We start from the raw sequence: 114,361 nt of genomic DNA, 5'->3' as shown, positions 1-114,361 counted from the left end.
CGTGTTGTCGTGAGAACGGACCAAGAAATTTGCCAAGTACTCCAAAAGCCTGATTTGGCAGGAAGGATGATGACTTGGGTCATCGAGCTCTCCCAATATGATTTGTACTACGAGCCCCGACATGCAATCAAGGCCCAGGCAATGGCAGATTTTCTAGTGGAGGTAACAGGCGATCCCCCAGAGAAAACGGGCACACGGTGGAGGCTCCATGTGGACGAGGCCTCCAACCAGACGTCCGGGGGCGCCGGGGTCATCTTAGAGAGCCCGGCCGGGGTCGTATACGAGCAATCGACCAAGTTCGAATTCCCCGTATCGAACAACCAAGCGGAATATGAAGCCCTCCTGGGAGGACTGACCCTAGCCCGGGAAGTCAGGGCGATAAGGCTGGAAGTGTGCAGCGACTCACAGGTCGTCACCTTGCAAGTGAACGGAAGCTATCAAGCAAGAGACCCGTTGCTGCAAAGGTATTTGGAAAAGGTTAGAGAATTAACCAGGCAATTCCAGGAAGTCACGGTCCAACACGTTCCAAGGGAGAGGAACACACGGGCGGACCTCCTATCTAAACTAGCAAGCACAAAACCGGGAGCAGGCAACCGGTCCCTCATCCAGGGCATGGTAAAGGAGCCAATGGTTGCCCTCCATTTGACGGAATCAAGCCCTTCCTGGTTGGACCCCATCACAAACTTCCTGGAACATGGCAAACTACCCGATGATGAGAAGACAACCAAAACGTTGAGAAGGGAAGCAGCCAAATATGTAATCATACAAGGACAACTGTTCAGAAAGGGACTCAGCCAACCCCTATTGAAGTGCTTGCACCCCGACCAGACGGACTACGTACTTAGAGAAGTCCACGAGGGATGCTGCGGCCACCACATCGGGGGCAAAGCCCTAGCAAGGAAGCTCATCCGAGCTGGGTATTACTAGCCATCAATGATGAAAGACTCCAGGGAATTTGTCAGAAAATGCGTCAAGTGTCAAGAAAACGCTAACTTCCACAAAGCGCCGGCTTTCGAGCTGAGCCTACTGACGTCTACCCGACCTTTCGCTCAATGGGGAGTCGACCTCTTGGGGCCTTTCCCGGTCGGCGCAGGACAAGTTAAATATCTCATAGTTCCCATCGACTACTACACCAAATGGATAGAGGCTGAACCACTAGCCGGCATATCCTCATCCAATTGCAGGAAGTTCATGTGGAGACAGGTGATAAGCCGTTTCGGCATCCTGGAGGTTGTCATTTCGGATAATGGGACGCAATTCACTGACAAGAAGTTCACGGAATTCCTCACTGGCCTGGGGATAAAACAAAAGTTTTCCTCAGTTGAACATCCCCAGACAAATGGACAAATGGAGTCCGCAAACAAAGTCATCCTACTAGGCCTCAAGAAGCGCTTAGACAACAAGAAAGGCGCATGGGCCGACGAGCTCGCTTCGGTCCTCTGGTCCTACCGGACAACCGAGCAAAGCTCCACCGGGGAAACCCCCTTTCGCCTAACATACGGGGTCGACGCGGTGATACCTGTGGAAATTGGTGAACCGAGTCCACGACTACTTCTCGCAGGAGTAGACGAAGCAGTGGAAAAGGACCTGGTGGACGAGACCAGAGAGATGGCCCACTTGTCAGAAACAGCACTTAAACAAAGAATAGCTCTGTGCTACAACACTAAAGTCCTCAGGAGGGAATTTGAGGAAAGAGACCTCGTCCTGCGACGCAACGACGTCGGTTTACCGACCCCAGGAGAAGGAAAGTTGGCGGCAAACTGGAAAGGTCCCTACAGAATCAAAGAAGTGCTCGGCAAAGGCGCCTACAAGCTGGAGAGACTTGACGGCAAAGAAATTCCAAGAACGTGGAATGCAGGTAACCTAAGGAGATTCTATTCGTAGCTTGGGCACACCGGCCAAGCGGCCTGATGAGCCAAGAGATGCTTGCTCTATTCACGTGTTAATTCTTAGCTATTTATCTTTATCAAGTACCTGCCATGTTCACGAGTTTGTTTGGCTAACAACTAATTTTTACTTGTCCAAATTCGTTTATCTACTATTTCCCAATACGTATTCCATACAATCGCGTTCTTCAACGGCAATCTGGGACTGATCACCCCGGGAGCCAGTCGGATCATAGCCATGACTAACGGCCGTGATAACACGACCAAGACAGTTCCAACCGTTACCAACACAAACGGCAAAATGGACACAAACAATAAGTCCACACCAGAAAAACGGTAACAAAACATAGGTGCTACTAAACAAACAGAATAAAGGCGATAATAAAAGACCGACCAGGCGACCACTAAAAAGTAGCAAAGGTCTCAACAGTTATAACAAGTATCTTACAAAGCCACACAAAAACACAAAGTTACAAGAGCTCGTTTTTGAGGCATATCAACAATCTTGCCGTCCTGGATTGTTTTGAGGACTCCAATAGCCGACGTGTCGAATTATGGTACCACGATCTTCACCTAGGCCTTGAGAGCCTCCTCGGTCATAAAGATCATGTTCTTCCCCTGCTCCCAGACTGTCTTATATTTCCTCTTCAACTCTTCCGCCTCGGCTCGCGCAGCCCCAGCCGACGAGACGGCCGCATCGCGCTCCTTTTCCACAGCGACCACCCGACCTTGCGCGGCGTTAAGCTGGCTCTCTAGAGTCATCTCCCGCTCGGTAAGACGGGAGACGGTGGTGTCGGAGGCATTCATTTTTTCCTCAAAGGACGCAGCCCTCTCCTCGGCATCCTTGCGCCCCCTCTCTGCTGCGGCCAGTTGCTCCTGAAGCTTTTCGACCTGGACCTTGAACTCGTTGTTGGCTTTGGCAGCGGTATCAAGTTTCCTTCGCAGCGCCTGCATACCCGACAACTCGAACTCAGCCTTCCGAGCTATCACAGCTCCGCGAAGAAGGGTTCGGTACATCCACCTCGCCTGCCCGGCCAGGTCGGTGCCAAGGAAGTGCTCCTCCGTGCCAGGGATCAGCTGGGAGTCGATGAAAGTCCCAGCATCAAAATTTTTCTCCATCACGGTGAGGGTTCCTTCCGGGCTAGCGGAGGCCCTCAGTCTCTTGGGAGTATGAACAATTTCCACATCTTCTTCTTAGAGGGTAGAGGTCGAATGACCAACAACGGCTTCTTCGAGAATAGGGGAAGCCTGCGCCCCGGCCGAATTCTTTTCGGACACTGCGGTGTCCTGGGGAGAGGGCACAGCCTGATCCTCCTTCTCCCCGGAAGGGCCTTCCGGCTTCCCGGCATCCTTCTCGTCAGCCTTCTCCTCATTGCTATCCTCCAAGAAGGTCTTGACCAAATTCTCGAGCCCGGTTACCGAGGCAGACATCTCCACTACAACAGAGAAATAAGTACGTTAGTCGTGAAGTCGGAAAGAACAAATTAAATAACAAATAATGCAAAAGTACAAGACAAAACAGCTCACAAATATAATTCCTGGCAGACTCCCGTTCACCCATAAGGAGGTGGGGGTTCATGGGGTTCTTTCCAAAAAGAGCAAACAGCACGTCGGCAATCCTCTTATTTACAAGGGATATTCCCTTGTAGGTCACCTTAATGAAAGAATTAGACCCCGCACCGAAGCTCCAATAAGTCGGGATGGGGCGCTCCCCCTCTAGCGATAACCAAAAGGGATGGCGACCTTTAACAGAACGAACTTTGAAGAATTTGTCCTTGAACCCATGATAAGAGTCCTCGAACAGGCCAAATATCCTCCGGCCTTGGGCAGACCGGAAGGACAGGAACCCTTTCCTCGCCTTCCCTTGTTTGGAGGGGTTGGTAAGGTTGAAGAAGAAGAGGAAGACATCCACTGACACCGGCAGCTCGAGATATTCACAAACCATCTCGAAACAGCGGATGGAAGCCCAGCTGTTCGGATACAGATATCCGATTAAGAAGCGACATCTGAAAATCGGAAAATGGTAGGCGAACGCCAATCTGGGTGAACATGGCTTTGTAAAACCAAATCCAGTCGGCAACCCGGGGAGAACGGAAATTAATCTCATACAATTGCTCGTTGGGGGCGGGAACGAAGGTCTCGTAATTGGCCTCCTCATCTGTCCCCCTGCACAGATACCCAGCTTGCCGGAACTCCGTCAACTCCTCCAGATCCATCTGGTTCGGCGAATCCTTCACATCTGAGGTCACCCAGGCGTAGGGGTCGTAGTTCGCGGCAGAAACAGAAGCCCGGGAGACGACGCGAGGCATACCTACAGTGGGGGTACCACTCCATTAGTCTATGAGGTCGGGAGTCCGGAAAAAACCCAGAAACTATTCCTATTCAACAGTTAAGATCAAGCATGGCTAAAGCTATACCTATCACGCAAGCCACCTAAAAACCTACCCTGGAATGGTACCCCTCCCCTAACACATCTACTTAGCACTAAAGGTCATCTAGCAACAAAAACCAAACAAGACAGCAAGAATGCAAAGCAAACACAAACAACAAGCATGCAACAACGAAGTAGAAAAGAAAGAGATCCAAGGATTACTTGAATTTGTTGCAAAAACTAAGAAGGACGAAGGGAAGCTGCACGAGGGCACTGCAACGACGCTTTGAAATCTTTTGAAAGAAGAAGAGGAGATAGCGGGGAGATGGAAGAAACAGGAGTGTAAAAGAATAAAAAAAAGTTGAAGCAAACTGTTTAAAAACCGCTACACAAAGCGCGAAAGAGCCAGGGGCAAAATGGTCTTTATGCGCGGGATTTTGCAACCCATTATGAGCATTTAATACTCAGCACGAAGAACGAAGCGACAAACGGTTGCCTCAACAACCAAGAGACACGCGCGCAGGGGGCATGTCCCTTCCACGGGTGGCCGACCTGGCGACGATGAATGGAACATGAAATAACACGCCACTAATAGCTCCCACGACTATCACTGGCGCGTGGGGGCACTATTACGGCCTGGCCCAAACCCTTCACGGGTTGGCCCGACCCGAGCGCCACCCGACCCGAACGGTCAAGGGTGAGGCGCCCCGCAACCGACCCGGACACGTGTCCCAGACAGCTCACTTACAGCTGTGAGAGAACGTCTCGGAGGAAGTGGGCCTGTCCTTGTAGGGCCCACCCCTGACACAGTATATAAGGGGAAGGTTTTACCCTTCCCCCAATGGTATGTCACACATCATATTACCCCTTTTTTGCCTGCACATTACTGACTAGAGCGTCGGAGTGTCTTTGCAGGTGACACCCCCTCTCCACAAGAAGTGCTCGGGACCCACCAACACCAGACCGGCAGTTCACGACGAGACGAGACCCCCATCTCCAACCAGGATACCAACCCGATCCGTCCGGTACCCGACCCACCGAATAGAAAACAAAAAATAAAATATTTTTATATATTGTATAATAAATTTTTATATATAAGTAATTTTTTATGTTAAAAGTAATAATTATTAATATTAATAAATATATAACAATAAATTTTTATAATAAATTAATATTTGGCCGGCGCATAGCACGGATTTTACACTAGTAAATAGTAATACTAATATTGTAATACATATACGTACTTATTTATAAACTCTTATACCCATAACTTTTTTTTTTTTTTGAATAAGAGAGTTCAATACAATAAGTGGAGTAGCAAGAACAATAACAAACAAATAGAAAAGTTAAAAAAAAAATTACAAAGAAATTTATTAACTATTTGTTGTGCTCCTCCTTCTTAAAATGTACTCCTAATTTTATATTTCTAATTTTGTACTCGTGAAAACATTTTCAACCATTCCAATCTTATTAAAATTCTGTCAATTCAATTTTAAGATCATTGAGCAAAAGTCCACTAATTATATATTTTTTTTATCAATTCTTACTAAAATTCTGTTAATAAATTTCTATGTTATACTTTTCGTTGGTCAAATATTCTTAAAGTGTGTTAACAAGACTAAGTATATTAAATTAAGTAAAATTTACAATGGTACGAGTATTTTTCATATTATAGATAAGAAGAACACGAAGTTGTGACTCAGCAATGGACTATGTGGGTTCAATACTTCAATTCATCAGTAAAAGTAAGCCATGGATACTAGCAAAGACATGTTAACTTCATTTACATTATGTTTCTATAATTTTATATGCAATTATGCACATGTTCAAATTAAGACGCATTTTTTCAAAAGCAGAGTTTTCAACCGCTAGCTTTGACTAAATGTTTATAAATAGTAATACTAATACTGTAATACATATACGTACTTATTTATAAACTCTTATACCCATAGCTAATATTTAGATAACAAGATACTTATTATAAACTATTCTTTTTATTTTAAAATTCTTGTAATCATAAAAGTTTTTTAATCAAATATAGATATTTATTTATAAAAAGAAAACTACAAGTAGGATAATTTGGGTTAATAGTACAAATGAGGCTCCCCCAACATGATTGGATTAGAACAAAAAATGAATATCCTTAGTTCCGAGAGAAAAGGTTCAAAAAAAAATGTAAAACTAGTATCACAATACAATATATATATATATATATATATATATATATATTATATTATATCTAGGAAAAAGAATACTAAAAAAAACAGAAAAGCTCTCTTACTTCTCCATTTTCTTCTTCCTCAAAATGAAGTAAACTAAAGAAGAGATTGCCTTACAAATCATCATAAATATAAAATCTTCTAAGTGAAAAAAGAAGAAAAGAAAAGAAAAGAAACAAGTCTAGGATGGAATGATAAAAAGCATGTAGTAGTAATGTAGTATCTGTAATTCTGTATCAACTGGTATGCACAATTCTAACTCTCATAGCATCAATTTCTTTTCTAAAACAGAAGTGAAACATATTTTTTCCAATTAAAAAATGCAAAGAATTTTGGAATGATTCAAAATAATGTCTAGAACAACCTTAATTATCCTAATGAAAAATGCTTTATCTGAAAAAAATGAGCAAGCAGTCTTTTTTTTCTAACGATATATCTGCTTCTTTTTGTTGTTTCCATCTTAAAAGAAACATAATAATCATGAATAGGAAGAAAAATTGAAAGTTGAAAAGTCAATATACTTAAGCATAACATAATTATACATATCTAGGTACTAAATTTTCAATGTATTCAAAATGTGAAATGACAAATATTATGAATAAAAAAATTACAATGATTAGTTACTTAATTTCAAATACAAGACAACAAATCGAGTGGTATGATAGAGTTGCAAGTTACCAAATGAATCCTTCAAACATGAATAGCCTATCTTATAAATTCTGATATGATGACATGTTTATGATCAATAAGCTCACTTATCTTTGGTTAGAAACAGAGAGCAAGAAATACACTAAGATATGCCAAAAATGAGAATAATTTACACTCATAACATAATTCATTATTACCTATCACTCTTAAACCCTTTTGTTCTTGTGTTACTTTCCCTACTATGCTCACCTTCATTATCAGCAGCAAATTCAGCTCACAACACTTTCCTTCATTGCCTTGTAAACCATTCTTCTGACCTTTCTCACCCCATAACTTCATCAATCTTCACACCAAACAATGCTTTATTCTCTTCAGTGTTGCAATCCTACATTAGAAACCTTCGTTTCAACACCACCACAACAAGAAAACCATTCCTTATAATCACCGCATCACATGTATCTCATGTGCAATCAACCATTGTTTGTGCACAAAAGCACAACAAGCTGATGAAAATCCGCAGTGGCGGCCATGATTATGAAGGGGTGTCTTATGTGGCAGAGGAGCCATTCTTCCTCCTAGACATGTTCAACCTCAGAGCCATTGAGATTGACATAGAAACTGAAACAGCTTGGGTCCAAGCTGGTGCAACACTTGGTGAGATCTACCATAGTATTGCTCAGAAGAGCAAAATTCATGCTTTCCCTGCAGGTACATGTCCCACTGTTGGTGCTGGAGGACACATAAGTGGTGGTGGCTATGGAAGCCTAATGAGAAAATATGGTCTTTCAATTGACCATGTTATTGATGCACAAATAGTTGATGCTCAAGGTAGAGTTCTTGATAGAGAATCCATGGGTGAAGATCTCTTTTGGGCTATTAGAGGTGGTGGTGGTGCTAGCTTTTGTGTGATTCTTGCTTTCAAACTAAAGCTAGTTAGAGTTCCTGAGAAAGTCACTGTTTTCCAAGTTGAGAGAACATTGGAGCAAAATGCAACTGATATAGTTTATGATTGGCAACATTTTGCACCGTATACTGATTCCAATCTTTTCATCAGGGTTGTTCTTGATGTGGTAAATGGAACACAAAAGGGAAGAAAAACTGTGAGGGCTAGTTTTACTTCATTGTTCCTTGGTGACTCAAAAAGCCTTGTTTCTCTCATGAGTGAGGCATTTCCTCAAATGGGTTTAAGGCAACAAGATTGCATTGAAACAACATGGATTGAATCAGTTCTGTTCTGGACTGATATCAAGATTTCAACACCTGTTGAGATCTTGCTTGATAGAATGCCACAATCACTTCACTCATTGAAAAGAAAATCTGATTACATAAAGGTACCGATTCCCAAAGAGGGCTTGGAAGGGCTATGGAAGTTGATGATTGAGTTTGAGGACACAATCCTTTATGGCCATCCTTATGGTGGAAGAATGGATGAGATTCCATCATTTGAAACTGCTTTCCCTCATAGGAAAGGGAATCTATGGAAGCTTCAGTACCAAGCAAATTGGAACAAGGAAGGGAAAGATGTTGCTGATTACTACATAGACTTGACCAGGAAACTTCACAAGTACATGACTCCTTTTGTGTCCAAGAACCCTAGAGAGGCTTTCTTCAATTACAAGGATCTTGATTTGGGAATTAACCATAATGGTGAGAACAGCTATGTTGAAGGTAGGGTTTATGGTTATGAGTATTTCATGGATAACTTCAATAGGTTGGTTCAAATTAAGAACAAGGTTGATCCTTCCAACTTCTTTAGGAATGAACAGAGCATCCCTACTCTACCTTATGAGATGATATTATTCAATGATGCTTACTCAAAATTATTCATTGATTTGTAGTTTTTTATTATAGGTTTGATGACTATGTTGGTCCTATAATTTTATAAAATTTTTAATTAGTTTTTTATATTTTTTTTAATTGAGTTTTTACACTGCTTTAATTTTGTAATTAAGTCCTTCTTAGTGTAAAAAATATTAAAATTAACTGAATATTTCTTTGCAAATTGAAAGTATTTATAATTAAAAACTTAATTAAATGTTCGATCGCATGTATTTTGGTAAAAATATTATGTTAATTTTAACATTTTTAACATAAAAAGGATGTAATTACAAAATTAAAAGCAGTGTAGGGACTAAATTGAAAAGAAAACAAGTATAAAGACCTAATTAAAAATTTAATGAAATTATAGGGATCAATAGAGTAATTAAACCTTTATTATAGGTATGTTAGTTGCTAGATTGGTTTGAGAAACAAAAACCACACCAAGTCTTTTTCTTTTTCTTTTTTTTTCTTTGAACTTGAATTTGTTTGTAATAGTAATAAAAATAGAATTTAATTTTAATGTATTATCAGTGTAAAATAATTTTACACGTACATTTAATTACGTAATATTATGTTAGTAAAAATAACTATTTTTTATTTTGATTGCGTGAATGCTCATCTAAAAGAATGTATGTGATTAGACGATTATTACCTAATATTACATTAGTAAAAATAACTTTTTTATTTTGATCTCGTGAATGCTCGTCCAAAAGAATAATTTACTATTAATTATAAGAGTGAAACATTTGTTTGTGGAACATGTCGTACTTTGACGATCATCCTTAAATCTCATTCAGACCCCATTCATCAATGAAAATGGACAAATCGACCTCTACAATTGGATGGCAACTGATTGCCCGTCTGATATATTAGGTTAAGTCCGACGTGTCAATTGCCAGTGCCACGTGTCAATTCTAAATGGTTGTAAGGACTAAAAATCTTCTGTCTATCTCTTCTTCTTCCTCCCCCTCTTCTTCTTACTCTATTTCAAAGCCATTATCAATAGCTACTCACAAACAATGAGTTCTTAGAACAGAGAATAAAATAAACACAAACCAAACCCAACCGCCACCACCATATATTACCTTCTCTGCAAACCAAAATCACTTCTTCACTCTCAACAATTCATTAAGGTTCAGTTTCTTTGTCAATGGAGCCCTTCCTTCTCTCCCTCCCCTTTAAACAACATGGACGATTCTTCTTCAATTTGGGACCTTACTTACCTTCTCGATTTCAACTTTGACGATGACCAAATTCCTCTACCCCTTAACCCTCATCAATCATCTCAACCGTTGGATTTCGATCCTCCAGCTCCTCCTGATCCACACAATATTCCTTCTCCTCTTTGCGGGCCGGGTTCTATGCGCGTGCCCCGAGATCGATGCTCAGCTTGAGAAAGACGATCTCCCTAGCAAGAAGCGTGTGCGCACCACTTTTTTCCGCGCATGGCTCACCCTCGACGGTTTGTTGGCAAGTTCTTGGCTGTGAGGTTGATATCACGAAGTTAAAGGGGTACCACCTAGGGGTGGTAATATGTACCCTACCCATGAGCACCTAACTCGATCTAACTCGGTCGGGTGGGTTGCCAACCCGATCCGCAGCGGGTAGGATAGGGTGCGGGTAGGGTTCTCGTGCGGACGGATAGGGTGTGGATTGAGTCTCAATCCTATCCAACCAACCCACATATTATATATGTATATATTATATACTTATATAAAAATATGTTTCAAGTGGATGTTGAAGCAAAGACCTCTTACTAAACGCAAAAAATCGTTAGCCACCAAAAGAATATCATTAATTAATAATTTAATACGTTTTTTTTTACACAAAAATCAATTCTATTTTAAATTATCATCAAGTTATATAATAATATTGTATCTTTTTTTTATAATCTGCAGGTTAAAAACGGGTAGAATTAAAATTGGAATATTCTTAACTCGCGAGTAGGATAGAATTGAATTTATATAAAAATCTCAACCCACAAGTAGAATTAAGATTGATCTAAACCCTATCCTACCCTACATATTATCACCTGTAGTACCACCGGAGGCATAAGGTTCGCCTATTGTTTGTGGGTAGTATATTTCTTTCATAAACAATATCATAAAAGTCTCATACGAATGATAGAAAAATCAGATCTTTTACTTTAAATTTATTTTTATTTTTTGAGCTTCTATCTCACCGCCATACTCAAAATAAAGAGAATTAATTTATTGAATTTTTTGTGGATGAATTATTTAAAAGTCATTTGTTATTAAATAACTAAAAACCCTCAGCTAAATGGTTTAGTTTGTATGGAAACTGTGATATCCACGTTAAGACCATGAAAGTCTTGGAAGCATCATGTCTCATACTATTTTGGGGCATAGTAGAGATATAGAACACACAAATATTTTAAATTACAATAATAATTTGTATTTGTTATATTTTCGATTCTAAGTTATTGTTTGTGGGTCGCTATTGATAATGACTATGAAGTAGAAAAATAAGAAGAGAAAAGGAGAAAGAAAAAAAAGAAAGAATAGACAAAATTTTTTAGTCTCTGCAATTATTTAAAATTGACATATGACATTTATAATTGATATATTACACTTAACTTGATACATTAGATGGACAATCAATGGTCATTCAGTTGTAGGGATCGATTTGTCTATTTTTATTGATAGATGGAAGTTTGGATGAGGTTTAAGAATAATCAGAGTGCGACATATTTTACGAACAAATAGTTAGGAGCAGAGACGAATCCAAGTGCATTGGTGTGGGGGCAAGCGCCCCCACTACAATTTGAAATTTTTTTAGTAATATATGATAATAATATTTATTTACCCCATTATATTATTAAATTTGACCCACAATAATTTTTTATTCAACTTTTGGTACTTAATCATCAATTTAAAATTTTATATTAGATATTCGTTAGAAATTTAGAATGATCAATTCTCATTTAAACGAAATTAGTGTTTTTTTTTTAAAATTAACTCAAAAGAATATTATTTATCTTCTCTTCAAATTAGCTTTAATTTTTGCGTAGCAACCATATTAATTAAAAGAACTTTTTTAACTATGAATATCAATAAGAGTCGACTTCTAATTGTGTTGGGAAGTGAATTTTTAAATAATTGTTTAGTAATATATGTGGAAAGAGAGAAATTTTGATGGTAGTGTTAAGAGAAAAATTACTTAATTTTTTAAAAATATAAAACCTAAAAGAATAGAATTTTAAATTATATATTATTATTTAAATTACTATTTTAGTATTTTAATTTGTATATTAGATATTTTGAAGGCTAATCATATTTTACAATAACAAAATATAATAATAATAATAATCATGTTATATGTACATAAAAAATAATTATCTGTATAAAATACATATTAAAATATAAAATACACATTAAAAATAAGTTAAACAATACATGTATTTATACATAGATATATAGTAGTTAATAGATAATTTAATATTTAATTTTTTATATACACATTATTTTTATTATAAAAATTATTATTATGTTATATAAATTTTGCCCCACTACTAAAATTTTCTGGATCCGTCACTAGTTAAGAGTCGGATATTCACTCTAATTATAATGAATAATATTTTGCTTGCTTATAAATACATTGTTAAATAATTAAAATAATTGACTCAGAATTTTAAAACTTTATACCTAAGGTAATGAACAAACTTCTATCGCTTAGTTAAAGAAAAATGGGCTCGCTCTGTTCAACTATTTTGTATATGGAGCTATAGCTACTTAGATAAAGACGTTTAAAACGTCTTTTTTTAAAAATATTTTTAAGTAATTAAAATTCAATACATATAACTGATTAAACTATGTTATTTTTATTAAAATTAGATCAGATAAATTGATTTGACAAAAAAAATCGATAAATTATACTTTGAACCGGTCTAAATTAATATTTTTTTATAAAAAATAATTACAATATTTCTATTCATACCCTGGCCCAATAAATAGGGCCCAGGATCCAAGCAAAGAAGCCCAACCCAAAGGGTTGGCTCTCCCCCAGTACCAGCCTTCATCCCAAGAAGTCGGTGCTGAACACGACCTGCTCCAAAGAAGTCAGATACGAGGGTTAGCTGGCAGATAACACTCATTCGAATGAGTAACTGCCCCTAGAAACTCTCTAACCACTTCATAGAGCCATATCTTAACCTCCCTAAGATATGGGAACGGTTATCCACCTAAAAAGGTGGCACTACTTCAGCGGTGGTTATTGGTTCACCACTATAAATACACTGACACCATTCAGGTATCTCTAAGGCCCAATACACTCTAACCTGCTCACACTCTTGCTAACTTAGGCATCGGAGTGTCTTTGCAGGTACCACCCCCCATTCTTTCACACGTACAAGTCGGACGGAGGATCACCGAGTAACAGATCCCCTCGAAAGCCACCTCCTTCCTACGTTTGGGCCAATCAACGCTATCTAACCCATTAATCTCCGGTTACCCACCGTAACATTGGCGCCGTTGCCGGGGACCCGAGAGATCAACCAGTGATGGCAGATAGATCCCCTGAAGAGGGTCATGTGGAGACAGATTCTGAACAAGAGAATCTGAACACTGGAAACAATGAGGCAGACCAGACCCTTCACCAGGAAGCCAATGATCAACACAGGGAAGGCACCTCCGGAATCAAAAACCCGAAGGTAAATTCTTCAGAGGGGCGCGAATCAGAAAAAGAAGGACCATCCCACGCAATTGAGCTCATGGGATTAGTCCACAGTCGCCTCGAGCAGCTAGAACAGGAACGGGAACGACAAAAGGAAACCGAAAAGAACCTAAAGGAGGAGATGGAGCGACGAAAAGAGTTAGAAAGAAAACTCTTAAAGTTAGAATCCTCCCTCAAAGGTCAGAACTCCCACGACGGTAGAGAAGATTCGCCCTTAGGGGAGGAAGATCCTTTTAGTGAGGACATAATGAGGGCAAAAGTTCCGAGAAACTTTAGAAGCCCCGATATGGACCTCTACGACGGAACCACTGATCCAAAGCATCATCTGAGCAACTTTAAAAGTCGGATGTATCTGGCTGACGCTTCTAACGCTACGCGATGCAAAGCTTTTCCGACAACCTTGTCAAAGGCAGCGATGAAGTGGTTCGACAGCCTCCCTCCGAGGTCGATTACCAGTTTTGAAGACCTCTCAAGGAAGTTCTTGATGAGGTTCTCCATCCAGAAAGACAAAGTAAAACATGCACCAAGTCTCCTGGGAATAAAACAGGAGGTCGGGGAGTCCTTACGAGCCTATATGGAAAGGTTCAACAAAGCATGTTTGGAGATTCAAGACCTGCCCACCGAGGCCGTCATCATGGGGCTAGTCAATGGTCTTAGAGAAGGTCCCTTCTCACAGTCCATATCAAAGAGACACCCCGCCTCTTTAAGTGATGTACAGGAAAGAGCTGAAAAGTACATCAATATGGAAGAAAATGCTAAGCTAAGAGACCCGAGTTGGCGACCTGGTCACCCTCCCTCAACGAAAGAGAGGGAGAGGGAAGCTAAGAAGAAGGAAGAACTCGGCCTCGATAGGCCAAGAAAATATCACTCTTATACTCCTCTAAAAGTTCCTGTAGTGGATGTATACAGAGAATTTTGCAATACCGAAAGGCTGCCTCCTCCCAGGCCCATTAAAAATAAAAGAGGGGGGAGCCGCGGTGATTACTGTGAGTACCATAAGATATATGTGCACTCCACAAACGACTGTTACGACCTTAAAAATGTGATAGAAAAGCTGGCCAGAGAAGGTCGGCTTGACAGATATCTCATAGAAAGGTCGGACAGTCATGGAAAAAGAAAGCGAGATGATGTGGATAGAAGAGACCCACCACCACAAACTCCGGAGAGACATATCCATATGATCTCAGGAGGGTTTGCGGGAGGAGGACTCACAAAATCTTCTCGTAAAAGACATCTCAAGAGAGTTTACCAGGTCGGAGGGGAGTCATCCGACCTTCCTACCATTTCATTCACGAAGGAAGATGGGCAAGGAATAATCTCGGGGCACGATGACCCAGTGGTAATTACCATGATCCTGGCAAATGCCCATCTCCACAGAACACTAGTAGACCAAGGAAGTTCAGCGGACATCCTCTTTAAGCCCGCTTTCGACAAACTGGGATTAGATGAGAAAGAGTTAAGAGCCTACCCCGACACCTTGTACGGATTAGGCGATACGCCAATAAAGCCACTAGGATTTTTGCCCCTCCACACCACCTTTGGAAAGGGGGAAAAATCAAAGACTCTGAGTATAGACTTTATAGTCATCGACGTGGGGTCAGCCTATAATGCTTTAATTGGCAGAGCTACCCTTAATCGACTCGGAGCGGTGGTATCGACGCCCCACCTCTGCATGAAATTCCCGACCTCAGCGGGGATAGCAACGGTAAGGGGAGATCAGAAGTTGGCAAGGAAATGCTACAATGAAAGCCTAAACCTGAGAGGAAAGAACAAAGAAATCCACACAATAGAGCTCGGTGGAGCAAGGATTAAAGAAGAGCTGCGACCACAGCCCGGGGGAAAAACCGAGGAGATTCAGGTCGGCGAAGAGGAAGGAAAAACCACCCACATAGGAGCCAACCTAGGGGAAACCCTAAGACAAGGGTTGACTAAGCTCCTAAGAGATAATTCCGATCTCTTCGCCTGGAAGGCCTCCGACATGCCTGGGATAAATCCCGAGCTCATGTCTCACAAACTCTCAGTCTACTCGGGGTCCCGACCTGTGCAACAAAGAAGACGCAAACTCGGCCCAGAGCGAGCCCTAGTAGTGGAAGAGCAAGTACAGGCGCTCCTGGAAGCTGGCTTCATCAGAGAAGTCAAATACCCAACATGGCTAGCCAATGTAGTGCTAGTCAAAAAACAAAATGGCAAATGGAGGATGTGCGTCGACTATACCGACTTAAATAAAGCATGTCCCAAGGACCCTTATCCACTACCAAGCATTGATGCCTTAGTAGACTCTAGCTCGGGGTATCAATATTTGTCGTTCATGGACGCCTACTCGGGGTATAACCAAATCCCGATGTACGAGCCAGACCAAGAGAAGACATCATTCATCACACCCAGAGCCAACTTTTGCTACGTGGTCATGCCATTCAGATTAAAAAATGCAAGAGCCACCTACCAGAGGTTGATGAATAAGGTGTTTGCCTCTCACCTAGGAAGCTTAATGGAAGTATACGTCGACGATATGCTGGTAAAGACCAAGAAAGAAGTCGACCTCCTGCCTGACCTTTCACAAGTCTTTGACACCATAAGGTCGCACGGGATGAGACTAAATCCCGCAAAGTGCGCCTTCGCGGTGGAGGCAGGAAAATTTCTGGGATTCATGCTAACGCAAAGAGGGATCGAAGCTAATCCCAATAAATGCAGAGCTATCCTGGAAATGAGAAGTCCGACTTGTTTAAGAGAAGTCCAACAACTTAACGGCCGACTTGCAGCTCTCTCCAGGTTTTTGGCAGGATCAGCACTAAGATCCCTTCCACTGTTCTCCCTATTGAGAAAGGGACACCAGTTTGAATGGACTCCCGAATGCGAGGAGGCGTTCCAGGAGTTCAAAAAGTTTTTGAGCCAACCTCCTATTTTGACCCGACCTGTAGCCGGAAAAGACCTCGTCCTATACCTATCCATGGCAGACAAGGCTGTCTCAGCAGCCTTGATAAGAGAAGACGAGGACGGTCAACACCCAATCTATTTCATCAGTAAAGTTCTACAGGGCCCTGAGCTAAGGTATCACAAATTAGAAAAATTTGCCTACTCCTTAGTGGTAGCCTCACGAAGACTACGGCCTTACTTTCAAGCTCACACAATAAGAGTCCGCACGAACCAACCCATGAAGCAAATCCTCCAAAAGATGGATGTTGCAGGAAGAATGGTTCAATGGGCAATAGAACTCTCCGAGTTCGACTTGAAGTATGAAACTCGGACGGCGATTAAAGCCCAGTGCCTCATCGACTTCATTGCAGAATACGCAGGAGATCAAGAGGATAAACCAACTACATGGGAACTCTATGTAGATGGATCCTCCAACAAAACAGGAAGTGGTGCAGGCATAATATTGGTAGATGAAAGGGGAACCCAGATAGAGGTTTCCCTCAAGTTCGAATTCCCAGCTTCAAATAATCAGGCAGAGTATGAAGCCTTGATCGCAGGACTGAAGCTGGCAGAAGAAGTCGGTGCTACAAAGGTGATGATATACAGCGACTCCCAAGTGGTGACCTCCCAAATAAGTGGAGAATATCAGGCAAAGGACCCAAACATGAAGAGGTACTTGGAAAAAACTTTGGAGCACCTTGGGCGCTTTGCAGAAACCGAGGTGAAACACATAACTCGGGATCTAAACAGCAGAGCAGACGCCCTATCCAAGTTAGCAAGTACCAAGCCAGGAGGAAATAACAGAAGCCTGATTCAAGAGACTCTCCAGGAACCTTTAGTGGTAAAAATAGAAGACAAATAAGAAGTCTTCGAAGTGGTCGGATTAAACCTCGGATGGATGAACCCCTTAGTCGAATACCTGAAATTCGACATCCTCCCCAAAGAGGAAAGGGAGGCCAAGAAAATCCGAAGGGAAGCACAACACTACACCCTGGCAAGAAATATCCTCTACAGAAGAGGGATATCAACGCCATTATTAAAGTGTGTGCCGACCTCCAGAACCACCGAGGTATTAGAGGAAGTACATAGTGGAATCTGCGGAAACCATCTCGGAGCAAGGTCATTAGCCAGGAAAGTAATCCGAGCTGGATTCTATTGGCCAACCTTGCAGAAAGATGCCACAGAGTTTGTGAAAAAATGCCAACCATGTCAAATGCACGCAAATTTTCACGTGGCTCCTCCAGAGGAGCTCATTAGCATCACTTCTCCGTGGCCTTTTGCAAAATGGGGAATGGATTTGTTAGGCCCTTTTCCTCAGGCGCCAGGACAAGTCAGGTACCTAATAGTGGGAATAGATTATTTCACAAAGTGGATAGAAGCAGAACCACTGGCCACTATCACTGCACAAAGAAGTCGGAGGTTCCTCTACAAAAATATCATCACAAGGTATGGGATACCTTATTCCATTACCACAGATAATGGAACCCAGTTCACCGACTCCACCTTTAGAAGCCTAGTAGCCGGCATGAACATCAAACACCAGTTCACCTCGGTGGAACACCCACAAGCCAATGGGCAAGCCGAAGCAGCCAACAAAGTCATACTGGCAGGGCTGAAGAAAAGATTACAAGATGCGAAAGGAGCTTGGGCTGAAGAGCTCCCACAAGTACTATGGGCTTACAGAACAACCCCCCAATCCGCCACTGGAGAAACACCCTTCCGACTAGTTTATGGCGTAGAAGCCATGATCCCAATAGAGGTCAATGAGCAAATCCCAAGAGTGATTTTCCACGACGAGATCGGGAATATACAGGGGCACAAAGAGGAGCTCGACTTGCTCCCCGAAGTCCGAGAAGAAGCCCAGATAAGAGAAGCAGCGTTGAAGCAAAGGATGACCGCGAGATACAACAAAAAAGTCATTCGAAGGAGTTTCACCCCAGATGACTTGGTCCTAATCAGAAACGATATTGGAGTCAACAAATCGGGGGAAGGAAAGCTCGCTGCTAATTGGAAAGGACCATACAGGATCAACGAGGTCTTAGGAAAAGGCTATTATAGGGTAACCGACTTCGACGGCAACGAGTTACCAAGATCATGGCATGCTTGTAATATGAAAAGGTACTACAGCTAAAAGCGAACCCTACTCCCTGATGTACTCTTTTCCCAATTTCATGATTTTTTCCCAAAATCAAAGGGTTTTTTCTGAAAAAGGTTTTTAACGAGGCATCACAGTAGGGGCTAAGGGAAAATAGATTTTTCAAAAGCCCTTAGTAGCAATAAGGTACCTCCTTAATTAATAAAGATCTCTTTCATATATCTCTTTTAAATTCCCTTTTTTATTCTCTTTCTACGAAACGTGCCGATTTAAGCTCGACAAAACGTGAAAATCCCATGAACCGACCTAGATGGTCGTCAGGATAAAACGATGAGGTACAAGTCGGCGTAAAGAGGCTATGGAAGTCGATCATGATAAACTCGGGAACAGTCCGACTCATAAGTCGGAATGCGAAACCGAGTAAAACTAAAATGAATCGCAAAAGTAGCCTAAGTCACGAAAAGCTCAATGAAACGAAATTGAGTACCAGGAATAACAAAAAGAGATAGGAAAAACTAAGAAAAGATTATAAGGCTGCCTTGAAGATCATAAAGATTCAGAAAGCCCAAAGAAAAGGTTTTTTCCAGAAAAGATCAAAAATCAAAAGAACTACGAATAGAAGAGCATGCGCGCACAAGATAACTCAAAACCCTTATCCAAAAAAGGGGGTATTTATTTAATCGTTAAAATTAAACCCTTGTCAAAAAAGGGTATGATAAAACTATTTTGTTTACGGCCTTAAAAGGCCAAAAATTGTTCAAACATCAACAAATAAATATAAAGAGTTTAAAAAGGGGGGGGTCCACAGGCCGGACCCCCAATAGCCAACAAATTACTTCTTTGCAAGAGGAGTAGAAGGATCACCACCACCAGGACCAGGAGTTGGAGAGAAAGTCGGAGGAGCGGCAGAAGAGCTCGGAGCGTCCTTAGAGCGAGGAGGGGACTTTATGATCTTCTGCCCCCGAGTCTTCAAATCAGACTCAGACTCCACCATGGGGACAGGAGGATCCACGATGGCACCATCAATAACAATCTTATCAGGGTCCAAAGGAGAAAGGTCCAAGTCAGGAGCAATGACTCCGACCTGCTCCTTAAAAACCCTCCAAGCCTCATCAGCACCATCCGCAATAGAGTCCTCCAACTCGGTATAGGCCTTCCGGGCATTCAGCAAGTCATTCTTTACAGACACAAGATCAGCAAATAAACTGTTGTAGCTGGCTTGCGCTGCCTTCCTCAAATCCACCTCCATGTTGCATTGGGCTTGCAACTTCTTCTCCTTCTCCCGGAGGCTGTCCCTCTCCTCCTTCAGCTTGGCGACTTTCCCCTCTAACTCCCTCTCATGCTCCTGATATATGCGAAGCCTGCCTTCCAGCTCCTCGACCCTCGAGGTCGTCCCTAAAGAGATGAGAGGAGTCTTCTCAAATATATCTAAGAGTTTGCCACAAACTCCCGCCGTCTTGAGACTCTCCTCAACCACAGCAGTGAGGTAGTGCCGAACAGAAACATCATCCATGCTCATACGAGCATGGGGATAAATGTTCTTTCGGACGAACGCAAGAGCGTCCGCCTCACCAGAAGCGCCAGACTCTAAGGTCTTACGCTTCCTCTTCTCTGGTTCAGGAGTAGGTCGGACGGAGGGGGGTGGCAGAGAGGAAGCAGAAGAGGAAATCACAATAGGTTGGGAGGGAGTCCCGACGTTCCGAGGAGGAGGAGGAGGAGAGACAACCGCCCTAGCGCCACCAGACCTGGCACGAGACCTCGCCTTGGCCTCCTGAACTCTTTGGTAAGACTCCTGGGCATTTGTTTTTGCCATCTCTGAAAAAAGCAACAATTGATAGATTAGACAAGTCGAAAGAATTAATCAGACAAGTCGGAGAACCAAATGAAAGCTACCTATTTGTGCCTGGATATAACTTGGAGACCCCTGGAGAAACTTTTTCGTGTCCAAGTATGGAGACCTCCCCCAAACTTCTCGGAGGAACCCCACAATGGCCGCCTCCACCTCATCCAGGTCGTCAAGACCATATTTTTCACAAGGGGAGGCCTCCAACCAGTATAAAGGAAAGCGGGGGGAAGAATTGTCATCCAGGAAAAAGGGGTGGTGGCCCTCTACAGCTTACACTTTGAAAAAATAGTTTTTGAAGTCGTGGAAGGATTCGTCAAAAAGGGTGAAAATCCTCCTACCTTGTATGGCTCGGAACGATACCCACTGTTGTTTATTGTTTAGCCCACTAAAGGGTTTTGTCATATGAAAAAGATGGAAAAAAATCTTTAAAGAAATCGGGAACTCTAAAGCCTGGCTGATAAATTGATAAATTTTCAAAAAACCCCAAGAGTTGGGGTGAAGCTGGGTAGGAGCGACTCGGCAATGACGTAAAACAGACATCTCAAAGTCTGAAAAAGGAAGAAAAACACCCAAACGGGTGATCATACACTCATACATAAAGAAAAAATGGGAGGCCGCCTCATTAGCCCTCCCAAAGCAAACCCGGTCTTCTGGACCCGGGGCCACTAACTCATACTTCGGCTCGTCCTCCTCAGAAGAACAAATTCTGTGGCGAGTACGAATGTGGGTGATAAACTCAGAATCGACTGAGGGTTCCTCCCCTAAAACTGTGACATCGACCCAGTGAGAGAGAGCATCTACAGAAGCCATTTCTTTTTCTAAAAAAGGGGTGACAAAACCTACAAGGGGAAAAGAAAAATCACCAATACGGTCTCTAAAGGAAGGGGGATGCGAAACCAAAGTCTGCAAATCAAATTTATCTACAAAAGCATATTAAAGAACTAATCTTTATCTGGAAATGAGGGTTGGAAGCAAAAGCCTTCGAAAGCGCAAGAATGCAGCACGAACGAATGCAAGGAAAATTTGAAAGATCGCAGAAACGAAACAATGAAAGAGAGGGAAAGTATTTATAAGAACGTTAGGGGCATAATGGTAAAATAGGGGCAATCATTAATGAAGATGCACCGTTACCAAGGCTATTGAATCCCTATGCACACCCTAACGGACACGACGCTTGATTAGACGTAACTGTCAGAACCAAAAGGTCACGAAAAGTCACGTCGGTTTCAAATCATCACGTCGGTCCCCTTACAAATCGGCTACGATCCCGAGTAGAATACTCGAACCCAAATCTTAAAAAGAAATTGGGCTCGAGTAGGGGCACTGTTCATACCCTGGCCCAATAAATAGGGCCCAGGATCCAAGCAAAGAAGCCCAACCCAAAGGGTTGGCTCTCCCCCAGTACCAGCCTTCATCCCAAGAAGTCGGTACTGAACACGACCTGCTCCAAAGAAGTCGGATACGAGGGTTAGCTGGCAGATAACACTCATTCGAATGAGTAACTGCCCCTAGAAACTCTCTAACCACTTCATAGAGCCATATCTTAACCTCCCTAAGATATGGGAACGGTTATCCACCTAAAAAGGTGGCACTACTTCAGCGGTGGTTATTGGTTCACCACTATAAATACATTGACACCATTCAGGTATCTCTAAGGCCTAATACACTCTAACCTGCTCGCACTCTTGCTAACTTAGGCATCGGAGTGTCTTTGCAGGTACCACCCCCCATTCTTTCACACGTACAAGTCGGACGGAGGATCACCGAGTAACAGATCCCATCGAAAGCCACCTCCTTCCTACGTTTGGGCCAACCAACGCTATCTAGCCCATTAATCTCCGGTTACCCACCGTAACAATTTCTATTATAAAAAATAACTAAAATATTCTTTTATATATATATATATATATATATATATATATATATATATATATATATATATATATTAAGAACCCTAAATTCTAACCATTTTTTTTCCTGTGTCGTTATAGGGTTAAAATTAGGATTTTTAAAATTAAAAAAATATATATATAATAAAAATATTTTATTTATTTTCTATAATAAGATTATTGTAGTCATTTTTTATAAAAAAGAATATTAATTTAAATCGATTTTAAAATTTGATTTGCTAATTTTTTAACCAAATCAATTTATTTGATCTAATTTTGATAAAAATAATATAATTTAATTAATTATATATATTAAATTTTAATTAAAAATAAATATTTTAAAAAAAAAAGCCGTTTTAAGTGTCTAAGTCTCCCCTTGCATATTACCTTATCTCTAATCATTGGTCATATCTCAATAATTGAATTTTTGAGCCATAACATGTAATACAACATCTCAGTTATTAGAAAATATGATATCCACTTAAAAGTTGAGGTTCACACCAATTATTGTTCGGTTTTTATTGGTGAGTGATTTCAAGAGTACAGTTCAGTGATAACAACTGAGTGGTTGCAGTTGCACATCTTTTCGCAGGCATGCTGATGCTGAAGTATCCCTAATTCGATGTATTTTTATATTTTATTAGATCTTGTCTTTTTGCTAAAAAAAAAATAATAAAATAAAAATCATTTAAGTAAACATTATTTGTCAATAAAAATAATAAAAAAATATTGATTAATTATTATTTAAAAAGATTATTACTTTTTCGGTGAACAATTTTTTTTTATAAATTTCTTTAACCTTTTGTTCATCATCTACTAATTAATTAAATAATTATTTATTAAAAAATTAATTTTTTAAAAATAAAATCTCAAAATAAAAAATATACAAAAAGATCTTGGCGACAAGTTAATAGATTTTAATTGGCACTAAGTGCTATTTATTTTTCAGGAAAAATCACCTAAAGAAATGAGATGAGTTTTAATATTACGAAAATGTCTTAAAATAAGTACACTAAAAATAAAAAAAAAAGATATTTTTTTATTAAAAAAATATCTTTTTTTATTAAAATAATGACGTCCAAATAAGCACAAATTATAGTAAATCGAATTAAGTAGCTTCGAATTAGGACCACCTATAATAAATCAAAACCAATAGTTTCAATTTAGTAGTAATGTGACGTTGGGGAGTTGCATGGTTAGATAAATCGAATGAGAGTGTTTTGATTTAATAGTTTTGTTAGCTCATGATAAATCAAAGCCAATTGTTTCAATTTAAATAAGGTGTTGTCCAAGGTAAATCGATGCTACTTATTTCGATTTAGTGTTGGCAAGCTATATAAAAGAGTTCGAATTTGTTAGATGCGAATTACATTTACGATTCTCCACTCCACTAGAAATACAAATTCTCTAAAAAAATCTTAAAAACTCCGGATATGGAGGACGACCCAGATTGTATATATCGTTTGGACGGAGTTGTCCATATTGCTGTATCTTGTGTATGATGTATCTCTTGTCCCAAATCCAGATTCTGCATCCGGAGATTTCTATTGTGTCATGGCCTCCAAGTCTAAAATTGAAATGTGCGGAGAGTATTGTTGACTTCTCAAACTTGATGCTCCACCATGCATCCCGGATTGAAATATTCCTCCATAGATCGTCATCGCTATCATCATCAATCATGACGGATTCCACATCATTGTCATCCCACAATATATCTTTGACGGCATCTGGCTGTCCACTCTTCCCTGAAGCCGGGATCATGACAGGAGTACCACCATCACAATAGCAAGTTGACGGAAGGATCAATTGTCACCTATTTCTCCATCATCAACGTAGTTTAGATTAGCTGCGAACGATGGAGATGCCACTAACCCAGGCTCAGGTGCAATGACATGCACAAATGACAAGGAACCAACAGGTATTGAACTTGAGGCTCCTGACATTGTTATAAATTGAGGATTCTGATTTGATCCTCCTAAACTACAAACCACATCTCCAAATTTGGCCAATAGCTCATAGGTCATCACCTCAGAAAAATGATGACGACAGTAAAACAAAACTTGCAAATCTTCGTCACCGTTTATTACAAAGGGGTCATACTTCACACCATCTCGAATAATATAAATCAAAATTCTATAAAATAACTTCTCCACTTGTTTCATGCCTTGCCATCCTAGATTTTGGATTATAGTTCTCTAAAACTCAACAAAACTTGTCGAAGGATTGATAAGGACACTCAACAAATCTTTATCAGTGAATTTTATTCTCTCTTGCGTTTTTTTCTTAATCGATTTTAGTATGGTTATCTTCAATGGTAAATCAAATCCTTTATACTCGATTTATATGGTTTCACCAATTTCCAGTAAATCGAAACAATCTCATTCGATTTATCTAGCTATGCAACTCCCCAACGTGACATCACTATTAAATCGAAGTTATTGATTTAAATTTACATGGATGGCCCTACTTCGAAGCCCTTAATTCAGTTTACTATGGTTTATGGTAAATCGAATTCACTCAATTCGATTTATATGGAAAGACTTAAAATTAAGTTTAATAAAATAAGGACTCTCACAAATAACTTTTCATTTTAGGACATTCACGTAATATTAAAACTCATTCTATTTCTTTAGGTGATTTGCCCACATGTAATACTATTTTCCATTTTCTATTGGCACTTCAATATGTTAGGAAATTCTAATTTATTTATGAACAATATATATATATATATATATATATATATATATATATATATATATATATATATAATCACAAATTAAGTTATTTTATAAATAGTCACAAAAAAAAGTTATTTTATAAATGACTTATATAATAGTGATGTTATTTATTATTATAAATGCTAATAAAATAAGTCATTATTACTTTTGATTTGAAATTAAATGAAAATAAAACTAGAGATACTATTATATTTAGGTTTTAGGGTTTAATGGGTGTCACACTCAAATATAAATAGTGACTTCAGAATTTTGGTCTCGAATATTCCAAAGCGGCCTCCGTAGTTTTTTTGCATTAAAGAGTTATGATTCAACCCTATTAGAGATACAGAAGACTTGGTTGAGAAAGATAAAAAAATCAAACTTTTTCAATTATGCTCATGAATTAAGATACGCTTCTGTATTCAAGTATTTTTTTTAATAATTTAATATGAATGATTTTAGGGTTAAAAAATTTTAAGAATTTCCAACAAACAATATCAGAGATATTTATGATTGAATCATTAAGAAATTATAAATTTATTTATTTATAATTGAATCTTGATTAAGTTTATGAAATTAGACTCAAATTAAATTTATAGAATTTTTTCTTTTCATATATATTTTGTCCAAATTAACCAATGTGAGAATAGCATTTATATTGATTCGTTAATAAAGAATTCAAAATTTTGGTTATTATTATTATATTTGAATTCAATGTTGAGAGTTTGGAAAAAAAACTTTTGGCATTTCCTGTCTTATAGGCTCATGGATCGAGAATCAATTTCTTGATGTACAGGACAATTTGAATTGCTATATTATAATGGAATGGAGTTTGGAAAAAAAACTTTTGGCATTTCCTGTCTTATAGGTTTCTCCTCAGGAATAAAAGTGGTGTTAACTAAGCATTTAGTGTGGATTTATACAGTAAACAGAATTCTCTTTTTGGAGCATATTGAGTTAATTTATGGAGATATAGAAAAGAAATTTAAAGTAAAGGGTGAAGAGATGAGCCTCTATGATCCTCCTCTTTAGAGGAGCTGATCGTCAAGCTAGTGACGTTAAAGAAGCGCTTGTCGGGAGGCAACCCGATAATTTCGTATCCTTAGTTATTCTTCGTAATAGCTTTCTTACTTATTTGATTTTTATTGAGATTTTATTATTTTTCTGATCATGCAGCTATTTTAGAACAGGAACCGGATTCCTCTTACTATTTGTTTTTATTTTCAGTTCTTCTTTACTTGAGGACAAGCAAACCTTTAAGTTTGGTGTTGACGCTTCGTTTAAGGGTTTTCTGTTTATTTTTATTGCACTAAGAGAGGTGAATCATCTTCACAAAGGAGCACAACCTGAAGAATAAAACGACCGCTCGGATAATTAAGGTGGTTGAGTTCCTTTCATTTTTTATTCCTTTCCGCTTTTATTATGTTATGTTCCGGTTTCCTGCTATTTTGATTTGTTTGTTGCATGATCCTTTATTAGTTAGAATCCTAGGTCTAGTTTAGTTTTCTCTTAATTGCTTTAATTCTGAAAAGATGTCTCATGTATTACTCACTGAGCTTGAAATTCAAATAAAAAAATACAGAAGTGATGTATTGCATGAGAAAATGAGTTTATATTGAAGAATAGTCTTATTTACTTAGATGTGGTGGTACTTTCTATGATTCTGAATGCATGACTTGAACAGTGCATGTTTTTTATAGTGAAATTTATGAATGTTAAAATTGTTGACTTTTGAAAGAATGATGAAAAAAGAGAAATGTTATTGATAATCTGAAAAATCATAAAATTGATTCTTGAAGCAAGAAAAAGCAATGAAAAACACGAAGCTTGCGAAAAAAATTTATATAAAATAAAGAAAAAAAAAGAAAAGCAAGCAGAAAAAGCCAATAACCCTTCAAACTAAAAGGCAAAGGGTAAAAAGGATTCAAGGCTTTGAGCATTAATGGATAGGAGGGCCCAAAGGAATAAAATCCTGGCCTAAGCGGCTAAAATCAAGCTGTCCCTAACCATATGCTTGTGGCTGAAGGTGTCAAGTGAAAAGCTTGAGACTGAGCGGTTAAAGTCGTGGTTCAAAGCAAAAAGAGTGTGCTTAAAAGCTCTGGGCACCTCTAACTGGGGACTCTAGCAAAGCTGAGTCACAATCTGAAAAGGTTCACCCAGCTATGTGTCTGTGGCATTTATGTATCCAGTGGTAATACTGGAAAACAAAATGCTTAGGGTCACAGGCAAGGCTCATAAAGTAGCTGTGTTCAAGAATCAACATACTGAACTAGGAGAATCAATAACACTATCTGAATTATGAGTTCCTATAGATGTCAATCATTATGAACTTCAAAGGATAAAGTGAGATGCCAAAACTATTCAGGATTACAGTTGTAAACCCCACTATAAGAAGAGACATGAGCTTAAGTGAACTCTCATTCTCATGCAAATTCACATCCTAAACTTATATTAGTTTTGGTTGCTTGAGGACAAGCAACAATTCAAGTTTGGTGTTGTGATGCGTGAGCATCTTTCCTATCTTTTCCTAGTGAATTTGTATTTAAATTGTTGAGTTTAATAAAAAATTAATTATCTTTTAGCTAATATGGATGCTACTTTGAATCTTGTGCAATTCTGTTTATTTTAGGTAGCATTCAGCTGGATTTGATGGAATTTCTGCAGAAGAAGAGATGAAGGCGAATGATGTTGTCAACCCTGACCTCTCTGCACTCAAACCTAAATAACTCGAGCTACAGAGGTCCAATGGATGTGATTCCAGTGGCGTTAGAAAGCTAACTTCTAGAGCTTTCCAACGATATATAATAGTCCATACTTCTTCTCCGAACTCGCTGCCAAGGCTGCGCCGAACTTGAGATTTCTCAAGTTAGGCGCAAGACACAACAACAATACGCGAGATTGGTCCTGCCCACTTCAAGTTAGGCACACTAAAGCACAAGTTAGACGCAGCTTCACTCAACTAAACTCTAATTCATGCTGTCAAACCCAAGTTAGGTGTGGATCCTAGTGAAGCCAAGTGGTCCCCATCCATTAATTGAAGATTTGCTAATTGCTATAATTAATTCTAATTTAAATTCAAATTTTAAAAATAGGAAAAGATATTATTTTAGTTTAAAAGATAGATTTTTAATTAATTAGGATTAGATATAAATAGAGGGATACCACTTCAACATTATTGGATCCCAGACTACCAAAATACATTTTATTAGAATCCTTATTTTCTACCTGAACCATGAGCAACTAATTCTCCATTGTTAAGGTTAGGAGCTCTGTCTATTTCTATGGAATAATTTTATTGCTTTTTCTATTTTAATTTATGCATGGATTTATAATTTAAGAATTGTTTTCACTCTTTATCTTATGAATTTGGGTAGAACGGAAGTATGACCTTCTTTCTATTTGAGTTCTTGTAAAACTTGGAAAAGCTCTTTACTTGAACAACAGCTTGAAAACATATTCTCCTAAATTTTAATTATCTGGATTTCACGGGATACATGACATATAATCTTTTTATTTTTGGGTAATTAGAGTTTTTGGGGCATATAAACTGGAATTTGATCATGTAGCTTCTAACTGGAATTAATTGACCAAGGAATTGGCAGTTAATGAATTTTAGAGGAGACTAGAAAGGTCTAAGGAATTAGGGTCTAGTCACATATAGTTTGCCATAAATTAAATCCTACATAATTAAAATAGTTAGTAAGAAAAGTAAATCCGAAAAAATAGATAACTCTGAAGCCTTAACTGCTTTCTCAATATTTTACTCCCAACTTATTCACCTGCCTGTCTTCAAACATCTAAATTTATTAATTAATGCTCTTTGAATATTCAAACACTATTTTCTATTTGTCTAACTAAGCCTATCAAACACTATTGTTGCTTAATCCATCAATCTTTGTGGGATCGACCCTTACTCATGTAAGGTATTACTTGGTACGACCCGGTGTACTTGCCGGTAAGTTAGTGGGTTACAAATACCGCACCAATGATCGAGGATGATGGTGATGCGGAAGATGAGGCTGATAATGTGTAACAAGTTATTTTGTATTCGCGTTGAATATTTTGCTATTTTATATGTAATAGATAATAATTTGTGGTGCTGTTGAACTATGATTTTGTTGGTTGTGGAACTGAATTGTTTCCGTTTAATGATAGTGCTTTTTGTTTAAGGAAAAAGCTGTGCTTGATTGATCGGAAATTGATCTGAGAATATTTCCCTTTTTGTTTGATGTGACTGTCGAGTATTGGCAGGTTGTAATTAGATGAGTGTTTCTGTCGTCCGAGCTATATGGATAGTAGATAGAATTGTGTTTGATTGACAATATAATTCGCCTAGTTGTTAGTTTAAATAGAGGGAGATAATTTTTATTTCTCATGTATGGTAAATTGGTGGACCTTTGAATACAAAGGTGCAGGTAGGCTAGCCTCGTTAAAACCTCTCCAAGTAAAACCCTTTGGGACAAAATCTTGGTAGTAGGAAAAAGAGTACAAGCCTGTCCCTGACTTTTAACTATAAAATTTCTTTAGGGAAGAAACATTCCAGGTATTGGGCAGGATTTTACCATCTATGGATTCTAGTTTGTATGCTCCATTTTTGAGTACTTCTGCTATTCGGTATGGGTCGTCCCAGTTTGCTGCGAGCTTTCCATGTGATGGTAGTTTCTGAGCAGTTTCTGTCTTACGAAGTATTAAGTCGCCTTTCACAAATGATCTGCTTTTCACCGTTTTGTTATATTGGCGAGGTAGTGCGTGCTGTGCCGCACGTTGTCGTAATGTGGCGATGTCTCATATTTCTTTGATGATATCGAGTTCGGATCTCCGAGCTTCTTCCTGATTGCCGAGCTGGGTTCTGATTGAGCTCTGGAAAATTTCCAGTGGTATCATAGCCTCAGAGCCATATACTAGTCTGAATGATGTTTCTTTTGTTGATGATTGTGGGGTTGTATTGTACCCCCAAAGGACTTCAGGTATTAGCTCGGCCCAGAGGCCTTTGGCGTCATCTAGCTTCTTCTTCAGTGTATGTAAGATGACCTTATTTGCGGCTTCGGCTAGCCCATTCGTTTGAGGGAGTTCGACTGAGGCGAAATGTTGCCGGATTTTAAGATTCTGCAAAAAAGACTGAAATTTCTGATCTGCAAACTGGAGACCATTGTCAGTTATGATATGGTGAGGTATTCCAAAACGGCAAATAATATTTTTCCAAACGAAAGAAATCATTTGTTGGGATGTGATTCTCGCCAAAGGTTGGGCTTCCACCCATTTTGAGAAATAATCGATTCCTACTATGAGAAAATTTACCTGGCCCGGTGCCGTGGGGAATGGACCGAGTATATCTAACCCCATTGGTTGAAAGGCCAATTGATATCAGAGTGATGTAGTTGCTCGACGGGAATGTGTATCAGTGGTGCATGTTTCTGGCAATTGTTGCAGGTCCGGATTTTGTGTTGGCTATCCTGCTTTAAAGTCGGCCAGAAGAAACCAGCGCAGAGGACTTTTGATGTTAGGCTCCGAGCACCGGTGTGTGTTCCGCAGATTCCCTCATGTGCCTCGGCTAATGTTATGTCGGCTTCGTGCTTGTTAAGACATTTTAGCAACGGGCGAGTGTATCCTCGTCTGTACAGAGTTCCGTGGAGTACTGTGAAGGAAGATGCTTGTCTTCAGAACTTTTTTGTATTTTCGACCTCTGCTGGTATATGACCTGTTTGTAAATATTGTATGAAGTCGTCCCTCCAATCCTTTTCCTGTGTAACACTTAACACATTTGTTAGAGTAACACTTGGAGATATTATGGTGAATTGATGTAGTGTAGATAACTCGGATTGTGTGCTGCCGAGCTTAGATAAAATGTCAGCCCTTTGATTTTGTTCTCGTGGTATGTGTTGTATTTCAAATTTAGAGAATTTTGAAGTTAATTTTTTCACTAATAGTAGATATTTAGATAAAAGAGGATCCTTTACCTGAAAAAGGTTGTTTACCTGTTGTACTATCAGTAAAGAGTCATAGTATAACTTTATGGCCGATTTTGGAGATTCAGACAAAGTCGGAGTCCGGCGAGTAGTGCTTCATATTCGGATTGGTTGTTGCTGGCTTTGAAAGCTAAGTGTAAGGAATGTTCCAGTATAAAGCCATCTTCGGCCTCCAGACAGATTCTAGCTCTATAGCCCCCATTATTGGAGGAGCCGTCCACATACAAAGTCCATTGCTTTGTATGGTCCTCTTCTGATGGTATTGTAAGTTTGGCAATAAAATCGGCCAGGAATTGGGACTTAATTGGTCCTCTGGATTGATACCTAATGTTGAACTCTGACAACTCGACTGCCCATTTTATAAGTCTTCCTGCAATTTCTGGTTTGTGTAACACCTGTCTTAATGGATGATCTATTCTGACATAGATAATATGGCTATGGAAATAAGGTCGGAGTCGTCGCGCTGAGAATATCAAAGCTAAAGCGAGCTTCTCAATCCTCGGATAGTTGAGCTCAGCGTGTTGGAGAGTTTTGCTGACAAAATATATTGGATGCTGAACTTTGTTCCTTTCTGTAACAAGAGCCGAGCTTATCGCCCAATCAGTAATTGATAAATATAAAAACAAATCCTCCCCTTGGAGGGGTTTTTGCAGAATCGGCGGTTGTGAGAGAGTTGTTTTTAGTTTGGTAAAAGCTCTCTTACAGTCGTCGTTCCATTGAAATTTGGTTTTCTTTTTTATTGTTTGAAAAAAGGGAATAGATGTTGAAGCTAGGCATGGAACAAATCTCGACAGGGCGGCAAGTCTTCCTGTAAGGCGTTGTACTTCTTTGACTGTCTTCGGGCTAGCCATATCCAGAACTGCTCGGCATTTGTCTGGATTTGCCTCAATTCCCCTGCGTGTTAGTAGAAATCCTAAAAACTTACCCCCTTGAACGGCGAATGCGCATTTCTCGGGATTGAGGCACATGTTGTAGCGGCGTATTTGGCCGAATATTTCTGCTAAATCGTCGATATGGTTTTTCCCGATCTGTGTCTTGGCCACCATGTCATCGACATATACTTCGATGTTTCTGCCAATCTGTTTGGCGAAGACCTTGTCCATAAGACGTTGATAAGTTGCACCTACATTCTTTAATCCAAATGGCATAACTTTATAACAGTAGTTACCGAAATCAGTAATAAATGCCATTTTACTTTGATCGGATGGGTGCATGAGAATTTGATTATACCCCGAATACGCATCCATAAAACTTAAGGTAGCATAACCTGAGGCGTTATCTACTAAAGAGTCTATGGATGGTAAAGGATAGGAATCCTTAGGGCATGCTTTGTTTAAGTCAGTAAAGTCGACGCACATGTGCCACTTACCGTTTTGCTTTCTTACCATTACCACATTTGCTAGCCAGGTAGTAAATCTGATTTCTTTGATAAATTCTGCGTTGATGAGCTTTTGGGTTTCCTCTAAGGACGCTCTTTTCTTCTCTTCACCGAGTTTTCTTTTCTTTTGCTGTACTGGTCTGACTGACGAGTTTATTGCTAGTTTATAGTTGATAATTTGTGGGTCGATGCCGGGCATGTCTGAAGGTGTCCATGCGAATAGGTCGGCTTGATTTTGTAGGAAGGTAGTGATGGCCTTTAGTTCTGATGTGTTGATTGACATGCCTACATAAGTAAATTTGTTAGGATCATTATTAAAATATACTTTCTGTAAGTCGTCGGATGGTTTAGGGCGTTCAAGAAAGTCAGCTCTTGGATCAAGGTCGGCGAGTGCATGGCTGTTGTTGGTAAGGTCGACATTGTTGACCTGTTGCCTGGAACGGTTTTGGAGTTTCATGTTGATTTGTAACACCGCCGTGCCTCTTTATGATCTCCGTGGATTGTTACAACTTGATCGTCCTGCAGAGGAAACTTAACACACAGATGAACTGTAGAAACAATTGCGCCGAACTTGTTTAAAAAAGGTCGGCCAAGTATAAGATTATATGGACTAAAACAATCGACTACTAAATATTGAATGTCATATGTTTTTGAAAGATGATGCTCACCCAGTGTGGTTTGTAACCACACTGATCCCAATATTGGCACTCGTTCACCCGATAACCCGACAAGGTCTCCTCCTGTTGACTGGAGGGTATTGGCGCTGAGCTTCATTTTTTGGAATGTTGTGTAGAATAGAACGTCGGTGCTGCTCTCGGGATCCAGAAGTACTTTCCTTACCAACAGATCGCCCAATTGAAGGGTGATTACCATAGGATTGTCCAAGTTGTGTATGTTTGAATTAAAGTCGGCGTGTGTGAACGTCACTTGGGGGAGTTGTGTTGCGAATTTAGCTTCACGCTGGAAGCCCTCTGCCGAGCATATAGCTCGGTATGATCTCTTTCTGGCCGAGCTTGAGGATCCCCTGCCGGCGTATCCCCCTGAAATACAATTGATTATACCTCGGGGCTTTTCATATTGATTTGGCGTTGTCCTTTCCTTTCCTCGGTGCTGTTGTTCTGATGAATCCTCGTTCCTGGAAGGTGTGGAACGTTTTTGAATGTGACTTCCAATGTACTTGTCAAGATGTCCTTGCCGAGCTAACCGTTCTAAGAGATCCTTTGCTACCACATAGTCATCAGTGGTGTGGCCGTGCTTCTGGTGGAAGGCACAATATTTAGATTTGTCTACGTTCTTAGTGTCTTGGTAGGTGCCGGCCTTTCTTGGTAGCTTGATGAGTTTGGAATTTAGAATCTCTTTGATGATATCCTCCCGCTTAGTGTTAAACTGCGTATAAGAGTCGAAACGAGGTGTTAGTTTAAAACCTTTCTTACTATTTAGAGTTTTATCATCGTCTCTATAGCTTGTTTTGTCAGACTTCCGAGCTTGTCTGAGCTCTTCGATATCAGTTTGGCCTTTGGCTTTCTCCCGGAACTCGGCAAGGATTTTGGGCTTGGCTACTGCAATTGTTTCCTGGAACTTCCCAGGTCGGAGGCCGCTTTTGATTGCATGCAAATGGACTTCGGGATGAAGGTCGGGTATGCTGATGGCGACTTTTGTGAAGCGAGTCATATAGTCCTTCAAACTTTCGTTTTGCCCCTGCTTGATAGTATTCAGATAGTTAGAGTCATGCAGATATATTGCGGATCCAGCGAAGTGTTCTTCAAACAGCTTGGCCAGTTGCTGAAATCGCGAGATAGAACCTGCAGACAAAGCACACAACCAATCAAGTGCAGGACCGTCTAAATAATTTGGAAAACAACGGCATAAAACAGTATCTGATGCACCATTGACGATCATTGTTGATCGGAACTTTTTGAGAAATTTCTTCGGGTCTCCGAGTCCATCATAAGGTGTGAGGGTTAGTGGCAGGGTGAATCTCTTCGGCAATTCGAAGTTCATCACTTCTTCTGTGAAGGGTCCTACAGGTTCGTCGGACTCTTCGTTTTCATCTTCAGGTTGAACTTCGTCGGCTCGGATAGTTTTCGAGACATGAGAGGGCTGGGAATGATGCTCATTATCTTCTGGTTGCTGGCGATGAGTGTCATTATGTTCTATCCGAGCATGGTTTAGTTTAGCGATTTGAGCAGCCATTATTTGATTTTCTTCGGCCATTCGTTGATTGGCTTGTTGTAGCTCAGCTACCATCCGCATAAGTTCGGATAGTGAAGGAGGTGGTACGTCAGCCATGGGTGTAAACGAAAGTAATGGGACCAAAAGAAAGAATTGATTTCCTCGGCCCCACGGTGGGCGCCAATTGATCTTGCCTACGAAATAGATCGGCTTCAACTATCTGGTATCAACCGAGCTATATACTCGGAGGCTGGACGTCCAACTCCTGAATCCGAGCTTTTCTTTGTGTTACTGTGTGAAAGCGCGAGCAATGAAAAGGGGGAGGAGTTTACCTGCAAAGGCACTCCAAAGTTTAAGTCAGTATATTATCTTGTTCGAACTTTATGAAAAAGAAATGTTTTACCTCCCTTTATATGATGAATTCTTCGTCAGTTACATTCTCGGCAATAATCGTCGATTTCTGAAATGATTGCTATTGTAACCGACTTTATTATGTCGTTTGGGTGTCAGTTATGATAGGAGCATTGATGTCATAAAATCCGAGTAGTAACATATAATAATGAGTTATAGCTCATATTGATAACGGTTATGAGGCCGAGTTATAACTCGTATTAATGATGACCATATCAGTTATTATTACCTTTGCTTTGGAATTAAATAAGAATAAAATTAAAGATACTATTATATTTAGGTTTTAGGGTTTAATCATTTAATGGGTACCATACTCAAATATAAATAGTGACTTCAGGATTTTGGTCCCTAGTATATTAAAGCGGTCTCCATAGCTCTTTTTCTATTAAAGACTTGTGATTCAGTCCTACTAGAGATACATAAGACTTTGGTTGAAGAAGATCAAAGAACTAAACTCTTTCAATCATGCTCACGAATTAAGATAACTTCCACATTCAAGTATTTATTTTTTAATGATTTAACGTAGATGATATTGAGGTTAAAAAATTCTAAGAATTTTCAACGCAATATTATATACTCACTCAATTGACATTTGACAATAAATTAAATAAAATTTTTGTCAGCTTAGGTTGGTCAAGTGATCAACTCACTCGTTCGCTTAAATAAGTATCGGAAATTTGAATCTCATCTTGTACATGCAGCAATCCATTAAACAATAACAAACTCCTTAAATAAAACTCAAATCTACAATAAATTAATTTTTAACATATCGAATTAGAAGATATCGTAAACAACAACAAAATTTTTTTAAAGCATTCTCTGCACTACTGATGCAATTTTACGTTATTACATACCTTCGTTTCAAGTTTCAACACCTTCATATAAGAAAATTAAACCATTCCTTAATTATAACAATAATAGAATTAAACACACCACTTGAATATCTGAGCAAGAAGAATGAAAATTATATACAGAAAGTCCTGGGATTAATATTTTTTATTAATTTTGATCAATATTTAACCATCATAAATATCAAATTATTTTTAATAAATAAATTATATTAATTTATATATGTAAATTTTATTAAATATAAATATAAATTGAGTTAATAGTCAAAATAATCTCTAAAAAATACTTCGATCTCCATTTTCATTCCCAAAAGAATAAATTAATTGAATTCGTCTCTAAAAGATAACCAACTTAGTCACGTTCGTCCTTCCGCTATTTTCTTTACTAACGGTGCTCACAGAGAATGACGTGGTTACATTTTTTTTGTTTGGTTAAAGTCTGAAACTAAGCAAGCCCAAACCCGAAAAAACGAACCATAATCACTACCAACCCGATTCTCTACTAAAACTCCCTCACTGATTGTCTTCTCCTGTTCCTTCATGGTAGAATACTGTGCGAATCCTCCATGGCAATGGCTCTGCCGCCACTGCTTCGGTTACGGTTGGTTCCGTCGCCGCCGATGACTCTACTTTTGTTGCCTTCACCCATGCCTCTGTTCCTGCTACCGACGCCTCTGCTCGCACTGTTGCTGCTGACGCCTCTGTTACTTCTGCTGACTCCGCTTCTGCCGCCGATGATGCCGGTGTGACCTCCGAAGCTGGCCCCATCTCCGCTTCACTTCTGCTTCGTACTCACACAGTAGCTATGCTTCGAGCTCCTCCATGCGAAGAAGGAAGAACGATGAGACAAGTGTCTTGTGAAATACCCCAGATAGAGATGACACTATTGTCCTGATGGCTGAAGACGACGAATTCGAATTGAAGCTATCCAAGGGGGTGGTGTGAGCCAATTCGAGAAGTCAGATTTATTATTACTGCTTGTCTTGTTCTCTTCTGGTTCTGCCTAACCCCACTTCTTCATCCATATATCCACTTCCCATTGATAAATCTAGAGAAGAGAGGGACAACTTCCCAATTGATGAAACAGAATTCTTGTTGTTGGCATCATTAATTTCACGATCCATTGCTGTGTTTGACCAAGCATCCATGAAAACCTTTGGTTTATCAAATTGGAAAGTTTTCATAAGAATCAGAACAGGGTTAATGAAAGTTTGAGAGGCGCTTGTTGTGTTGTTGATCTAAGCACATTCCAAGTTCCAGAACGAACACACTAACAATGCTTTATGACTACTCTAATGATTGCAGATGATATAGTGATCTTCTTTGTCTTCATGATGGTAAGTCATGGGTTAGAAAAAGAGAGAGTGAGAGTGAGAGTGAAAAAGAATCTAAGACTGTTCTAAAGGTAAAACAACGTCATTTAGTAAATTATATTAATTTATGTGTATAAATTTTAATAAATATAAGTATAAATTATGTATTTTATGTGTAAAATTTATATTTTTGTAAATATAAATACAAATTATTACTAACCAAATATTAGTATAATATAATATTTTTTGTTTTCAACGATATTTTTTAGTTCGGTAGGCTAAGAACTAATCCATCACAGTACTGAGATTTATTTAAGAGTTTACTAGTAATTAATAAATTGAGATTTAAATCCAGACAATTATTAAACGAACTAGTAAATTAATCACTAGACTAATCTAATTTAATTATATAATATAATATTTGTTGATCCTGGAATACTACTAAATTATATATAAAACCATAAATTAATAAGTTTTAAGAATGTGGTAGAATTATTTATAATAATATATTTATTATATTTTAACAATAATAAATAAATAAATAAATAACAAATTATGGCTTCCACCTGCAAATTTTGATAAAAAAAATGCTCGAATTAAATTAGCCCACGTTTCTTGAATACTTTTTTGTGTACCATATTTTCAGCACATTGTCACGGCCTTGGACACACTCCAACGCTACCGTGATGGCACTCGGACTTACTCAACCTCTTGAGCTAAGACCAAGTCAGCCTAACCCTCAATACTTAGCAAGAAAGCTAAGAATACAAGAGAACACAAGAGAAAGGAAGCTTTGGTGGAAGAACACTTTATTGATCAAGTGTGGTTACAAATGATTCACACACCTTACACTAACTCTTACCTCGTATTTATAGCCATCCACCTCCTCAATGGATGGTTAAGATCAAATCTAATCAACGGTCCAGATTAATCATCCAGAACCTTCTTTACAAATATCTACCCTACCACAACTTTCCAAATATTTCTAGATTATTCCATACCACTATTTATACTTCTATATACATCTACACTCTTCTAGAATACTCTATGATCTTCTAGAGTCTTCTAGAACCTTCTAGGATATTCCAGGAACTTCTAGGACATTCTAGAACGTTCCAGAACCATCTAGAGCATTCTCAAATACTCTAGAAAACTCTACAAACACTGTTAAATTTAACCTTCTAAAATTTTCCGTGACATTCTCCCCCACCTAATGCGCAGACGTCCTCGTCGCGTTCTGTTCATGATAGCGCTCTAGGTGTTCTTGGAATTGCCACAGATCTTCGCGAGTTTCCCAGCTAGCTTCAGTTATCGGGAGCCCTTTCCACTTGATCAAGTATTGGATACTTGGTGGTACTCCTCTTCGTCGCACGACGCGATTAGCTAGGATCTCTTCGATTTCTTTGTCAAAAGATCTAATCACCACAGGCGGAGCACGACTCGAGTTACCTCTACTCGGTTCGTCTTGGTCCGCATGATATGGTTTAAGCATACTCACATGGAAGACCGGGTGGATCTTCATAGAGGGAGGGAGTTGTACTTTATAAGCAACCTCCCCAACACGTCCAATGATCTCAAATGGCCCTTCGTATTTGCGGATTAAACCCTTATGAACCTTGCGAAAGGCTTTGAATTGTTGTGGAAGAAGTTTGATCATTACCTTGTCTCCCACTTGATAGCTTGCATGCCTCCTCTTCTTATCTGCCCATTTCTTCATCCTCTTGGCAGCTTTGTCGAGGTAAGAACGAGTGACATCTGCTTGTTCTTCCCATGACTTAATCATATGATAAGCTCCAGGGCTCTTCCCTGAGTAAGAGGAAGAAAGAGAGTGAGGCGTAAGCGGCTGTTGTCCAGTCACAATCTCGAACGGACTCTTCCCTATAGACTCACTCCTTTGCAAATTGTATGAGAACTGAGCAATGTCGAGGAGTTTTGTCCAATCCTTCTGATTAGCGCTCACAAAATGCCTTAAGTAACACTCGAGTAAGGCATTCACTCTCTCAGTCTGCCCATCGGTTTGAGGATGGAAGCTTGTTGAGAAATGAAGCTCCGACCCAAGGAGTTTGAACAACTCTGTCCATAATCGTCCTGTGAAGCGTGGATCTTGATCACTAATGATGCTCTTAGGCAATCCCCAATATTTCACCACATTCTTGAAGAATAGTCGTGCTGCCTCCTCTGCAGTGCAGTCAGTAGGGGCGGGTATAAAGGTAGCATATTTCGAAAATCGATCCACTACCACGAGAATAGATCCAAACCCCTCGGATTTCGGTAAGGCAGAGATGAAATCTAGAGAGACACTTTCCCACGGTCGCTCTGATAGAGGCAGAGGTTCCAACAACCCACTTGGTGTCTTGTTTTCAATCTTATCTTGTTGGCACACAAGACAAGTTTTCACATAGCTCTCCACTTCATCTCTCATTTGAGGCCAATAATAAGAAGATTCAATGAGTGCTAAGGTCCTTCGCTGACCTTGGTGACCAGCCCACTTGGTGTCGTGGTGTAGTTGGTTATCACGTCCAACTTCTTGGCTAATGGATCGTGATGCAACCCTTCCTTGATGGTATGCACAATATCTCCTTCAACCATAGAAATGGCCGCCATCCTGTATGGTTTTAAGATAGGTGATTTCGCTCCTAACTCCAATTCAATGTTGTCATCCATCTTTCTTCTAGGTGGTAACTGCTTTGGCAACTCGAGAGGTATCACATCCTTATTTTCTTCAAGGACTTCCTTGATTTTAGGGGGAGCATCTTCTCCTTTGGCTGTTGACTCCTCTTGTAGTAAAGCCAAAGACACCATCTCCTCCTTCTTGAAACCTTTCTTGAGTTGCATGGTCGAGAGAATCGGAATTCCTCCAGCCTTTGAGATTGTAGGGACCATGCATGGAGACCCTTTCTCCATGACGCATACTATATTGTAGTATGGCATAGGTATTATATTTGCCTTCCTTTGTAAATCGAGCCCGATGACTATTTTAAAATCGTCCATGGGTGCTACTGAGAAATCCACAAGGCCCTTCCAAGAACCAAGAGTCATCTCAACCCCTTTTGCTACTCCCTTAAGGGGTTCACCCTTGGTATTCACGGGTTTGAACCAACCATTCTTTTCGGTGATCTTCAACCCAAGCCTCCTTGCTTCATCAGGCGTGATGAAGTTGTGTGTAGCACCAGTGTCGATCATAGCCATGACGGGTTTTTCATTGATAAAGCCTTTGACATACATCAAGCCTTTCTTTTCTATAGTGCTTGCTTCTTTGCCCTTCACAGCATTCATGTGTTGGATAGATCCAACACACTCAGTTACTTGAGTTTGAGCTTCTCGTTCCTCGGCGATAGATGCCAAAGTCCCTAGCTTGGGACAATCCTTCATTTGGTGTGGTCCCTTGCACACGAAGCATCCTCCTTTGGGCACGAAAGCCTTCTTTTTTTCTTCGTACTCTTTCTTTGAAGAGTATTTTCCTTCTTTCTTGGTTGAGAAACTCTTCCCCTTGTCTCCCCCACCTTTAGCAGAACTAGGCTTGGAGGAAGACTTAGGTTTAGAGTCTCCCCTATGATACTCAGTGAGTGATTCGGCCACCACGATGGCCTCATCAACATCCTTAACATTCCTTCTTTGTAGTTCTTGCTTTGCCCAAGGTTGGAGTCCATCAATGAAGAAGAACAATGCATCCTCTGATGCTAAGTTGGGGATTTGAAGCGTGAGAGTAGTAAACTCCTTTACGTAGTCGCTAATCGTACTCTTGTGCTTCAACTCCCTCAACTTCTTCCTTGCTTCATAAACCACATTCTCAGGGAAGAATTGTCTTTTCAATTCCCTTTTGAAATCTTCCCATGTGGCTATGTTGCAAGTGCCCTTTTCCATATCTACGCACTTTCTCCTCCACCACAAAGTAGCATTATCAGAAAGGTAGAGAGCTGCAGTGCGTACCTTTATTGCTTCTTCGACCACCCCTTGGCCTTCGAAGTACCTCTCCATTTGCCATAGGAAGTTCTCCACCTCGCGAGCGTCCCTTACGCCCTTGAACTCCTTTGGCTTGGGGAGATCAATCTTTGTCGTCTCCCTTATAATGGTTGGTCGAGATTTCGCCTCCTCGAACCAAACTCGAACTTCCTCAAATAGCTTTAAGGAATTCTCAAGCTTCTCTTCAATTTGGAGCATGCTTTCTTTGAAAGCATCTAGTTCTCCTAATACGTGAGCCTCGAGGGTCTCCTTGTCATGTTCTATCCTTTGGAAGCGCTCATCCATAGAGGATAGAACATTTTCCAACATAGAAACTCTTTCTTCTAAGAAGTTAGAGTCCTTACCTCTAGGCTCACTTGAAGAACGGACCTTCTTGCCTCCCCATTGAGAAAGAATAGTATCCCTTCCCCTTTGAGACTCAACATGCTCCATGGTGATACTAGAAGCCATTCCCACAAGCGACTTGTGCTCCCTCTCGAACCTTGCTCGGATACCAAATTGTCACGGCCTTGGACACACTCCAACGCTACCGTGATGGCACTCGGACTTACTCAACCTCTTGAGCTAAGACCAAGTCAGCCTAACCCTCAATACTTAGCAAGAAAGCTAAGAATACAAGAGAACACAAGAGAAAGGAAGCTTTGGTGGAAGAACACTTTATTGATCAAGTGTGGTTACAAATGATTCACACACCTTACACTAACTCTTACCTCGTATTTATAGCCATCCACCTCCTCAATGGATGGTTAAGATCAAATCTAATCAACGGTCCAGATTAATCATCCAGAACCTTCTTTACAAATATCTACCCTACCACAACTTTCCAAATATTTCTAGATTATTCCATACCACTATTTATACTTCTATATACATCTACACTCTTCTAGAATACTCTATGATCTTCTAGAGTCTTCTAGAACCTTCTAGGATATTCCAGGAACTTCTAGGACATTCTAGAACGTTCCAGAACCATCTAGAGCATTCTCAAATACTCTAAAAAACTCTACAAACACTGTTAAATTTAACCTTCTAAAATTTTCCGTGACAACATGCATACCAAATGTTGAAAGTTGCAAGTTAAGTTGCAACGCATCATTAGCTACATGAGTTGGGTGAAATTTGGTTAGTCTTGATTCGAATTTAATTTTATATAATAATTGGATTTATTTTTGAGATTTTTATTCGATCTTAAATTCGATAAAATTATACTACTTTTAAGTCATACTAAAATTAAATTTCGATCGAGATGAATTTCAGGTCTTACTAAATTTTATGTCAAAAAATTATAATGTATTTATTTATAAAAAAAATTTGTTATAGAAAAGTTGATAATTATATTTAAATTGGTCTATAAATTCTAATTTCATGCTTTTTTAATTTATTTCCTAATTCAATAAATGTAATAAAAAAATAAAATAATAAATTTATAATTAATTTAACATAATATTAAAATTAATTTAAAATATATATATCTTTTTTAGTTCTTTTAGAGTGCACATGAGTCAAATGAAGTCGAATTTATCTTAATCCAAATTCAACTCTAAATAATGATTGAGATTATTTTTAAAACTCTTAGACGATCTTAAATTCAATAAAATCACACCAAATTAACCCCAAATATTGAGGTTCGAATAAGATTTTCGAATCAAATTGAATCATGTACACCTCTATGCAACCATAGATGAGTAAAGAAGATCTTTTTAACAACGGATCCATTTTATAAGGTGATGATTCACCTTGGCTGTTATCAATGTTCTTTACACACGACACGACAACAGCATTTAAGAATAGAATAATATTATACATTTAAATTTTATAAATTAAATTTAATTAAATTAAATAATAAAATTTAAAATAATACTAATCATAATTAATTTTTATTATATTAAATTAATTTAATTAAATTTAATTAATAAAAAAATTTAGATATATAACTTTACTTTTAATAATAAACAGTATGATAGTAAGATAAGAAAAAATTTGACAGTATCTAACATATTAGTGTCTAAATTATTTAAAAAATAAGAGAAGTCACGGTGAATCCTATTTTTTATTTATGTATAAAATAATTAAAAAATTAAGTACCATAACAAACAGCTAAGATAAAATGAAAAACGTTTAAGTGTACTATAAAATGAGGTATTTTAATAAATTTAGCCATTAATTTCAAGAGTAAATTATCAAAAATGTCTAATAATTTTATCGCTAAAAAAAATTATTTGAATTTTGTTATCAATAAAAATACCATCAAATAATTTAAAAACGTGACAAAAATATTCACCATTAAATATATATTTCTCAAAAAATATTTTAGAGATTGAATTTTAATGCGATTTTTTACAAATATAATTAAAAAAATAAGATATTATTATTGTTAAAAATTGGTGATTTCTCGTTAAGTATATATTATTTTGTGATTTTTAAAATGTATTGTTGGTTGTTGACCTAAAAAATCACAAAAAAAAATATAGGCTTAGCGAAAACACCAAATTTTAAGAATAAAAATATCTCATTTTTCTAATCATATTCGCAAAAAATTACATCAAAATTTAATCTCTAAAATATTTTTTGAGAATACATATTTAATGTTAGATTTTTTGTCGCATTTTAAATTATTTAAAGGTATTTTTGTCGATAACAAAATTCGAATACATTTTTGTCAATAACAAATTAAAATTATTCAAGTATATTTTGTGTGGTTTATCCTTAATTTCAATCATAAAATTAATTTATAATTGAGGTAGATGGTTAATACTTAAATTAAAATTATTAAATCACATGATTTCATGCTCCACTTGAAATATATCTAATAAGATATATTGCTGAGTATTTTTTAAAAATATTTTAAATTATATATTTTATAAATATTTTTTTTATTATTTTTATGATTTGAATCTAAATTTTTTTAGTTAAATTATAAGTCATTTTTTATTTTAAATTTTTAATTAATTTTATTTTGACAAACCATTGTCTACTTGATCTGTACATCTAACCTTCAATAATAATAGCAATAAGGCAAAATTTGTCGGTGCTTTTAAATTTGATGTCCAATTTACCGAACTTGTTTTTTATAATAATTATTAAATTGTTGTAAAATAAATAAAAGATATATTAAATATAAAATAAAGATGTATAAATAGAAGAGTCTAGCATTAATATAATTAGTTCAATAATGATTTATATATATATATAATAATATTATATGTTGTAATGTGTATATATATAAAGATAGGAAGAAGTATTAAAAGTAAGAAGAGAGAGAATTGCATTTATTTATTGTTACTGTAAAGAGAGAGAAAAGGAAAATATTTGTAATTGTGTGTATCAAATTCTATTGCCTCGTTCATGCTTTTATAGGCAAACAAATTCTTCTTTTCAAACATTATTAATTGTGCTATATGAGAATTCGCTCCTTCCAGCATGGGAAATTAGATTCACCCATAAATGAGTATTCATCCTTATCCTTCCATACTGTAACACTCCCCCTTGGGTGCTCATTTAGGAATATGTCTCATTAAAACCTTACTAAAGAAAAACCCAATGGGAAAAAACTTTAGTGAAGGAAAAAGAGTACAATATCCTTTGTGATGAGGGCTGCCCCATTAAAAACCTTGTCAAGAAAAATCCAATAGGAAAAAACCTGACCAAGAAAAAAAGAGTACAGTCTCCCCCTCTTGCCGACATCATTTAATGTCTCGAAATCGGTGCATCCCAATCTCATGTACCAATCTTTCAAAGGAGGATTTTGGGAGTGACTTTGTGAATAAATCTGCCAAATTATCACTTGAGCGGATCTGTTGAATATCAATTGTCCATTGATTTTGAAGATCATGAGTGAAGAAGAATTTGGGAGAAATATGCTTTGTTCTATCACCTTTGATGTATCCGCTTTTAAGCTGAGCAATGCATGCTGTATTATCTTCAAACAAGACAGTTGGAGCTATCTTATGATCAATCAGTCCACATGATGACAGGATATATTGGATCAAACTCCTCAGCCAAAAACACTCGTGACTTGCTTCATGAATTGCTAGTATTTCGGCATGATTAAAGAATGTTGCAGCAATCGTCTGTTTCGTGGACCTCCATGATATAGCTGTTCCACCATATGTGAACAAGTATCCTGTTTGAGATCTCCCTTTATGTGGATCAGACAAGTATCCGGCATCTGCATAGCCAACTAGTTGTGACTTGGATCCATAGTGATAAAACAATCCCATATCAACCGTTCCATGAAGATATCGAAAAATTTGTTTGATTGCACTCCAATGTCTTCTGGTTGGAGAGGAACTATATCTTGCTAGTAAATTCACCGCGAATGATATGTCAGGTCGCGTATTATTAGCAAGATACATTAGCGCTCCAATGGCACTAAGATATGGTACTTCAGGACCAAGGATATCTTCATTCTCTTCTTTAGGACGGAATTGATCCTTTTCCACGTCCAAAGATCTTACGATCATTGGGGTACTTAATGGATGTGACTTATCCATATAAAATCTTTTCAAGATCTTTTCTATGTATGTTGTTTGATGAATAAAGATCCCACTTTTTATATGCTCGATCTGCAGGCCGAGACAAAATTTAGTTCTTCTAAGATCTTTCATCTCAAACTCTTCTTTTAGAGTTTTTATAATTGTTGGAATCTCTTCAGGAGTCCCAATGATATTTAAATCATCAACGTACACAGCAATTATAATGAACCCAGATGTAGTTTTCTTTATGAAAACATATGGGCAGATATCATCATTCTTGAATCCATTTTTGGCCAGATACTCAGTAAGATGATTATACCACATTCGTCCAGATTGCTTTAGACCATATAAAGATCTTTGCAATTTAACTGAGTATAACCCTTGCGAATATTCATTGGATGGTTTAGATATCTTTAGTCCTTCAGGGACTTTCATATAGATATCCCGATCTAATGAGCCGTATAAATAGGCTGTTACCACATCCATTAAATGCATATGCACATAAACTGACCAAATAATGCAATGTTATCGCATCCACTACAGGGGAATACATTTCTTCATAATCTATACTGAGCCTTTGTGAAAAAACCTTGTGCCACAAGTCGGGCTTTATAGCGCACAACTTCATTTTTCTCATTTCGTTTTCTCACAAATACCCATCGGTATCCAACAGGTTTTACATCTGCAGGTGTACGGACTACAAGTCCAAAGACTTCACGTTTTGCAAGTGAGTCTAATTCAGGCTTCATAGCTTCTTTCCATTTTGGCCAATCATTCCTTTGTCGACATTCTTCGACTGATCTTGGCTCAAGATCCTTACTTTCATGCATGATATTTAATGCCACATTAAATACAAATATTTCATTGACAATTGTCTTATTTCGGTCCCATTTCTTTCCTGTAAAGACATAATTTATCGAGATCTCGTCATTTTCACAATTTTCAGGTACCTGAACGTCTTCTGGCGTTAACATTATATCAGAATTTTGGACAACTGCAGGTGTCTCTACTATGTCTTTTTCAACAGGAATATTATTTACCTCTTTTCGCTTTCGAGGATTTTTATCTTTGGAACCGACAGGCCTGCCACGCTTCTGGCGTGTATTTGCTTCAGTGGCTATTTGTCCTACTGGGACATCAATTCAAATTGGGGCATTTTCCGCCCTGCCACGCTTCTGGCGTGAATTTGCTTCAGTGGCTACTTGTCCTACTGGGACATCAATTCGAATTGGGGCATTTTCCGCTGGTATATAAGATTTGGTTATCCTCTTTGTATCGGAAAATGCATCAGGCAATTCATTTGCTATTCTTTGCAAATGTATAATCTTTTGAACTTCTAGTTCATATTGTCCTGATCGAGGATCTAAATGCATCAAAGATGATGCATTCCAATTAAGTTCCTTTTCAGGAAGCTTATTCTCTCCCCCTAATGTTGGAAACTTTGATTCATCAAAATGACAATCCGCAAACCGAGCTTTAAATACATCTCCAGTTTGTATCTCAAGATACCTCACTATAGATGGAGAATCATATCCAACATATATCCCCAATTTTCTTTGGGGTCCCATTTTAGTACGATTAGGTGGTGCAATGGGAACATATATCGCACACCCAAATATTCTTAAATGGGAGACATTTGGCTGCTGGCCAAAAGCTAATTGCATAGGAGAGAACTGATGGTAACTCGTTGGCCTCAATCGAATAAGTGCTGCGGCATGTAAAATAGCATGCCCCCAAACTGAGGTTGGGAGATTTGTTCTCATAAGTAAGGGTCTAGCAATTAACTGGAGGCGTTTAATAAGTGATTCTGCTAACCCATTTTGTGTGTGAACATAAGCTACCGGATGTTCAACACTTATTCCATTAGCCATACAATAAGCATCAAAAGCTTGGGAAGTAAATTCACCAGCATTATCAGGACGAATTGCTTTGATTGGATTTTCTAAAAATTGTGCTTTTAATCGAATAATTTGAGCCAGTAATCTCGCAAACGCCAGGTTGCGAGAAGATAATAAGCACACATGTGACCATCTCGAAGATGTGTCTATCAGGACCATAAAATATCTAAAAGATCCACATGGTGGATAAATAGGTCCACATATATCACCTTGAATCCTTTTTAGGAATTCAGGGGACTCAAATCCAACCTTTACTGGTGATGGCCTTAAAATTAACTTTCCCTGAGAACATGCAATACAACAAAATTCACTAGATTTAAGAATCTTCTGGTTCTTTAGTGAATGTCCATGAGAGTTTTCAATAATTCTCCTCATCATGGTTGTTCCCGGATGACCCAATCGGTCGTGCCAAGTTATGAAATCATTTGGGTTAGTAAACTTCTGGTTTACAATGACATGTGATTCAATTACACTAATCTTGGTATAATACAACCCAGATGAAAGTGAAGATAATTTTTCTAATATAACTTTCTTATTTGAATCATGAGTTGTGATACATAAATACTCATGATTTTCCTCATTCATTGTCTCAACATGATATCCATTTCGGCGAATATCTTTGAAACTCAACAAGTTCCTCAGGGACTTGGTAGATAATAGTGCATTATTTATTATAAATTTTGTTCCTCCAGGAAACAAAATTATAGCTCTTCCGGAGCCTTCTATCACATTGCCCGAGCCAATAATAGTATTAACATATTCTTCTTTTGACACAAGATGGGTAAAATATATAGTATTTTTAAGAATAGTGTGCGAACTTGCACTATCCGCAAGGCAAATATCTTCAGAATATGTCCTTGTCATTTTTCTTCAAAAAAACAAATAATGATAATAATAAAATGAGTAAAAGTACATGCACAGTAAAAATTATTTACATGAATACTTAACAAACACACATATTAAACTATTCCATCATTGATCAAATGGCCAATATTTCCTTTAAAATCCTCAAAGAAATCAGATACATCATAATAAGTGGTGGAATTTTTATAATTTGAAACAAAAATTGTTTCCTTTCCTTTGTCATCCCTTTTCAAGGATGCTTGTAAAGATCAATTAGGTGCCTTGGGGTACGACAAGTACGTGACCAATAGCCCTTTCCACCACAACGGAAGCATTTATCCTCAATTGATTTATTTTACCCAGTGTTTCTTTCTTTATCCCACTTCTGGTGAGATCCTTTATTATGAACATAATTTCTTTTCCTTCCATAATTTTTCTTGTTATTAAAACCTTGCCATTTACCTTTTCTAGGGTAATTTACCGCATTTACTTCAGGAAATTGGGCGGCGCCAGCTGGGCGCGCTTCATGATTTTTCAAGAGCAACTCATTATTGCGTTCAGCAACAAGAAGGCAAGAAATTAACTCAGAATATTTTTTAAATCCTTTTTCTCGATACTGCTGCTGCAGGAGCACATTCGAGGCATGGAAGGTTGAGAAAGTTTTCTCTAACATATCGGGCTTGAGGAAGTATCACATGATTGTACATTTTTTCAAGGTCTTTCCACAGATCTGCAGGATCTTTTAATGTGGAATATTCATTTTTCAATCATACGTCAAGATGACGATGAAGGAAAATCATGGCCTTGACTTTATCCTTCTGGGATGCATTATTTTTCAGCCTTAATGGTATCTTCAAGATCAATTGAATCAAGATGGATTTCAGCATCTAATATTCATGATAAATAATTGTTTCCAGATATATCAAGAGCATTAAATTCAAGATGAGAGAGTTTCGACATAATGAAAATTTGTTACTTGAGTCTTCCTAAAAATTTGATGAGAGTCTCGTGCTGATAACGTGTTGTAAAATAAATAAAAGATATATTAAATATAAAATAAAGATGTATAAATAGAAGACTCTAGCATTAATATAATTAGCTTAATAATGATTTATATATATATATATATATAAAGATAGAAAGAAGTATTAAAAGTATAGAGAGAGAGAATTGCATTTATTTATTATTACTGTAAAGAGAGAAAAAAGAAAAATATTTGTAATTATGTGTGTTAAATTCTATTGCCTCGTTCATATTTTTATAGGCAAACAAATTCTTCTTTTTAAACATTATTAATTGTGCTATATGAAAATTTGTTCCTTTCCAGTATAAAAAATTAGATTCACCCATAAAGCATTCATCCTTATCCTTATCCTTCCATACTGTAACATAAATATTAATTTTATTTTTTTAATAGATTAAGCAACTATATATAGACACCATAATAAGTACTTGATAATAATTGTCGTGCCAAATAAGAACGAAGAGAAGAAAAATGGAACTGCTCACAGCAACTATTTTATTGCTTCTTTCATCATCACTCCCGTTTTCTTTTTCTTCTGCTCACAAAACTTTCATTCACTGCCTTGTAAACCATTCTTCTTCTTTTTCGTCTTCTTCTCACCCCATAACAGAATCAATCTTCACACCGAACAATCCATCATTCTCTTATGTGTTGCAATCGAACATTAGGAACCTTCGTTTCAACACCTCCACGACAAGGAAACCATTCCTTATAATCACTGCATTGCATGCATCTCACGTGCAAGCAGCCGTTGTTTGCGCTCAGAGGCACCACATGCTTATGAAGATTCGTAGCGGCGGCCATGATTATGAAGGAGTGTCTTACGTGGCAGAGAGCCCATTCTTCATTCTTGACATGTTCAACCTCAGATCCATTGACGTTGATATTGAAACTGAAACAGCTTGGGTCCAATCTGGTGCAACACTTGGTGAACTCTACTATACAATTGGTGAGAAACAATTATGCAATTTATTTTACTTTTTCAAATAATTAACTAAATATTAAACTATTTATGTGTATATACAGATGTTTTTTAGGCCATTTGTTAAAAATAAAAATAAAATTTAACACTGAGAAAATAGACTTAGACATTGTCTGCTATTAAGCCTAAGAAAACTCTCAATCGAGAGGGTTGTGTTAGATATATATTAAAATAATAAGGTAAATTCTATGCTGCCTTTTATTATGGTGCCTAAATTGCCTAACTTTCTTTTAAAAGTAAAAAATAAAATATTTAAAGTAAAAAATAAAATATTTAAAATTTATTAAATATTATCTATTTATCTTTTTTAATAAGTTAAGCACAATCTCAAAAATACCATAACATTCACCAAATAGCAAATTCTAAAGGTCTAACAAATTTATAAATCAAAAGTATTTATATATTAGTTTTCACATAAAAGTCATTATAATGTTACTCATAAAAATAGTAAATTACATCTGCGTGCAACATGCTTTGGTTATATAATAATAATAACATTATTCAATATACTTTTGTCATTATAATGTTACTCATAAAAATAGTAAATTACATGTGCGTGCAAGATGCTTTAGTTATATAATAATAATAACATTAGTCAATACACTTTTGTCATTATAATGTTACTCATAAAAATAGTAAATTACATGTGCGTGCAAGATGCTTTGGTTATATAATAATAATAACATTATTCAATATACTTTTGTGATATTTTCTTATCGATATCTTATTAATAACCGATCAAATTAGTCTCGAAAAGATGATCATTCTTTAAATTAGTTTTTGAAAATTTTTTTAATTAAATTTGTCTTTTAAAAATTTTAAGTTAGTTTTATTAGTCCTTTTATGTTAACAGCATCAAAATTTGTTGTTGTGACACGTTAAATGATCCACAATATACGCATAGTAGTCCTAATTAGCGACTAACATGATAAGTTTATGAAAGGGTAAACCATAAAAAATGCACCCGAATAATTTTTTCATTGACGAAAACGCATTTGAATTTTGTTATCAATAAAAAAGGCCCTCAAATAATTTTAAAATGTGACGAAAATGCCCAATATTAAATATGTATTCTCAAAAAATATTTTAGAAATTAAATTTTAATGTGATTTTTTTTGCAAGCATAATTAGACAAATAAAATATTTTTATTCTTAAATTTTGGAGATTTTTTGCTAAATATATATTTTGTGATTTTTTTGTCAACAACTAATAATATTTTTAAAAAATAAAATAAAAATATAGAGATCAAATTTTTATTTTTTTTTTGTGTGTATTTTTAAAAAGTTATGTAAATATTTCTATAAAATTTTGGATTAAATGTATAATTAGTTTGTTAAATACAAAAGTCGTTTGTCACTTACAAAAACAATATTTTTTGGGCATTTTTGTTGCGCTATTAAATTACTTGAGAGTATTTTTGTCGATATTAAAATTTGGGTGTATTTTTGCCCGTGATAAAATTATTCGAGTGTATTTTTGGTAGTTTACTCTTTATGAAATTAGATCAAATCAACTCTAAATTAAAGAACTTTAATATCTCAAGTTCTATCCTCAATTAGATTTTGATTTGATCTAATTTTATAAACTTATCATAATAATAGTTAATTAAGACTTTTATGTATGTGTTGTAGTATTACTTACTGTGCTACATTAACAAATGTTGGTGCCGTCAACAAAAAAAATAATAAAAGGATTAAAGCGAATCATTTAAAATCTGTAAAGGATGAATTTGATTAAAAAAAATTTTGAGAACTAATTTAAAGAACGAGGAACGAATTTGACAATTTTCTCAATATCTTATTTTTTTTTCTTTTAATATACAATTATCACTATTTATTTGCCATAGAGAAACGACATTAATTTTTTTCAATACATATTGTTTGTACTCTATACTCTATACTAATATTTTACGAGTTAATATTCAAAATAACCCCTGAAATTTGATCCCGATTCAATTTAGCTCTTAAGGTTTCAATTAACTCTAATTGTACCTTGAAATTTTGACTCGCGCTTCAATTTGGCCATTTCGTCGTTTTCCGTCACCGGAAAGCTGACCTGACAAATTTGGTTGACACTTGGCACTATCAGAACGACGTCGTTTAAATCTTGGCACCCAAATTATTTAGAAACGACATCGTTTGACATGAGAAAGGGGTTAATGCAAAAACCCAAACGTTAGCTACTTGAAAATGAAACCCTCAACTGACCCTCTTTCTTCCTCCTCCTCCCCTCGTATACGTACCCTCAGAAAAGAACCATGGGTGTCACTGTAACTAAAGCTTGAAGCTTTTCTTACTTGTTTCGCCCCCCATTGTGAAGACTAATTGCCTTCTCATCTCTTCAAAAACAGGTTAGTAATAAAATCGTTGCTCTCAACATACGATACTCTGTTTTTTGCAAAATGTTGTATAAAGTTTGTTCTTCATTTTTTCGCTCTATTTCATCAGTGAAATTTTGGGGGACTTTGCTTGATTACGATTGTTGATGATAGTAGAGTTTTTGTATGCTAGGGTTTAATTTTTTTGTATGTATATGGTGGTGAACAACTGAATCCTATAATTTTTTGTAACGTAATTATTGATTCTTCATATTCCATTTTAAAATGATAAACTTACTCCTTCATATCCTATTTTAATTGAGAATTGATTCTATTATTTGTTGCAAAATATTAGCTTTTAATTTGACATTCTAGCTGCGCAGTTCTGGTTAGTTTGTTTATTTGTTCTTTTTAATTGATTTTTCATTGGAAAATTATGTAATTTTAATGGTAGAGTCATGCCGTATGTCATTCAATACATTCTTGTTACCTTTTGATCATTTTAAATCTAATAGACACAATAATCTATGCGGTGAAATTTATGAGATGTGGTATAGAACAACCGAACAACTTTTGTATATCTTTGAAAAATTGCATTGATCTATGAAAATACATGTGAGATTTGGTGAGGTGACTGAAAATGCTCCATTAGTACCACATCTTGCTGTTGATGATACACAAGCTTCAGAGATTATACTCACCCAACCCACTTACTCACAGTCAGAAAATCAAGAACAGGTAGGTAGCGTTTAGTGGAGAGACAGAGACGAAAAGACTGAGACTGAGAGACAGAGACTAAGAGACAGAGATTGAAATAAATCTCAGTATTCTTTTTGGTGCAAAATGGGAAATAGAAATTGAAACAAAAACAAAATTCTAATTTAATTTACATAAAGGGTAAAATTGGAATTAATTAATTGAAATGAGGGTATTTTAGATATAAAATGTTATTAAAGTTTCAGTCTCCATCTCTAAAAATTTTAGTTTCCTGTGTTCCTACTTTTTGGAGGTATTGAAATACTGAAATTTTGGAGACAGAGACAGAAATTTTAGTACCAGTCTCTGAACCAACAAACATGATACTGAGTCTCAGTCTCTCAGTCTCTGTTTCAGTACCTCAAAACAAACGCTACCGTAGTGATTGGTTTCTAATATTTGATGAATTGTTGACTAATTTGTAACCGTTTATCATACACGGTTAAATGTTTTTTGGATCCAATTGATTGATGTTATTTGGTTATCTTCGAGAGACTCTTGCGATTTGGAAAAATTGGGGCTGCTATGTTTTATTTGAAATTTTTAGGGATTAAATTTATGCCTTCAAACATTTCGCCACATCATCTAACTGCTTTGCTGCTAGGTGTCAACCAAAATTGTCAGGTCAGCTTTCCGGTGACGGAAAACGACAGAAGGGCCAACTTGAGGTGCGAGTCAAAATTTTAGGGTACAATTAGAGTCAATAGAGACTTTGGGGACTAAATTGAATTGGAGGTCAAATTTTAAGGGCCATTTTGAGTATTAAGTCAATATTTTACTTACTTTCTTTTTAGAAAAAATTAAATTGTCTTTATTTATGTACCATAAGTTGTCAGATATTTTATACGGATGCAACACTTACAGGCGAGAAAAGTAAAACCCATGGCTTTCCAGCTGGAGTTTGTCCCACTGTTGGCGTTGGAGGACACATAGGTGGGGGAGGCTATGGCAACATGTTGAGAAAGTTTGGTCTTGCTGTGGACCATGTTATTGATGCACAAGTAGTTGATGTTCAAGGTACTCTTGTCCTTTCAAATGTCAATAGCTTAACTAAACCTAAAAAATTAGCTCACCAAGTAAAAGTTGTCTTACACTTATAAAATATATGTAGATTTTATTCATGATATATTGATATGTATAAAATTTGTAATGTTGTATTTAGCTTTATTCTAATTTATCACTTAATCTACTAATTTGAATCTAAATGCAGGTAGATTGCTTGATAGAGAATCCATGGGTGAAGATCTCTTTTGGGCTATTAGAGGTGGTGGTGGTGCTAGCTTTTGTGTTGTCATTGCCTACAAAATCAAGCTTGTTAGAGTTCCAGAAATAGTGACGGTTTTTCATGTTAAAAAAACACTAGAGCAAAATGCCACAGATATAATTTATACATGGCAACATGTTGCACCAAACATTGACAATAACCTCTTCATTAGGCTTATCATGGATGTTGTAAATAGCACACAAAATGTAACAAAGACAGTGAGGGCTAACTTCTTGTCCTTATTCCTTGGTGATTCCAAAAGCCTTGTCTCTCTTATGAATGTGAATTTCCCTCAATTGGGTTTGAAGCAACAAGATTGCATTGAAACAACTTGGCTTCAATCCACAGTGATTTATTGGAGTGATATCAACCCTTCAACGCCTCTTGAGGTTTTGCTTCATAGAGACCTACCATCTGATTACTTTAAGATGAAATCAGATTATGTAAACAAACCAATTTCCAAAGTGGGTTTAGAAGGGATTTGGAAGAAGATGATTGAATTGAAGGATACTAAACTATATTTCACTCCTTATGGTGGAAGAATGAACGAGATTCCATCAAATGCAACACCTTTTCCTTACAGGGGTGGGACCCTGTGGATGGTTGAATACATAGCAAATTGGTTTGAGCCAGGGAAAGATGTTGCTGATTACTACATGAACTTGGCAAGGAAACTTCATAAGCATATGACTCCTTTTGTGTCTATGAATCCAAGAGGGGCTTACTACAATTACAAGGATTTTGATTTGGGCATTAACCATTATGGTAAGAGCAGCTATGTTGAAGGCATGGTTTATGGTTATCAGTATTTCAATGATAACTTTAATAGGTTGGTTCAAATCAAGACCATGGTTGATCCTGCCAACTTCTTTAGGAACGAACAGAGCATCCCTGTTGTCCCATATGAGATGGTTTTGGATAATGGTGGTTACTCAAGAATAATGATCAATTAATTTGTAGTTTTTTAATTGGTTTGTTTGGGGGAAAGATTGATTGTGGAAATATAAGATTGGCTCTTGCCATAAAGTGCCAAAAACTAATGTAAATAATTGATTGGTTCAAAGCATTTCAAATGTTTCAATGTTTGGAGTGTTATAGTGATTTTAGTCATTGATCTCAATCATACAGTACGAATGTTTTATCAGGAAATATATGAATCCACGTGATAAACGTTCATAGCTTATCAAATAATCTCAAAACTTCGATATAAGATTTATTTCAACCTAAAGTACAAAACAAAAATGGAACCAATCTTATCTCCAAAACCAATGCTATGGTTTCTTTCCACTCTTGTGTTCCTTTCATCACTTCCTTGCTCTTCTGCTACATATTCAGCAGCAGAGTTCAACACTAGTTTCATTCACTGCCTTATAAACACTACTTCTGATTCTTCTTCTTCTCACCCCATAACAGAATCAATCTTCACACCAAACAATGCTTCGTTCTCTTCAGTGTTGCAATCCTACATTAGAAACCTTCGTTTCAACACCTCCACAACAAAGAAACCACTCCTTATAATCACTGCTTTGCATGTATCCCATGTACAAGCATCCATCCTTTGTGCTCAGAAACACAACATGCTGATGAAGATTCGTAGCGGAGGCCATGATTACGAGGGTGTTTCTTATGTGACTCATAACCATGTTCCATTCTTCATCTTGGACATGTTCAATCTGAGATCCATTGAGATTGACATAGAAACTGAAACAGCTTGGGTCCAGGTTGGTGCAACACTTGGTGAGCTCTACTATAATATTGTTCACAAGAGTAAAATTCATGGCTTCCCAGCAGGGGTGGGTCCCAATGTTGGTGTTGGAGGACACCTAAGTGGTGGTGGCTATGGCAATATGATGAGAAAATATGGCCTTTCAGTGGACAATGTTCTTGATGCACAAATACTTGATGTTCAAGGTACTCATGAAAATTAAACTCTAAATAATTTTGTTAGTTTAAACTTTAAATAAAGTAAATAGTATATATTTAAAAAACCACATAGATTTATATACTGTCTGAAAAATTCATATATGAGTATAGTTTTGGTGTAAATAAGATTTGTGGGTGAAATGCGAAAATATGTCATGCAGGTAGATTGCTTGATAGAGATTCCATGGGTGAAGATCTCTTTTGGGCTATTAGAGGTGGTGGTGGTGCTAGCTTTGGTGTTGTCCTTTCCTACAAAATCAAGCTTGTTAGAGTTCCGGAGACAGTTACCGTTTTCCAAGTTCCAAGGACCTTGGAGCAAAATGCAACAGAACTAGTTTATAATTGGCAATATTTTGCACCAAATACTGATCCTAATCTTTTCATTAGGCTGATTTTGGAAGTTGCAAATGGTGCTGAAACTTTGACAAAGACAATAAGGGCTACCTTTGTAGCAATGTTCCTTGGTGACTCAAAAAGCCTTGTGTCTCTCATGAATGAGACATTTCCTCAAATGGGTTTAAGGCAACAAGATTGTATTGAAACAACATGGCTCAAATCTGTGTTGTTTTGGGACAACATGGACATTTCCACAACTCCAGTTGAGATTTTGCTTGAAAGAACTCCACAGTATACACTCAAACACCTCAAGAGGAAATCTGATTATGTTCGAAAACCGATTTCGAAAGCGGGTTGGGAAGGGATTTGGAAGAAGATGATTGAGTTGGAGAATGGTGCAATGTACTTCAACCCTTATGGTGGAAGAATGGCTGAGATTCCTTCAAATGCAACACCTATACCTCATAGAGCTGGGAATCTTTGGAAGATTCAGTACCATGCAAATTGGAATCAAAAAGGAAAAGAGGTTGAAGATCAGTACATAAACATGATTAGGGAACTTCATAGGTACATGGCTGCTTTTGTGTCCAAGAATCCTAGACAAGCTTATTTCAATTACAAGGATCTTGATTTGGGTATAAACTACCATGGTAAAAACAGTTACTATCAAGGTAGGGTTTATGGTTATGAGTATTTTAAGGATAATTTCAATAGGTTGGTTCAAATTAAGACTAAGGTTGATCCCAACAATTTCTTTAGGAATGAACAGAGCGTCCCTGTGATCAGTTACATGGGAAGTGTTAGAATAGAGAGTGAAAAATCATTACTTTATACTTTGTTATTTTTGTTAGTATTAAGCTTGGTTTTTGAAAGTAAGAATTATATATTTAGAGAAGAGTGCTAGAGGAATAGTAATTTTTGTAATTTGTAGTCATCAAATAGTTATCAATGATAGTTTTAATGGTGTGAAATTAGTGTGAGATTTCATTTAACAGCTCACTTTTTTTTGCTGGTTATATGTTAGCTAGAATTTAATAAAGTTGTTAGCCCCTAGACTTTTCCCATATTTAGATCCACTTCTTGTTGTCTGAATTCATTAGTCAAGTTCTGTACCAAAAACAATTAAATGCATTAGTTGTGTGATGTGAAATTGAGTTATGAATTTATGATTGTGGGGCACAATCGTTTTATGTACATCAATGTTGAGTTGAAAAAAAGAAAAAAAAAAAAGAAACATTTGAGTTATCTCGGTGTGACCTTAAGGTTATGGGTCAAAGACGAAATTAATTATTGATATAATTATTACTTATCTGTTTAAGTTGCTTATGTTACATTTTTTTAGTGCGATTTTTATTCAGATCTTGTATTAACCGGAGATGCTTGTTCACTAATTGCCCTTTTAATGTTGGAATGAAAAAGTGCTTCTCTTATTTATTCTTGTGTCTGCGTTGATGTGTTTTTACTTTTTAACCAATGATAACATGGATATTCACCTTTCACTCGTTGTAACTTGTAAGTATAACATTCACACCAATGAGATTTAACGTAATTATAAAATCGTTATTTTAGATAGATTAATTTTTTAAATAACAAAACTGTCCCTTCTCTCTTCTCATCACTACCCCCTTCTACTACCATTCCATCACCATCTGCATAAAAAAAAACTTTAACAATAACCTCAAATAAATCAAAATCAAAACAGCAATTCATCACTAAAATTATTATTGTTAACAAAAAAATGAAAAAATCATTATCATCATTGTTAAAATAAACATTAACAAGAAAGAAAGGGAAGTGTGAGAATAAAAGAAAGACAGAGAGAAAACAAAAGGAGGCAAACAAAGGATGAAAGAGAGAAAATGATAGATAATTAAGGAGTTTTTATAGAAAATTATTTTGTAGTATGTTCTCTTGTTATTTATAGAAGTTAGGAAATTATATAAATGAATGAAATCAAAATGTATTCAATTCAATTAAAATCAAAGGAATTCACATCCATAGCAATTATTCATTTTCTTTCTTTTTTCTCTTTAATAATTATATAGCGAGTGTATTATTGTGAGTAATGTTCAATTTCATATTACTTTCTATCTATTAGAAGTCAAAATTTCGCTGCAGACTCAACAATTGGTATCAAGAGCTAACGTTATATTATTCATTATTTGAGTGGTAAAATTCAATTTTGAATATAATGGCTTCTACTAGTAGTAATGTCAAAGTAGGCAAATATGAAATCGAGAAGTTCAATGAAAAAAATGATTTTTCCTATTGGAGGATGCAGATGAAAAATCTGTTTATATCACAAAAGTTACACAAGGCACTAGTAGGAAAAGAGAAAAAGCTGGAAGGAATGAAAGATGATGATTGGGAAGAATTAGATCTTGAGGTACGGGCTGCAATAATCTTATGCCTTGAGAGGGATGTTGCTTTCTTGGTAAATGAAGAAACAACTGCAACAGGCGTCTGGACAAAGTTAGAGAGTAACTTCATGACGAAGACTCTAACTAACAGGATCTACTTAAAATCCAAATTGTATACATGCAAGATAGAGGAAGGCACCTCAATTCGAGAATATATCAATAAGTTTGATAGGATCATATCAAACTTAAAGGATATAAATGTGACGGTTGATGATGAAGATCAGACACTCATATTATTACTTTCATTACCGAAGTCCTATGAAAATCTGGTGAAGACATTGATGCTGGTGGGTGACACTCTGACCATGGATGAGACGAGGGCATCACTTTTAGCGGATAATCTACGTAAGGTTGCTACAAGTGTAATGTCATCTTCAAATGGAAGAGAGTATAATAATCAAGCACAAGGATTGTTCGCGGCTAGAGGAAGGACTAATGAAAGAGGAAAAGGTAATAAGCGTGAAAAGTCTAGGCCAAAATCTAGACCTCACGCGGAGAGAACATGCTTTAAATGTGGTGAGGCTGGACATTTCAAAGCAAATTGTCCAAATAAGAAGATAACTTTCAAGAAATAGAACAACGATAACCCAAAAGAAAAGCAAGAAGCAAGCTACGTCTCAAATGATGAGGATGATTGTTACTCTATAACAGAACAATCTTATGAAATCTCCGGTAAGTGGATTCTTGATTCAGGAGCCTCTCACCATATTTGTCCAAATAGGAAGTGGTTTACTACCTATGAAAGCATAAATGGTGGCACAATTTTAATAGGCAATGATCATGCTTGTAAAACTGTGGGGTTGGGTACTATAAGAATCAAGATGCATGATGGAGGAGTAAGAACCTTAAAGGATGTAAGGCATATTCCAGACTTGCAGAAAAATCTTATTTCCATAGGTTTGTTGGAGAAAAATGGCTGCAAAATAGTTGCGAAAAATGGGGTACTAAAAGTTGTTTATGGTTCTTTGGTAGTAATGAAAGGAGTTCGTCACGGTAATCTTTATTCTCTTTTGGGGACAACAGTCACATGTGAGTTAGCAGTTGGAATCAGTGGAAGTAGAGATCAAACAAATTGCACAAGAATATGGCACATGCGGCTTGGACATATGTCAGAGAAAGGTCTATCATTGCTTTGTGGACAAGGTTTGCTGAAGAATATGAAGAAACCACAAATGGAATTTTGTGAGCATTGTGTGTATGAAAAGGCACATAGAGTGAAGTTTTCTACAAGCAAGTATAAAAGCAGAGGGTTGTTAGACTACGTGCATACTGATGTTTGGGGCCCGGCTAAAGTTACTTCCAAGGGTGGTTCCAGGTATTTTGTTACTTTTGTTGATGATTATTCCAGGTATGTTTGGATTTACTTCCTCAAACATAAGAATGAGGTATTCGATACTTTTAAGCGGTGGAGAGCAATGGTTAAAAATCGAACAGGTAGGAAGCTGAAAACTCTACGATCTGATAATGGCACAAAGTACACGAATGGGGCTTTCAAGGAGTTTTGTGACCGAGAAGGCATTGCAAGACACTGGACAGTTAGAGAAACACCACAACAGAATTGAGTCGCCGAACGACTGAATCGTACGCTACTTGAGAAGGCAAGGTGTATGCGCTCTAATTTCGGGTTAGGCAGAGACTGGTAGGCAGAATCGGTTGCTACAGCTTGCTACATAGTGAATCGATCCCCACATTCTTCTCTAGATGGAGACACACCTTATAAGGTGTAGTCAGGAAAACATGCAGATTACGAAAAACTCAGAGTCATTGGATGCACAGCCTATTATCATATCAAAGATAATAAGTTTGACGATAGAGCTAAGAAGGCAATCTTTTTGGGGTATCCAAGAGGGGTTCAAGGCTATCGCCTTTGGAGTGTAAATGATTCTAAGTTTGTAATTAGTAGGGATGTTACCTTTGATGAACGATCTATGGTAGCTTTGTCTAAAGATATGGTGCCAGGTGATGGTGATGTTGAAAAAACTTCAAATACTCAAGTGGTGGAGATAGAGTCTAAATACCAACAAATAGACTCTAGTAATGTTCAGGTGGAGCATCCTAATGCTACTCGAGATGATGCAGAGGATGAACTTGATCATGAGAAAATTCAGCGAGAAAATGCACATGCATTACAACAACAGTAGCAGGATTCTTTGACATATACTAGGCCAAAGAGAAATTATAAATTTGTTCAGAAGTTCGGGTCAGACAAGCCTTTGAGACATTATGGGCAGGTAAACTTAGTAGATTATGCACTCTCAGTGGAGGATGATGAGTTGGTCACCTTCAAACATGCTATCAAAGACAAAGATAGAGAGAGTTGGTTGTCGCTATGGAGAAAAAGATGCAATCTCTTCATAAGAACAAGACATGGGATGTGGTCCCATTGCCCGTGGAAAAGACTGCAATTGGTTGTAAGTGGGTGTATAAAACAAAAGAAGATCCTACTAAGTCAGATGGTACAAGATTCAAAGCTAGGTTAGTAGCAAAGGAATTCTCACAGAAAGAAGGGGTTGATTACAATGAGATATTTTCTCCTGTGGTGAAACACACTTCCATACGGGTGCTTTTAAGTCTTATCACTCATGGTGATCTTGAGTTGGAACAATTAGACGTGAAGACTGCATTCTTGTACGGTGACTTAGAGGAAGAAATCTACATGTATCAACCTGAGGATTTCAAGGTTGAGGGTAAAGAAAGTCAGGTATGTCACTTGAGGAAATCACTATATGGATTGAAACAATCTCCTCGGCAATGGTATAAGCGATTTGACTTCTTTATGTTAAAACAAGGTTTTTCCAGAAGTAATTATGATTGTTGTGTATACATTCATAAGCTTCTTGGAGGTGATTATATCTATCTTCTATTATATGTGGATGACATGCTTATTGCCTTTAAGAACAAGGTAGAGATAGATATGTTAAAGGTTCAACTTGGTAAAGAATTTGAAACAAAAGACTTGGGTGCTGCACGAAAAATATTAAGCATGGAAATTAAAAGAGAGAGATCAAGTCAAAAATTGTTCTTGAGCCAAAGAGGATACACTGAGTGCGTCATTGAAAGGTTTGAAATGAAAAATGCTAAATCGGTGGTAACGCCGTTGGCTCCACATTTTAGACTCTCTGGTAAACAATCTCCCACAACAGCAGAGGATAAGGCTTACATGGAAAATGTACCTTATGCTAGTGCAGTCGGTAGCCTAATGTATGCTATGGTGTGCACACACACAGATATTTCACAGGCAGTCAGTGTTGTTTAGCAGGTTCATGGCAAACCCGGGTAAGGCACACTGGAAAGCAGTAAAGTGGATATTAAGATACTTGAAGGGTACCATTGACACAGTTTTATGCTTTAGTGGAAAATCATGTCAAATCAGCGGCTTTGTTGATTCTGATTATGCTGGTGATCTAGATAGAAGACATTCTACAACTGGTTATGTATATAAAATACAAGGTGCTCCAGTTAGTTGGCGATCGATGTTACAAGCTACAGTGGCACTATCTACTACAGAGGCTAAGTACATGGCAGTAACAGAAGGGGTGAAAGAAGCATTGTGGCTAAGGGGTCTTCTAGATTATTTAGGGTTGAAGCAAGATTGCGTGAATCTGAGTTGTGATAGTCAAAGTGCAATTCATTTAGCTAAAAATCAGGTTCATCATGCTCGTACCAAGCATATTGATGTAAGATATCACTTCGTGCGCGATGTTATAGAGAAAGGTAACATTTCTCTTATAAAAGTACACACAGATGAAAATCCTGCTGATATGTTGACTAAAGTAGTGTCAGAAAATAAGTTCCAACACTGTTTGGAATTTCTCAATATTGCTTCATGTTAGGCATTACATGGAGAAATAGAGGAACTACGATTGGTTTGATTCTGAACAAGGGTACATAGGCAGTCATTATAAAAATAATGCAACCGGATATGAATACCACATTTTGATCGTTTAAAATTTGAGTAGATTTCAAATTGTGAACGAGGTGGAGAATTGTGAGAATAAAAGAAAGGCAAAGAGAAAACAAAGGGAGGCAGATAAATGATGGAAGAGAGAAAATGGTGGATAGTTAAGGAGCTTTTATAGAAAAATATTTTATAGTATGCTCTCTTGTTATTTATAGAAGTTAGGAAACTATATAAATAAGTGAAATCAAAATATATTCAATTCAATTAAAATCAAAGGAATTCACATCCATAGCAATTATTCATTTTCTTTCTTTTTTTTCTTTAATAATTATATAGCGAGTATATTATTGTAAGTAATGTTCAATTTCATATTACTTTCTATCTATTAGAAGTCAAAATTCCGCTGGAGACTTAGCAGGAAGAGAATGAAAGAAAAGGGGAGAAGAAGGGTGGCAAAAGGCAGAGAGACAGAGGCGGAGCCACGTACAAGCCAAGGGAGGCAATGGCCTCCCCCAACTATCAAGTTTTTCTTATAAGTTATATATAAATTTTAGTTTAGTCCCTTTTAAAATTTTTATTTTATTCTTTGTTAATTATAAAGTTTTTTTTGGTCCCTCCCTAAAAGCTAATCTAGTTCTGCCCCTAGAGAGAGGGAAAGAGAAGGGAGGCATGGTGATGCTGGAAATGTGAGGAATACAACCACCACCTCTCCAACGACAACAAAAAACACGAGGGACACAACCACCGCTTACCATCGTCATCTCCAAAATTTTTTTAGCAATCACACCGCAGATACCAAATACACAAAAATCCATAACACAAATCATACCCAAGACTCGCCGTATAACTAACCTGAAACAGTTTCTGCAAGCCAAACAAAAGAAAGCAAACAACGGCAAGATTTTTTGTTTATTTATTTATTTATTAACGTGGTAATAATGAGTACGTGGACCAATTTTTGATATGTGGTAATGCATTATGCAACCATTAAAGTATCAAGAAAAAGACTGAACTACCGTGTTTTTCCTTCAACATTATAAGCATTCAAGGAATGCATTGGCGTAACTGTAATTAATTTCTCTTTAACACTAGTTATAAAACTTAAAAGAACTTAACATTTTTAGACATAACATTTTTGTCTGCACATAAAATCTGAAATTTTTATCCCTTAGAAGTTGTCACATATTGAGAATATTTTATTCAAGAACTGGACAACTGAACTTGGTTGAGTGAGTGTTGGAACAAATAATTGTCTTACTATCTGCCACTGCAAGTTAAATTGATAGGCCCCACAATCCTCCGTAGCTTCCAAGATGAATGCATATAAATTGATAGGCCATCATTTTCTATCCAAAACCATTCAACAAAATGAAAAAGAACAAAGCCTCTCTTATTCTCCAAATCTTCACTTTCCTCATCTTTTACTGATCAAGTTCATATGTTGCATCACACAGAAAAGGAGGATCAGGAGTTGTTGGTTATGGCTACACCATATCTAGTGTCAATAACAATGCTCTCTCAGCTAATAAGACATCCTTGATTGCTAACCTTAAACTCATCAAGTCTTCCACACTTTATATGGACCTGATGTTCCACGCCTCAGCCTTCATGCCAGGTAACAATAAGTATTAAGTACTATTGTTATATTGAATCAAATTTATACATACATGTATTAGTAACGAAGATGTTCACATATGGCGATGTCTTTCTTGACATATGATATTCTAATAACTTTAACCATTTAGATATAATAATAAAAAAAATACAAGATCCAGATTTGACGAACAAACACACATAAATATGAAGGCTGGATGGTGCATGTAAGCATGCAACCGATTTTTTCTTTAACAAGTATTTTATGATTGAAATTGTCACCTTGTCCTTATAGGCAAATTTTAAAAGTCATTTTTTCTAGCCACCATATGTGATATGTCTTGGCTGAGCTGCAATAAATGGTGTTATTTTTCTTTTCTTTTCTTTTCTTTTTTTTTTGAACGAGTCTCACAACAATAATCATGCAATTTATATAAAAAAAATTAGTTATTGTATATAAAAATATCATTTGATTTTCATAAAAAAATTTATTATAGTACTATAAAATATTTAAATTATTTTTTTATTATATATTTGATTATTCTATTATGTTAAGTTTAATTATTTTAATAGTTTAATTATAATAATACTATAAAATAATTAATTATTTAATACTTTAAATTAAGCGCAATAGGGTTCTTCTTTTAATGATTAATGATTATCTAAAAGTTTAACTTGATATCATCAATATGATGACATAATCAATCATATTCTTAAATTTTTATGTTTATGAATTGTATTTTTCTAATTAATTTATGATTTGATTAAATAGAGTTAGTTTTAGTCAATGATGTATGTAGTATTTATTATCACAAAATTACTGATTTTTATTTACTAAAATTATTATATAAATTATTCATGCATGTTTACATAGATAGGATAGAATATAACTATCATGAAAAAAAAAATAATGGAACAAGTCATGGATTATGCAATAATATTAGTTAGGATTTAAATATTAAAATAAAATAAAATAAGTACCCACTATATAAGATTATGAGTAAAAGAAAAATATAAGAAAATACCTCCATTGTTAATTAAAATAAGAAGATGACATACTTGTATTTTTTTTAATTCCATTCTAATCAAATATGGAATTGATGCTATTTTTAGTTTTACACTTAACATAATTGAAAGCATCTTTTCTTTCTTTCAACTTTGTATTACTCATAATAAGAATCACACGAACATTATTCACACTAATTTTGTAGAAATTTGTTGTTGATAGCGATTTTTAGTGGATTAATAACCAATAGTTAATGACTAATAACCTCGTAATGGTATCCTAAATTGTCACTTTACATATAGCGATACTAAGTTAAGGTATTATTATTAATAATTCAGTTTGTCATGTTATATATATGGTATTAATATTTTTAGAGGTATAATATAACTAAAATAACTGTCAAAAATAAAATTAAAATATATCTATATATAACATCAGAGATACTATTATAAAACTAAACTAAATGTAAGTGTCATAACATGTATGTCGTGAGTCGTGACTATAATGCAGAAAAACAAAAAAAAAGTATTTTTCAAAATCGAAATAACTAATCATAAATTAAAGAGCACATAATGAAAATATTTAAAAGCAAAAGAGATTCACTACTAATTATTTTTTATAGAAAAATAAAAAAACTTCCATTTTACAAAAAAGAATTAGAGTTCAAATTTAAGAGTCTAATTATATAAAAATGAGTTAAATTTAATTCAACTATATTCTTAAGGTTTAATTATTTTATTGGTCTTTATAATTTTATCAAATTTATAATTAGGTTTATATATTTTTTTTCTTTTAATTGGGTTTCTATATTGTTTTTAATTTTATAATTTGGTCATTTTTCACCAAAGATAGAGAAACTCGAAACCTCTTAAATGAGTATGGAGACTATGTCATTTGAGTTATAACTTATTGGTAAAGACCAACATAATAATTAAACCTATTTTTAATACATTTATTGTAATCTAGATAAAATTATGCAAATGATTATAATTTAAACAATATTTTTTTCAAATTAAATAAAGGCTGCATTTACAAAAGAATTAAAAGAAAAATTGTTCACAATTATTATTATTGATTGATTAATTAATTAATTAAATAGAATTTGTTTACGATTAACCAATAACAATAACAATAATGACTACCACAGCAACAACAATTATAGTGACAATTATAATAGCAATAGATAGTGGCAATGATAGAATAATAATAATGATGATTATGATGATGAAAATTATAAATAAATAAATAAAAAGATAGATAAATAAATGGAAAAAAATTAATTTATAAAAAAAAATTAGTTCGACAAATGGTTTTTATATTCTCAAATTTAATAAATAAGCCAAAACTAATGTATTTTTTTATACGATATTATATGGAGAAATAGAAAGAATTAGATAAAAATCAAAAAAATTATAATAAAGATTCTTAAAATTAGGATGAAGAAAAAATTAAAGTTTTTAATTATTTAATTAAGTTATAGAATCAATATTAATCTTATAATTTTTTAAAAATAAAAAAAATTAAGTGTTAATGCATTTACACGTGTCTTTTAATTGAATCTCCTTTCCTCTACTAGGTATTGCTAACCCTCTGACATATCACATATCCCTTTAACTTAGACCCAAAATAAGATAAATAAATAAAGAAGAGCAGCAGCCTTCAAAGCCAAAACATTTAGCGGCTTATTTTCGTCTTTTTCATCAATAAGATGAACATTTTAGGAATTTAATTCCTCACTAAATAATAAGAAAAGTGTTAGGAGTCGATAAGTTTTGTGATTTGTAGTCATCAATTAGTTATCATTAGTGTTTTTTATGGTGTGAGATTTCATCCAATAGTGTGAAATTACTCACTTTTTTTTTATAGTTAAGTGTTGGCCAAATTTTAATAAAAATTGTCCCTAGACTTTTTCATAAAGAAAATAACATGGGCATGGGCAGCTGATTCGTACATGACATACCATATTCTATTAAAGTAGCGTGGAAACTGATAATTTTCCATTTAATCACCCCCATTGAATTGACATATATAAACTTGTTTGTGTTATGCAGATTATTTTGACTTATCTAATTGAGTTTTCTAAATCATATACCATTCTTTTCCTTAAAAGCGTATTATTATACAGTGATAATATAGCCTTAGACATACACATACCAGTGCTAATACAGTATGCAAAATTTATAATTGATCATTCCTATTCATCATCCTTTGTGTAAGACATACTGAAGCTAATATAGTACGCAAAGTCAACTGCTGCTCTAACCTCTAACTGATAATAATTGATTATCATTCACAGCATAATGTATATTGAAGCATGTATAATCTGCAAAATTTTCATTGAAGGTGCATTATTTATAGTTTTTGGTATATAATATGTTTTCTACTTTGTAATTGGTTATATATATTGTATGTGTCTTTTGCAGTTTTGCGAGCAAGGACAGATTAAGAGTTAGAATCACAGACTCCACTCACCAAAGATGGGAAGTTTCAGAAGAAGTGATTCCAAGAAGCTCCCATTTCCCTCTTCTCCCCTTTCTCATCAACAAACAATTCCCTTCTTCCAACCATACCTGCAATCCAAAACAAGAACCAAACTTTTCTATCACAACACCAAACTCAGACCTCATATTCAGCCTCCACAACACCACCCCATTTGGCTTCACTATCTTGCGCAAGTCCTCCAATGATGTCCTTTTTTTTGACGCTTCACCGGACCCTTCCAACTCTTCAACTTTCCTTGTGTTCAAGGACCAGTACCTTCAGCTATCTTCCTCACTCCCAAGGGAAAGAGCCTCACTTTATGGCCTTGGTGAACACACCAAGAGCTCCTTTAAGTTGCAGCCACACCAGACACTCACCATGTGGAATTCAGATACTTTTAGTGCTAATCTTGACTTGAACCTTTATGGCTCTCACCCTTTTTACATGGATGTAAGGAAAGGATCTAAAGATGGAAGTGTGAAGGATGGAAGCACACATGGGGTGTTGCTGCTAAATAGCAATGGGATGGATGTTGTGTATGGTGGTGACCGGATAACTTATAAGGTGATTGGTGGGGTGCTTGATCTTTACTTTTTTGCCGGATCGTCACCGGAGTTGGTTATGGAGCAATACACTGAACTCATTGGAAGGCCTACTCCTATGCCTTATTGGTCTTTTGGTAAGTCTTATCTATACTCCTTTAACTTTATCAGTATTACAAGATTTTAACTGAAAATTGTTCTCACATAGTGGTTTCTAGATTCAAAGTATTCTGTTTTATAATAGAAGTAAATATAACATGTGATAACTATAAATCACTCTGCTTTTTCCCGTTTTGATATATCTTGCTCCCATGCTAATCCATAAAGTTATCATTTCTTTTGTGAAAGGTTTTCACCAGTGTAGCTATGGCTACAAGAGTGTAAATGATCTTGAGGGTGTGGTTGCTGACTACACAAAGGCACACATACCCCTTGAAGTTATGTGGACAGATATTGATTACATGGATGCATATAAAGATTTCACCCTTGATCCTATCAACTTTCCCCTGGATAAGATGAAAACATTTGTTGATACCCTTCACCGGAATGGACAGAAATATGTACTCATATTGGATCCTGGTACCTAATTCCAATACCATGCATTTTCTCCCAACCAAAAAACACTCTCCACCTAATTTTTAGGGAAACTACACTAATATCCCTTTTTTTAGCTTATATGACACATGACATCCTCTTAATTTGCCATGTTTATATAGAGAAATGGAGTCAATTACCTTGGTCAACTTTTTCCAGGACAAGTTTACTTCCCAGATTTTTTAAATCCAAGAAGCCAAGAATTCTGGGGGAGAGAGATCAAACTATTTAGGGAACTTCTCCCATTTGATGGTCTCTGGGTTGACACGAATGAGATATCTAATTTCATCACTTCTCCTCCTAATCCATCTTCTAGTCTTGACAACCCTCCCTACAAAATTAACAATTCTGGAGCCCTACAACCAATCAATACGAAAACGGTACCAGCAACATCCTTACATTATGGAAATATCACTGAGTATGATGCTCACAATTTATATCGACTACTAGAATCCAAAGCTACCAACAAAGCTTTAAAAGATGTAATTGGTAAAAGGCCTTTTATTCTTAGTAGATCAACTTTTGTAAGTTCTGGTAAGTATACAGCACATTGGACTGGAGACAATGCTGCTACTTGGAATGATTTGGCATACTCAATTCCTTCTATATTAAATTCTGGAATATTTGGAATTCCAACGGTTGGAGCAGATATATGTGGTTTCTTAGGAAATACAACTGAAGAACTCTGCAGGCGATGGATCCAGGTAACAATTGATCCTAAGATATGGGATAATTTCTTTGTGAAAAACTCAAAACTGGAAGGTTTACTATACATATACATATCTAATTCCTTTTATTTACCTCATGTAGTTGGGAGCATTTTACCCCTTTGCTAGAGACCATTCAGTAATATATTCCATCAGGCAAGAGCTTTATCTTTGGGATTCAGTTGCTTCATCAGCAAGGAAAGTGCTCGGCCTTCGCTATCGCCTCCTCCCTTATTTCTACACATTGATGTATAAAGCACATACAAAAGGGACACCGATTGCAAGACCCCTTTTCTTTTCATTCCCTGAGGATGTCACAACATATGATATAAGTTCACAGTTCCTACTTGGCAAAGGAGTTTTGGTGTCACCAGTGCTACAATCTGGAGCTGTCACTGTTAATGCATACTTCCCTGCAGGGAACTGGTTTGATCTCTTCAATGTCTCAAATTCAGTGAGTGCTGAGTCAGGAAAGTATGTTACTCTTGATGCTCCACCTGATCACATCAATGTGCATGTTAGTGAAGGTAACATCTTGGCCATCCAAGGAGAAGCAATGACAACAGACGCGGCCCGAAAGACTGCATTTCATCTTGTGGTGGTTGTTAGTAGCAGCAAAAGTAGTTATGGACAAGTTTATTTGGATGATGGAGAAGCACTTGACATGTTAGGAGAGAATGATCAGTGGACATTGGTAAGTTTGTATCGTGCATTACAGAAGAATAGTGTTTTTGTTGCATCTAATGTTACTAATGGAAGATTTGCTCTGAACCAAAGATGAATCATAGAAAAGATCACTTTCTTGGGAATTCCTAAGCATACTGAGTTGAATATTGAGAATGGAACAAGTTCAATGAGAAAGATGGTTACACATGTTGAGAACTTTTCAGAGTTTGTTAGTATAGAAGTTTCAAGATTGTCACAGCCTATTGGAAAGGCATTTAAACTAGAAATTCAAATACAAGGTTGAAGGGTAGCTAAAAGAAGGATTGTCTTTATAGATGCAATTCCTTCTCATGTTTCTCCAGTTAAAATTATTGTGATAATTATTATGACATAAAAATTAAGGATTTTGATCCTCTAAATTTTGGATTTTATTTGAGAGGATAAAGTGTGATTTCTCACAATTTATTTTATAGGTGGGACTAAGAGAAAACATGAGAGAAAAAATATTCAAGGACGAGAGATCACACTTTACCCTCTCAAGTGAAAATCTAAAATTTAGATGATCCAAATTTAAAAATTAAGATGTCATTTTTTATATCTAAAATAAGTGTGACAGAATGCTATAACATGACTATGAAATTAAAATATAAATACATAGATATCTATGTTAATAATAAAGTTTTCATTGCAAGATATAGTTATATATATAAATATTTAGAAGAAACCGAGTTAAAATTGGAACAGAATTCGTTCTAAAAAGCTAAGCTTGTCAACTAATATTGATTCATTTAAAAATCTAAGTCTTAGAAATGATGTCATTATTTTGATATCCATGTAGAGAATAACTTGGATTCGTTTCAAGTTGGAACATGATTTCGAATCTAATATATATATATATATAGTTATATACCCATATGGCCATATATATATATATTAAAAAGAAATCTTTAGCCTTTACAATGATTAGAAAGGTAGACATTTGTTTTTGTTCAGTTACACAGATACATCTAAAACTAAATTATATAAGCATTGCTTTTCCAATATTCGAAACATCATCGTGCAATTGGTATACTTAAACAATTCATATATTTAAAATGTCTTTACCTTTCTAAAAAACTAATGAAAGAGACTAAAACAAAAAACTTCTAAATTTTATTAGACTAATTTTTTTTTACAGAAATAAAAAAAGGGCATTTCACAAGTAACAAAAACTTAATTAAGCCTACAATAATTGAAAATGAATTGAGCATAACGGCATACCTTAGCTTTCTAATTTCTATCTTCAACATTCAAGACTAAGAAGCATAATATGGGTGCGGTTTTGAGGAGTGAAACCAGAACCACTATGTTTCCACCACCAATAACAAGCTTCTTCTATATGTGTATTTGCCTAATCTTTTGCCATTTTGTTACATATTCATCATCATCAGAAGAAATAGAAGTAGTTGGTTATGGTTACACCATCTCAAATGTGAACAATGAAGATCTTTTAGGAACTTCATTGAGTGCTAACCTTAACCTCATCAAGTCTTCCTCCATTTATGGGCCTGACATCCCACACCTCAACCTTGTTGCCAGGTAAGAAATGTTGTAGTCACTTACTTTGCATTGTGTATCAAACCGGCTTACATTCTCATCCCCATTGGATCAGGTGTAAACCGGTCTGATATACAATGCAAAGCGAGTACAACTATCATTGTTCTAAAGCTAACATGGAATACATATTTCTAAATTTTGCAGTTTAGAAACCAAGGACAGGCTAAGAGTAAGAATCACAGATTCCATTCACCAAAGATGGGAAATTCCAGAAGAAGTGATTCCTAGAAGTTCTCAATACTCTTCTCATTCTCTCAATAGCTATGATCTAAATCAAGAACCAAAACTATCTCTAACATCACCAAACTCAGACCTCATATTCAGCCTCCACAACACAATTCCATTCGGCTTCACTATCTCGCGCAAGTCCTCCAATGACATTCTCTTTGATGCTTCACCGGACCCTTCTGACCCTTCAACTTTTCTTGTGTTCAAGGACCAATACCTTCAGCTCTCTTCCTCACTGCCAAGGGAAAGAGCCTCCATTTATGGCCTTGGTGAGCACACCAAGGGCTCCTTCAAGCTGCAGCCAAACCAGACATTAACAATGTGGAATATGGACAATGGTGCCAACCTTGACTTGAACCTTTATGGCTTTCACCCTTTTTACTTGGACATGAGGAAAGGATCTATGGATGGGAGGGTTAAGGCTGGGGCTACACATGGGGTCTTGCTGCTAAATAGCAATGGGATGGATGTTGTGTATGATGGTGACCGCATAACTTATAAAGTGATTGGTGGAGTTTTTGATTTTTACATTTTTGCCGGATCATCGCCGGAACAAGTGATGGAGCAGTACACTGAACTCATTGGAAGGCCTGCTCCAATGCCTTATTGGTCTTTTGGTAAGAAAATCTTAATTAGTACCATGTATTCTTATAGCAAAGTTGATAAATCATCACAATATTTTTTTTGTCCAAGAAAAGTCTGTGGATCCCAACTTTACATGCTAATCCAAAAGAATTCTCTCTTTTGTGAAAGGTTTTCATCAATGTAGATATGGCTATAAGGATGTGAGTGATCTTGAAAATGTGGTTGCCAACTATGCAAAAGCAAATATACCCCTTGAAGTTATGTGGACAGATATTGATTCAATGGATGCATATAAGGATTTCACACTTGATCCTATAAATTTCCCATTGAATAAGATGAGAAAATTTGTTGACACTCTTCATCAAAATGGCCAGAAATATGTTCCCATCTTAGATCCTGGTACCTAATTCCAACACCAAGCAACCTCTTTTAACCAATCCACAAACATATTACAGCAGTTATTGATTTGAAGCTAATTTTTCAAACAGGTATCAGTGTAAATACTTCATATGCAACTTATGTCAGAGGCTTGGAGGCTGATATCTATATAAAGAGAAATGGAGTCAATTACCTTGGTCAAGTTTGGCCTGGACCAGTTTACTTCCCTGATTTCTTGAATCCAAGAAGCCAAAAATTCTGGGGTAATGAAATCAAATTATTTAGGGAGCTTCTCCCATTTGATGGTCTCTGGCTTGATATGAATGAAATAGCTAATTTCAACACTTCTCCTCCTAATCCATCTTCCAATCTTGATAACCCTCCCTACATAATCAATGATTCTGGAACTCAAAAACCAATCAATACCAGAACAATACCAGCAACATCTTCACACTATGGTAATATTACTGAGTATGATACTCATAATTTGTATGGACTCTTACAAAGCAAAGCAACTTACAAGGCTTTAAAGGATATAACTGGTAAAAGGCCATTCATTCTCAGTAGATCAACTTTTGTAAGCTCTGGTAGGTATGCAGCTCACTGGACAGGAGATAACGCCGCGACTTGGAACGATTTGGCATACTCAATCCCTTCTATATTAAATTTTGGAATATTCGGAATTCCAATGGTTGGAGCAGATATATGTGGTTTTGGACCAAACACAACCGAAGAACTTTGCAGGCGTTGGATCCAATTAGGAGCATTTTACCCCTTTGCAAGAGATCATTCAGATAAATCTTCAACCAGGCAAGAGCTTTATCTTTGGGATTCAGTTGCTTCGTCAGCAAGGAAAGTGCTCGGCCTGCGCTATCGCCTCCTCCCTTACCTTTACACACTAATGTATGAATCACACACAAAAGGGACACCAATTGCAAGACCCCTTTTCTTTTCATTCCCTGAGGATGTCACCACATATGACATAAATTCACAGTTTCTACTTGGCAAAGGGGTTTTAGTCTCACCTGTGCTTGAATCTGGAGCTGTAACTGTCAATGCATACTTCCCTGCAGGAAACTGGTTTGATCTCTTCAATGTCTCAAATTCAGTGAGTGCTAAATCAGGAAAGTATGTTACTCTTGATGCTCCATCTGATCACATTAATGTGCATGTTGGTGAAGGTAACATTTTGGTCATGCAAGGAGAAGCAATGACAACTGAAGCCGGCCGGAAGACTGCGTTTCATCTTGTGGTGGTTGTTAGCCGCAGCCAAACTAGCTATGGACAAGTTTATTTGGATGATGGAGAAACACTTGAAATATCAGGAGAGAATGAAGAGTGGACATTGGTCAGATTTTATGCTGTTTTACATAACAATGGTGTTTTTATTACATCTGATATAGTCAATGCAAGATTTGCTCTGGACCAAAGGTTGATCATTGAAAAGATCACATTCTTGGGGATACCAAAGAACAAGAGATTAGGTAAAGTGAATTTGGCAAGTAATGAATTGAATATTGAGAATGGAATTGTGCAGACACATGCTGATAACTTGTCACAGTTTATTAGTATAGAAGTTTCAGCATTGTCACAACTTATTGGAGAGAAATTTGAGCTAGAAATTGAAATGACTATGGTTTAAAAAGCAGGTTTTTACTATGAAAGAATCTATCTTCTTCTTGTTGAAGGGATTTCTTCATAGTTCTGTCTTACAATTAGATGATCTTTCAGCAACTACATTCAAAGCTCTCTCCATATATAATATACTTCTCTGTGAAGTTGTTTAAAAGAGTCAAAGATGTAGCATTTCTTTATTACTTATGGTTGGAAAATTGAGAAATGACTATTTTAAGATAATAAAATTTCAGATTATTTATCAAAGAATATTTTTTGTTGACAGAAATACCTATTTTTTTTAGCAAATGAATCAGAAGTATGGCATGGACTTTTTTTATTTTGGCTAAAAAATTTATATATCGAAGAGTCATGGTCATGGATATGTATATATCATAAAATGGCTCGGGAAGTGTAATCTAGGCGTATATAAAACATGTAATTCAATGGGGGGGCGAAAAGCTCTTTTAGTAGAGATCAAAAGCCTTAATGTATTTAAGCATCTATCTATCTATTTTATCTATATAAAAGTTAATACTAAAATCATGCTATATTTAAGTAATGACATATAAATTTTTTAGAATTTTGCCACGTCAGCATATTAGTATAGATGTAATTCTATTATAAAATCAAATATATTTTTTCTTTCAACCTCAATATCAATTCTTTGTAACTGTTTTCGTAATAATTAACACAAGATAATTCTTGTAATTAAAATTTCTTTTTAATAATATTAAATGTCTTTTTATTTTACAATTCATATTTTGTAACGCTTCTCACAATAATTAACAAGATTTTTTTATGTAAAGTATCACATGTGTTGAATCTTAAATTATACATTAAAATATCTTCAATCTTTCTCAGAGACACATGAAATAAATTGGTTATTCATTAGTTTCTATAATTGCATTTTTTAAAAAAATAATTTATGGGAGATGAGTGTGCTAGAATGTTTCAAAAAATAAAAACCAATAAAAAGTTTATACTATAGTTAAAAGACGTCAAGCTACTCTATATAATACATGATATATATACGTAGATTATACAATCCTATATATACATAATACATGATATATATACGTAGATTATTCCATCTTATATATACGTAAATTATATTTTAAAAATATTTTTATGAAAAATTATATTATATAATAATATCTTTAATAAAAATAGTTAATTAATAAATTTTAAATATAATTATTTAATTATTTATCAAGTAATATAAAATAAAATTTTAGTTATTTTATATTTTTATGTTACAGTTTAAAATATTATTTTAATATAATTTTTAAATATTATTAAAAAATTTTGTATAATAATTAATTTAATAAATAAAAAATATTCAGATATTTTGTATTTATATATTTTATATTTAATTATTTAAGAATAAAAGATTCTATTGCTATTTAAAGTATTGTGTATTAAAATATTTTTATTTAAAGTGTTTATTTATGTACTATGATATTCTGTATTTATTAAAAACCATCAATACTCTTCTTTTATATTAGCTTTTGATTTTAATCTAATAAAATCTAATGGTCTATATAAATATGGCACATTCAATAAGCACACAAGTGTTGAGCTCATTTTAGACATACCCATTAATTTTTAATTTTAGATTATCACAATTAATTTTATGCCTAATAATCCAGTACTTTTTTGCATGCACTTTAATAGTATTATAAAACACACAAATAACTATAATAATATTACATAAAATTATAACTTGTGTTCGATCTTTATAATATTTACTTTTGAATTGATTTAAGTTAACGTAGTTATTTAATGTTATTTTATTTTATTTAAATATTTATATTTGAATCCTATCCAATAAAAAATACAGTTTATTTGTACTTATTAAAATAGTTGATAATATAGATATAAAAAAAATTTAATTTTTAAAATATAAATTAGTAAAGATAATTTTAGAGATTATACAATAACCACCTTGCATAAAATCTTGAAATGTTTACGACCTATATTTTCATATAATTAAACTTCTATAATTTCAACAAATATACTTTTCAAAAAATTATTTATCATTTGTATTCATATTTATGTATTTAAAATTTTTTTTATAATATTTATTAATCATTTTTATTTTTTATTTAAATTTGCAGAACATGTGGGTCTCATTCTAGTTATAACATAGAGAGTAATACTTTTGTGCAAAAAAATTTATCAAAATTGTATCCTTTTATATTTATATTTGTCCGTTTAAAAACTAAATTCTATTTTCCTTTTATGTATAATTTCGACACGCTATATTTTTAATGGTTAATTTGAATATTTCAACTTTTTTTCTTTTTCTTTTTCATTTTTTGTTCTAGATTAATTTTAAAATCAATGAAAGTTAATTGAATATAAACAATTTCACTATACTTAAAATGACTATAAATAATAATAATAATCGTATATGCTAATTTTTATTTTCTTTTGCATGAAAATATTAAAATCCTATACTTTAAAATGGAAATAGAAATTTTATATATGTGAGATAACTTATTTCAAAAACAAATTAAAATTCCTTGGAAAAAAAAAAGCCACTAAAATCAGAGGAACAGAAAGTGCAAGCAAGATGATAGACAATGCAAAAGGAAGGTACTTGTACCAATAGAGATCTAACAATTATTGAGAATCCCATGAATAGAAATATTATAAATGATATTTTCAAGAAAAACTGAGAAAGTACAGGGAGTCAATGCCCTAAGCATACAATATGTACAATGAACATTTAAGAAGTATTAGAGATATGACCATTAGTGTTACATTGTCCTATCAAGTTACATTTTTAAGATGAGTGGTTTCATGATATAGTATTAGAGTTCTAGATCTAAAAGGTCAAGAGTTCAAACATTGACATCAGCATTCTAGACTTATTTTATTCATTCGATGACTGAACTATTGTCCTTGTACAAAAGAGAAAAGTCCCTCACACTCAACACACTCACTAAGTAGCAGAAGAATGAGTAGTAGGCATGAGAGAAGAGACACTATGCTTCCCTTGTTATTGTTCTTGTGCATCATATTTAGGCATGGAGTTGAAGCTTCCACACTAACAGAAGAAGTAGTTGGATATGGCTACACCATCTCAACTGTGGCCAGTGATCACTTTGGGAAGTCGTTGACTGCCACTCTTAGCCTCATCAAATCTTCTTCTCTCCATGGACCTGACATCCCACAACTCAAACTCTCTGCCAGGTAACAACACCACCACTTTGAATCATTAGTGTGATCTTTTCAGTGATTATTAGAAAATTAAATAATTAAACACTATGATATCTTTACTGTTATAGCACGTCATTATACTAACCTTAGATAGATTAGTTCAGCTTTGCTTCGAATCTTGATACTAATGAATTCTAGGTTATAATTGATTATCAATTCGGTATTCACTATTCACTATCCAATACATACTGAAGTAATAATATTAATACACACAGCAAAATGTGATGCAAAATTTGAAGTTGATATGGCTTGCATCATACACGATTCCTATTCACTGCATCATACAAACTGAAGTGTATATAGCATGAAAATTTTGGTTATTTCTGAATTTTGCAGTTTTGAGAACAAGGATAGGCTAAGAGTAAGAATAACAGACTCTACCCACCAAAGATGGGAGATCCCAGAAGAAGTGATTCCTAGAGGTTCCTATTACCCTCACTGCTCTCTCAGCACCAAACAATTCCCTTCTAAACAAGAAGTAAAACTATCTCTGACAATAGCAAACTCAGACCTCATATTCAGCCTCCACAACACCACCCCATTTGGCTTCACTATCTCGCGCAAGTCCTCCAAGGACATCCTCTTTGATACCTCACCAGACCCTTCCAACCCTTCAACTTTCATTGTGTTCAAGGACCAGTACCTTCAGCTATCTTCCTCACTCCCAAGGGAAAGAGCCTCACTTTATGGCCTTGGTGAACACACCAAGAGATCCTTTAAGTTGCAGCCACACCAGACACTCACCATGTGGAATTCAGATACTTTTAGTGCCATTCTTGACTTGAACCTTTATGGTTCTCACCCTTTCTACATGGATGTAAGGAAAGGGTCTAAAGATGGAAGAGTGAAGTCGGGGAGCACACATGGGGTGTTGCTTTTAAATAGCAATGGGATGGATGTTGCATATGGTGGCGACCGTATAACTTACAAGGTGATTGGTGGAGTGTTTGATCTTTACTTTTTTTCTGGATCATCGCCGGAGCTGGTGATGGAGCAGTACACTGAACTCATTGGAAGACCTGCTCCTATGCCTTATTGGTCTTTTGGTAAGACTACTTATATAGCATGATAATCTATTCTGCCTAGTTATAATACATATATAATGATATTGATATTGCTCACATATTTTGATAATGATGATGAACCCTGCTGCTCTATTCAGTTGGACAAATTCATTCACTTCCACATTTCATTAAAGAAACGTTGGGTTACCATGTGGTACTTTATGAATTTTCCTTTCACTTGTTCACAGACATTTAAGTTCTAATCAATGTGTAAAAACTGTTGGTCTTATCTTGCTGATCTATTATTTGTAGCAGTGATTCCTATGCTTATCCACATCTTCATTATTTCTGTTCTGAAAGGTTTTCATCAGTGTAGATGGGGCTACAAGAATGTAAGTGATCTCAAGGGTGTGGTTGCCAACTATGCAAAAGCAAACATACCCCTTGAAGTTATGTGGACAGATATCGATTACATGGATGCATATCAAGATTTCACCCTTGATCCTATCAACTTTCCACTGGATAAGATGAAAACATTTGTGGATACCCTTCACAAAAATGGCCAGAAATATGTGCTTATCTTGGATCCTGGTAACTAATCCAGTAATCCTCATACCATGCCATTTCTTTTGATAATAAAATAACATCCATGCATAAGCATTAGTTATTGATCCAGGCTTTAATTTTGCAAAAAGGTATCCATGTGAATCAAACATATGCAACTTTTGTCAGAGGATTGCAGGATGATATATACATCAAGAGAAATGGAGTCAATTACCTTGGTCAAGTTTGGCCTGGACCAGTTTACTACCCTGATTTCTTGAATCCAAGCAGCCAAAAGTTTTGGGGTACGGAAATCAAATTATTTAGAGAGCTTCTCCCATTTGATGGTATTTGGCTTGACATGAATGAGTTGTCTAATTTCATCACTTCTCCCCCGAATCCATCGTCTAGTCTTGACAACCCTCCCTATAAAATTAATAATTCCGGAGTTATGCAACAGATCAATTACAGAACAGTCCCGGCAACATCTTTACATTTTGGCAATATCACTGAATATGATTCCCATAATTTATATGGACTCTTAGAATCCAAAGCAACCAACAAGGTTTTAAAGGATATAAGTGGCAAAAGGCCATTCATTCTAAGTAGATCAACTTTTGTTAGTTCTGGCAAGTACACAGCTCACTGGACAGGAGATAATGCTGCCACATGGAATAATTTAGCATACTCAATCCCTTCTATTTTAAATTTTGGAATATTTGGAATTCCAATGGTTGGAGCAGATATATGTGGCTTTTCGGGAAATACAACTGAAGAACTTTGTAGGCGCTGGATCCAGGTAAAATTTCATCCTTAAGTATGGTAATTAGTATCGATTATTGATTCTTTTTTCTTCTTTGTGAATGTTGTTTTCATATACTTGTATTAGTTTTGTATGCTTAGGTTACAAAAGTCACATGTAGAAACTAGTATCTTCTTTGTATAGTAGAAAACTTGGAAACTCATAACAAAACGTATAGATATCAAATTATTTTCACTTTCCACAATGCAGCTGGGGGCTTTTTATCCCTTTGCAAGAGATCATTCGGACAACACTTCCAATAGGCAAGAGCTATATCTTTGGGATTCAGTTGCTGAATCGGCTAGGAAAGTGCTCGGCCTGCGCTATCGCCTCCTCCCTTATCTTTACACACTAATGTATGAGGCACACACAAAAGGGACACCAATTGCAAGACCCCTTTTCTTTTCATTTCCTGAGGATGTCACAACATATGATATAAGTTCACAGTTTCTTCTAGGAAAGGGGGTTTTAGTGTCACCTGTACTAAAGCCGGGGGCTATAACGGTTGATGCATACTTCCCAGTAGGAAACTGGTTTGATCTCTTCAATTTCTCGAATTCAGTGAGTGCTGAATCAGGAAAATATGTTACCCTTGATGCTCCATCTGATCACATAAATGTGCATGTTGGTGAAGGTAACATCTTGGCCATGCAAGGAGAGGCATTGACAACAGAAGCCGCCCGGAAGACCCGATTTCATCTTGTGGTGGTTGTTAGTAGCAGCAAAACTAGCTATGGACAAGTTTATTTGGATGATGGGGAGACACTTGACATATCAGGACAGAATGAGCCATGGACATTGGTTAGTTTTTATGGTGCATTGCAGAAAAATAGTGTTTTTGTTGCATCTAATGTCACTAATGGAAGATTTGCCCTGGACCAAAGATGGATCATAGAAAAGGTCACTTTCTTGGGAATACCTAAGCATAAGAGAATAAGTTATATGAATGGAACAGGTTCACTGAAGATGGTTGTCAAGACTCACAATGATGACTCCTCACAGTTTGTTACTATACAAGTTTCAGAATTGTCACTGCTTATTGGAGAGGAATTTAAGCTTGAAATTGAAATATAAGGAACAAGGGAAATTAAAGTTGTTTTTTTCTTTTTATCTACTGAAGGAATGTGTCTTGCTGTAGGTATTCCTCACAAATGTCATGTTTTGTAACAAAAATAAAGAATACTATCAACATGGCTGGGAATCTAAGTACTAAGAAATCATATCTCTATTAATACTGTGGTTGTATAGTGTGATTGATTTGCTGTTTTAAATGATTTTATTGTGGAGCTCATTCTGATTCACCTATCTGTTTCTAAACAAGAATAAAATTTCAAATTATTTATCAAAGATTATTCTGTACCAACAGAAATAACTATATTTTGGGTAATGAATCAACACTTTGGGAGTGTTGGCTGAACTTTTTCCTTTCATCAGCAACTAAATTTTAACATGATAAAAGTCTAATTTTAATATAAAATGATTTTATACTCTTTAAAAGATTATAATAGATTTGTTAATTTGTACACTGGAAAGATTCTAAAATAGCGAAATACACCTCAAAGATTGTTTAGACAGGTCAGAACTGTTCTTTCCTTATTTAGCATTCTATTGGTCTGACATAAAATTGCAATCATACACTTTGTAATCCTCCAAATGTCGATGTATCAGCTTAAAAAATCTAAATTCATTACTGCATATACAACTAAGTATACTTTCGACTTGCTTAAATAAACAATCTTTGGGGTGTATCAAGTTATTTTAAAACCTTTTAGGTGTACTTTAATCACCTTTATACTCTTTTTCGTATATACTTTTGTCTATTTTTACTCTATAATTTTTTTTATAAATAAAACCAAAGGAAGAGACAGACACAAGAAGATAGACTCATAGACGTGCACTAAAAAGATACTTGTACCCATAGAGAATTAACAATCATCGAGAGCCTCATGAATAGAAATCATAGAAATTGTTGTGAAAATAATGGATGTCCATTTGAAATGATTATGACTTGGATAGCAGCACTGAGTGGAATATCACTTTTCGGTGATCACTAGATTTTGATTCGCAAGTGATTTGGTTATGGAACTTTATGTATTGGTGGTAGATGATTGCATTTGATTCTCCAGCCATTATGAATAGCCTTCTAATCTCAACCACCAACACAGTAATAAGCTGCAGAATGTTTTTTCCCATGTTGTTGTGCACATGTTTTTGCCTCATATTTTGGCATGGTGTGTTGAAGGTACTTTCCCATTAAGAGAAGAAGTAGTTGGATATGGCTACACCAGTGAAACACTAACGGCTAACAACCAAGTGAACCAATCAACTGTCTATGATTAGTGAGAATTTCTTGTATAATCTGAAAGCAAATAAGTACTCTGATTCTGGTTAAATTGTATTTGTGGACAAATTTTAGGCTTTCTTTCTGTTTTTTTTTTTTTTTTTGAAACTATTCCTTTGTTATTTGCACTATAAAAATGAATTATTCACGGTGTTTATTCAATTTTTATAAGTTCATGTTAAAATTCATTTTCTTTAATTTAATTCAAGATTTTGTATGTATAATTTTTTACAATAGTCATGCTACACATACAAACCTTTTTGGCTTACAAGTCCTACAAGTTGGGCCAAGCCCAACAAAACACACGCGCCTTTTACTCCCCCACTCGAGCGTAAAGACACGAGTGTCAGTGAACCGTTTCCAAAGCGCGCTCATTATGAACAACTCTTTTTCTTCTTTGTCAATCAAAACCACAACCCTCGAGATTCAAGCCACATTCAAAACCAACACCTACTCTGAAGAAACTGTCAAACTCCTCGCCAAAAGTAGACAAAATCAGCAAGAAAACTTCCAAATATCCATAAAAAAACACCAAAAAGAAAGAAGAAACATTATTCAAGGTACTGTTTGACTATTCTATTAGGTTTTTCAGATTTCTATTTCTGATTTCGAATGTGAAGCATTATATCGTCGTATTTCTCTCTCTGTTTCACTATTCTTGGTTTAGATTTGATATTACTGTTCTGATGAAACTGTTCAAGTCATTTACACTTCAAGTGAATGGTTTAACGTGTGTTTTCATCTGTTTTTGTGCATGATATGTGCAGTTTGCATATTTTTTAAGTAAGTTTGTATAGACATCAACTCTGTATTGTATTTCAAGTGAAATCATTTTTTGGTGTATATGGCTGATTTTTTGGTGTAAATCTCGAAATTCGAATGTGACTGGTGCATCTAGTGGCATTTTGAACTTAAATATTATTCTGAACTAATATAATGTCATGGAATTCAAAAAAAATAGAGGTGTATGAAATTTATATATATATATATAAAGAGTATTGAAGCGTAACTGGTGCTGTTGTACCTGTGTTTGACCTTGTAGTGTCAATGTACGCATGTTTGGTTGACTTGAATATCATTTTGAACTCATTTAATTTCGTATAAAAAAATAATAAATATGTAGAGGACTGAATTTGGGTGTATGAGACTGGAATTTGGGTGTATGTGGCTGGTATTTGGGTGTATGTGTCTGTAGCTTGCCTGGTATTTTTATCTATTGATAATATTTCTTACTCCTTACAGTAAAAATGACAACCAAGAGACAAGGTAAAAAAAATACAATGTAAGCACATATATATATATCTTAGAACAATTCAATTATTCCTAATGTAAATATAAGTTATTTAAGTGACTCTCATTTTACTTTGTTTACAGCAAACCAAAGACTTGAAATGTGCCACGAGACTATTGAGTGAAAAGTTTGAAATGATGAGCAAGCCAAAAAAAAGTCATCGTTTGCGAATTAGGATTTGGTGGCCTCATGCACATCCTGCCAATGAATGTACCACACAAACTGTTAAAGGAGTTGGCTAACTGATTTAATTTGGACAAAAGCAAACTGGACACAAGTTATGATTCGTTTAAAGTTAAACCCAAAATAATAGGGGCTGCTCTTGGCCTCAATGCATCAGGTAACTGATTACAGAAAATCTCTATATTTGCATTCTCTATAATATATTTTTTGTAATATCTTATTTTAATATCATGTAATCAAGTAAAAAATTTAGGTATATATGAGTGATATTTGGATGCATTTCAAGTGATTTGGAGTGTAAATTATTTTTTTTATAGGAGATCTGGTTTTCGATAAAGTGAGTTATAAGAAACTTTCTGAGGAGAACAAACTAATTTTTAGAAGGTTTCAGGGGAAGACATTAAAGAATCTAATCGATGAGATGATGAATATCGGTGTTGATAACGACCACAATCGCCTGATGTTCAAGAAGAGTTTTATCCTCTATATTCATATGGCGTTCTTGTTGCCAACTACGATAAATAAAGTATCTCCTGTGCACCTAACTCAAATTTTTCAGATGGAGAAAATAACGGAGGACAACTGGGGCGTCCATGTGCTCAATTTCATCATCAAAGGCATAACCAATTATCGTCTGAAAAAGAAAAAATTGATTCACGGCTGCCTCTATGCATTGATGATAGTGTATTTCCATCTATCAAAACACATAGACAAGAAGGGAGAAGCAATCCATGGACCTTCCTGGGTTAGCCACTGGAATAGAGAGCTGCTGGTTGCAAGAATGAGACCAGAGATAGATGGTCATATGGTAACTAAACAGAATACCTTCTCTAATTTGGGTGTATTTTAATTATTTAGATGGTGTAAACTAATGTCTCTATTGTTTCAAGGCATCGTCAAAAAGGAAAAAACAAAAAAGAATTTGAAGGAATTGAAAAAAAAAAAGAAAAGAAAGAAAAAAGAAAAAAAAAAGAAAGCAAGTTCATCCGAGAGTGATCCATCGGAGAGTGAACTTGATTTTTTCTCCGAGTCTTCAGTCTGAAGAAGACTCAGAGGAACCAAGAAGGAAACAACCCACCAGAACGGCCAAAAAGTAAGTAATATTTTTTGGTATATTTTGTCACTTTTAGGGTATTTTTTACTAATGATTGTTTGCCTTCCAGAATGGAATCAAGAAAAAGGAAGCAGCTTTTAGAGGATTCCACTTCAGAAAGTGAAAATGAATCCAATGATGAGTAAGATTCTGAAATTATTATCACTTTTTTTCTGTTTATTTTCAAAATTTGATGTATTAACAGAACATAGTATTTCTCATTTAATTTCAGAAGTGAAGAATCGTCGCCAATTAGAAAACAAAAATCAAAGAAAAAATTTAGACTCCCCACAAAAAGTATGCATTGCTTTTGAGAGTATTTTATCATCAATTTTGTTGTGCTTGTCTGATTCATATTTTTTTATTTCCAGGACGCAATCCAAAAAGAGAAAGCACATTGTTGAGGATTCGTCTTCTGAAGAACAAATTCAATCCTATGATGGGTAACTTTATCATCAAAATTATATTTGTTAACATGTTCTTCTGCATGTACTGTCAAAACTGATATTGAAACTAAAGTATTAGAAGAATTCTTAAGAGAATAAAAAAAAGAAGACCAACAAAAAGGTTGCTGCACGGGGGTTTGTTATATTTGGGTGTATATTACCGATTTTAAGGTGTTTTGGTTGCTGATTATTGTTTTTGGTTTCCCAAGATGAAGGGAGCTGGGTTGCAATCAACAGAAGGTCACTATGACTCATCCGAAACGTAAGATCCTTTATTTGATAGAATTTTGATATCCTGATTTAACTAATAGTATTTTTACTGAATGATGTTTATTCTATGCTTAGAATATCGGAGGTTAACTTAGGAAGTGAGAGTGATCCTTTGTTTCACGGATAAACAGATCAAAGCAGCATAAACAAACCTGCGGATAGCATGTAATTTCTCTTTCTAATACCGGTTGCTTAATTCTTTTTTTACCATCTGCTTCTAATTCTGTATATATTGTTTTAGAAAAAAAAGCCCATTAATGTTTTATTCAAGAAAAAAAGGTAGGAAAACAAAGAAAAATCTGCAACTACTTAAGTTGTCAAAAAACAGAGCTTGTGTTTCTTTTCAATGTTTCAGGTGTATTTTGACATTATTTTGGTAGATTTCAGGTTGAGTCTGGAAGAAGAATCGGTCAGTGATCCAGCTCAACAGAAGATGATTGTTGTTCGGATGGAGACACATTCGAAATCTGAACCGCTTGATATGTGAGTTTGACAACTAATTTTTGACCTTCTGATCATCTATTTTAAGGGAGTTTCTTAACTTTTTACTTTTGTCTTGTTTAGAGTTCTGATTCAAGTACGCATGCCTCTGTCCCAAACAACAACACCAAGCCCTGTGTCACAAATTGAACCATCCCCCCTCCCCCAAAGTCGCAGAGCGAGAAAATTAGTGAAGAAACAACTAAGAGGTTAGGGATAATATTCGGGTGTATTTGGGTGTATTGTTTTCTTATTTGGGTCTATTATTTTCTTATTTGGGTATATATCTACAGGATTGAGCTGTAACTGGTTTTTTATAATTTGATTCGTTTTCTATGACCTTGCAGCACTCTACAACCCCAGAAACCTAATGAAAGAACACCCATGGTGCCATCAGCTGTAAGAACAGGATTTTTCACGGATAAAATTATTTAAATGCCCAAATTAAATTTCGAAAAGTTAGGATGAGAATTTGGGAATTTAAACATGATTTTTGGACTCAGTGGGTCCTTCCGAGTCAGAAAATGTGTTTTCTGCGAAAAACTATGAACCGGCAATCGAACCGGTTAAACCGGTTCAAGTCTGCTAAGTGCTGCGCGAGAAGCAGTGAAAACAGCCGAAAACCTTAGAAAAATATTAGAGATGAAAAACGGGCGTTAGTGTTAAAGGTTTTGCCCAAAGTTGGGTCGAACGGGCTAAAAACGCTAATGGGTTGGATCGGGCCCAAGTTGGACCCAATCCCCACATATATAAGGTTCGTTAATGAACCAAGTTCAACACAACACACTAACAAACACACCCACACAGCTGAGAGGAGAAGGAAGAAGAAAACCCTCTATTAACACTATTCACTTCCATCTTCTCAAGCTCATATCTTGAGTTATAGAGCTCCGATCGCCGCACTGTTTGCGGCTACGCGTTTCTTGTAGAGAGCTCTACAAAACCCATATAAGAAACTGGTAAGAAAAGCTCGAAATCTTCTCAGATCTTCTCTTCAAAGTTTCGAGTTTAGGGTTTTGTGATTAAGTGAGATTTGTGATTTTTGGGTGTTTAGGTTCACTCTAATCCTTGCTTAGCATTGGATTTTGACATCCAAATCTGTTAGACAAGATAAGAGGCTTTGAACTCTTGTGAAATTTTGTTTTATGATAAGTCCTAGGTTGATTTGTGGTGATTTATATGTATATAGTTTAATTATTGTGAGCTTGGAGCTTGTTGGTGATTGTTGGAAGCTTGGATTGTGTTGGAAAGCTTGTTGGTGATCTTTGTGGTGCTCGTTGTGGGTTAAGGACATATTGAGAAATCGGCCAATGTATGGTTTCGGTTTTCTCTATGTAGTATATAATATTCATGGACACTTAGGCTAGTGACTCATAGGATAGGTTTGAAAATTACATGTTGTTGATGATTGGTTGGTTGAGGATGTACAATGAATTGGTATTTTTGATGTTGTTAGATGATGATGTTGAGATATGATGAAATTGGATGAATGAACATTGTTGACTATTAATATGAAGCATGGTTGAGTTGATGATGAAGATTTATAGTGGTAAATGATGATTTGTGAATGTGCTTGGAATGTTATATATATACTTGATTATTGAGGTTGAGAATAATGAAGTAGGGTGGAAAGATTGGTATTAATGGGGAAAGGTGACTCTAGAGGGGAAACTTTGCTGTAGAGGGGAGTTGAGTGTTGTTTTGATTGGTTTGAGATATGAAAATTATGAAATTGGTAAATTGTGAACTTTGGGTAAAAGTTGGTTTTTTATGAACTTTGTTTGATCATAACTTTTGCCTCGATTTTCAAATTCTGTTGGAATTGGTTTAGATTTAAAGTTCATTAAAAACTCTTCGAATTGATATAAAGTTTGTAAAATTTGAAATTTTGTAGAGGGAGTTATGATCATTCAAAGTTGGTGTTAAAAATCTGAAATTCTGCAAAGTTGCAGAATTTCAGGATTTCTGATATGTGCGCACGCACAGCCTTGTGCGAACGCACAACCCTGAGAAAATCTTATTCTGTGCGGACGCATAGACCTGTGCATACGCACAGGCAGGAAAAGACTCTCTGTTTGCAGCGTTAGCACAGCTTGTGTGCGTGCACATCAATGAAGAATTACGACCTGTGCGTACGCACAGCCTTGTGCGCACGCACAAGTCGGGAAGGGTCATCTGTTGGGGGCACTCGCACACCCTGTGCGAGTGAACAGACTTTACAAATTTTAGTACCTGTGCGTACGCACACCCCTGTGCACACGCACACTTTCAAAATCTTCCTGGGCGTGCGCACGCACACCCCTGTGCGGACGCACACGCCCTGTTTCACAAATTTAAACTTTGTTTTCAACTATTTCACCTTTCCAACAAGGTTGTAGGCTTCTATAACACCATTTTAAGGTCTTTGGGCTTAATTTTGAGTATGGAAATATGAGAAATAAGCTAAGGGTTTTAGTTGACGATTATTATGAAAAACTAGAAAACGGAGGTTTAGGTTTCTGGTGTACTAGGGATGGGCTTGGTGGAGTGAGAAAGAGGAATGGAGATGTTGAATTGACAGTGGTTGAGATGAGTCGAGGACTCTGAATGGGATGATGGATCCATGTTGTACTAAAAACGTTTTCTGAAAACCACTGATGTATTGTTTTGTATTAAGATTATGAGACGCTACGCACCCGGCAGGGACGGTGGTTAGATCCTGCCTGTCGAGGTAGCGGCGGCGGCGTAAGGGCGGTGGTTCGTCCCGCTTGCATTGAGATGTGAGGTCTGTGGCAAGAGTATCCCGCTCGTATCCCTTCGGATCAATAAAGCGTGCAAGCGCAAAATCCTGGACAGTGATCCGAGCACTATATCTCGGGGGTTCCCATATGGTGATTCCGAAGGGCAACATCTCCATGGAGATGTGTCGGGTTGGCAGTTGAACCGACAATGTGATATCACAGCCAATAGGGCAGGAATTCATCATGTGCATTTTTTATCTGTTTGTATGCTTTTCTGACTTGTAATTTTTTGCCTAATTGCATAACATACCTATTTGCTATTTGAATTACTTGCCTTACATGCAATACTTGTGTCTTACTTGCCTTATATATAATTGTGATTTCTACTGGGATTGAGGAGGTTCAGAAGGCGGTGGTGATGGAATTGCATGGAGGTTAGGTTGGTGAAGGCTTTGGGACAGCGGTGATTAGTTAGAATAGAAATCCCCTAAGATAGAATACCATGTTTATTTATGTTAAGAGTATTATATGTGCTTTATTTTTTTAGTATGCCTTAAGTGTGAATCTTGTAATGGAGTTGGAGCCTAGGATTGCCTTTGGCGTCTCGGAGTCTTATATCCTACATCACTGGACACTGTTACCATATTGAGAACCTCCGGTTCTCATACCATATCTCTGTTGTGTTTTTCAGATGTAGGTCACAACCCACCTCGGTGAGTTGTTTGGTTGGTGACAGAAGCGGATGATCCAGATACTATTTGGAGTCTTTTTGGTTTGTTTTGTATTTGTCTCTCGCTTTTGTATTTTTGTTTTGGCCTAGAGGCTTGTATTTGAAAGAGAACAAAACTTATATAAGCCATTTTAAACTTCAGTTTCCTTTCGTCTGTATATTTGGCTAGTTGGCTTAAACTCCACGAGCCGCGGCTAGTTTCTTATAATATTACACTATTATACTATTATCTTTGTTTATATCAAATATATTTCTTGTGCTTTAAGTTAGGCACGTCGTTAGTTCGTTTTGCGCTTTTAAATCCTGTTTTTGAGCTATATCCTTCATCAGACTTCTAGATTATATTATTTCTTCTATATATATCATATGTATCAGCTTTAGAACTGTCGTAACCCTTGATTAACCTTTGCTTTACGACGTGAGGTAAAGCTTAGGCTAATTAGGGTGTTACACCAGCTCCATCTAAAGTGTACGTCCAGCACAATATAACTCTCTTTCGATATCATTCGTCTATTCTTATTCTTATAATATCTTACATATTAACACGCAGTAATCTAGCCCCTTAAGCCACTGCTGCACTGATGATGATGATGGCCCACACAACATCCTACGTACCTAAAGAATTTTCGATGCCATCATTCAGCCTTGGCTTCACTGATTTAAGTCAAGAAGAAACACTGACCCAAGAGGGGCAACCAGGATCTCAGAAGGGAAAAAGTCCTGAGACGCCAATACTAATCAAAGAATTAGAGGGGCTGGTGGGGAAAATTACAAACAGTGGGGTAAAGGCAGCATTGGATTTTGGAGAGAGTAAAAGTGCCCCGGTCGAAAAGCAGCTTGCCGGCCAAATTTTTGAAAAAGTTTGAAACTCCTGAAAGGAGCAACCTAATGTCGGCGAAATGAAAGAAAAGTACTACATATGGGCCACACGAGTAATGACATACAGGGATGGAACAACTAATGAGTATGATCCAGTGTGCACCCTCAATATCCAACAACCATTGCTAATGTCAAAAGTCCACTTTGCGTCTCTAAAAGCTAGTACATATATTGAAGCTGAAGTAATATTAGAATAAGATTAATGATTATATTATGGCATGTGACTGCAATGTTGATTGATGTAATTAATTTGAGTATTTTGTTTTTCTAGATTGTCAATGCTATGTGCCTGATCTTGAACCAACAAAATATTAAAAAATTTGAAGAAGAAATTTACTGTCTCTCGCTTAATATTGCGATAAGGTGTATTGTAATTAAATTTGGGTGTATTTTTGTATTCTTTTGGGTGTATTAAATATTTCTTTTGGTGTTTCACAAATGCTGCAGAACATGGCTATTGGGAATCATGCAGGTGGGGAGTTCTTACAGCCAAAATAAAAAAAGCCATTTATGATTGAAGACTACAAAATGTTCATACCCTTTTTGGAGCTGAAAAAATTAGCATCACATCCATATGTAAGTTTTTATTTCTAAAACTTCTTATCACAATTCTTTGGTTATTTACCAATTAAACTAAAACACTGTTCAATGTGGACATGCTTAGGATATTTGCACCTATTTGCTATTCGGAGCATTGGTGGTTTTGGGTGGCTGATGTTAGAAAGAAAAAATTTTATATCATTGACCCATATCACAAGACGTGTCCCTCCGAACCATGAATGAAGCTAAATAAATTTGTTGCAAGTTGATTCTATTTTTTGTGTTTTAATATTTGGGTGTATTTTTGTACAAAATAAGGTGTAGTTTGTGATCCTTTGGGTGTATTTATTTATTAAATTTATTCTTTCTTATATGTTGCTTTGTTTTTTGTTTTTAGGGGTATGTGATTTCCAGAATGAGGGTATATGGCGGGGGCACCTCTCAAGAAAAAAAGATCGTGAAATTGAACCGCCATACATCGATATTTCAGGCCAAAAAACACAGAATAAATCTTTCACTCTAAAAATTGTGTTTTCTCTTGCTGTCCTGTATTAATTTGCTAATTTATTTTTTGTTTTCAGCTATGATTGTGCTGTTTATATAATGAAATGGCTTAAAATATTCCAGCCTCAAAACATTGAGAAGGGAAAATATGAATGGGACAATTGGACTCAGATAACTGTGTTTAAAACTATATAACTCTCTATTACTCTACTAAATTAACAGAGTTGATTAAAATAATATTCTTTTAAACTGTAGACAGAGGTGGACCACTTTAGAGTTGAATTTACTTCTCGCATTCTGTTTCATGATATGAATCGAGACAGAGATGCAGCCATTAGGGGAAGTGAAGTAGTGAGATTGTCCAAGCCATCTGCAGTGTTGTTGAGTTCATATTGTCAAATAGATTCATATGATATTGACAGTAATTAATTTCAGTGTTATGTAGTCTTGGAATAGTTGAAATTAATTATTGTCAATATCATATGAATCTATTTGACAATATGGACTCAACAACACTGCAAATGGCTTGGACAATCTCACTGCTTCACTTCCCCTAATGGCTGCATCTCTGTCTCGATTCATATCATAAAACAGAATTCGCGAAGCAAATTCAACTCTAAAGTGGTCCACCTCTGCCTACAGTTTAAAAGAATATTATTTTAATCAACTCTGTTAATTTAGTAGAATAATAGAGAGTTATATAGTTTTAAACACAATTACCTTAGTGCAATTGTCTCATTCATACTTCCCTTTTTAATGTTTTGAGGCTGTATTATTTTAAGCAATTTCATTATATAAATAGCACAATCATAGCTAAAAACCAAAATAAATTAGCAAATTAATACAGGACAGCAAGAGAAAACATAATTTTCAGAGTGAAAGATTTATACTGTGTTTTTTTGGCCTGAAATGTCGATGTATGGCGGTTCAATTTTACGATCTTTTTCTTGAGAGGTGCCCCCTGGCATATACCCTCATTTTGGAAATCAAATACCCCTAAAAACAAAAAACAAAGCAATATATAAGAAAGAATAAATTTAATAAATGAATACACCTAAAAGATCACAAACTACACCTTATTTTGTACAGAAATACACCTAAATATTAAAACACAAAAAACAGAATCAACTTACAACAAATTTATTTAGCTTCATTCTTGGTTGGGAGGGACACGTCTTGTCATATGGGTCAAGGATATAAAATTTTTTCTTTCTAACATCAGCCACTCATGACCACAAATGCTCCGAATAATAAACAGGTGCAAATATCTGAAGCATGTCCACATTGAACAGTGTTTTAGTTTAATTGGTAAATAACCAAAGAATTGTGATAAGAAGTTTTAGAAATGAAAACTTACATATGGATGTGATGCTAATTTTTTTAGCTCCAAAAAGGGTATGAACATTTTGTAGTCTTCAATCATAAATGGCTTTTTTTTATTTTGGCTGTAAGAACTCCCCACCTGCATGATTCCCAATAGCCATGTTCTGCGGCATTTGTGAAATACCAAAAGAAATATTTAATACACCCAAAATAATACAAAAATACACCCAATTTGATTATAATACACCTTACCCCAATATTTGGTGGGAGACAGTAAATTTCTTCTTCAAATCTTTTAATATTTTGTTGGTTCAAGATCAGGCACATAGCATTGACAATATAGAAAAATAAAATACTCAAATTAATTACATCAATCAACATTGCAATCACATGTCATAATATAATCATTAATCTTATTCTAATATTACCTCAGCTTAAATATATGTACTAGCTTTTAGAGACGAAAAGTGGACTTTTGACATTAGCAATGGTTGTTGGGCGTTGAAGGTGCACACTGGATCATATTCATTAGTTGTTCCATCCCTGTATGTCATTACTCGTGTGGCCCATATGCAGCATTTTTCTTTCATTTCGCCTGACATTAGGTTGCTCCTTGCAGGAGTTTCAAACTTTTCAAAAATTCGGCTGGCGGGCTGCTTTTCGACCGGGGAACTTTTACCCTCTGCAAAATCCAAGGCTGCATTTACCCCAATGTTTGCAATTTTCTCCACCAGCCCCTCTAATTCTTCGATTAGTATTAGCGTCTCAGGACTTTTTCCCTTTTTAGATCCTGGTTGCTCTTCTTGGGTCAGTGTTTCTTCTTGACTTAAATCAGTGAAGCCAAGGCTGAATGATGGCATCGAAAATTCTTTAGGTACGTAGGATGCTGTGCTGGCCATCATCATCATCAGTGCAGCAGTGTCTTCAGGGGCTGGATTACTGCGTGTTAACATAGAAGATACTATAAGAATAAGAATAGACGAATGATATCGAAAGAGAGTTATATTGTGCTGAACTTACACTTTAGATGGAGCTGGTGGCACTGTGGGTGTTCTTTCATCATGTTTCTAGGGTTGTGGAGTGCTGTAGGGTCAGAGAAAATAAATCAAATTATAAAAAACCAGTTACAGCTCAATTCTGTAGAGATACATCTAAATAAGAAAAAAATACACCCAAATAATACCCAAATACACCCGAATATTATTCCTAACCTCTTAGTTGTTTCTTCACTAATTTTCTCGCTCTGGAACTTTGGGAGGGATGGTTCAATTTGTGGCACAGGGCTTGGTGTTGTTGTCTTGGATAGAGGCATGCATACTTGAATTGGAACTCTAAACAAGACAAAAATAAAAAGTCAAGAAACTCTCTTAAAATAGATAATCAGGAGGTCAAAAATTAGTTGTAAAACTCACATATCAAGCGATTCAGATTTCGAATGTGTCTCTATCCGAACAACAATCATCTTCTGTTGAGCTAGGTTACTGACCGATTCTTCTTCCAGAATCAACTTGAAATCCACCCAAATAATGTCAAAATACACCTGAAACTTTGAAAAGAAACACAAGCTCTGTTTTTTGAGAACTTGCGTAGTTGCATATTTTTCTTATTTTTTGGCCTTTTTTTTTCTTAAATAAAACATTAATGGGCTTTTTTTCTAAAAGAAATATATACAGAATTAGATGCAGATGGTAAAAAAAGAATTAAGCAACCGGTATTAGAAAAAGAAATTACATGCTATCCACAGGTTTGTTTACACTGCTTTGATCTATTTGTCCTTGAAACAAAGGATCACTCTCGCTTCCTAAGTTAACCACTGACATTCAAAGCATAGAATAAACATCATTTAGTAAAAATACTATTTAGTTAAATCAGAATGTCAAAATTTTATCAAATAAAGGATCTTATGTTTCGAATGAATCATAGTGACCTTCTGTTGATGGCAGCCCAGCTCCTTTCATCCTGGGAAACCAAAAACAATAATCAGCAACCAAAACACCTTAAAATTGGTAATATACACCCAAATGTAACAAAACCCTGTGCAGCAGCCTTTTCGTTGGTCTTCTTCTTTTTTTATTCTCTTAAGAATTCTTCTTTTTTTACACTGCTTTGATCTATTTGTCCTTGAAACAAAGGATCACTCTCGCTTCCTAAGTTAACCACTGACATTTAAAGCATATAATAAACATCATTCAGTAAAAATACTATTTAGTTAAATCAGAATGTCAAAATTTTATCAAATAAAGGATCTTACGTTTCGAATGAGTCATAGTGACCTTCTGTTGATGGCAGCCCAGCTCCTTTCATCCTGGGAAACCAAAAACAATAATCAGCAACCAAAACACCTTAAAATTGGTAATATACACCCAAATATAACAAAACCCTGTGCAGCAGCCTTTTCGTTGGTCTTCTTCTTTTTTTATTCTCTTAAGAATTCTTCTAATACTTCAGTTTCAATATCAGTTCTAATAGTACGTGCAAAAGAACATGTTGACAAATATAATTTTGATGATAAAGGGTAAGATAGGTTTACAAAGTATCTTACCCATCATATGATTGAATTTTTTCTTCAGAAGACGAATCCTCAACAATATGCTTTCTCTTTTTGGATCGCGTCCTGGAAATAAAAAAATATGAATCAGAAAAATACAACAAAATTGATGATAAAATACTCTTGAAAACAATCCATACTTTTTGTGGGGAGTCTAAATTTTTTCTTTGATTTTTGTTTTCTAATTGGCGACGATTCTTCACTTCTGAAATTAAATGAGAAACACTATGTTCTATTAATACATCAAATTTTGAAAATAAACAGAAAAAAAAAAGCTATGATAATTTCAAAATTTTACTCATCATTGGATTTACTTTCACTTTCTGAAGTGGAATACTCTAAAATCTGCTTCCTTTTTCTTGATTCCATTCTGGAAGGCAAACAATCATTAGTAAAAAATACCCTAAAAGTGACAAAATACACAAAAAAAAATATTACTTACTTTTTAGATGTTCTGGTGGGTTGTTTCCTTCTTGGTTCCTCTGAGTCTTCTTCAGACCGAAGACTCAGAGGAAAAATCAAGTTCACTCTCCGATGGATCACTCTCGGATGAATTTGCTTTCTTCTTTTTTGTTTTTTTTTTTCTTTTTTTCTTTCTTTTCTTTTTTTTTTCAATTCTTTCAACTTCTTTTTTGTTTCCGCCTTCTTGACAATGCCCTGAAACAGTAGAGACATTAGTTTACACCATCTAAATAATTAAAATACACCTAAATTAGAGAAGGTAATCTGTTCAGTTACCATATGACCATCTATCTCTGCTCTCATTTTTGTAACCAGCAGCTCTCTACTCCAGTGGCTAACCCAAGGAGGTCCAGGGATTGCTTCTCCCTTCTTGTCTATGTGTTTTGATAGATGGAAATACACTATCATCAAGGCATAGAGGCAACTGTCAATCGATTTTTTCTTTTTCAAACGGTAATTGGTTATGCCTTTGATGATGAAATTGAGTACATGGCCGCCCCAGTTGCCCTCCGTTATTTTGTTCATCTAAAAAATTGGAGTTAGGTGCACAGGAGATACTTTGTTTATCGTAGTTGGCAACAAGAACGCCGTCTGAATATAGAGGATGAAAATCCTCTTGAACATCAGGCGATCGTGGTCGTTGTCAACACTGATATTCATCATCTCATCAATTAGATGCTTTAATGTCTTCCCCTGAAACCTTCTAAAAATTAGTTTGTTCTCCTCAGAAAGTTTCTTATAACTCACTTTATCGGGAAACAGATCTCCTATAAAAAAAAAAAAAGAAAACAATTTATACTCTAAATCACTTGAAATACACCCAAATATCACTCATATACACCTAAATTTTTTACTTGATTACATGATATCAAAATAAAATATTACAAAGAATATATTACAGAGAATGCAAGTATAGAGGTTTTCTGTAATCAGTTACTTGATGCATTGAGGCCAAGTGCAGCCCCTATTATTTTGGGTTTAACTTTAAACAAACCATAGCTTATGTCCAGTTTGTTTTTGTCCAAATTAAAGGAGTTAGCCAACTCCTTTAACAGTTTGTGCGGTACATTCATTGGTGGGATGTGCATGAGGCCACCAAATCCTAATTCGGGAACGATGGCTTTCTTTGGCTCGCTCATCATTTCAAACTTTTCACTCAATAATCTCGTGGCACATTTCAAGTCTTTAGTTTGCTGTAAACAAAGCAAAATGAGAGTCATTTAAATAACCTATATTTACATTAGAAATAATTGAATTGTTCTAAGATATATATATATATATATATATATATATATATATATATAGACGTGCTTACATTTTATTTTTTTCACATTGGCTCTTGGTTGTCATTTTTATTGTAAGGAATAATAAGAAATACTATCAATAGATAAAAATACCAGACAGGTAACAGACACATACACCCAAATACCAGTCACGTACACCCAAATTCCAGCCTCATACACCCAAATTCAGTCCTATACACATTTATTATTTTTTTGATTATACGAAATTAAATGAGTTCAAAATGATATTCAAGACCAAACATGCATACATTGACACTACAAGGTCAAGCACAAGTACAATAGCACCAGTTACACTTCAATACTCTTAATATATATATATATATATCAGTTCCATACACCTCTATTTTTTTTGGATTCCGTGACATTATATTAGTTCAGAATGAGATTTAAGTTCAAAATGTCACTAGAAACACCAGTCAAATTGGAATTTCGAGATATACACCAAAAAATAATTTCACTTGAAATACAATACAGAGTTTATATTTATACAAACTTACTTTAAAAACATGCAAATATGCACAAATCATGTTCCGTCACTATCCGCAAGTAATAAACTACAGTATCCGAACCCGCCCCTGCGGGTACCCGCTCCGCTCTTACCCGTCCCTATAAAAATTAAATAACATTTTAATTTTTACATATTCATATATAAATTAAGACAAAAATTTAAAATTCATAAATAAATTAAATATAAAACTTGAGCTAATGACAGCATCTTTTCAAATTGCAAACTTGACAAATCACAAAACACATTTTTCAATTATTTTCCTTTCTTGCTTTAATTTTTCAGTTTAATATATGATTGGTGCCACAAAATATATATCTAAAATCAAACTTACTCTACTATAATCTAAAATAAATAATTGAATCTTTATTATTATATAGAGTAAATGTCCAAAATAGTCCCTGAATTTCAAATCGCTATTTAATTTAGTCTTTGATTTTTAGAAATGACCAACTAAATCCCTAAAATTCAAAAACGTGCATCTCCGTTAGTCCCTCACATAAGTGCCGTCTAAACGTTGCTGATGTAGAACGTGAACTGCCATGTGGGCATTTTCAGCTGTATGCTTATGTATACCAAGGTTGAATTTGATTCAAATTGGTATCTGAAATTGCAATAATACCCAAATTAATCCATTTCAATTATAAAACCCTAATTGTCTTCTCTTCTTCGACCTCTATGTTGTCTCCTTCTCTTCTTCGACTCTCCTTCTCTTCTTCGTCCTCTCTTCTTCGCCCTAATACCCAAATTAATTTCTCGTCTGTGTGAGTGATGATGGATGGTGGCGAGAAAAGCCAAAGTAGCTCAAGTAGGAACAACTATGCAGGGAGACCTTATGGCAGCAAAGGAGGAATGCGCAATAGGGGAGGTAAGAACGCCATTTTCTGCAATTCAGGGCTTCGAACGGTGATGAAGTACTCAACGATAGCAAAGAATCCTGATAGACCATTTTATGGTTGTCCGAACTATGAGGTAAGGTTATGGCTGTGAAGAAAATGTTAAGATGGTTTCACTTTGAGTTTGGATTCACCTGCGTTTTTTACTCTGCAGTATGAAATTCATTATAATTTTTTCTGCTGGGCTGATGGATGTGAAGAACCAGTTTGTGCAATACCCATTCCACAAGAAGTTTTGCATGAGTTAAATTGGAGGATGATAAGTTTGGAGAGTGATGTTAAGATCGTGAAGATGATGACAGTGGTGCTGCTGGCTTTTGTAGTTACTTTTGGTGTGTGTTTAGGTTTTGACAAACTGAAACTCAAACAGAAGTTGCTGCTGAAGGGGGTCAAGGAGCTGAACAAGAACCTGCAACTCGGGTAATAATAGTATTAACAACATTAATCAAAATTAGAGCTTGAGTTAATCAATTTGGATTAACTTGTGGAACAGATTAATCTTTAGAAACAAATCCATTTTCTTGTTAACTTGAGAGGATATGTTTTTGGTTTCATTTTATTCTTGTTATTGCTATCATAGGCTGCAAAGACTACAAAGAATGCCAAGAAAGGGCTTCTAAGAACTAAAAGTGAGAGGCGCAACGAACTCCCTGTCAAGAGGACAACTTTATCCACTGCTGCTATTGCTGTGGTTGCTCCACATCCAACTGAGGTTTCAAGGGAGACTATTCAGGGAGCTAGTGCAGCAACCTCTGAAAAACTAGCCTGCTTCTTGAAATTTGTTCCAACTCCAGGATTCAACCCACCAAGAAAAAATGTCTAGCTAGCACAAAGTGTAGTGGCTTTTTGAGTTCATATTATTGTAGTTGAATGCTATAGTTAAACAATGTGTCTTTTTATAATGTAACCTTTGAAATCTGTATGCATGGCCTTTGAATGTTGTTATGGCCTATGATGTTTTGGGTTGTGATAGTATGTTATGCACAATGTGCTTTAGCACAAACAACACTTGTTCCATGTTTTGGAATTAGTTATGTTAGGTTAAATTAATTTCATATCAGTTTTGTTGCATGTTTTGATTTATCTCTTTTTGGTTTAATTGAACACAATTTTAGCAGAACAAGTGTAGCATCAAGAGTTGAACTCATGTAAAATTAGTATTTCATTTCATTCCATCTTTATCAAGACATTACATATCACTTAAGAAATTTAAAATTTCATAACAAAATAATTATTTGTTGAATATAAATCCCAACAAGCAAAAACCTAAACACACACCAAAAGTAACTACAAAAGCCAGCAGCACCATTGTCATCATCTTAACGATCTTAACATCACTCTCCAAGCTTGTCATCTTCCAATTTAACTCATGCAAAATTTATTGTGGAATGGGTGTTGCACAAACTGGTTCTTCACATCCATCAGCCCAGCGAAAAAAATTACAATAGATTTCATACTGCAGAGTAAAAAACGCAGGTGAATCCAAACTCAAAGTGAAACCATCTTAACATTTTCTTCACAGCCATAACCTTATCTCATAGTTCGGACAACCATAAAATGGTCTACTAGGATTCTCTGCCATCGTTGAGTACTTCATCACCGTTCGAAACCCGCAATTGCAGAAAATGGCGTTCTTACCTCCCCTGCGCATTCCTCCTTTGCTGCCATAAGGTCTCCCTGCAGAGTTGTTCCTACTTGATCTACTTTGGCTTCTCTCGCCACCACCCATCATTACTCACGCACACGAGAAATCAATTTGGGTATTAGGGTGAAGAAGAGAGGACGAAGAAGAGAAGGAAAGTCAAAGAAGAAAAGGAGACAGCATGAGTTCGAAGAAGAGAAGACAATTAGGATTTTATAATTGAAATGAACTAATTTGTGTATTATTAGGCAATTTCAGATACCAATTTGAATCAAATTCATCTTTAGTACACATCAACATACAGCTAGAATGCCCACATGGCAGTTCACATTCCACATCAACAACTTTAGATGACACTTCTGCAAGGAACTAACAGAGATGCACGTTTTTGAATTTCAAGGATTTAGTTAGTCATTTCTAAAAATTAAGGACTAAATTGAATAACAATTTAAAATTCAGGGACCATTTTAGACATTTATTCTTATTATATATAATTGAATAACAGATAAAAATAATTAACGAAGCAACATCACTATTGCCTAGTTGAGACCTATTTACTGAAACATAACCATGTGGTTAGCAAACAGTAACTTCCATTAGAAACAAACTTCATTACCTCTTCAAAAACCACTTTATTTCTTTGAAAAGGACGAAAATACAGCTCATTCTCCAAAACAACTAGAAATAAACTGTAAACAATGGGACTATCCCAAAAAATCATGCTCTGGTACATTCAACAATACAGTAGCCCTAAAAAATAGAAATCTTCCATCAAAAAATCATAAATAAGACCTTGTAGATGACTGTGGCATGATGAAACAAACAAAAGCTCGACCTTTTCGAAATCTCATATAAACTAAGAAAAAGGAGAAGACGAGAGCTAAGCCGGACTTGATATGTTGTACCCTTGTAGGCTTGTACTACGAAGACGAGAGCTAGCTCGATTTGTGCTGAAATTAAAATACGTTACAAGTAAAATAGTACACACAATTTTTATTAAAGGAAGAAAAAATTGTTCCGATAGAAATTGCAGATTATTTAGAGAAACGAGAAAGTAAGAGGGGGAAGTTGGGAGTTGGGAGGGAGAAGTTGATCATTTGCTTCTTGGCTTGATTTTGACAAGGAGGGGATGCATCCTGTGGGTGGTAAGGCCGACTGTGTCAACATTCTCCTCTTCACCTTGAGCCAGCTCCCATTCAAATTCCTGAACCAGTCTCCCAATTGACGAGCATGCTATCAGATTCGCCTGCAGAGCCCCTGCGCACACCCTCTTCCCCGCCCCAAATGCAATTGTCTTGTACAGATCCATGCTCTCATACTTCTCATCATCCAGAAACCTCTCCGGCATCCACTGCTCAGGATTTTCCCACACTTCCTCGTCCATGTTACACCCGTATATGTTTATAGCAATCTGTTGAAATCACCCTACACTGTCATTACTGGAAAGAATATAAAATGCTTAAAAGTTGAGCCCAAAGGATAGGATAAGACCTCGCTCCCAGCCGGAATGTGATATCCTCCTATTTGAGTATCTTCATCAACATGCCTTAATGGGACAATGGGAGCTGGACTGTGCTTCCTCAAAGTTTCATGGAATACAGCCCCTAAATACGGCAGCTTAGCCAAATGGTCTTCTGTTACCCTCTCATTCCCGCATGCATCTTGGAGCTCCGAATACAGTCGATCCTGCCATACAAAGAGGAACAGGCCAGTTATGCTATCTTATCTAACAGAAATAACTAACCGGTGCAATAGATAAAACACAGGTAAGGCGAACAACCTGACGTGTTTTGTCTTTAGCAAGTTCATACATAGCCCATTCGGACGTAACTAATGTAGTATCCGAAGTCTCTATGATGGTCTCCCAAAGAAGCATCATGATTTGGTCTTCGGTTAGCTCCTTCGCTTCCGATAACAGGTAGTCAATGTAACAATTCACTTTCTGCAAGAAACAACCAAATTGGGGTGAGCCTCTGCAGATTTTAAGTTGAGCTGTACACTAGGGCTGCATTTGTTTTTGAGAACAAGTTAAAGACAAGACACTGAGAACAAGACATGAAGGACAGAAACACAAAATTTTGTGTTCTTAGCATTCCTTACCTTTCCCGAAGCAATTCTCTTCTTCTGCTCATTGATTAATGCTTTCATAACTGCTTTCCTGCGGAAGCACATTCTCTGAATTTTTGTCTCCATGCTCCTATTTGGAATCCATCTCAAGTATGGGAAGAAATCTCGCCAATCAACCTCAATTGCACCCTCCATTATGTCAACCACTAGAATTTGATACATGTCCTTCCTTGATATTTTATTTCCAAAATCATCCACATAAATGGATTCCACATCACTTCCTACACCCTGCGAATACCCCATGCTTAGTTTTATAACAACTATATTATTTTACTTGTTACAATAGATACCATTTGTCAATCATAAAATACAAACTCACTTGCTTCATTGCCAATCCAAAAAGTTGAGAAGAAAATATATCCCTAAAATTAATTGGGGAATCAGAGGAGTTCTTCACATGTTCATTAAACTGCCTCGACATGTTTTCCACCATTTCTTCTCTGTGGAGACGATGCCGCTTCTGAATAATAAACAGAAAGATATATATTTCAGAGCCTCTCACATTCCAAAAGGAAAAAAAGATGCTGCCACTCAAACAGATAAGGTTGCCAGATAACGAACCTGTGCATTGGGTCCGAGAACATTTGCAAGAATAAGTTTTTTGACCATTTTGTGAAAGTCATTGTAGTCACTTATAGCAACCATACATTTATTGGAAGTCAGAATTGTTAATGCATTTGACAGCTTCCTTGATGAAATCGATGAATATCTGGTAATCATGGCCTGATTACAAGAAAACAAGAAGAATTAAAGGGATGGAGTTATGAAAAAATAATAAACTAGTGTAGTGCAAAATAGCCAGAATTGGTCCTGATGTATAATATATTGGTCAAGAGTAAACACCAGTAGTTACAAAAAAAGGCTATGGCATCGCTCTCAGAGTCTCAGTTAATCCCAAGTAGGGTGTTTCATCTAGTGCCTAAAAATTAGTACTTAACTTTTAGATACTAGAGCAAACACTTCCAAAGTATTTGTCCCAAAGTCATGCTATACATAGAACCATAACTTTATTTAATTGAGACTTTGATAAAACTTTTTAAGGAGGTTGTTTGTACTTTTGAAATAAATCAGACTAAAAATGACTTTAAAATAAACAAGAACATTAACAATTGTGTTTGGTAAATTAATTTTTAAAATTTAAAAAAATCATAGAGACATAAATACGATAGCAAATTTAAATATTTACTATTATACAAAGTTATATTAGATTTTTTAAGTTTGATAATTACAAATAAATTTTGAAAAGTTCTTCAGATGCTTTTAAAGTGCTTTCAAACACAAGTTATCTTTTTTATTTTACAATTTCTTCAGGAAAAAAAAAAGGGAAGTTTCATCAGAACAAAGCTTGACAACAATTCAGCATAAGGTCAATGTTTATGCTTCAGCATAATATGTGATCTTGGTACAGAAAAATTCGATACTAAACTTGGATGATTTCGAATTCGTCAGATTCCATAATTAGGTTGGAACTTGAAAGAGATAAAATTATCAATTTTAAATCTTAAGACTACAAACGGTTAAAAAGTTGAATTAAAATAGTAGTATATAATTATCTACATGAAGATATATACTTTTTTGGTGACTTAAATGAAGATATATACTATTACTGTTAAACTAAGAAATTAATTATTAATCATAGTATTCAATGATTCAATAAAAAAAAATAAGGATAATCCTGGCTTCTTGAATCAGAAGTAGAGTGGATAGTTGGAACTAAAATTAGAAAGTAAAATAGTAAAGTGGAGTGACTGGGTTAGTGACCTCCTTGGCAAGATGGGCAGAGTTGAGAACGATAATGGTGGAAGCACCTGTCCTGATGGAATATATGGGACCATATTTCTGGGCAAACTGTGCGAATGTCTTGTGCGGCTTCTTATCCTTCAATTGCAGCAAATTTCCAACAAACGGTAAACCCGGAACCACTGACATGTATCAAAATCACCCAATTTCAGTTCAGTTAAAGGAAGGTAAATAAATAGTACAAAGTCTAGTGCAGAAGAATTGAGCTAACCTGTTACTTTAGGAAGAGAAGAAGCAAGACCAACCACAAGTGAGGCAGCTGCCGGGGTGCGGTTACGGTTTATTAGATAAATAAAGAGGAGAAGCGAGACAGCAGCTACCACAAGTGAGGCAAAGGGTTGTGCCTGAATAAAGATTAGGGTGTCCATTTGCATGCCTCGTAGCTCTTGGAGCTGTGTTGAATTGCAGGAAACGAAATGGTCATAGAACTATATATATCGACAGACAGAAGCAGGCGAGGGCCTAGGGCAGAGGGAAAGTAAGTAGCATGCAATCGTGACACGAACCGTCCCAGTCACACAACACAGACATAGAGGTCAAAGGAGTATCTCTCAACTTCCAAGAAACTTTTAGATTCCGTGCACGGTGTTTATCGAATCCCCATTCTACTCACTTGTCACCATCATATTTTATCATTTTCCATAATTTTTGCCCATTTCCCGTAAATATAAGGGAAAAAATTTTGTTAATAAATACATAGTAAATTACTAAATATATCATAAAATTAAATTTTAGAGAAAAGGACAAATAGGTCTCTGACCTTTTGTTCCGCAGATATTTTTGTCTCTAACCATTGAAAAATACTTTTAAGTCCCTAATTTTCACAAAACTTGGACGGATCAGTCTCTCCGTCCAAAATGTCTCCGTCAGAGACTGAGGGATTGATCCGTCCAAATGCCTCCGTCAGGGACTGATCCGTCTAAATTTTGTGAAGGTCAGAGATTTAAAAGTATTTTTCAATGGTCAAGACGAAAATATTCGTGGAGCAAAAAGTCAGAGACCTATTTGTCCTTTTCTCTAAATTTTATATATTTTTTTATAAGAAAAATTCAGTTGATAATATACACACATGTTAAGTGAATTTTTTTAAAATTTAAATAAAATAATTATACTATTTACAAAAATATATAAAACATAAGAGTAAATATAGAGGTGGTAAGAGTACCCGAACTTGTGGGTACCCGCCCTGGATGCGGGGTAGATTTTTATCGGGATAGGTTTGCTAGTGGGATGGGACAGGATCAGGTTAGGGTGAATCCGTCTCAGAGTATATATTATATATTATAATATAAAATAAAACATATAACATAAATATATAAAAATTAATAAATATTATTAAGAGTAAAAGATAAATAGGTTTCTGACTTTTTTTGCGGACATTTTCGTTTCTGATCATTTAAAAATATTTTTAAGTTCCTGACATTCGAAAAAATCAGACGGATCAGTCCCTCCGTCCAAATACCTTCGTCAAACCCAACGGAAAATGCTTGTCATGCATCACGCGTACGCGTCGCTATGAATTCTCCAATTTGCATTTTTTTTCATTTCTTTCGAACCATTCTTGCCTTTAAAACTTTAAACCACTCAAACAAACATATCAAGGCATCGAATGGCAGAAAAGTAAATTAAATTTAGCCATTTAGGATGTGTTTGGTATTCACGTTGGGGAAGAGAGAAGTCCGTTTGAGTGTTTTGAACGTTCTATTTTTATATTTGGCAACTTTGTAACACTCTGAACCCAGAATTGCTTTCACCTCTGAACGTATTTTGTGAAGCAAAAAATTTTAGCTTTTGCATTTACATTAGGGAAGGTTGATTACAGTTGAGAAATTAAATGAGAAATTCATTCATTTTCTACCAACTCTATCCTTTATTTATTTGGTTTTATTTATATATATTTTATTTACTTATTATAATTTTTTTGTTCATATGATATATGTTGTTGGTTATAATTATTATATATTATGTTTATATAAAAAAAAATTTTTGTTGTTTTTATTGTACTTTTTATTGTACTTTATTTTCGTTTTTATTATATACTAATGATAAATAATAAAAGAGTCATAAATAATAAAAATTTATAGTCCAAAATAATACTAAATTAAAGAGTATTAACGGTACTAAAAAAATTATAAAATATTTTTTTTGTTTGATATTTTAAAATATATACTACTCTTTTTCATATTTTTATTTTTTATTGTATTTATTTTATTTATATGATTAATATTTTTTTATATTTTTTTAGTGTTTTGCTTTTTTATGTATATTATATGAAATTTTTTTAGTTCATCTAAATTTTTTTATTATATGAAAACTTTTTATAATATTTTTAATTATTTTTTATGTATTTTATCAATATTTTATTAGTATTTAAAGTTTTGAAGGTAAGAATGGCTTAAAAGAAATAGAAAAAAGTATGCAAAGTGGAGAATTCATGGCCAAGTAGAGAAGTCATGACGACGCGTACGCGTGACCCACACGCACGCGTGAGAGGGAAGTCTGTCCGTTCCGTTGGGTCTGACAGAGGTATTTGGACGGAGGGACTAATCCGTTCAGACTTTTCGAATGTCAGGACTTAAAAGTATTTTTAAATGGTCAGGGACGAAAATGTCCGCGAAAAAAAGGTCAGGGACTTATTTGTCTTTTACTCAAATTATAATTTTAAAAAATTTAAAGGATTTAAATTTTAAAATAACTACTATATTATTTACTGAGATTTAAAATATTAAATTTTTAAATATATAATCAACAATAATTTGATAAACTCGTTTAAATAAAAAAATTTACTATAAAAAAATTACAATTTAAAAATGTAAAATTTTAAAATACAAATGACAAAATAACTTTATAATAATATAATTATATTATTTTATCTAAAGAGAAGTTTATTTATTAAGGTCTAAAAAAATACTATCAAAAAATATTTTAAATTTAATATTATGAAAAAAATAAAAGAAATTTATATAAGGACTAATTTGATTAATTTTTAAAATTTAAGGGATGAAAATGACTTATATCTAAATTTTCAGGAACTATTTTGATTATAAATAATTTTTTTACATGTCAAGTGACACGTGATATGCTAGGTATCACTGACCTGACACGTTAACCAATTATCTTGTGACACGTAACATTAACTTACTACATCATCATGTCACGTAATACTTAACGTGACACGTTGACTAATTTGACTTATATTTTATCTTTCAATGACTAATATGACTAAAAAAATCATTTGAGGACTAATTTAAAGAATGAGTGATCTTTTAGAAATATATTTGACTATTAATCTAATTATCAAACATATAAAAGATAATTGTAACATTTGATTACCCTAATTAATGCTAATAACACAAATTCATTACATAATAAATTATAAGAATAGTAACAAATTTTTAGTTTTGTTTTTAGTTATATTTAAAAAATTAATATTAAACTTTATAAATAATGAGAACATGTGACAAAAAAGAATTAAAAGGATTGAGAAATATTTTAATTAAAAATAAAAAGATTAAAAAATAATTTAATTAGATAAATTATGTTTAAATTGTATGAATTAGTCACTTAAGTTGATGTGGTATTATGATAGAAAATAAGAAAAATAACAATACATTTAAAAGAAAAATCCAAAACCGTCATTGACAATTATCTCAAAAGACAACGAGGTTTTTGACAAAAAAAATACCCAACTCAACTCCTGAGCTTTACTTTTATGAGACTGATTAACTTCTGTGCTAAAAAAAGTCAATATTTTTTCTTGGCACAGGGACTAATCAGTCCCAAAAAAAAAATCCGGGACTGGGTTGAGTGTTTTTTTTCTTGGAGGCCTCGTTGTCCTTTCGAGATAATTATCAAAAGTACAGTAGAATATTCACTCTACATTTAAAGGTTACTTGGCTCTAATTTAATATATTATTAATAGATATAAAGATAGATAGATATGTATAATTCTGTACTCTAGGTAATATTCACTAAAATTGTGAATGGTATCAGAGAGGTTGGAATCAATTGAATGAACAGAAACTGAGGCATGGATAAAAAGAGTGAGCGAGCTCAGGTTTTACGATGTATTGGCTTAAAGCTCCATCATGATCAATTGAGTTCAGCTAAGCATTCTCTTAACTACCTGACAGCTCAGCAATAACAAAAAATTAACTTCCTAATTGTAAGTAGAATACCCACAACTAATTGGTCCTAGGATCACTCACTCATATAAATGGCACTATCATATTTTTCATCTCTCAAACTCACTAATACTCATAAAACAAAGGAGAGAATTTTTACATTTCAAAACATACACATTTCATTATGGAACACACAAAATACATAAGGCATATATGCCTTTATATAGGCAAAGTTTCATACTAAAAGTTTATGATTCTACTAACTTTTTAATACACATACTTATCCAACTTTGCTTCTTACTTTGACTATTCAAATAAGTAATTTCTAGCACATCTTGAAAATTCTTTATTAAGTTTAGTCATCAATCTTGTAGCTTTCAATGCACTTCTTGATTCTTCTAGTATGGAGGTGATGAGTGCAACTTCCTTTCAATTCCAATTCAATTTGATTTTGAACTTCTTCATTGTTGTAGAATGTTGTAGTTATACTACTCTCTTGAATGTTCTTCAAAAATCTTCAAGCTTCCAACATTAGTTTCTAGCAATATCTAGCCAATTGATGATTATTATATTCAACTCAAACTTTGCTTCTTCAATTCTTTAACCATGCTTCATGAAAATTCTAATCTATGCAAGTTGATTTAAAATTTTTAATCAACATTGCCTCTCTTAAATCAAACTTGCAGAATTAATCATTCCAAGCATCTTCTTCAATTTGTAAAATAATTCAGTCTTCAATGACTTTGTAAATATATCTGCAACTTGTTCTTCAGTTGGACAGTACTCGATCACAACTTCTTTTTCATTCACCAACTCTCTGATTTTGTGACCCGAATATCAATATGTTTCGATCTTCCATGAAATACTGGATTTTTGCAAAGTGCAATAGCTGACTTGTTATCACAAAATATTGTTGTTGGAGTATTTTGTTTCTCGTTCAATTCCTCAAGAATTCTTCTTAGCCAAACTGCTTGTGTTGCACAACTTGCTGCTGCTATATATTCTGCTTCTACTGTAGATAGTGCTACTACTGGTTATTTTTTTGACGACCATGAAATTGTACCAGAACCAAGATGAAATACAAACCCTGAAGTACTTTTTCTTGTTTCTATATCTCCGGTCCAATCACTATCAGTGTAGCCAACAAGGTTTACTTTATTAGTATTCTCATAATAAATTCCATCATTTAAATTACCTTTGATATATCGAAGAATTCTTTTTGCCGCTTGCAAATGGTTGGTACAAGGCTCCTCCATAAATCTGTTAAGCAAACTAACTCCAAACACAATATCTGGTCTAGTCGCAGTCAAGTACCTTAGACTTCCAATCAAGCTTTTGTAATATGTGGGATTTACTGCTCTTCCTTTATCTTCTCTCAACAATTTGAACTTCTCTTCGACTGGAGTAGAAACTGGTTTTGAGTGCTCCATCTGAAATTTCTTTAAAATATCATTTGCATATTTCTTCTGAGAAATGAAAATTCCATCATCTTTTTGAACTACTTCAATGCCAAGAAAGTAAGACATCAAGCCCATATCTGTCATTTCAAAGTGCTTTATCATAGCCTCCTTGAATTCTGCAATTATCTTCAAATTGTTCCCAGTAAAGATCAAATCATCAACATAAAGACACACGATCAAGATATCTCTAGGTTCAACGAACTTGATATAAAGAGTATGCTCAAACGGGCATCTTCTAAAACCATTCTCAATGAAATAAGAATCAATCTTCTTGTACCATGCTCTTGGACCATGCTCTTGGTGCTTGCTTTAACCCGTACAAAGCTTTCTTCAATTTGTAAACTTTATCTTCTTTTCCAAGAACTTCATATCCTGCAGGTTGCTCAACATACACTTCTTCTTCTAAAGTGCCATTTAGAAATGCAGACTTAACATCCATATGATGTATCTTCCACATATTTTGAGCCGAGAGTGAAATAATCATACGAATAGTGTCTAATCTAGCAACAGGAGCAAATACTTCAAAATAATCGATACCTGGCTTTTGTTTGTATCCCTTAGCAACTAATCTTGCTTTGAAACGATCAACTTCACCGTTGGGTTTGTACTTAGTCTTGTAAACCCACTTTACTCCAATCGGCTTCTTATCTGCTGGTAAATCTGTCAGCTCCCATGTGTCATTCTTCTCAATGGTATGAATCTCCTCATCCATTGCTTTCTTTCAATTGTTGTCTTTAGAGGCTTCTTCAAAGTTCAACGGCTCACAATCTGAAAATAGAGCAAAATTTATGATTTCTTCATCGGACGGATCGTTGTCATTGCCAACTTCATAATCTGATAATCTAGCAGGCAGTTTCCGCTCTCTTTGCGATCTTCTAGATGATTCTGATTGTTCAGATGTGTCAGGTTGCCTTTCTTCTACTTCATCACATGTATTTGGAATTATAGTCAGCTGCTTTTCTGTCTTTGTGTTCCAGTCCCACATGACTTTCTCGTCAAACGTCACGTCTCTGCTGATGATTACTTTCTTTGTTTTTGGATTGTATAGCTTGTATGTTTTTGAGTCTGTGCTATAGCCGATAAAGATACACTTCTCGCCTTTATCATCTAACTTCTTCCTTAATTGATCTGGTACATGGGCATAAGCAATACACCCAAAGACTCTGAAATGATGGATGGAAGGCCGCTTTCCACTCCAAGCTTCCTCTGGAGTTTTATCACGAACACTTTTTGTTGGACACCTGTTTAAAATATGAACTGCTGTGGCGACTGCTTCTGCCCAAAATTCTTTAGGCATTTGTTTTGACTTGAGCATGCATCTGACCATATCCATGATGATTCTGTTCTTTCTTTCAGCAACTCCATTTTGTTGAGGAGTGTATCTAGTTGTTAGTTGGTGTTGAATTCCGTGTTGCTTAAAGTATTCTGAACATGCAAGATATTCTGTGCCTCTGTCTGTTCTGAGAATTTTGATTTTATAGCCACTTTGTTTTTCGACAAACGCCTTGAATGTCTTAAAGACATCACATGCTTCTGATTTCTGCTTCAGAAAGTATACCCATGTATATCTACTAAAATCATCAATAAAAGTGATAAAGTACTTGCTACCACCATTACTTGGAACTTCTACAGAATAGAGATATGAATGCACAATTTCAAGTAATCTTCTAGCTCTCCATGACTTTCCTGTAGGGAATGGATCTCTATGCTTCTTTCCCAGTTGACAAATTTCACAAACACAATTGGGAATATGAATCCGCGATAGACCAGAAACAAGTCCTTTTCTTGACAGGTAGTTTAGGCCAGAAAAATGAAAGTGCCCAAATCGCTTATGCCACAACCAGTTATCATCAAGTATCACAGAACTCATGCAAGAGAGATTAACATGTTGAATTTTTAACGGAAACATTTTGTTTGAAGTCATCTTTGCTTTATCAATGAACCTTCCATTGCTGTCAAATACAGTGCAATATCCACGATAAGTTATCATCTTATATCCCTTCTCAGATAATTGCCCCATACTCAGTAAATTGTAATCAAGTTCAGGAGCATAGAAAACATCAGAAATATAACTCAGAGAACCATCCTTCAATCTAATTGGTATGTGCCCTTTTTCTTCAATAAGGATCTTTGTACTATTACCAAACTTCAATAATAGTTTAACTGAATCATCTAATGAAGAAAATAACTCCTTTCTACCAGACATATGATTACTGCAAGCATTATCCAAGTACCATATATTTTCATCTTCAGCACATGAATTACTTGTAAAAAATAAAGTCTGAGTACTCGGATTATCATTAGCATTTTGATGCTGATTTTCTGCAACGTGTGCTTGATTGTTATTCACCATTTTGAATCTGCAATCTGCTGCTTTGTGTCCATACTTTCCACAATGAAAACAATTGAAATTAGTTCTTTCCTGATAAAAATTGCCTCGACCTCTTCCTCGATTGACAGGCCTGAAATTCGTTCCACCTCTTCCTTGATTAGGTGGTGTAAAATTGTTGTAACTTCCTTGGTTGTAATTGCCACGACCTCTACCTCTGAAACTTCCTCTGCCTCTACTTTGAAAATTGAAACCACGACCTTGTTTTTCTTGTGTACAGCTTGATTATGCAACATTGTTGAAATTCACTCGGCTTTTTAGGGCTTCCTCGGTTGATTTTTCTGATTTCTCTAGTATTCTACTGATGTGGCTTTCCATGGTTCCTTGCAACTCTACAATCGTCATGGTATCCATATTGTGTGACTCTAGTATCGTAGTCACCACATGGTCATACTTTATCGGCATGGTGCGAAAAATTTTCTCCACCACTTTGCTATCGGGCATATCTTCTCCATAAACTCTCATCTTATTGACAAGATCTGTAACACGAGTAAAATATTGCTCAACGATTTCTGAGCTAGACATCTCGTACCTTTCATATTCTCTTCTTAAAGACTGTAGCTTTGCTTTCTGAGTTTTATCTACGCCTTTGTATGACAGCTTCAACGTGTTCCATGCTTCTTTTGCACTTTTGGCATTTGCTATTTTGCCAAACACCGTATAATCTACTCCTTGATGAATTTGAGATAGTGCCAATTGATCTCTCCTTTGTTGGACAGCATCTGCTCCTTCTTGCAAACCCGGTTCAATGAAATTCCACAGGTTCTGGGCCTTCAAATGGGTAGACATCAAAGTCTCCCAATAACTATAATCAATTTTTCCATCTAACTTGGGACCGGACCACACAATATTGAAAGTGTTTGCCATACTGACTCTATGAATAAACAACTATGTGAGAACTCTCCCACACCTCACAAACTCTAATCTCAAATACCAGGTGCTGGATTAACCAGCTCTGATACCAAATGTAAGTAGAATACCCACAACTAATTGGCCCTAGGATCATTCACTCATATAAATGGCACTATCATATTTTTCATCTCTCAAACTCACTAACACTCATAAAACAAAGGAGAGAATTTTTACATTTCAAAACATACACATTTCATTATGGAACACACAAAATACATAAGGCATATATGCCTTTATATAGGCAAAGTTTCATACTAAAAGTTCATGATTCTACTAGCTTCTTAATACACATACTTATCCAACTTTGCTTCTTACTTTGACTATTCAAATAAGTAATTTCTAGCACATCTTGAAAATTCTTCATTAAGCTTAGTCATCAATCTTGTAGCTTCCAATGCACTTCATGATTCTTCTAGTATGGAGGCGATGAGTGCAACTTCCTTTCAATTCCAATTCAATTTGATTTTGAACTTCTTCATTGTTGTAGAATGTTGTAGTTATACTACTCTCTTGAATGTTCTTAAAAAATCTTCAAGC

At 35.6% G+C, this 114,361-nt stretch overlaps 9 protein-coding genes and 1 pseudogene across 12 annotated transcripts; 6 read left to right on the top strand and 4 right to left on the bottom strand.

Moving 5' to 3' along the window:
• Positions 1 to 7,026: 7,026 nt before the first annotated feature.
• Positions 7,027 to 9,045, top strand: LOC107636095 (berberine bridge enzyme-like 8). The gene has a single exon (XM_016339628.3). It carries the CDS (start codon positions 7,274 to 7,276, stop codon positions 8,960 to 8,962), a length of 1,689 nt encoding a protein of 562 aa, XP_016195114.2. The 5' UTR covers positions 7,027 to 7,273; the 3' UTR covers positions 8,963 to 9,045.
• A 10,432-nt stretch (positions 9,046 to 19,477) lies between these two features.
• Positions 19,478 to 20,458, bottom strand: LOC148566676 (uncharacterized). Its single transcript, XM_088483669.1, has one exon. The coding sequence runs from the start codon at positions 20,456 to 20,458 to the stop codon at positions 19,478 to 19,480; it is 981 nt and encodes a 326-aa protein (XP_088339795.1).
• A 12,436-nt stretch (positions 20,459 to 32,894) lies between these two features.
• Positions 32,895 to 34,730, bottom strand: LOC107636096 (uncharacterized). Its single transcript, XM_016339630.1, has one exon. The coding sequence runs from the start codon at positions 34,728 to 34,730 to the stop codon at positions 32,895 to 32,897; it is 1,836 nt and encodes a 611-aa protein (XP_016195116.1).
• Positions 34,731 to 49,839: 15,109 nt separating this feature from the next.
• LOC107638955 (berberine bridge enzyme-like 8) lies at positions 49,840 to 55,789 on the top strand. Of its 2 annotated transcripts, XM_088483345.1 has the most exons (4): positions 49,840 to 50,337; positions 54,049 to 54,112; positions 54,274 to 54,461; positions 54,655 to 55,789. In XM_088483345.1, the coding sequence occupies exons 1-4, from the start codon at positions 49,860 to 49,862 to the stop codon at positions 55,659 to 55,661; spliced, it is 1,737 nt and encodes a 578-aa protein (XP_088339471.1). In that variant the 5' UTR covers positions 49,840 to 49,859; the 3' UTR covers positions 55,662 to 55,789. The 2 variants fall into 2 exon arrangements, with proteins under 2 accessions (XP_088339471.1, XP_016197840.1); XM_016342354.3 differs by lacking the exon at positions 54,049 to 54,112 and having other exon boundaries at positions 54,309 to 54,461.
• A 119-nt stretch (positions 55,790 to 55,908) lies between these two features.
• LOC107638954 (berberine bridge enzyme-like 8) lies at positions 55,909 to 58,146 on the top strand. 2 transcript variants are annotated; one of them, XM_088483344.1, is made up of 3 exons: positions 55,909 to 56,619; positions 56,793 to 57,864; positions 58,039 to 58,146. In XM_088483344.1, the coding sequence occupies exons 1-3, from the start codon at positions 55,950 to 55,952 to the stop codon at positions 58,091 to 58,093; spliced, it is 1,797 nt and encodes a 598-aa protein (XP_088339470.1). In that variant the 5' UTR covers positions 55,909 to 55,949; the 3' UTR covers positions 58,094 to 58,146. The 2 variants fall into 2 exon arrangements, with proteins under 2 accessions (XP_088339470.1, XP_016197839.1); XM_016342353.3 differs by having other exon boundaries at positions 55,910 to 56,619; positions 56,793 to 58,146.
• A 4,504-nt stretch (positions 58,147 to 62,650) lies between these two features.
• LOC107636097 (alpha-glucosidase-like) lies at positions 62,651 to 71,555 on the top strand (annotated as a pseudogene). Its single transcript, XR_015880971.1, has 6 exons — positions 62,651 to 63,160; positions 63,678 to 63,787; positions 64,743 to 64,903; positions 68,311 to 69,047; positions 69,259 to 70,208; positions 70,315 to 71,555. The product of XR_015880971.1 is annotated as an alpha-glucosidase-like (transcript).
• Positions 71,556 to 72,163: 608 nt separating this feature from the next.
• Positions 72,164 to 75,306, top strand: LOC107636098 (alpha-glucosidase-like). Its single transcript, XM_016339633.3, has 4 exons — positions 72,164 to 72,455; positions 72,618 to 73,318; positions 73,455 to 73,685; positions 73,775 to 75,306. Exons 1-4 carry the CDS (start codon positions 72,187 to 72,189, stop codon positions 75,304 to 75,306), a joined length of 2,733 nt encoding a protein of 910 aa, XP_016195119.2. The 5' UTR covers positions 72,164 to 72,186.
• A 2,833-nt stretch (positions 75,307 to 78,139) lies between these two features.
• LOC107638958 (alpha-glucosidase) lies at positions 78,140 to 82,126 on the top strand. The gene is made up of 5 exons (XM_016342356.3): positions 78,140 to 78,479; positions 78,843 to 79,552; positions 79,871 to 80,101; positions 80,206 to 80,852; positions 81,066 to 82,126. Exons 1-5 carry the CDS (start codon positions 78,244 to 78,246, stop codon positions 81,927 to 81,929), a joined length of 2,688 nt encoding a protein of 895 aa, XP_016197842.2. The 5' UTR covers positions 78,140 to 78,243; the 3' UTR covers positions 81,930 to 82,126.
• A 19,859-nt stretch (positions 82,127 to 101,985) lies between these two features.
• On the bottom strand, positions 101,986 to 105,582 carry LOC107638960 (ent-kaurene oxidase). The gene is made up of 8 exons (XM_016342358.3): positions 105,151 to 105,582; positions 104,901 to 105,061; positions 103,701 to 103,862; positions 103,459 to 103,599; positions 103,113 to 103,367; positions 102,793 to 102,954; positions 102,504 to 102,698; positions 101,986 to 102,423 (listed from the first exon to the last, which is right to left on the bottom strand). The coding sequence occupies exons 1-8, from the start codon at positions 105,311 to 105,313 to the stop codon at positions 102,106 to 102,108; spliced, it is 1,557 nt and encodes a 518-aa protein (XP_016197844.1). The 5' UTR covers positions 105,314 to 105,582; the 3' UTR covers positions 101,986 to 102,105.
• Positions 105,583 to 113,137: 7,555 nt separating this feature from the next.
• On the bottom strand, positions 113,138 to 113,779 carry LOC107636099 (uncharacterized). The gene has a single exon (XM_016339634.1). It carries the CDS (start codon positions 113,777 to 113,779, stop codon positions 113,138 to 113,140), a length of 642 nt encoding a protein of 213 aa, XP_016195120.1.
• Between the last annotated feature and the right edge of the window lie 582 nt (positions 113,780 to 114,361).

Source organism: Arachis ipaensis, chromosome B4 (genome assembly GCF_059453495.1).
Source record: "Arachis ipaensis isolate K30076 ecotype BB chromosome B4, ASM5945349v1, whole genome shotgun sequence".
Classification (NCBI taxonomy): Eukaryota; Viridiplantae; Streptophyta; class Magnoliopsida; order Fabales; family Fabaceae; genus Arachis; species Arachis ipaensis.
The sequence above is the reverse complement of the archived record's forward strand: the minus strand, read 5'-3'. Positions and strand labels throughout refer to the sequence as shown.

Bases quoted from the DNA above. Each gene is read 5' to 3' on its own strand.
- LOC107636095 (XM_016339628.3), top strand. From the start codon at position 7,274: ATGCCAAAAATGAGAATAATTTACACTCATAACATAATTCATTATTAC.
- LOC148566676 (XM_088483669.1), bottom strand. From the start codon at position 20,458: ATGGCAAAAACAAATGCCCAGGAGTCTTACCAAAGAGTTCAGGAGGCC.
- LOC107636096 (XM_016339630.1), bottom strand. From the start codon at position 34,730: ATGGCTGACGTACCACCTCCTTCACTATCCGAACTTATGCGGATGGTA.
- LOC107638955 (XM_088483345.1), top strand. From the start codon at position 49,860: ATGGAACTGCTCACAGCAACTATTTTATTGCTTCTTTCATCATCACTC. The intron at 50,338-54,048 runs GTGAGAAACAAT...CTTTGCTGCTAG, and splicing joins TGAACTCTACTATACAATTG to GTGTCAACCAAAATTGTCAG. The intron at 54,462-54,654 runs GTACTCTTGTCC...ATCTAAATGCAG, and splicing joins ACAAGTAGTTGATGTTCAAG to GTAGATTGCTTGATAGAGAA.
- LOC107638954 (XM_088483344.1), top strand. From the start codon at position 55,950: ATGGAACCAATCTTATCTCCAAAACCAATGCTATGGTTTCTTTCCACT. The intron at 56,620-56,792 runs GTACTCATGAAA...TATGTCATGCAG, and splicing joins ACAAATACTTGATGTTCAAG to GTAGATTGCTTGATAGAGAT. The intron at 57,865-58,038 runs GTGCTAGAGGAA...TCCCATATTTAG, and splicing joins AATTATATATTTAGAGAAGA to ATCCACTTCTTGTTGTCTGA.
- LOC107636098 (XM_016339633.3), top strand. From the start codon at position 72,187: ATGGGTGCGGTTTTGAGGAGTGAAACCAGAACCACTATGTTTCCACCA. The intron at 73,319-73,454 runs GTAAGAAAATCT...CTTTTGTGAAAG, and splicing joins AATGCCTTATTGGTCTTTTG to GTTTTCATCAATGTAGATAT. The intron at 73,686-73,774 runs GTACCTAATTCC...TTTTTCAAACAG, and splicing joins TGTTCCCATCTTAGATCCTG to GTATCAGTGTAAATACTTCA.
- LOC107638958 (XM_016342356.3), top strand. From the start codon at position 78,244: ATGAGTAGTAGGCATGAGAGAAGAGACACTATGCTTCCCTTGTTATTG. The intron at 79,553-79,870 runs GTAAGACTACTT...CTGTTCTGAAAG, and splicing joins TATGCCTTATTGGTCTTTTG to GTTTTCATCAGTGTAGATGG. The intron at 80,102-80,205 runs GTAACTAATCCA...TTTTGCAAAAAG, and splicing joins TGTGCTTATCTTGGATCCTG to GTATCCATGTGAATCAAACA.
- LOC107638960 (XM_016342358.3), bottom strand. From the start codon at position 105,313: ATGCAAATGGACACCCTAATCTTTATTCAGGCACAACCCTTTGCCTCA. The intron at 103,863-104,900 runs GTCACTAACCCA...TCTTGTAATCAG, and splicing joins CTGCCCATCTTGCCAAGGAG to GCCATGATTACCAGATATTC. The intron at 103,600-103,700 runs GTTCGTTATCTG...TTTATTATTCAG, and splicing joins TTCTCGGACCCAATGCACAG to AAGCGGCATCGTCTCCACAG.
- LOC107636099 (XM_016339634.1), bottom strand. From the start codon at position 113,779: ATGGCAAACACTTTCAATATTGTGTGGTCCGGTCCCAAGTTAGATGGA.